This window comes from Tympanuchus pallidicinctus, unplaced genomic scaffold (genome assembly GCF_026119805.1).
Source record: "Tympanuchus pallidicinctus isolate F22 unplaced genomic scaffold, pur_lepc_1.0 scaffold24, whole genome shotgun sequence".
NCBI classification, from domain to species: Eukaryota; Metazoa; Chordata; class Aves; order Galliformes; family Phasianidae; genus Tympanuchus; species Tympanuchus pallidicinctus.
Window position 1 is genome coordinate 9,945,174 of NW_026294741.1, and position 117,532 is coordinate 10,062,705.

General features: G+C 47.1%; 5 protein-coding genes, 2 long non-coding RNA genes and 1 pseudogene across 22 annotated transcripts; 7 read left to right on the forward strand and 1 right to left on the reverse strand.

The window, feature by feature from the left end:
* The first annotated feature begins 260 nt into the window (after nucleotides 1–260).
* Nucleotides 261–4,081, forward strand: LOC128083395 (outer dense fiber protein 3-like). Its single transcript, XM_052688572.1, has 7 exons — nucleotides 261–1,470; nucleotides 1,776–1,905; nucleotides 2,189–2,389; nucleotides 2,779–2,880; nucleotides 3,204–3,325; nucleotides 3,490–3,630; nucleotides 3,860–4,081. The coding sequence occupies exons 1-7, from the start codon at nucleotides 988–990 to the stop codon at nucleotides 3,941–3,943; spliced, it is 1,263 nt and encodes a 420-aa protein (XP_052544532.1). The 5' UTR covers nucleotides 261–987; the 3' UTR covers nucleotides 3,944–4,081.
* A 4,043-nt stretch (nucleotides 4,082–8,124) lies between these two features.
* On the forward strand, nucleotides 8,125–12,145 carry LOC128083396 (outer dense fiber protein 3-like). Its single transcript, XM_052688573.1, has 7 exons — nucleotides 8,125–9,449; nucleotides 9,755–9,884; nucleotides 10,168–10,368; nucleotides 10,758–10,859; nucleotides 11,183–11,304; nucleotides 11,469–11,609; nucleotides 11,839–12,145. The coding sequence occupies exons 1-7, from the start codon at nucleotides 8,967–8,969 to the stop codon at nucleotides 11,920–11,922; spliced, it is 1,263 nt and encodes a 420-aa protein (XP_052544533.1). The 5' UTR covers nucleotides 8,125–8,966; the 3' UTR covers nucleotides 11,923–12,145.
* A 3,983-nt stretch (nucleotides 12,146–16,128) lies between these two features.
* On the forward strand, nucleotides 16,129–20,119 carry LOC128083390 (outer dense fiber protein 3-like). The gene is made up of 7 exons (XM_052688559.1): nucleotides 16,129–17,428; nucleotides 17,734–17,863; nucleotides 18,147–18,347; nucleotides 18,737–18,838; nucleotides 19,162–19,283; nucleotides 19,448–19,588; nucleotides 19,818–20,119. The coding sequence occupies exons 1-7, from the start codon at nucleotides 16,946–16,948 to the stop codon at nucleotides 19,899–19,901; spliced, it is 1,263 nt and encodes a 420-aa protein (XP_052544519.1). The 5' UTR covers nucleotides 16,129–16,945; the 3' UTR covers nucleotides 19,902–20,119.
* A 3,055-nt stretch (nucleotides 20,120–23,174) lies between these two features.
* On the reverse strand, nucleotides 23,175–31,353 carry LOC128083512 (ATP-dependent RNA helicase DDX25-like). Of its 3 annotated transcripts, none has more exons than XM_052688837.1 (11): nucleotides 30,581–31,353; nucleotides 30,446–30,493; nucleotides 28,509–28,644; nucleotides 28,346–28,438; nucleotides 28,140–28,242; nucleotides 27,662–27,776; nucleotides 26,880–27,057; nucleotides 26,328–26,565; nucleotides 25,619–25,781; nucleotides 24,927–25,115; nucleotides 23,175–23,874 (listed from the first exon to the last, which is right to left on the reverse strand). In XM_052688837.1, the coding sequence occupies exons 1-11, from the start codon at nucleotides 30,753–30,755 to the stop codon at nucleotides 23,813–23,815; spliced, it is 1,500 nt and encodes a 499-aa protein (XP_052544797.1). In that variant the 5' UTR covers nucleotides 30,756–31,353; the 3' UTR covers nucleotides 23,175–23,812. The 3 variants fall into 3 exon arrangements, with proteins under 3 accessions (XP_052544797.1, XP_052544798.1, XP_052544799.1); XM_052688838.1 differs by having other exon boundaries at nucleotides 31,048–31,192; XM_052688839.1 differs by having other exon boundaries at nucleotides 31,005–31,061.
* A 5,630-nt stretch (nucleotides 31,354–36,983) lies between these two features.
* On the forward strand, nucleotides 36,984–50,712 carry LOC128083345 (ranBP2-like and GRIP domain-containing protein 3; annotated as a pseudogene).
* Nucleotides 50,713–51,922: 1,210 nt separating this feature from the next.
* On the forward strand, nucleotides 51,923–63,250 carry LOC128083346 (uncharacterized). Its single transcript, XR_008208034.1, has 5 exons — nucleotides 51,923–53,400; nucleotides 59,944–60,174; nucleotides 61,591–61,692; nucleotides 61,820–61,932; nucleotides 62,027–63,250. It is a non-coding gene; the product is annotated as an uncharacterized LOC128083346 (long non-coding RNA).
* A 2,099-nt stretch (nucleotides 63,251–65,349) lies between these two features.
* Nucleotides 65,350–80,266, forward strand: LOC128083344 (protein MANBAL-like). 14 transcript variants are annotated; one of them, XM_052688447.1, is made up of 8 exons: nucleotides 65,350–65,479; nucleotides 67,479–67,577; nucleotides 68,006–68,200; nucleotides 73,066–73,164; nucleotides 73,593–73,787; nucleotides 78,571–78,669; nucleotides 79,098–79,292; nucleotides 79,761–80,266. In XM_052688447.1, exons 3-8 carry the CDS (start codon nucleotides 68,051–68,053, stop codon nucleotides 79,866–79,868), a joined length of 846 nt encoding a protein of 281 aa, XP_052544407.1. In that variant the 5' UTR covers nucleotides 65,350–65,479; nucleotides 67,479–67,577; nucleotides 68,006–68,050; the 3' UTR covers nucleotides 79,869–80,266. The 14 variants fall into 14 exon arrangements, with proteins under 14 accessions (XP_052544407.1, XP_052544411.1, XP_052544413.1 ...); XM_052688448.1 differs by lacking the exon at nucleotides 67,479–67,577 and having other exon boundaries at nucleotides 65,413–65,479; XM_052688451.1 differs by lacking the exons at nucleotides 73,593–73,787; nucleotides 78,571–78,669.
* Nucleotides 80,267–82,852: 2,586 nt separating this feature from the next.
* On the forward strand, nucleotides 82,853–85,249 carry LOC128083598 (uncharacterized). The gene is made up of 2 exons (XR_008208126.1): nucleotides 82,853–84,040; nucleotides 84,491–85,249. It is a non-coding gene; the product is annotated as an uncharacterized LOC128083598 (long non-coding RNA).
* Nucleotides 85,250–117,532: the final 32,283 nt, after the last annotated feature.

The following is a 117,532-nucleotide window of genomic DNA, read 5'->3' on the forward strand; positions in this document are numbered from 1 at the left end:
GCAGCCTCAGCAAGATTGCAGATGACACCAAGCTGAGCGGTGCAGTCGATAAGTGGAGGGAAGGGAAGCATCCAGAGGGACCTGGACAGGCTGGAGAAGTGGGCCCATAAAAACCTAATGAGATTCAATAAGGCCAAGTGCAGGGTGCTGCACTCAGGTCAGGGCAATCCCAGGTGTTGATACAGACTGGGGGAAGAACCCCTTGAGAGCCCTGTGCAGAAGGGCTTGGGGGTCCTGGTGGACGAGAAGCTGGACATGAGGCAGCAGTGTGCGCTCGCCGCCTGGAAGGCCAGCTGTGTTCTGGGCTGCATTAAAAAGGGGCGGCCAGCGGGGAGAGGGAGGTGATCGTCCTCCTCTGCTCGGCTCTTGTGAGGCCCCATCTGCAGCGCTGCGCCCAGGCCTGGGGCCCCCAGCACAACGAAGACGCAGAGCTCTCGGAACGGGTCCAGAGCAGGACCGCTAATAGGATCAGAGGGCTGGAGCAGCTCTCCTATGAAGAAGGGCTGAGGGAACCGGGCTTGTTTAGCTCGGAGAAGAGAAGGCTCCGGGGGAAACCTCACTGTGGCCTTCCAATCCTCGAAGGCAGTGTATAAACAGGAGGGGGAATGTCTGTCTACAAGTCTCCTAGTGATAGGAGAAGGGGGAACGGGGAGGCTTAGGTTGGATGTGAGGGGGAAGTCTTTCACTCTGACGGTGGTGAGGCACTGGAACAGGCTGCCCAAGGAGGCTGTGGATGCCCCATCCCTGCAGGCATTCAAGGCCAGGCTGGACGTGGCTCTGGGCAGCCTGGGCTGCTGGTTGGCGACCTGCACACAGCAGGGGGTTGAAACGAGATGGTCATTGTGGTCCCTTTCAACCCAGCCTGTTCTGTGATTCTATGATCTGGTCCTGGCCTGTCTGGGCCGGACTGGGCGAAGAGGAATTGCCTGGTGCCACGGATGCGCTCTAGAACAGAGTGAACGGCAACAACACGTGCACTTCATTTAGATGTATTTTTGGAACAAGCTAAAAGAGAGGGCAACCAAATCATCAAGCTGGTGGCTGCACCTTCCCAGGCGGAAGGGACTTTCAGTGCATTTCCCCGCTGGGATTCTCTCCCTTGCAGGTGACGCTGATGAAGCCCCAGGAGCCCCGGGCGGCACGGGGCTGGCACTGAGAGCTCGGTCCACCTGCAGGGGTCGGCAGCGTGCGCTCCAGCTTTTTCCGGGCTGGGGCGCGCGGCCGAAAAGGCGTGGAGGGCGCGGCTCCGGGCCGGCCGGGAGACGTCCCAGCACCGATGACGTCCCCGGAGCCCGCGTGCCGTCACAATGGCGACGCCGGGCCCTCCCCGAGGGCAGCTGGCCGCCGGCTCCAGGCGCCCCATTCGTGAGCTGCGCTGCCCGCAGCCGCTCGCCGTGCCCCGTGCCCGAGAGCAGCCCCAGCAGCAGACTAGCTCAGCCTCGTCGCGCTCGTCCTCCAAGGCTCACAGAGGTGAGGGAGAGCTCCGGCACGCTTCGGGCCGCAGAGCCCGGCCGCGGGGTGCGGGCTGAGCTCCGCCGCGCGCGAGGGGCGTGCGGCACGAGAGCGGCAGGACCGCCGTGAGCAGCAGAAATCGCTGCCGGCCCTTCTGGCCCGGGAGCCGCAAGGCACGCGGCGGACAGCTCGCGGCTGAGCGGAGGAGACAGCCCGCTCCTGCCGGCCCCTCCGGGCTCCGAGCGGCGGGCGGCGGCAAGCGGAGCTCACCCGCGGCCTCTGCCGGGGCAGCCCGGCACTGACTCCTCTGCTCTTGCCTGTAGGTTTGGAGGCACGCGCCTGCCAGCATGGACGGAGCCTGGGTGGGGACGTGGAGACCGCATCGCCCGCGCGGCCTCATCTCGGCCCAGTTCCCCAGCCCCGGGCCCCAGTACTCCATCCCGGGGACAACAGGTACGGCGGCCATCGCCGGGGCGCAGGGGGACGCGCGTCGGGGCCGTGGCGGGGCAGAGCAGCTCCCGAGCCTTTCCCCGTGCCGTCGGAGCCTCCCGCAGACTCGGCGCTCTGGGGCCTCTCGCTGCGGAGTGCCTGCGCGCGTGGTGCGGGCAGGCCTTTGGAAACTGCTGGCCACTGGCAGCGCGCTGGCCAAAGCTCCGCTCTCTCCTTCCGGCGGCTTTGCATGGCGCTGGCGCAGGCATTTGCGCTCAGGGACTGACTCTTCTGCTTTTCCTCCTAGGTTTCGTGGGCCACAGCCCCACCAAAGCCCGTGCCCCCGCGTACACGTTTCGCGGGACCAAGCCGCCTGCGGCCGAGAGCTGCGGGCCAGGTCCCTGCTACTTTGTGCAGCCCGCCGTCACCAGGAACGGGAAGCACGTGGCTCCGAGCGCCCACCTTTGTGGACGCCCCACGACGAAGACCACCGTCACCCCCGGACCCAGTGAGTACCACTTCTGCAGCGCTTCCCCCACACGCGGCGTTTGCCCTGGGTCAGCTCGCGCCCTGATGGAGCCGTCGGTCTTTTGTGAGAGAGCACAAACCGCTGTGAGCAGCGATAAACACGCTCTCCCCTTGGAGAAGGACGGCTGCCCAGCACCACGGGCCGAGGGCACAAGGACCCCGCGTCCGAAAAGAACAGGGAGCCGGGGGCTGACAGGAGGGACAGCAAGGCAGGACATAGTGGCGGGGCACGGAAAAGCGTCCCCGCGTGCTGCCTGCGCCCCCCGGCAATCCTGCAGCCCTTCAGAAGACCCTTTCCTCGGGACGTTGTCCCTGCGGCTGCAGGAGACCAGCACTTCACGGCTTTCTTCCTCTTCTCCTCCGCCCCAGGTGACTACCGCACCGAGGCAGCCAACAGGCACGTCTTCAAGTGCCCACCGGTGCAGTCCATGGCCTTCCGGCGGGAGCCCCTGCGCACAGACCGCCCTCCAGGTACGCTGACCGCGGCAAAGGCAGACCCTTCATCCTGAGCATCCTGCAGGGACGGGCCGCTGATCAGTACCAGCAGCGGGCCGACCGCGCAGCCTGTGCGGCGTTGGGGCCGCAAGCTTTCTGGCGTGACCAACACCTCTCGGCCCGCAGCGGCTCCGGCTGCTCGGGCTCGGAGCTGCCGGCACTGGCCCAGTGCCGGAGTAGAGGCAGGAACTGGCAGAGGGGCGAGCCCTCCCCCCAGCAGGCTGGGCGGGCTGCCCCTCTCTGCTGCTTCCGTCTCCTCCAGCCCCTCACGCACACGCTCTCTGCTGCTCCTCCTGCAGGTCCGGGCACCTACACGCTGCCCAAGCTGATGGGCCCCAATACAGCCTACACGGCGGCCAGCCCCTGCTACTCCATGAGGGGAAGGAGCCAGCGCGGCCGCTTTGACGAAGACCTTGCCAAGGTGAGCTCTGCTGCTCCTCTTTTCCATGTTAGCATCCGAAGCTGGGCTGCTCTCCCTGTGCCAGGGGGCTTCCAAGCCCCAAGCACCTTTGCTAAACGCAGGCTTCCAGGGAAAGAGAGCCTTGCGTGTGATCCCAGCCCCGTGCACCCATGACTCTCTTGCAGACTCCGGGGCCCGCGGCGTTTCCAAAGGTAGCTGTGGATGCCTACAAGACCAGGGCGCCCGCGTACACCATGGCGGCCCGATCAAAACCTGCAGAGGGCAAAGCAGTGAAGCCCGGGCCCGCAGACTACAACATAGGCCGGGTAAGGCAGCTCGCTGCTCAGCTCGTCCCCTCTGTTTCACAAGCACAGCCTTCACACCTCTCCCCCTTGCCCTGAGGCTTCCTCCGGCCAAAGAGCTTCTGGCCGCAGGGACCAAGTGCCGGAGAGCAGGCCTGCTCCCTGCCCTCGTGCCACCTCCGAGCAGAGGAAGGGAGGGCAGCAGAGAAGAGAAGGGCCCTTGCTGATCTGCCTTTCCTTTTTGCCCTTCCAGGTGACGCTGATCAAGCCCCGGGCGCCTGCATCCACTTTTGGAATCCGGCATTCCCTCTACACAACCCCTCTGATTGTGGAATAAATCAGCCACGTCTGGAAGGCCGCCTTTGCTTTCCTGGCATGGGAGGGGCCGGGAAGACACCAATCAACTGCCGGTTTCCACTTGATTCCATTTCCATCTATGGACTGCTTCCATTTCCATCTATGGACTTGATGCCATTTCCATCTATGGACTTGATACCATTTCCATCTATGGACTTGATGCAATTTCCATCTATGGACTTGGGCTTTTGCCCATTTTACTTGAACAATTATTAGCAATTGGAGTGAGTCATCAATAAAACCAACCCAACACCAACATGTGTGCTTTCTTGTTACTCCTTTTTCCTCCCCGCTGCACACAGGAATGCGCCAGCGCTTCCCGAAGCCTTTCAAACATCAGTGCGTTGGAGACCGCCGATGCTTGCTTGATCAGCCGTTTGCAGTGCTGATGTCTGCCACGTGCTGAAGTAAAGAGTAAAGGAAGCAAATGGCAACGGGAGGCCGGCCGCGGGCAGTGCATCCCTTCCAGCGCCGACAGGAGGATTTTAGGGAGGTGCCCGGGGCTTACAGGACAACGGCAGAAATGTTGGTCCGACCAGTTTATTAGAGATCTTAATCAGGGAGGTGGGGAAGGGGAGGACAGACAGTATTTTGAATGAGGGGGATGGGGAAGAGAAGGAGGGCGATAGGAAACATAGGAAAGGAGAAGCAAGGAGTCTCTGCAGGAAGCAAGAGGGAGATCGATGGTCACCACCGTGGATCCAGCGTGGTTCATAGTTCAGTCCGTGATCTTCAGTGGTGGTGGGTCGTCGGGCACTGTTGTTCTGTCGACGACGACGGTGACCACGTGGCAGTACCACCTTATTTGTGAGTCCAGAGGGGTTGAGTCAGCTGTTTTTGGAGTGACAGCTTCTGGCTTTTGGATCTCGGCAGGAACTCCTTTGGTTCCCATCTTCCGGGCCTTGCCAGCAGATAAGAGGGAGCAGGGAGGCGCCCACTTGTATCTCGCCTTGTACCTGCAGGGTACAGTGGGATCATCCCCCAGTCTCCCACAGCAAGCTGGAGACACTTGGTCACAGGCTAGATCTTCCGCCAGCAAACGGTCCTGAGCACTCTCTTGCAAAGGCAAACAGCTACAATTGTCCACACAGTGATGTTGGTTGCCCCACGGCAACACCCGTCACTCATCTCCTAGACAAGTCAGTCTCATCACAAGAAATGCGTCTGGCAGCAAGCTTGGAGCCAGAACAAGGCTGCTTGAAACTGATGTGCAAGTGACCGTTCGTGGTGGTGAGGAAAGAGAGAAGAGAAAGGAAGAAAAGAGAAAAAGTAAGCGGAAGGGAAAAGAGGGGTGGGGAGGAAGGGGGTGAAACGTTACACAGTTGTTAGAAAGGATTTCTTGGGCTTGGTTACAAAGGTCGCCCTGATGCGCTGGGCTTGTTCATCATCAGTTGAAGTGGTTACAAAGCACATGGAGGATACAAGTCCTTGTGTAAGTTGAATCCGCCATGGAACCACGCAAGGAACAAACACGAGAGTGGCAACGGCACACAGAATAGGAGGCGTTTCACCCACGGGCAATTTGTTTAGCAACCTCTTCATTGTCATCCAATTTGTAGGCAACAATTAGAGCCATCCAATTTGCCACAGACACCACCCGGTGACTCCTCAGCAGTGATGGCACCAATGTTACGCAATGAAGAAAAGGTAGAAAGTGAAAAGGGACAACCATACATTTGGCAACAGCCATGCATTGCACAAGAACCAGTAATGACAAATCAGTAAGCAAAACAAACAGAGCTGTTTGGCTCAGCTGCTTTCCCCAGCAGCCAGGAACTCCCAGCGGAAGCCAGGATCCAGGTGGGAATCCTTCAGCAGAGCTGTGGTGTTTCTCAGGAGCCGTGCAACAGCACGCTTCAGTTAATTCACCAAAAGCGTACCTAGTCCAATCTGACAGTATGTGGACTTGCCATGGAGTGTTCTCTAAGATGATTTCGTGCCATGAGAACTGTCCACTTGAGCATTCCCAAAGCAATTCAAATGCTGGGAGAGAGAAATCCTAGCTTGGCAAGTTCGAGTACTGTTACAGTCTACAGAGGCTTTCACAGGAGAGCGTGTGCAGGATAGCCCACAGGAGGAAGCACCAAAGAGGAGTAATCCCAGAGACGTACACGTCTCCTACCAAAGCTTAGGCGCTTTCCAACAGCCACGTTTTGGATGGAGCTCCTGGACTGGTGTGACACTGAAAAGCATCAGTGCAAAAGGCTTTATGACACGTTTCCTTTGTGCCCACGTCTGACAGATATTAGATGGGTCCCCTGATTCGTTTCCCAGTTTGTTAGGAATTTGGAAAGGCTGCGGAGGACTTACATGCCAGTCATGAGCAGTTTGATAAAAAGGGGTGAAAGAAGGGCTCAAAAGAAAGGCTGTCACTGTGCAGGGAGCACCAGGAAGCTAGGATGACCTCTAAGAACCCTGAAGCCAGTTGTGAAGTTTAACAGGTCCGAGGACCGATACCAACCACCACCCACACCCACAGCAACGCAAAACATAACACTGCTGCAACCAGAACGTGTCATCAAGAGGTGTATTCAGGATTCTAGCGTGATCGCATCTTCTGTCACAAACCACAGCTGTTAAAATCAGCTATCAGCCTTCCTGTGTCCAATCCAGGTCCCACGGGGATCTTCTGTAACATACAACAAGACACCGACTCGCCCTTCTGGGGCTTTGTTAATACGGCTAACAAAGGAGGGCACAGTCCAGCAAGTGTTGCTTTTCTATTCCTTTCTCGGGGTGTCTTTAGCCTTCCAAGCACATTCGTTCAGGGATTCCATTAGGGTTAGGGAAACTGGCCGCAGGTTAGCCGGGTCAATCGACACAGGCTGGCCAGGGAGATAAGAGGCTTTCCCTAGCTTCTCAGCCACTGAACCGTGACTCCCAGGGATAAGTGGCAAGAGTGGTGAGGCCTTTGCACGGAAGGTGTTACATGGAGGATCTCTTTGTTTCCCTTGGCTGTGAGCTTTCTCATGCATCCACCCCTCACCGCCCCCCGCTCACCTGGGAGGGACGAAGACAGCAGCTTTCTAATGGCTTGGAGAGCCGCTCGGGTTCCTCGGGAGAGGCCCTCGCACCTGGGCTTTTGCTTTCCTCCAGATTCCTGAGCTTCTGTTCCGGCCACCGCTCAAAGAATGCCTCTAACCTGACAGTGGCTGCTCCGTTCATCAGATCTCGTGGAACAGCCTTGTGCCAGCCCAGTGTCCAGAGACAATTACGCTTATGATCGATATTTCGCCTCCCTGCTTTTACTGACAGTGAGACCCTCCCAGTCCCACTGAGCTTTGGGCTAGGTGGCCTGGGGGCAAGGCTGGCCGCGGCAAGCCTCACTTCCCTTGGCTCCAATTTCCTGGAGGAAGAAACCGCTGGAAGAAACCATATTTTCTCCCGTGGTCAACTGACTCTTGGGCAACCTCCCTCCCCCCACGTCCGTGCTTTGTATCCCGACTGCAGATGGTTAGAGGTTACAGCCTCTTCTAACAGTGCCCGGCTTCTTTCTCCCTGAGACGTAGCCTGTATCTCATCTTGCAGCTGTGTGCCTATGGCTTTCAGTGGTTCTGAAGCGCCCAGGGTAAAGCAGGCATCCTCTCAGGATCAGCAGGCACCATCACCGGTGATTCACCGTGTGGCTGCAGCTTTCTATCATACGTCGTTTGGAGGCAAGCAGCCTTTGGGGCACTCTCTACTAACGGATCAACTGTTCCAGTAACAGCAACTCCAATAGCAACGGGGGGGCGTTGCTGGCGGGGGGAGAAGCTGAGAAGCGAGACGACTCACTCCTGGCTTCTCCATCGCGCTTGGCACAGCGAGCGTTTGTTCCGCACCTGTCCTGAGAAGAGGACAGTACGGTGGTTGTTCTGAAGCCTGGACCAGACTGTGACGGTTCTATTGCGGTGCAGAACCAGGACTGCAGTTCAGCACGGGGGGATGCCCCCGCAGCACTGCCCGTGGCTCAGGGCAGGGGAGGCGTCCCTGCGGAGCTGGAAAAGAAGCGCGCTGGAAGCCTTGGGGAGACGGGTGCAGCTTGGGCGCCCTGGGTGAGCTTTGGGGTCCTGGGAAACTCTGTGGCCAGCTGAAGGGCTTTGGGCAGTGTTGGGGGGATGGGCCCCTGGGGATTTTGGGGGGGAGAGGGGGCGAAGCTTGGGGGGTCCTGGGCATTTTGGGAGGGATTTGAGGAGGTGTGGCAGCATCCTCGGAATTCTGGGGAAAGGCTGCACAGCTCGGTGTTGCCATCGGGGATCCTATTCTTCTTCAGGGTGAGGCGGGGGTGCGGCGGGATCCAGCAGTGCGCGCTCGCCGCCTGGAAGGCCAGCTGTGTTCTGGGCTGCATTAAAAAGGGGCGGCCAGCGGGGAGAGGGAGGTGATCGTCCTCCTCTGCTCGGCTCTTGTGAGGCCCCATCTGCAGCGCTGCGCCCAGGCCTGGGGCCCCCAGCACAACGAAGACGCAGAGCTCTCGGAACGGGTCCAGAGCAGGACCGCTAATAGGATCAGAGGGCTGGAGCAGCTCTCCTATGAAGAAGGGCTGAGGGAACCGGGCTTGTTTAGCTCGGAGAAGAGAAGGCTCCGGGGGAAACCTCACTGTGGCCTTCCAATCCTCGAAGGCAGTGTATAAACAGGAGGGGGAATGTCTGTCTACAAGTCTCCTAGTGATAGGAGAAGGGGGAACGGGGAGGCTTAGGTTGGATGTGAGGGGGAAGTCTTTCACTCTGACGGTGGTGAGGCACTGGAACAGGCTGCCCAAGGAGGCTGTGGATGCCCCATCCCTGCAGGCATTCAAGGCCAGGCTGGACGTGGCTCTGGGCAGCCTGGGCTGCTGGTTGGCGACCTGCACACAGCAGGGGGTTGAAACGAGATGGTCATTGTGGTCCCTTTCAACCCAGCCTGTTCTGTGATTCTATGATCTGGTCCTGGCCTGTCTGGGCCGGACTGGGCGAAGAGGAATTGCCTGGTGCCACGGATGCGCTCTAGAACAGAGTGAACGGCAACAACACGTGCACTTCATTTAGATGTATTTTTGGAACAAGCTAAAAGAGAGGGCAACCAAATCATCAAGCTGGTGGCTGCACCTTCCCAGGCGGAAGGGACTTTCAGTGCATTTCCCCGCTGGGATTCTCTCCCTTGCAGGTGACGCTGATGAAGCCCCAGGAGCCCCGGGCGGCACGGGGCTGGCACTGAGAGCTCGGTCCACCTGCAGGGGTCGGCAGCGTGCGCTCCAGCTTTTTCCGGGCTGGGGCGCGCGGCCGAAAAGGCGTGGAGGGCGCGGCTCCGGGCCGGCCGGGAGACGTCCCAGCACCGATGACGTCCCCGGAGCCCGCGTGCCGTCACAATGGCGACGCCGGGCCCTCCCCGAGGGCAGCTGGCCGCCGGCTCCAGGCGCCCCATTCGTGAGCTGCGCTGCCCGCAGCCGCTCGCCGTGCCCCGTGCCCGAGAGCAGCCCCAGCAGCAGACTAGCTCAGCCTCGTCGCGCTCGTCCTCCAAGGCTCACAGAGGTGAGGGAGAGCTCCGGCACGCTTCGGGCCGCAGAGCCCGGCCGCGGGGTGCGGGCTGAGCTCCGCCGCGCGCGAGGGGCGTGCGGCACGAGAGCGGCAGGACCGCCGTGAGCAGCAGAAATCGCTGCCGGCCCTTCTGGCCCGGGAGCCGCAAGGCACGCGGCGGACAGCTCGCGGCTGAGCGGAGGAGACAGCCCGCTCCTGCCGGCCCCTCCGGGCTCCGAGCGGCGGGCGGCGGCAAGCGGAGCTCACCCGCGGCCTCTGCCGGGGCAGCCCGGCACTGACTCCTCTGCTCTTGCCTGTAGGTTTGGAGGCACGCGCCTGCCAGCATGGACGGAGCCTGGGTGGGGACGTGGAGACCGCATCGCCCGCGCGGCCTCATCTCGGCCCAGTTCCCCAGCCCCGGGCCCCAGTACTCCATCCCGGGGACAACAGGTACGGCGGCCATCGCCGGGGCGCAGGGGGACGCGCGTCGGGGCCGTGGCGGGGCAGAGCAGCTCCCGAGCCTTTCCCCGTGCCGTCGGAGCCTCCCGCAGACTCGGCGCTCTGGGGCCTCTCGCTGCGGAGTGCCTGCGCGCGTGGTGCGGGCAGGCCTTTGGAAACTGCTGGCCACTGGCAGCGCGCTGGCCAAAGCTCCGCTCTCTCCTTCCGGCGGCTTTGCATGGCGCTGGCGCAGGCATTTGCGCTCAGGGACTGACTCTTCTGCTTTTCCTCCTAGGTTTCGTGGGCCACAGCCCCACCAAAGCCCGTGCCCCCGCGTACACGTTTCGCGGGACCAAGCCGCCTGCGGCCGAGAGCTGCGGGCCAGGTCCCTGCTACTTTGTGCAGCCCGCCGTCACCAGGAACGGGAAGCACGTGGCTCCGAGCGCCCACCTTTGTGGACGCCCCACGACGAAGACCACCGTCACCCCCGGACCCAGTGAGTACCACTTCTGCAGCGCTTCCCCCACACGCGGCGTTTGCCCTGGGTCAGCTCGCGCCCTGATGGAGCCGTCGGTCTTTTGTGAGAGAGCACAAACCGCTGTGAGCAGCGATAAACACGCTCTCCCCTTGGAGAAGGACGGCTGCCCAGCACCACGGGCCGAGGGCACAAGGACCCCGCGTCCGAAAAGAACAGGGAGCCGGGGGCTGACAGGAGGGACAGCAAGGCAGGACATAGTGGCGGGGCACGGAAAAGCGTCCCCGCGTGCTGCCTGCGCCCCCCGGCAATCCTGCAGCCCTTCAGAAGACCCTTTCCTCGGGACGTTGTCCCTGCGGCTGCAGGAGACCAGCACTTCACGGCTTTCTTCCTCTTCTCCTCCGCCCCAGGTGACTACCGCACCGAGGCAGCCAACAGGCACGTCTTCAAGTGCCCACCGGTGCAGTCCATGGCCTTCCGGCGGGAGCCCCTGCGCACAGACCGCCCTCCAGGTACGCTGACCGCGGCAAAGGCAGACCCTTCATCCTGAGCATCCTGCAGGGACGGGCCGCTGATCAGTACCAGCAGCGGGCCGACCGCGCAGCCTGTGCGGCGTTGGGGCCGCAAGCTTTCTGGCGTGACCAACACCTCTCGGCCCGCAGCGGCTCCGGCTGCTCGGGCTCGGAGCTGCCGGCACTGGCCCAGTGCCGGAGTAGAGGCAGGAACTGGCAGAGGGGCGAGCCCTCCCCCCAGCAGGCTGGGCGGGCTGCCCCTCTCTGCTGCTTCCGTCTCCTCCAGCCCCTCACGCACACGCTCTCTGCTGCTCCTCCTGCAGGTCCGGGCACCTACACGCTGCCCAAGCTGATGGGCCCCAATACAGCCTACACGGCGGCCAGCCCCTGCTACTCCATGAGGGGAAGGAGCCAGCGCGGCCGCTTTGACGAAGACCTTGCCAAGGTGAGCTCTGCTGCTCCTCTTTTCCATGTTAGCATCCGAAGCTGGGCTGCTCTCCCTGTGCCAGGGGGCTTCCAAGCCCCAAGCACCTTTGCTAAACGCAGGCTTCCAGGGAAAGAGAGCCTTGCGTGTGATCCGAGCCCCGTGCACCCATGACTCTCTTGCAGACTCCGGGGCCCGCGGCGTTTCCAAAGGTAGCTGTGGATGCCTACAAGACCAGGGCGCCCGCGTACACCATGGCGGCCCGATCAAAACCTGCAGAGGGCAAAGCAGTGAAGCCCGGGCCCGCAGACTACAACATAGGCCGGGTAAGGCAGCTCGCTGCTCAGCTCGTCCCCTCTGTTTCACAAGCACAGCCTTCACACCTCTCCCCCTTGCCCTGAGGCTTCCTCCGGCCAAAGAGCTTCTGGCCGCAGGGACCAAGTGCCGGAGAGCAGGCCTGCTCCCTGCCCTCGTGCCACCTCCGAGCAGAGGAAGGGAGGGCAGCAGAGAAGAGAAGGGCCCTTGCTGATCTGCCTTTCCTTTTTGCCCTTCCAGGTGACGCTGATCAAGCCCCGGGCGCCTGCATCCACTTTTGGAATCCGGCATTCCCTCTACACAACCCCTCTGATTGTGGAATAAATCAGCCACGTCTGGAAGGCCGCCTTTGCTTTCCTGGCATGGGAGGGGCCGGGAAGACACCAATCAACTGCCGGTTTCCACTTGATTCCATTTCCATCTATGGACTGCTTCCATTTCCATCTATGGACTTGATGCCATTTCCATCTATGGACTTGATACCATTTCCATCTATGGACTTGATGCAATTTCCATCTATGGACTTGGGCTTTTGCCCATTTTACTTGAACAATTGTTAGCAATTGGAGTGAGTCATCAATAAAACCAACCCAACACCAACATGTGTGCTTTCTTGTTACTCCTTTTTCCTCCCCGCTGCACACAGGAATGCGCCAGCGCTTCCCGAAGCCTTTCAAACATCAGTGCGTTGGAGACCGCCGATGCTTGCTTGATCAGCCGTTTGCAGTGCTGATGTCTGCCACGTGCTGAAGTAAAGAGTAAAGGAAGCAAATGGCAACGGGAGGCCGGCCGCGGGCAGTGCATCCCTTCCAGCGCCGACAGGAGGATTTTAGGGAGGTGCCCGGGGCTTACAGGACAACGGCAGAAATGTTGGTCCGACCAGTTTATTAGAGATCTTAATCAGGGAGGTGGGGAAGGGGAGGACAGACAGTATTTTGAATGAGGGGGATGGGGAAGAGAAGGAGGGCGATAGGAAACATAGGAAAGGAGAAGCAAGGAGTCTCTGCAGGAAGCAAGAGGGAGATCGATGGTCACCACCGTGGATCCAGCGTGGTTCATAGTTCAGTCCGTGATCTTCAGTGGTGGTGGGTCGTCGGGCACTGTTGTTCTGTCGACGACGACGGTGACCACGTGGCAGTACCACCTTATTTGTGAGTCCAGAGGGGTTGAGTCAGCTGTTTTTGGAGTGACAGCTTCTGGCTTTTGGATCTCGGCAGGAACTCCTTTGGTTCCCATCTTCCGGGCCTTGCCAGCAGATAAGAGGGAGCAGGGAGGCGCCCACTTGTATCTCGCCTTGTACCTGCAGGGTACAGTGGGATCATCCCCCAGTCTCCCACAGCAAGCTGGAGACACTTGGTCACAGGCTAGATCTTCCGCCAGCAAACGGTCCTGAGCACTCTCTTGCAAAGGCAAACAGCTACAATTGTCCACACAGTGATGTTGGTTGCCCCACGGCAACACCCGTCACTCATCTCCTAGACAAGTCAGTCTCATCACAAGAAATGCGTCTGGCAGCAAGCTTGGAGCCAGAACAAGGCTGCTTGAAACTGATGTGCAAGTGACCGTTCGTGGTGGTGAGGAAAGAGAGAAGAGAAAGGAAGAAAAGAGAAAAAGTAAGCGGAAGGGAAAAGAGGGGTGGGGAGGAAGGGGGTGAAACGTTACACAGTTGTTAGAAAGGATTTCTTGGGCTTGGTTACAAAGGTCGCCCTGATGCGCTGGGCTTGTTCATCATCAGTTGAAGTGGTTACAAAGCACATGGAGGATACAAGTCCTTGTGTAAGTTGAATCCGCCATGGAACCACGCAAGGAACAAACACGAGAGTGGCAACGGCACACAGAATAGGAGGCGTTTCACCCACGGGCAATTTGTTTAGCAACCTCTTCATTGTCATCCAATTTGTAGGCAACAATTAGAGCCATCCAATTTGCCACAGACACCACCCGGTGACTCCTCAGCAGTGATGGCACCAATGTTACGCAATGAAGAAAAGGTAGAAAGTGAAAAGGGACAACCATACATTTGGCAACAGCCATGCATTGCACAAGAACCAGTAATGACAAATCAGTAAGCAAAACAAACAGAGCTGTTTGGCTCAGCTGCTTTCCCCAGCAGCCAGGAACTCCCAGCGGAAGCCAGGATCCAGGTGGGAATCCTTCAGCAGAGCTGTGGTGTTTCTCAGGAGCCGTGCAACAGCACGCTTCAGTTAATTCACCAAAAGCGTACCTAGTCCAATCTGACAGTATGTGGACTTGCCATGGAGTGTTCTCTAAGATGATTTCGTGCCATGAGAACTGTCCACTTGAGCATTCCCAAAGCAATTCAAATGCTGGGAGAGAGAAATCCTAGCTTGGCAAGTTCGAGTACTGTTACAGTCTACAGAGGCTTTCACAGGAGAGCGTGTGCAGGATAGCCCACAGGAGGAAGCACCAAAGAGGAGTAATCCCAGAGACGTACACGTCTCCTACCAAAGCTTAGGCGCTTTCCAACAGCCACGTTTTGGATGGAGCTCCTGGACTGGTGTGACACTGAAAAGCATCAGTGCAAAAGGCTTTATGACACGTTTCCTTTGTGCCCACGTCTGACAGATATTAGATGGGTCCCCTGATTCGTTTCCCAGTTTGTTAGGAATTTGGAAAGGCTGCGGAGGACTTACATGCCAGTCATGAGCAGTTTGATAAAAAGGGGTGAAAGAAGGGCTCAAAAGAAAGGCTGTCACTGTGCAGGGAGCACCAGGAAGCTAGGATGACCTCTAAGAACCCTGAAGCCAGTTGTGAAGTTTAACAGGTCCGAGGACCGATACCAACCACCACCCACACCCACAGCAACGCAAAACATAACACTGCTGCAACCAGAACGTGTCATCAAGAGGTGTATTCAGGATTCTAGCGTGATCGCATCTTCTGTCACAAACCACAGCTGTTAAAATCAGCTATCAGCCTTCCTGTGTCCAATCCAGGTCCCACGGGGATCTTCTGTAACATACAACAAGACACCGACTCGCCCTTCTGGGGCTTTGTTAATACGGCTAACAAAGGAGGGCACAGTCCAGCAAGTGTTGCTTTTCTATTCCTTTCTCGGGGTGTCTTTAGCCTTCCAAGCACATTCGTTCAGGGATTCCATTAGGGTTAGGGAAACTGGCCGCAGGTTAGCCGGGTCAATCGACACAGGCTGGCCAGGGAGATAAGAGGCTTTCCCTAGCTTCTCAGCCACTGAACCGTGACTCCCAGGGATAAGTGGCAAGAGTGGTGAGGCCTTTGCACGGAAGGTGTTACATGGAGGATCTCTTTGTTTCCCTTGGCTGTGAGCTTTCTCATGCATCCACCCCTCACCGCCCCCCGCTCACCTGGGAGGGACGAAGACAGCAGCTTTCTAATGGCTTGGAGAGCCGCTCGGGTTCCTCGGGAGAGGCCCTCGCACCTGGGCTTTTGCTTTCCTCCAGATTCCTGAGCTTCTGTTCCGGCCACCGCTCAAAGAATGCCTCTAACCTGACAGTGGCTGCTCCGTTCATCAGATCTCGTGGAACAGCCTTGTGCCAGCCCAGTGTCCAGAGACAATTACGCTTATGATCGATATTTCGCCTCCCTGCTTTTACTGACAGTGAGACCCTCCCAGTCCCACTGAGCTTTGGGCTAGGTGGCCTGGGGGCAAGGCTGGCCGCGGCAAGCCTCACTTCCCTTGGCTCCAATTTCCTGGAGGAAGAAACCGCTGGAAGAAACCATATTTTCTCCCGTGGTCAACTGACTCTTGGGCAACCTCCCTCCCCCCACGTCCGTGCTTTGTATCCCGACTGCAGATGGTTAGAGGTTACAGCCTCTTCTAACAGTGCCCGGCTTCTTTCTCCCTGAGACGTAGCCTGTATCTCATCTTGCAGCTGTGTGCCTATGGCTTTCAGTGGTTCTGAAGCGCCCAGGGTAAAGCAGGCATCCTCTCAGGATCAGCAGGCACCATCACCGGTGATTCACCGTGTGGCTGCAGCTTTCTATCATACGTCGTTTGGAGGCAAGCAGCCTTTGGGGCACTCTCTACTAACGGATCAACTGTTCCAGTAACAGCAACTCCAATAGCAACGGGGGGGCGTTGCTGGCGGGGGGAGAAGCTGAGAAGCGAGACGACTCACTCCTGGCTTCTCCATCGCGCTTGGCACAGCGAGCGTTTGTTCCGCACCTGTCCTGAGAAGAGGACAGTACGGTGGTTGTTCTGAAGCCTGGACCAGACTGTGACGGTTCTATTGCGGTGCAGAACCAGGACTGCAGTTCAGCACGGGGGGATGCCCCCGCAGCACTGCCCGTGGCTCAGGGCAGGGGAGGCGTCCCTGCGGAGCTGGAAAAGAAGCGCGCTGGAAGCCTTGGGGAGACGGGTGCAGCTTGGGCGCCCTGGGTGAGCTTTGGGGTCCTGGGAAACTCTGTGGCCAGCTGAAGGGCTTTGGGCAGTGTTGGGGGGATGGGCCCCTGGGGATTTTGGGGGGGAGAGGGGGCGAAGCTTGGGGGGTCCTGGGCATTTTGGGAGGGATTTGAGGAGGTGTGGCAGCATCCTCGGAATTCTGGGGAAAGGCTGCACAGCTCGGTGTTGCCATCGGGGATCCTATTCTTCTTCAGGGTGAGGCGGGGGTGCGGCGGGATCCAGCAGTGCGCGCTCGCCGCCTGGAAGGCCAGCTGTGTTCTGGGCTGCATTAAAAAGGGGCGGCCAGCGGGGAGAGGGAGGTGATCGTCCTCCTCTGCTCGGCTCTTGTGAGGCCCCATCTGCAGCGCTGCGCCCAGGCCTGGGGCCCCCAGCACAACGAAGACGCAGAGCTCTCGGAACGGGTCCAGAGCAGGACCGCTAATAGGATCAGAGGGCTGGAGCAGCTCTCCTATGAAGAAGGGCTGAGGGAACCGGGCTTGTTTAGCTCGGAGAAGAGAAGGCTCCGGGGGAAACCTCACTGTGGCCTTCCAATCCTCGAAGGCAGTGTATAAACAGGAGGGGGAATGTCTGTCTACAAGTCTCCTAGTGATAGGAGAAGGGGGAACGGGGAGGCTTAGGTTGGATGTGAGGGGGAAGTCTTTCACTCTGACGGTGGTGAGGCACTGGAACAGGCTGCCCAAGGAGGCTGTGGATGCCCCATCCCTGCAGGCATTCAAGGCCAGGCTGGACGTGGCTCTGGGCAGCCTGGGCTGCTGGTTGGCGACCTGCACACAGCAGGGGGTTGAAACGAGATGGTCATTGTGGTCCCTTTCAACCCAGCCTGTTCTGTGATTCTATGATCTGGTCCTGGCCTGTCTGGGCCGGACTGGGCGAAGAGGAATTGCCTGGTGCCACGGATGCGCTCTAGAACAGAGTGAACGGCAACAACACGTGCACTTCATTTAGATGTATTTTTGGAACAAGCTAAAAGAGAGGGCAACCAAATCATCAAGCTGGTGGCTGCACCTTCCCAGGCGGAAGGGACTTTCAGTGCATTTCCCCGCTGGGATTCTCTCCCTTGCAGGTGACGCTGATGAAGCCCCAGGAGCCCCGGGCGGCACGGGGCTGGCACTGAGAGCTCGGTCCACCTGCAGGGGTCGGCAGCGTGCGCTCCAGCTTTTTCCGGGCTGGGGCGCGCGGCCGAAAAGGCGTGGAGGGCGCGGCTCCGGGCCGGCCGGGAGACGTCCCAGCACCGATGACGTCCCCGGAGCCCGCGTGCCGTCACAATGGCGACGCCGGGCCCTCCCCGAGGGCAGCTGGCCGCCGGCTCCAGGCGCCCCATTCGTGAGCTGCGCTGCCCGCAGCCGCTCGCCGTGCCCCGTGCCCGAGAGCAGCCCCAGCAGCAGACTAGCTCAGCCTCGTCGCGCTCGTCCTCCAAGGCTCACAGAGGTGAGGGAGAGCTCCGGCACGCTTCGGGCCGCAGAGCCCGGCCGCGGGGTGCGGGCTGAGCTCCGCCGCGCGCGAGGGGCGTGCGGCACGAGAGCGGCAGGACCGCCGTGAGCAGCAGAAATCGCTGCCGGCCCTTCTGGCCCGGGAGCCGCAAGGCACGCGGCGGACAGCTCGCGGCTGAGCGGAGGAGACAGCCCGCTCCTGCCGGCCCCTCCGGGCTCCGAGCGGCGGGCGGCGGCAAGCGGAGCTCACCCGCGGCCTCTGCCGGGGCAGCCCGGCACTGACTCCTCTGCTCTTGCCTGTAGGTTTGGAGGCACGCGCCTGCCAGCATGGACGGAGCCTGGGTGGGGACGTGGAGACCGCATCGCCCGCGCGGCCTCATCTCGGCCCAGTTCCCCAGCCCCGGGCCCCAGTACTCCATCCCGGGGACAACAGGTACGGCGGCCATCGCCGGGGCGCAGGGGGACGCGCGTCGGGGCCGTGGCGGGGCAGAGCAGCTCCCGAGCCTTTCCCCGTGCCGTCGGAGCCTCCCGCAGACTCGGCGCTCTGGGGCCTCTCGCTGCGGAGTGCCTGCGCGCGTGGTGCGGGCAGGCCTTTGGAAACTGCTGGCCACTGGCAGCGCGCTGGCCAAAGCTCCGCTCTCTCCTTCCGGCGGCTTTGCATGGCGCTGGCGCAGGCATTTGCGCTCAGGGACTGACTCTTCTGCTTTTCCTCCTAGGTTTCGTGGGCCACAGCCCCACCAAAGCCCGTGCCCCCGCGTACACGTTTCGCGGGACCAAGCCGCCTGCGGCCGAGAGCTGCGGGCCAGGTCCCTGCTACTTTGTGCAGCCCGCCGTCACCAGGAACGGGAAGCACGTGGCTCCGAGCGCCCACCTTTGTGGACGCCCCACGACGAAGACCACCGTCACCCCCGGACCCAGTGAGTACCACTTCTGCAGCGCTTCCCCCACACGCGGCGTTTGCCCTGGGTCAGCTCGCGCCCTGATGGAGCCGTCGGTCTTTTGTGAGAGAGCACAAACCGCTGTGAGCAGCGATAAACACGCTCTCCCCTTGGAGAAGGACGGCTGCCCAGCACCACGGGCCGAGGGCACAAGGACCCCGCGTCCGAAAAGAACAGGGAGCCGGGGGCTGACAGGAGGGACAGCAAGGCAGGACATAGTGGCGGGGCACGGAAAAGCGTCCCCGCGTGCTGCCTGCGCCCCCCGGCAATCCTGCAGCCCTTCAGAAGACCCTTTCCTCGGGACGTTGTCCCTGCGGCTGCAGGAGACCAGCACTTCACGGCTTTCTTCCTCTTCTCCTCCGCCCCAGGTGACTACCGCACCGAGGCAGCCAACAGGCACGTCTTCAAGTGCCCACCGGTGCAGTCCATGGCCTTCCGGCGGGAGCCCCTGCGCACAGACCGCCCTCCAGGTACGCTGACCGCGGCAAAGGCAGACCCTTCATCCTGAGCATCCTGCAGGGACGGGCCGCTGATCAGTACCAGCAGCGGGCCGACCGCGCAGCCTGTGCGGCGTTGGGGCCGCAAGCTTTCTGGCGTGACCAACACCTCTCGGCCCGCAGCGGCTCCGGCTGCTCGGGCTCGGAGCTGCCGGCACTGGCCCAGTGCCGGAGTAGAGGCAGGAACTGGCAGAGGGGCGAGCCCTCCCCCCAGCAGGCTGGGCGGGCTGCCCCTCTCTGCTGCTTCCGTCTCCTCCAGCCCCTCACGCACACGCTCTCTGCTGCTCCTCCTGCAGGTCCGGGCACCTACACGCTGCCCAAGCTGATGGGCCCCAATACAGCCTACACGGCGGCCAGCCCCTGCTACTCCATGAGGGGAAGGAGCCAGCGCGGCCGCTTTGACGAAGACCTTGCCAAGGTGAGCTCTGCTGCTCCTCTTTTCCATGTTAGCATCCGAAGCTGGGCTGCTCTCCCTGTGCCAGGGGGCTTCCAAGCCCCAAGCACCTTTGCTAAACGCAGGCTTCCAGGGAAAGAGAGCCTTGCGTGTGATCCGAGCCCCGTGCACCCATGACTCTCTTGCAGACTCCGGGGCCCGCGGCGTTTCCCAAGGTAGCTGTGGATGCCTACAAGACCAGGGCGCCCGCGTACACCATGGCGGCCCGATCAAAACCTGCAGAGGGCAAAGCAGTGAAGCCCGGGCCCGCAGACTACAACATAGGCCGGGTAAGGCAGCTCGCTGCTCAGCTCGTCCCCTCTGTTTCACAAGCACAGCCTTCACACCTCTCCCCCTTGCCCTGAGGCTTCCTCCGGCCAAAGAGCTTCTGGCCGCAGGGACCAAGTGCCGGAGAGCAGGCCTGCTCCCTGCCCTCGTGCCACCTCCGAGCAGAGGAAGGGAGGGCAGCAGAGAAGAGAAGGGCCCTTGCTGATCTGCCTTTCCTTTTTGCCCTTCCAGGTGACGCTGATCAAGCCCCGGGCGCCTGCATCCACTTTTGGAATCCGGCATTCCCTCTACACAACCCCTCTGATTGTGGAATAAATCAGCCACGTCTGGAAGGCCGCCTTTGCTTTCCTGGCATGGGAGGGGCCGGGAAGACACCAATCAACTGCCGGTTTCCACTTGATTCCATTTCCATCTATGGACTGCTTCCATTTCCATCTATGGACTTGATGCCATTTCCATCTATGGACTTGATACCATTTCCATCTATGGACTTGATGCAATTTCCATCTATGGACTTGGGCTTTTGCCCATTTTACTTGAACAATTGTTAGCAATTGGAGTGAGTCATCAATAAAACCAACCCAACACCAACATGTGTGCTTTCTTGTTACTCCTTTTTCCTCCCCGCTGCACACAGGAATGCGCCAGCGCTTCCCGAAGCCTTTCAAACATCAGTGCGTTGGAGACCGCCGATGCTTGCTTGATCAGCCGTTTGCAGTGCTGATGTCTGCCACGTGCTGAAGTAAAGAATAAAGGAAGCAAATGGCAACGGGAGGCCGGCCGCGGGCAGTGCATCCCTTCCAGCGCCGACAGGAGGATTTTAGGGAGGTGCCCGGGGCTTACAGGACAACGGCAGAAATGTTGGTCCGACCAGTTTATTAGAGATCTTAATCAGGGAGGTGGGGAAGGGGAGGACAGACAGTATTTTGAATGAGGGGGATGGGGAAGAGAAGGAGGGCGATAGGAAACATAGGAAAGGAGAAGCAAGGAGTCTCTGCAGGAAGCAAGAGGGAGATCGATGGTCACCACCGTGGATCCAGCGTGGTTCATAGTTCAGTCCGTGATCTTCAGTGGTGGTGGGTCGTCGGGCACTGTTGTTCTGTCGACGACGACGGTGACCACGTGGCAGTACCACCTTATTTGTGAGTCCAGAGGGGTTGAGTCAGCTGTTTTTGGAGTGACAGCTTCTGGCTTTTGGATCTCGGCAGGAACTCCTTTGGTTCCCATCTTCCGGGCCTTGCCAGCAGATAAGAGGGAGCAGGGAGGCGCCCACTTGTATCTCGCCTTGTACCTGCAGGGTACAGTGGGATCATCCCCCAGTCTCCCACAGCAAGCTGGAGACACTTGGTCACAGGCTAGATCTTCCGCCAGCAAACGGTCCTGAGCACTCTCTTGCAAAGGCAAACAGCTACAATTGTCCACACAGTGATGTTGGTTGCCCCACGGCAACACCCGTCACTCATCTCCTAGACAAGTCAGTCTCATCACAAGAAATGCGTCTGGCAGCAAGCTTGGAGCCAGAACAAGGCTGCTTGAAACTGATGTGCAAGTGACCGTTCGTGGTGGTGAGGAAAGAGAGAAGAGAAAGGAAGAAAAGAGAAAAAGTAAGCGGAAGGGAAAAGAGGGGTGGGGAGGAAGGGGGTGAAACGTTACACAGTTGTTAGAAAGGATTTCTTGGGCTTGGTTACAAAGGTCGCCCTGATGCGCTGGGCTTGTTCATCATCAGTTGAAGTGGTTACAAAGCACATGGAGGATACAAGTCCTTGTGTAAGTTGAATCCGCCATGGAACCACGCAAGGAACAAACACGAGAGTGGCAACGGCACACAGAATAGGAGGCGTTTCACCCACGGGCAATTTGTTTAGCAACCTCTTCATTGTCATCCAATTTGTAGGCAACAATTAGAGCCATCCAATTTGCCACAGACACCACCCGGTGACTCCTCAGCAGTGATGGCACCAATGTTACGCAATGAAGAAAAGGTAGAAAGTGAAAAGGGACAACCATACATTTGGCAACAGCCATGCATTGCACAAGAACCAGTAATGACAAATCAGTAAGCAAAACAAACAGAGCTGTTTGGCTCAGCTGCTTTCCCCACTCACTGTGGCCTTCCAATACTCGAAGGCAGTGTATAAACAGGAGGGGGAATGTCTGTCTACAAGTCTCCTAGTGATAGGAGAAGGGGAAACGGGGAGGCTTAGGTTGGATGTGGGGGGGAAGTCTTTCACTCTGACGGTGGTGAGGCACTGGAACAGGTTGCCCAAGGAGGCTGTGGATGCCCCATCCCTGCAGGCATTCAAGGCCAGGCTGGACGTGGCTCTGGGCAGCCTGGGCTGCTGGTTGGCGACCTGCACACAGCAGAGGGTTGAAACGAGATGGTCATTGTGGTCCCTTTCAACCCAGCCTGTTCTGTGATTCTGTGATATGGTTCTATGATAAACACAATTAAGAAGTTGACTAAAGAGTTCATTAGACTTTCGAGATGGGACGAGTTTCTAACTCATACAGCAGCCAAATAGTTGGGAAGTATATGAATGAATAAAGAGAAAAGGGAAAGGAAAATGTGGAGAGCAGTGGAAAGGACATGCGTACAGACTGCCTGCTGAAAAGATACCCTTAACCACAGTCAGGAGAGCTGGAAGCCCCGCGAAGGTAAGGGAGATCATGTAAGCAGCAGAGTAGAGCTGAGGTGGCAGCTGAGTGTGGGTTGCAGGGCATGAACACTGGCACCAGGTGTCGTTGTCCCTGTGCCTGAAGGCATCTATGTCCTCCAAACACGGTGCTGGAAAACATTCTTTGTACTTTTTGTAAAAGAAAAAAGAAAAAAAAAAAAAAGAGAAAGGAAGAAAAAAGACATTAAATCTTCTCAAAAACTATCGCCTGTGAGTCAGGAAATAACTGTCAGGGCGTCCTGCTGTACAATAGTTGACTTCCTGCTGACCTGTCTGCTGTTAGAGTACTGGGAGACAACACAACTGGCAAAATGAAAGCAAACATTCAGTCCCAGAGGAAAAATTGTCTTCCTTCCCCTCCGTTAAAACCTAAAACTTAAAAAAAACCCAAAACCTGTAAACGTTAACAACAATATTCTGAAGGTGAGAGATGCAGGTGCCTGGCATGATGAAATTCAGCGTAGTTAGTAATCTCTGTGACACTACCTTTATTATGTGACACTACCTGCCTTAAGATTGACAACCCAGTAAACAGTGCACCACCAACAAAAAAGGTGTAGTTAATTCTCAATTAAAGTTTTGTAATAATAACTGGAGGGGTGAGAGCAGGTAACTTTTAGGAATTTCCTGTAGAATTTGTAGGAAATGCAGATGAAAGAGGCTTTTAGTGTTACTAGCCTCATGTGGCCACAGCAGATTTCTGTGGTATAACCCCATTCATTGCAATACTGCAGTGCAAATCCATAGTCTTCCATTAATTCAATCCTGATGTCAGTGAGAGGAAAATCAGGCCCACCATTAAGAGCCGAGACTTACCAATAATGTAAAACATTTTGGTGCTGACCTGAGAAAATTACTGGAGTAACTGAATGTTTTTGATGTTGTATGCTGAACACCCTCTAAAACGAAGGGATCATTTAGCACCAAACTCTTTTATTTAAATGGAAAAAAAGAAATTAGGAAAAAAAATACCATTTTTCCCTCGTGTTTATAATCTTTAATAAACTGTTTTTTGGTTCCCCAGAGTTTCCACACACCTTGAAATTAACACATTCCAGAACAGTGCTTCCTCTCATCAGGACTAGTTTCTGCACAAATCTTAGACACCGAGATGGCTGAACTAGGACTTGTCTGCTTTACACTTATTTCCTTCAGAGAAAAAAAAAACAACAACAACCAACAAAACAAGGAATCGTACCCTCAGCCAACAAACAGTGCCCCAGAACCACAAACCACCACCTGAAAACAAGGAACAGAGCCCAGAACAGGGCAGCAGCATCCCAAACAGCAACAGTGCCCAAAACAGGCAAACACTGCCCGAAAATCAAGGAGCATCTCCACAAAACACCAAGATTCCTTCCCCCAAAACACCAAAGAAACCAATCAGAATAATTTTTTTAGGCTGAGGGTTTTTCCCCGTACTCTCCTTCTAAAATGTCACAACAAACCAAGCACCTCCAGGAACTCAGAAAACTGGGAGACTTTCTCCTGGATTTCCCATATACTATAAACCAAAACGTGAGTTCTTTGAAGCTAAGCCATGTTTTTTGCTCAGTTTTCCAGCTCCTCGAGCTTGTCCATGCAATCTGGGTCCAGCCTCTTGATCTTAGTCTCTGTAAAAAGGAAAAAAATGTCAGTGCAAGAAGGAAAAATGTCCCGGGCAATGGCAAGGTGCCACTGCTTTGGGGCTGCTAAAAAAAAGTAAGATTTGTACAGAGGGTTTAAGTGAAAAGCATCAGTTTGGGTTGGGGTGAGATGTGATCTGGGCTCCCACATCAATTTTCATCACTCACTAGGAATTAAGGCACAATTTTCGAAAGAGTTTTTGGCCCCAAAACAACAAACATTTATACAATATTTTAATCTAAAAAATGGAAGATTTGGAAGATGTTCTATCCTAAAAGCAAACAACATTTGGAAAATGTTTTATCCTTGTAAGACAGTCCTGTCCCTTCAATCTCAACATGAATACTGACTGTAGAAAATGAAGAAATAAGATCAGATAATTGAGGTTACTCCACCACTTGGTTTTTCATCTTGCAAACTACACGCTGGTCTCTTTGCCACATTAAGTCTCATCTTTGGGAAACAAAGAGAAAAGGGGAAAAAAGAGAAAGAAAACTGAGAGAAACAAACAAACATTGAGACAACTACAAGGAACAAAGCTCATTCATTGTTGTTATTTAGGAAATCACAGGGACCACTCCAGGGGGCTCACCCTGCATTTTATAACTGGGAAAAGCATGAGAAAAACACAGCTGTGGTGGGAAGGGTAAGGGAACTGAATCACAGAATAGAATTGTTAGAAACCTGTAACAGAATATGGACGAGGAGGCAGCAGGAAGAAACACAGAGAAGAGTGGCCAAAGAAAGCAGAAAACAGGACTGCAAATTGGGGCAGATCAGCGTGCTCAGCCTTGCTTCTAATCCTTCTAGTCTGTCTTCTAATTTTGTATCATTATATCTTATTAAATTATATATTCTTATTAAATCATTTCTCAGCTCTGTCTCTGCAAAGTTCCACTCCCTGTTTGCTTTTTTTAACCAAAAACGAAATTCCAGCTACTGCAGAAGTGAAAGAAGTGAGAAGTGGACGACCAAGTGGTGAGCCTGTAGTCCTTGGCTGCACTGGAGGAACAGAGGAACAAGGGAACACTGCACTCACGGAAATGCTCCTCGATGCAGCGCACGAGGTGCGTGCTGTGGCTGTCCACCATATTGAAGGCAATGCCCCTCTTCCCGAAGCGCCCTGTGCGCCCGATGCGGTGCAAATACGTCTCAAAATCTGGCTGCTTCTGACGGTTGATGGGAAGGCTGAAGTTCACCACAATTGTGACTTGGGCCACATCAATCCCTGAGTGGCAGAGGATTCTCAAAAACAGCTTTTTATCACCCTAAAAGCCATCTCCCAACCCCTTCTGAAGGCTGCTTCTTAATTGCTGTGCACATTGGATGAGATCACTGCTTCACCTGCGTTTCTGATCACTTTTTCTCTCAAATTCCCATTCTAATCCCTCTTTCCTTGCCTTTCTGACCAATTTTTCCTTGCATTTCTGATCATTTTTTTTCTTTTTGTGATCATTTCTGTAATAAACTTGCATTTATCATCCCTTTTGCCTTCGAGTCCCCATCGTGGTCAATTTTTCCTAATTCACAGAATCATACTGAGAAAAGCCTCAGCTTTCATGATAAAGTTCTGCCTATCACTGCATGGTTGGAAACTTGAAGCATGAAACCTAAGTGCTTAAAACTGTTCAAAGCGAGGGGATTTCCACACAACAGGGTCAGAGCAAAGGAATTTTCATAGGGGAAGCAAGCAGATTTTCACCCTTCAGTGTGTCCGTTTTTAGGACTGACCTCTCGCACAGACATTGGTGGTGATGAGAACCTTCTCCTTGCCATCACGAAACCTCTGGATGACATCAGCTCTCTGCACGATGGACAGCTCTGCTGTCAGCATGGCCACTTGGTGCCCATCCTGAATCATCTTCACCGAGAGCCAGTCTGCACTCCGGCGGGTCTGCGTACATGAGAAAAGGCTGAGCTTCCCAGCAGCTCTGCATCTGCTGCTCTCAATCAGCAACCCTCCAACTTCCCCAAATCCTTACTACTGCTTATCTAGCTTAATGCCAATACATCACTTTACCAAATCCTTGCTTGCTCAGTGCCAGTCCTTCACATTCCCAATGCCTGTGCTCCTTTCCATTGAGCCCCTGGTGCTTTGGAATAGACAGAGCCTCAAAATGAGGCAAAAACAAGCAGGAAGTTGGGACACAAAGGAGCAAAAATGAAGCAGCAGGGCAAGAAGTTGTATCACAAAGTGTCTTTGCTAGACACAAAGTGTAAATGTTAAAGAAACAGAGCATGGTTTCCATGCAATGCCCACCAAGGCATTGGTGGTCTCAACTATTAGGCACTGTTACCACACTGAGTTTTGAATGCTGTGTGCTTTCCATCCTTCCCCTGCATTCATTGTGGCAATCTATGGAGCAGCACTGAGGTCACTCTTGGGTTGAGCATGCCAGACAGAATACTAGTTACTCACTAGTTTGCAGATGAGAGGTACCTGGCAGAAGATCATGGCCTGGCCAATGGTGATGCTGCCATAGAGGTTGCAGAGGGCCTCATACTTCTGCTCCCAGTTCTGGCAGACAAAATAGTACTGCCTAATGTTGGTCAGAGTGAGCTCCTCCTGTCGCAACTTGATGATGATGGGCCTGGAGACAATTTGCAGGGCAAATTTCCAGAGATTTTCCTTGAAGGTGGCGGAGAAAAGCAGCATCTGGCAGTTCTTGGGGAGAGCCCTGGGGCAGGAGAAGAACTCGTCAGACTTAACAGCTTGTTTGCACTAAGGATTCATTAAAAAGAGGAACTACATAGCACAGTGGACTCAAGAGCACTGATAGTTTGTTAGCCCATGGGACTCATTTACTCTAGGACTTTGTACATTAGCACTTTTTGGTGAAAATTTTACAATTGAACAATGAATGTGAGTCTTATGGAAAAACACAAACAAACCAGCGCATTTTGGAGAAAGCAAGCCCTTTGTGAAAAATCTTACCTTCTTCTTCCCTCCTTTTGCATCTTCCCATGCCAAAAGCAGATTTCCATGACTCACCTCTGGATGCGGATGCTCTGGGAGGAGAATCCCTGCGTGTCAATCATGATATCAGCCTCATCCAGCACAAACATGCAGATCCTCCTCATGTTGAGCAGTCTCCGCTTGAAGCACCAGTCCAGCATGGTGCCTGGTGTGCCAATGACAATCTGCTCCTCCAGCACGGTGCCTGGGGACACTGCCAGAGGGGTTGCAAAAGAAGGGAAGGAGAGGGGCAAAGGGTGCCAAAAAAAGGAAAAAGATACAGGCAAAAAATGGGAGACGGGTGAGGGATGGGCAAAAAAAATGGGAAGGACATGGGAATGGAAACAAGAAAAGGGATGGACAAGGAACAAGCAAGGAACAGTAAAGAAAGGGACAAGGAAGAAGGAAGGAACGGACAAGGCATGGGCAAAACGATGTGCAAAGGGGTTTCCAGCAGGAAACTCCACAAATTATGTGCTTCTGTCAGTTTGATGTGTTTCATGTCAGTTTGTCCCTCACTTTCTCAGTTCCAAAGGGAAGCTCTGAAGCTGAAGCTCTGAAAATTGCAGGCAGCAATTTTTAAGCTTAGTGCTTGCCTGCAGCTTTTTGAGGTTAGATACCAGCAAAATGGGTGTCTGTGTCAAAAAGAAGACAGTAGTCATCAGGGTGGCTCCTTATCAGCAGCATACGTGAATGCAGGCTCCTTCAGCAAGCTCTGCAAGCTTCAGCAAGCCCTGGCACTTCAAGGCTTATGAGGCATTCCTATATTCACTTAGGGATTGCTAACTGCTGTAATCACTCATCAGGGCTGGACTGACCTCTGTTGCCCTGCACAGCATAGGTGACCCTGATGTCATTGCAGAACCGCCCCATCTTCTCTGCCACATGGCCAATCTGCAGGGCCAGCTCATAAGTGGGAGCCAGACAAAGGCACTGGGAGGGGGGGGAGAGGTATTAGGCAACAGGCAGGCATCAAAAAGCATCAAAAAGCATTGAAAAGTACGAATGACTAGCAACTAGCAACCAGGAAGCTGCAGATTATAATGAGCATCAATTAGGATGTTTAATATTAGAGACTTCAAAAAACTGTAACCAGGATGCTCGAGATTACAGTGAGCAGTAACCAGGATGCTTGAGTTTACGATGAGCAGCAATGACGATACTTGAGATTATAATCAACAGCAATGACAAAACGGACACAAACCCAGAGCTCTGCCTGCAACACCCCAAAGCCATACACAACAGCAGCAGACCCAGATCTCTGCCCCTCCCAGCGGCCATGCCCCTGCTGCACACCTGCGGGTATCTCTCAGCACCTTTCACTCTGCTCAGCATGGCCAGGACAAATGCTGCTGTTTTGCCCGTCCCAGACTGGCTCTGTGCAATCAGATTTTGGGGTCTGCAAGGGAAACGTTAGTAAAAGTCTGGGGTCTGTGCGCCGGCACCTGACTCGGAGCAGCACACTGGGCTACTTCATCCCTTCCTGCGGGGCCAGGACTCACGGATGCGCCATCAGGATGGGCAGAGCATTTGCCTGGATCTTCGATGGCCTGTTGAAGCCCATGGTGTACACGCCCTGCAAAAGCTCCTTTTTCCTGCGAAAAAGCACAACCAGGGCGTTCTATAGGAAGTGGGGTGTGCGAGGCCAGGTGCTGGGGGACTCACAGGTGCAGCTCCTCGAAGGTTCTGATGGAGAAGAGCGGGGAGGAGGGGTCCTGCTGCAGCACCTCCACGTGGTGGCTGTTCTCTACCAGAGAGGTGTGGAGCAGCTTGTTGAGCAGTGAACTCTCAGCCAGGTCCTCTGCAAAGTGGGGACAAACATGCGTAACAGAAAACCATGAAATTGTGAAAAAAATGGATAAATTTGTGAGAAGAATATGCAAAGCGGTGAATCCATGAAGAAAGGGACGAATCAGTTGGAAAAAAAAAAAAAAAAAGCATGAGAAAAACTGATGACAAAATTTGAAAAAAAAAAAAAAAAAAAAAAGGTTCATTCATGATAAAATTGTGGGGAAAAAAGAGAAAAGGAAAAAACTCATGAAGAAATTGTGGAAGAAAAAAACGGGATTCAGTAAAAAAAAAGCCAAAACCAACTAAAAGCAAGACATATCCATGACAATTCCTTAGGTAGAGCGCCATGAATTTGTAAAATAAAAGAATAACATGAAAAAATGATGACTTCTTGCAAAATTTCTGAAGAGAATGCAACAAATTCATGTAAAAAAGTGATCAATCCATGAAAAAACAAATGGAATTGTGAAAAATGTGTGAAATGTTTGGAAAAAAATAATGAAAAACCTAATGAAAATATTGTGTAAAAAGAGAAAAAATTGGTGAGCAGCAACATCTCATCCACATCTTCTAAATAGGGAGAACAGAGCATGAATTAGTGTAAAAGAAGCAATATATTTGGGAAGAAGTGAAAAAATGTGAAAAAGGTGAAAAATGAAAAACAATAAATTCATGAAAAAGGTTGTGAATAAAAAAAAATAATAAATGTGAGGGGAAAATACATGGATCTGTAGGAAAAGGTGAAGAATTTGTGAAAAAGTGAAAAAAATAGTGGAAAAAAGTTAAAAATGTAGAAAAAGACTGAAAAAAGGTAAAGTTCAATTAATTTGTATGAAAAAAAGACGTAAATTTGTGAAAAGAATGCGAAATAGGATGCAATGAACGTGTGAAAAAATGATGCATTCTTTAAAAAATGCATGGTATCAAAAACTGGTCACACATTTGTGAAAGAATTGGGTGAATTCATGATGAAATCTTGAAAAAAAAAAGTTAAAAAATCAGGAAGAAATTGGGGTGAAAAAATGGAATGAATTCATGAAAAGCCAACACGGTTATCTGATGTGATACAGTGATATGAAATATGAACGACTAATAATGATAGAATGAAAAAATGTTAAATTCACGAAAAAAGTGAAAATGAATTTTTGCAAATTCTGTTTAAATGAATTTGTTTGGAAAATCTGAAATTTGTGACAAAACCGTGAAAGAAAAAAGATCAATTCTAAAAAAAATTGTGAAAACAATGAATTTGAAAGATCTGTGAAAAAAAAATGAATTCACAGAACAAAAGGGATAAGCTTGGGAAAATGTGTGAGAAAAAGCAAGAAATTTGTTTTTCAAAGTCTTGAAATATGCCCCTGATCTGTGAAAAAGTAGCGGGACCAACGAATTCATTTAAAAAGCAAAAAAATGTTAAAACAGAAATTATGAATTCAAGAAATGAGAAATATTTGGGAAAAATACATGGAAAGAAATCAATGAAGTCGTGAAAGAATTGTAAAATAAATTCTTGAAAACAGTGACGAATTTCTGAAAGCTGTGAGGAAAAAGAACGAATCCGAAAACAATCGGCAGAAAGTATTTGGGGTGGAAAAAGCGATAAAACTGAAGAAAGGCAACGGAGTCATAAAAATGAAAAGGTGTGAAGCGATTAATTAACGGACAGAGGAGGCCGAGCCGCCCGCACAGCAGCCGCCCGCCAGCCGCCCGGCCCCTCGCAGCGCGGCGCCCCCCCCCACTCCGAGGCGCGGCGCCCCCACCGGGACGCGCCGCCCCAACGCCCCCAAAGCCGGACCCGGCGCCGCGCGCACCTCTCTCCTCTTCCTCGCTCTCCTCATCTTCGCCGGTGCGGAGGGGCTCTGCGGAAGGGAACCGAAGGGGAGCACTCGGCACGGCCCCGGCCGGGTGTCCGGCCCCGGCCCCGTAGCCCCGCGCGCTGCCCTCACCCCGACAGTGCCCGGGGAGCTCCCGCCGCGGGCCCGGGGAGACGGACCCGTCCTGGCGCCGAGAAGCGAAGCCGTCCCGGCCGAGCGGTTTGGAGCTCGGGTAGCCGCCCGGGGACGGGCTGCGCCCCGGCGCCCTCGGCCGCTGCGGCCCTCGACCGCCTGAGGCCGCCGCCATGGAGCCGCCGTTCGACGGAGAAAATGGCGGCGGTGCGGCGGTCCCGGGAGGGGAACGGCAGCGGGACGGGGTGTGAGGGGTCAGGGACGTGACAAGGGACCGCAGCACGGAGAGCGAGGGAACGTGGAGACAAGGATAAGGACGGAACCCCGCCGCGGGCTACGAGGGGTCACGGGGACGAGGGTAGGAACGAGGACTCCGTCGTGGGGCGTGAAGGGACGTGAAACAGGGAGAGGGACGGAGATGCACCGTGGGCAGGGACGGCGTTTGGGCAGGGATGGGGCCTCAGTACCCTTCTCTGTCCCCACCCAGGTTACTGGGGGTGGAGCCGCTGCTGTCACCGTTGCAGGAGGGCAGCCTCTCAGCACCGCAGTGCATACGCTCTGAGGCCAGAAGACCCCCAAAATGCTGGAAAAATGCTTTTGGAAATCTTCCCATCATCCAGGTCTGTGTTTCCAGATCAGTCTAGCAGGCATGGATCTCATGTTTGTGCTCATTGTTGTCAACTAAACACATCAAGACATCTTTCTCATCATCTCTTTCCAGGCTCAAGTTTAAGTTATGGACTGTAAAAACAAAAAACAAACAAGTGTAAGAGTTCTGTAAAAATGTCATGTAGAAGAAATCTCCTCATGCAGTGTCCCTTTGGTGTCCAGGCACTGCCTCAGAGTCCTACAACCCTAGAAGCTTAGAACCTTACAGTCCTAAAAATGTAAAAACTCGAATCCTAGAAACCTGGTATCAGGAAATCCTAGAATCTTAGAATCCTAATGTCTTAGAATTCTGGAATCATTTAGGTTGCAAAAAACCTCAAAGCTCATCAGCCCAACAAAGGAGATGCAATGACAGTCCCTCCAACTGCTACCCAGCAACACAAGCCCAGGGCCCAGCAGGGTGATGTGCCACAAAAAGTGGATGTTATGTCATGGATACAAGTGATGTGCCACAGATAGGGTTTAGAAGTAGAGTTAGTAGTGCTGGATTATTGGTTGGATGTACTGAATACACTCTACCCTCCTAGACCCCATTTAAGCTCTGACCACCACTGGGGAAGGATCTCTTTCTGGAGATCCCTCCTTTTTCGAATTTTCCACTGTGAGCCTAGATCCTCGGATACGAGTAAACATTTTTTCTTCGATTGTCTCTTTTCCACCATGATAATCTTTTTTCCACAAGGATAATCCTAACCGCGCTACTCTTCCAACTGTACATTTATTGACTGTACAAACGTATAGATGAGAAACTCTTCCACCTGACTGCTCCCTGGACAATTCTCAAAGCAAATATTCAAGTGATCTTTTCACAAATGGCCCATCTCTTATGTAAATATCCACTCAAGCTGTGAGCAGATACATATTCTGTCAGATGTAACACTTAAAATTGGCATATCGTGTTTCCTTGAAGAATCATCAAGTCATTTACAGTTTTAAGTTATTTATCAGTGTTTCATTACTCCTCTCTCTTCGTCTGAAGATAAATTAAGACTCACTTTATTTGAAACTATGACAGGAGGCTTTTTTGTTCCCATAATGGGAACAAAACCAGTAGGACATCTTTGTTCTGCTGAAAGTTAGGCACATAGTCCAATGACTTCGAAACTTAATAACCTTTTCACTCTCAGCCTTTGATTCCCAGTCTGTGTGTCCTAGTGACAGACAGAGGCATCACTATTTCCACTGCAGGTATGCGATACAGACTTCTGGATAGAACATGGTGATTTCTGACTGTCAGCTATTAAAAAAGAGAACATGTATCTCCTGATGAGACTTTTGGAATCTCATCCCACCCATATGATTCACGATTCTGTGGTTTTATGACTCTGTGGTTCTGTGGTTCTATGATTCCATGACACCCGGAATCTGAGATTTTATTATTCTAAAAGTTGTGGTACACTTCTGTTCTTCTGTCTTACAGTTTTCTTTCAGCTTTGTGGTGGGCTCCCAGGAGATTCTGTCAGCAGCATGGAGCAGGGACAGCACAGGGACAGGGGAGGGAAGGGGACAGGAGAGGGACAGGCAGAGACAGGGGCAAGATAGGGAAAAGTCTAGGGTAGGGACAGGGCAAGTGATAGGGACAGGGGCAGGAGATGGGCAAGAAAGGGAAAGGAGAGGGGCAGGGGCAGTGACAGGATAAAGAAAAGGGTGAGGATGGGTGTGGAGGTAGTGGTAGGGTAGGGACAGGGACAGGACCAGAACATGGGCAAGGAGATGGAGGATCAGGGACAGGACAGGAACAGGGATGGGTAAACAGGGAATGGGGGCACAGCAGGGCCTGGTCAGGGCTACGTCAGAGGCAGGAAGGGACTTGAAAGGGGCAGGACTGGAGACAGGCACTGCTGGGACTGCTGACACTTTGTGGTGGTGAGGATGAAGGGATGCCTGCTGTACTTCCAGTGGTGAGAAGTAGAAGATTGTGGGGATTTCTCGCTTTTTATTTATTTTCTCCAAATAGCTTATTAATTGCTATGACTAGTGACTGTGGTTAATGCTCTGATTGATTGGGTAATGGCAGCTCCATTAGTAGACTGCAGGTTTGCAGGGGAATTTTCCACCAAGGAGGGATCTCCAGACAGAGATCCTTCTCCTGTGGCAGTCAGCCCTGAAATGGGGCCTAAGGGAGGTGCAGCCAGGCTCCAGCCCTTCCTGTTACACAGCTGAATTGCCTTCACCTGTGCTCCCATGGCTGACCTGGTCCTTTCCCACAGGTGCTCAACCAGTGGTTCAGGCTGGGACTCAACAGTTCCCATGCAGAGTCCTTCACAAGTCGCAGTGCAGGAATCTGCTAGGATGTCGTTCTTTAGGGTCTGCCAGGGGCAACCATGGTCTTCTTTACAGCTTGCAGGAGCAGCTCTGCTCTGACACTTGGAGCACTTTCTTCCTCTACTTCATCACTGACCGTGGTGTCTGCAATATTCTTTCTTTCACATTTTTCCTCCTCCTCTCTCACAGCTGCTGCACTGTGTCAGAAATAACTTTGATTTACAACTCCAGACTTGGCAAGGGCAAACAGTGGCCTTGACAGGAAAATGAGTGCTATATTTTCAGTTCTGAAATAACCAGCTTAGGGATGTTTAAAACTGGCTGCAGGAGCTGACAGCACTGAGGGTGCTCCATGTGGAGCCTGGATATTGTAAGATGGAGCTAGCAGTGCAAGTGCTGAAATACAGGAAGAGCCATTTAAAGAAAAAACTCCTGAATTCTGCCATCCTTGCTAATTCCCACAGCTAAACATCATGCCAAACAGCATCTTGAAACTGAACATTTTTTGTTCATTAATGTTTCACTTTTTCTTTCTATCCTGAAATATAATATCAGTAGTGGACATGCCAAAGAAGTTGCCCAATACATTCCAGCTGGACATAAACGCTCACTTGTGTGGTAAAGCAGTGCCTAGAAACCTGCAACGACTGCTCCTTATCCATGTTCACTGGATTTTCTTCCTGGTAAATGGAGTCTGAGTATTTTTACCTATAATGGCACCAAGTGTTGAACACTCATCTTTAATTTAGCATCAAAGATGGTTTTTCTGCTTCTATAAATGACCATTCACTCAAAAAATACAGCTGTTTCTCAAGCACAACTGCCTAACTCTATGGTTAAGTGCTGATCTCTGACACCTTGGGACCTTCTTTCCCGAGGCCAACCCAATGTAATTCACAAAAACTTATGTTAAGAGAAAAATAAATTAAAACAGTTTTGGTAAAACAGAGGCTTTTAGCAACCTCCTTTCGGTAGTCAAGAAGTAGTAAGGAAAACACCAATCCCCATTTTTTAATTGATGCTTATACCAAAATGCCTCCAGTATGTACAATCCCAAACAGAATCCTCTGGGGAAGTTCAGTCCCACCTGAGCTTGGCCAGCACATTCACCCCAAACACACACAATGGCTGCATTCACACAGCAATACCCAGGAGCAGGGTTTAATGAGAGCAGGAGAGCACAGTGATCAGGCAGCGTCTGCTCAGTGCAGCACTGACCACCCTGCCCACACACAGCTGGACCCTTGCATTCAGCTCCTCATCTTTTCCACCGACCTTCATTCACTCAGTCCTCCCTCTCTCTGCTGCAGTCGTTTCCCATTATCAGCTCTCACATACTATATTTCCACTTTCCCCTCGTTTGCTATACCCATACTCCCATTTGGCAGTTCAGACACCATTCACCCCTTCATTCCCTGTTCATCCGGACCTGAGATGGCATCATGGTGGGTTCCCAGAGCACTGCTGCCTTTGTGAGCCCTGACTGCCCACCAGGTCGCAGTGCTGCCTTCCAGCTCTCAGTGCCCTCTGCGCATTTCCCACCTCTCTGCCTCCTGATGCGATGCGAGCTGCTGCTGTCCCTCACAGCATGGCCTCTGCTCCCTTCTCACACTGCTCTGTGTCCCATCAGGCAGTGACCGTCCTTGTCCCACCCTTTCCTGCACACAAGTGGTGAGTTTTTTCCACTTCCTATGATGCAAATTAATAGAATCGCAGATTTGGATTGGAAGGGACATTAATGAACAGTTCCAAACCTCATACCATGGGCAGGGACACCTTCCACTAGTTCACATCACTGAAGTGGCCAATAATAAGTCTATAGTTGTTTGATTTTATGACCTAAGAATGCAGACTCTGGGCAGGAAGTGTTCTGGTGCACTGTGTTCCATGAAATACAGAATATTACACTTTTATAATTCTGCAGGGCTCAGTATTACAGATTTGTTTTTAGAAAATTACCCCCCCCCCCAAAAAAAAAAAAAAAAAGTTCAAGAGGATTCACAGTACTTTAGTTGGGGCCTCATGAAGGCAGAGTAGAGAATGATGATCGCCTCCCTTGCCCTGCTGCCCACCACTCTTTTGTTGCAGTCCAGAATACTGTTGGCTCTCTGGACTACCAGCACACACTGCTGACACAGGTGAAGCTTTTTGTCTACCAGGGAAGCCCAAGACCTTGGCAGGGCTGCTGTCGAGGAGTTCTCCTGTCATTTGGTAGTTGTGCTCTAGAATCCTGCCTTCAGGCATGAAAGCCAGGGAAGCATTGCTGGTGAAGACAGAGGCAAAGAAGCCGTGAGGTACATCAGCCCTCTCTGCTCCTGTGCTTATTAACACAACAGTAGGCCTGCACCATCCCTGTCTACTCTTTTACTTGTAAGGAAACTCTATCAGCTGGAGCCTTCACACTCCTCTGCAAGTATCAGGTCCATGTCAGGTGAAAGCAGCCAAAGCTGCCCTGACTATCACAGCCCTGACCAGCTCCCTGTCGGCCAGTGTGAGACCCAGCGAAGCATCACCTGTGTTTCCCCCAGCAGCTGTGTGAAGAAGTTGGCTGAACTCGGTGGCCTGTTGTTCTGCTTGGCCAGAGAATGCCAGGGCAATTGCAGCTCCCATAGGCAGCTGCTCATTGATCTGCAGAGACGTCAGATTGCTGACAAAAGACTTCTGCTTGCTCTCCTTGATCAAGCAGTTGGTCTGATCAAGACCACACAACAGTTAATGAATGATGTTATTCTATAATAGCTCAAGTAACCAAAATGAGAGAATCTTTTTCATGGTGTACTGCAGGTGAGTCGTAGGCTCATTCACTTCTGGACACTTAAAGATACAGTTTGCGAAGGAATCCCTCATTTTATCTCCATCTATCACTAGCTGTCTCCAATAAAGTCCTGCAAGAAGACACAAAAACTGGGACAAGCTTGCTGATAACAGCTGAGGACATGCAGGAATGTCCATGACACAACAGCCACTGCAGTCAAGGAAGATCTAGAAAATACAGGTGATGAAGCAGAAGGGAAAGAAGGAGTCAGGGCCTTTATGCAAAGCAGAGCTGTCCCACTCTGTGGGAATGTTAGGATGCTGTAGGCAGGCTCCAAGATGCTCCCCTCTATCCTCCTTCCCAGCTTATCTTTATGCAAGGACAGACAGATGACCAGAATGATGACCAGTATAAAAGGCACAAATGCTAGAAGTAATTAAACAGTTAAGAGGTTATGTTTCTGTTTATGTTGTAAAGTAGGCATCCAAACGTTACAACCAGATGTTTGTTTAAGAAAGCAATTAACCAATTAAGATATTTGTGTTTGGGTGGTAAGGATTTCTGTTTACATGGTATTTGTATGATTAGCAAAACGCCGTGAAAGAACGAGAACCTGCAGTACTCAGCCAAGGAGCCAGGAGAAAAAGAGATCAGCGTCGGGCAGCAGGGGATAAAGACGGAACGCTGTTTTCCGGGCACTCTCCTGCTTGCAGGAAGCCCGCTATCACAACTGCACATGAAATCTGCTTTACCAGGACATATATCAACGAATATATAAATGCTATACGTCTCCTCCGTGCAGGCCACCGCCGCCTCCTCTCCCAGAGGTGAGTGCCGCGGGCTCGGCCGGTGCCCGGGATGGCCAGCGGGGGCCCGTGCAGGAGAGGCGCAGGGCCGGCCGGCCGGGCGGCGCTTTGCGGCCTTGTTCCTCGAGTACGGGGGAGGGGGGTCGCGGCGTTCTCGTTCCGGGGAGCGCCGGTGGGTCGGAGATTACGAGGGGCCGCCGGAAGCCGCCGGAAGCGCAGGTGGGTGGGCGCTGAGTCGCCTCCTCAAAACGCGGCTTGCTGCTGCTGCGCGCCTCTTAAAGCCGGTGAGCCCTCGGCGGCTTTCGAAGGGGCTCGGTGGCGTGGCGGAGTTCGGCTTCCTCCAGGTTCCCGGACTTCCAGTCTTCCCTTTCTCAAGGAGCCGGAATAGGGAACGCGTACCGTTAAGCTTCCGGAGTCGTTTGGCTGCCGTACGGCTGCTGTTGCTGTCTCTGCGGCGGCGTTGTGAAATGCCGATAGGAAGAGAAGGAGAGGCGGGGGGAAATGGCTTTGCCATCGTGCGTCGGTGGTTGGGCGGCCGAGTGGTTCCGTGCTCTCTGGAAAACGCGTGCGGGTGGCGGTGAGCCGCCTGCTGCGGCTGGGAGGAGCGGCGTCACGCGGAAAGGTGCCGCTCTGCCGCTGCGGGGCTCAGCGAAAAGATATTCCCTCTCCTTTTGTCGTGCTCGAGGCCAGCTGCTGCGGGTTTAGTTTCATCTGTTTAGTGATGCTTACGACTGGCTGTGTAGCGCGGTCAGCTGCTGGTTTTCCCGTTGTGTTGATTTTGGAGAGGAGGGTTGAGCAAGGCTGCCAGCATTTCTTTTGAAGTTTCTTTCCAGCCCTGTTTACAAGGATGCAGGGCAGGCAAGAGAGGAAGGTGACAGAAGCATGGACAGGAAGAGCTGGACTCTTAATTTGTGGCATTTGTTTTCTTCTGCAATGTAAATAGGATGCAAGAGACACAGCTTATATGTAGCTGACCCCATTCTTTTCTCTTTAGTCAGAAGTGTGCTTGTGAAAAGTAACAAGTATGAAGACTTGCTTGCTTTGCTACTAACCTCAATTTTGCTTAGGTAGCCTTTGCCAGTTATTGGGAAGAAACGTTATTTTCTTAATCCTGTATCTTTTGAAAACAAAGCCCTGAGTGCAAGGAGTGAACTGGAGCTGATAGCTGTGAAGAAGCTTTAGGAAATATTGCGCACCCCTGAAAAGAAGGGTCTCCTTTATTTCCTACTCAATTACTTCAAAAGTACTGTACATCTAAAATGTACCTGTCATATTTTTTTTCCTTCAGAGATCGTTGAAAGGATTCTTTTTTGCTAAGCTGTACTTTGAGATAAAAGTATGCGAACTTGCTAAAAGGTAATAAATGTTACATATGTTGGTTGTTCTGTTCTTTAAAGTGTGATAGGAAAGCTAAATGAAATAGAGTGGAGAAATCAAGACTGTTGCCGTGCTGTTTTAAGGTAGCAGTAAATGGGAGAATGTGTTGCCATTTAAATCTTCCTAAAACAGCAACTTAAAGGATGGGTAGTCATGTGGTGCTGTACAAACCCATCTGGTTGAAATGTCTTTTCTGCCATTGTATTATGTTCTTCTTCCAGTTTCTGTGAGCTACTGCTTTATTTAGTAAAGGCCAGTACTTGCAGGCAAATATGCAGCGTCTGTACGTGTAGAAATAATATTGTTCCTTACTTGAAGGTCTAGATCAAGCCCCTTGAACTAAACATGGCTAGATATCCTGTATGACAGATTAAAGTCCCGCGTTAGCTGCAGGGTGTGGGGGGACTTGTAATACTGAGGAATACTGATCCTTCTGTTTTTTCTTTGTTTATTTACTCTGTAGATATACATCTATTTATCTCAGTGTCCGAGAGAAAGATCCCAAAGCTCACAGGTTTCTGGGACAGATCTACAAAGTTCAGGATAACACAGAAAAAGCTTTTGGGTGTTACAAGGTAAGCACCTCACTCACCTCCCTGATGTCCTGCTTTATTCCTTTGTAAGTGGACTTGAGCTTTGTGCTTCCTTCTGTGATGGTCTTCTTCCTGCTGCCCTTTGGACTGAGAATCTGTGAGCCCTGTAGAATTCTGCCGTAGGGATACTACAGTGACAGCAGTACAGCTTCTACTGAAAGACTGGACTGAGAGTGTTTTTCAGTTGCATTGTTTAGTTTGTTGTTAGTGGTGGGCTTTTTTTTTTTTTTTATTTGTTTGTTTCCTCAGAGATAGAGGAAATGGGGCAAATGCAGTTCTGATTAGGCAAGCTCTGTATAAATGTGAACTTCACGGTGCACGTTTCATTGTTTGGGCACTGAGGAGGGAGAGGATACACACAAAAGTATTTTGCCAGCACAGTGGAGTGCCATCATTCTCTGAGATTGAATCCGGAAGCCTCCATAATAGGTTAGGCTAGAGATGCTCCTACTCCTATTGATAGTTCTGCTTTGACTTCCTGGGTCTATTGAGTGGGGGACATGTTTTCTTTCTTGTTCTATATAGACTGCAAGATCAAGTTGCTAGTAACCTTTTTTTCTTCTGTGTGTGCATGGGGAAAACCAGCGTTCTGTGGAGCTGAATCCTGCGCAGAAAGATCTTGTACTGAAGATCGCAGAGCTGCTATGCAGTAACGACATCACAATGGAAGAGCAGAGTACTGGGTTGAGAAAGCTGCCAGGCTCTTCCCTGGGAATCCTGCTGCTTACAGATTGAAGGTAAATTCCAGCTTCTGATCTCTGTTCTGTGCCTAGAAGTAACTTTAGTTGCATCAAGTGATGGGAAGACAGTGGTAGTAATAGTATCCAAGAGGTCAAGATTAGATAGGTGATATTGCCTCTGTTACGTGACTACTCTGCTTTCTAGGTTTTTTTATTTGAGTTAAAAACTGTTGAGTATAGGAGATGCTCTTATATATGTAAATGCTTTCAGTCATATGATCTCACTTTTGTACAGGCGTTAGTTTTCTGGAACACAACAGCAATGAAATTGAAGTCTTGAGAGGTTTGTGCTTTGGGGTTTTTTGCGTGGCTATTTTTTTTTTTTTTTTTCTTTTTTTTTTTTTTTTAGACAAGCTGCTCTGTATCAAAGTATGGCAAATTTGAACCAGATGGTTTGACAACTTAGCATCTAACTTAGCATCTACAAGATGCAAACTCTAGAGTTTTTTGTTTTTTGGTTTTTTAATCTTTTCTCACTTCTAAAATGCTTTCCAAACTCTCTGTAGCACCTTTGAGCTTTGCAGAGCAGTTTGAGTAATGTAGTCTGTAGTGGCGGTGAGAAAGCAGTCAGGTAATGTAGTTGCTGAAGAGGCTCTTGTGGAGAATGCAATTTTAACGTGTTGTCTTTGTATTTGATAGGAGCAGTTGCTGGAGTGTAAAGGCGAAGATAGCTGGAATCAGCTCTGTGATATGATTCAGACCGAGCTCTGTGCGAGACCAGACAATCCCTACCTTAACATCAGACTGGTTGCTGTTCAAATAACAGATTAAGAGATGCTGCGCTTCACTGTCAGGAGGCGGAGAAGAAAATACCTGTGGGCTTCAGTTTGGAATGGTGTTTGTGCGTCATAAAGACGTTTGAGGTATTTAATCGTGTTTTGGTCCTGTCATAATCTGCCATGTCCTTGAAACTGGTGTTATTCTCTTAGTATCTTTACAATGGCAGCTAATTCTCAAATGGCTTAACTCCTTCAAATGCAGTGTCTGTGGAAACCCATGATTTACTTAGGATTTTCTTAAGCCTTCCAGAGTTGAAAAATATGTTAATGTCTCACCTGGGAAACTGGATTATGTTGCAAGGTGTTCTGGAGAACCTCTTGCCTTCATGTAAGGATGGTGGTTCCTCATTCTCTAATGAACTTTATTCTTTAGGAAAACCTTGAATCAGTACGAGACTTGGAGCCTGGTAAAAAATAATTGGAGAGCTGTCAGGAAGGATCATCTGCTGGCCTATTCTAGCTTGGTTAAAGTGACATTTGCTTCTAGAGATGTTCAAGAAAGCAGAGGGGCCCTTGAAAGGTATTGTTTTAACTGTTCTATTAAAAAAAAAAAAAAAAATTGAATATTTTTTCTGGGTGACAGAACTTCTAGCAGGCATCATTTTCAGTGAGTAGCCATTTTGTGGATGGGAGAGGAGTTTTTCTGTACTAATTGCTCTGTACTAAGAAAAAATGTTGCTAGGCTTGATCCCCAAGCTGTGTGTCTGAGCTACAGGCCTCAGAGAAGACTCGGTGATAGGGGTCTAGTATAAATGGGAGGCCAGGACTTGGTTGAAAAGGAATGTTTTCTATGTTCCAGTTTAGATTGTGTGCTTCACTCTGTGAGACCGTGTGTGAGTGGACCTGATGAGCTGTCTCGTACCTTCCTTGAAATGAAAGGACACTTCTACATGCATGCTGGAACTTTCCTGCTGTGAAAATGGCCTAGAACAGCGAGGTACGATGGAGAGATGCATGTGAACTCGCAGCCTTGTGATACCTGAAAAGTTTCCATGTAAGTCCCTGTTCAGTTTGTGCCTGTAGTGGTTGCAGTTGAATGCTCTCGCTGTACACACACTGAATACCTGCATTCCAAAAACTAGCTGCTGTTTTTAAGGCTGTCTCCTCGCCAAATCTTACTCTTCCATACTTGTTTAAAAGATTTCAAGTGGTGTGAAGAAAATTTCATCTGTTTCACTTGTCAGAAGTAAATGACTCTTAAGGGCTAACGAGTGTATTTCCTGTAGGCTGTTCCTTTCTCTGTAATGCAGCTAAATTAACTAATATTAAGGTTATTGATACGGGAGGGAGGGGAATGACCTGAGTAGCTCTCACATACTTATTGCATAGACAGCAGAGCTTGATCAAGCTTAATTCTTTGCTTTATGGAATACAATCAGTTTTCCTTTTGCACAAGTGCTTGCGCTCAAAACATCGCTTTCTCTTGTGCACTCTTACAGCTGTTTGCAATTGTTCAGTTACTCACCTCGTGTCCTTTCCTGAAAAGAAAGAAGCTTGTTTCCTGACTTTTAAGACTAAATGAAGTGATTTGCTTTTTATTGTCAAGAAGCTGTAGCAATTCTTTTCTTTCTTCACCGGATTCCTAAACCAAAGTCAAAACTAATGAGAGGAGATCGTGCTGGGCAAGATACACTGGAAATGTTGGCCTGCGACCGAAAAAGCCAGTCTGGTAATAAAAACTAATAATTACAAATGTTCCGTAGTTCCATTTTAATCTTATGAGCAGCTAATGTCAGAGTTAAAGGCTTGTTAAAGAGCACATTTTGTGTCTTGGAACATGCCATGAAACGTTCTGCATTTTGGCTGCGTATGAAATGCAGAACAGTGGTTTGATCCTGACACGTACTGGGCTTTTTCTTTTTGTCTCCAGGACATTAAGATAGAATTTAACTTTCAGTGTCTCCTAGTCTGCTGGTTTCTGCCTACTAATACACTATTTGTGTATTAGCACTGCTAGTCCTAAGTGTAAAAGAAAATAAAAGAAAATATTGCTCTTTTCCTGTCACTCTTGTTCCTGTTCCAACAGGTTTCTTGCTTTTTTTCTTTCTTGCTTTTTTTTTTTTCTTTCTTGCTTTTTTTTTTTTTTTCTTTCTTGCTTTTTTTTTTTCTTTCTTGGTAAAGCTGAAATAGTCATTTTCAGTCTTCACTATCCTATGGGCTGTAGATGAAAACAAAGAAAACACCAGGCATTGGGCTGAATTGTTCCTGAATAGATGAGACTGACAGCTACTTATTTTGAAGACAATTGCAGTGCCCTTATAATAAAAATACACAGTAACTGGAGAACTGGACTTATAAATGCCTTGGGACTTCTGTCAGCCCTTATGCTAAAAGAGTGACTTAATTATAGGGAGAGTGTAAGTTAGAAATTTGCAAATATCATAAGGGGAAATCTTGCTTCCCAGTCTAAAGCAGCAGGAACAACCCACTACATCAAACATTGTTGTCCTTGTTTAAGTTGAGTGTTCTTACGTGACATTATGTTTTTCTAGGTCGTATGTTGCTGAACTTAAGCCACGGCAAGGAGGACTTCTTGAAAGAGACTGTGGAATCTTTTGCAAACAAAAGTGGTCTATTTACACTGTTTGAAAGCCTCTCTGGGAGTGGAGCTTCTAAAGAGAGATCTTTTCTCGGCACAGATGATGTGGGAGATCAGTCCCCAGTCACGAGAGCAAGGAGAACTTACTGAACACAATATTGGTAAGAGATGCTACTTAAACTCTGCATACATGTGACTCTGTATCAGAGGTTCTTCTCCAAGTGCTTCATTTGCAGCAACAGACCAGTGTCTGTCATAGCTGTTCATCATTCCCCTAATGAGAGGGTGCTTTGCAAGAAGTTTCACGTTCAGTTGCAGCTGAGAGGCAGTATCGTCATGCCAGGTTCTGAAGAATTTCTCACATATTTCCTGCTTCCACATTGTTGTCTTCTGGTCTGTTCCTATTCATTTCCAGTTGAAGCTGCATGTTGAGCTTTTTGTGATTGTACGCTGGTAAGTGCTGATAGGAAGCCTGTACTTATTTATGTGTAATCTGTGAACACAGGTTAGAGGCATAAAAATGAAATAATTCCAGGATGAGTTGTGAACTAATGAGATCTTCCCATTTTTTTAAGCTTAACTTGATGATGAAGTCTGGCTTTGAATTTGAGCGTAACAAGAGTAGAATGCTAGTAGCCTCCTCCTTAGCTGTTAGTGGTCAGAAACATGTAGACTAATCAGTCTAAAACTGCCGACCAGGGTGCAAAGCAATAAGGCTTATGGCCCTTTCTCTTTACATGTGTTTTATATCTATATATCTGTTTTATGTATAAAATAGAAGTTTATGCTACTACGGCCTCTCTGAAGAAGTTTGTTCATCATGTTTTTAAATACGTAATGCACAATTTAAAAAACGGTTTGTGCTTCTTGTTCGTAGGCCAAAGATTTCCCTTGTTAGAGAAGTGTGATGTTATCTCCATTTTTTGCTTTGTCAAAACTATTGACAAGTGTTAATGTACTTCGGTTGTGCACTACTATGAAGTAGCTATTGCTTCTGCAGGAGTTATTTGTGTAATGTGAACAGGTGCAGAAATCACTTGAAGAAAGCGGCATCTTACTTGAAAATTCTTAGTTCCAGCTTGTTAGAGGTGAGCAGGTGGGAGGAGGTTGGTGGGGAAGTGCTTTGATGGGAGAAATATTCAGAGCTCGCTCCTCTTGCAGTGAAACCCAGCTCTGATCAGATGCAGGTCTTCCTAACTCGGATGCAGACCCTAGCTTCCCACAACCCTTGTTATTACACAGGTGCTGTTTGGATGCACAGCTGTAGTCTCCAGCACTTTGCATGGCTTGGCTTGCAGTGGAATTCTGTGTCAGTGTTATTCCCACTGCGCAGATCATTACAACAACTTTTTCACTTGCCCCACGAGACATCGAGAATGGAAACAGATGCTCCTGAATCCATATGCCTGTTGGTCCTTGAAGTAAGCAAGCTTCCCAAGTTCTTAAATGCATTTAAATGCCGGTTTTTTGGTACCTAATACCTTCTGTTTGTTTATTTTTACCAAAACAGGTTTTTTTACTTGGGATGGTGTTCACTAGCAACTTAGAACTGCAAGAGAAGTTTAATACTCAGCATGGCACACATCATCCTCCTTTCTTACCATTGCTGCTGTGCGAACAGTACTGTACTGAGAAGCAAAAATCCTGGTGGGATGCTGTGTGTACTCTCATGCAGAAAAAAACAACGTAAGAATTCTTCAGTTTGGAAGTATTGGAACCAAACTTCCAGAGGACTTCTGAACTGATTGCCATGGGTTGTGTAAAACCAGTTCCTTTTGTTTGACTTCCTTTGAATGGTTTTTTGCTGTAGGAGTGTGAGATGGTGAAGAACTTTCTAAAAACAGCCTTTACATTTCTGATATTGCATTTGTAAAGAAGAGCTAGCTTAGGACTAAAGCTGCTTGTTGTGTTCATCAAACAAATGACATGTGAACAGATGAAAAAGAGGGAATGCTAATTGAGGAATATTTCTTTTGATATTCAGACCAGACTCGGCAGCCAAACTGAAGCTTCTTGTACAGCATGGATTTGAGTACTGTGTGAGCCCTGGAGAAACACGGCCTTCAGCCTGCCTTAATTATACACTGGGCAAGAAGCCTGCAAAAAACCAGTAAGTTAAGATCATCTGTAAATAAATACCATCTGTTTTTCTCTAATTTGCAAACTTAACAGACTAAATAAAATCAGATGAGAATGTAGTATTGAGAAGTGCTGCTAATTTTGATGGCATGACCGGAGCAACTACCTTGCCTGACAAGTACTCTACCTCACTACTCTCTTAACAGCACAGGTAAAAGCAGTGTTATTTTCTCCCCGTGTTACTTTCTGCGTCTATAGAGAGACCTTCTGAAATACCTCCCAAGTGTCAGAGAAAAATTCTTGAAACTGCTCAAGAAAACAACTGTATCAGAGAAGAAAAAGTATGAATAACATTTTATTTGAATTTTTTGTAATGGTTTGAATTTCTCTTCTTCAACAGGGCATTAGCCTGAACTCCTACGACCAGAAAGAATATATTGGAAGAAGCGTCTACTACTGGAAGAAAATTTTGTTTAGCTTGAAAACTATCAAAAAGCACAGAAGTATTCCTGAACCTGCTGATCCTCTCTTCAAGCATTTCCATAGTGTGGACGTCCAGGTACTGATGGATTATTCAAAGAGGAGAGTAAGAGGGGTTGTATGTCACAGGCTTGCATATGAATTGTTGGTTGGTTGGTTTGTTTTTTGTTTTGGTTGGCTTTGTGTGTTGATGGGTGGTGGTGGTTTTATTTTTTTATCACTGTACTGCTAATGCTGAGATTTGGTAGTATCTTTCTGTTGAACTCATCTGAGTTTTAAAACTCTCTGATTGGAAGACACTGAACTCCCTTAGTAGCAGCTTTCTGAAAAGCTGTTTTCCTGTAATACAGGGAAACCAGGAATAGTATTAACCTCCTCCTATCCGCCTACTTACTAGATGCTTACAGTCACCGACTGTTCCAAGTGTCCAGACTCTGTTATGTGTGACTTGTCTTTCGCTTTGGTTGTAGTCTGCAACCTGGAAGACCTATGAAGAAGAGGCACGTGTAGCTTTTGCAATGCTGGATGCGGCTGAAGGCAAAACTGATCATGCTTTATTAGCGTTTGAAGCTATTAAGAATGTGGTTTAGGACTGGAATCTTGCCACTGTAAGTTTGTAAATTGCATTACCTCAAAATGCTTTTCTGTCACTTGTGTTCTGACCAATTCTTCCTAATCGATATGCTGTTACTTAGCTTTGTCAAAGAAAGGCAGAGGAGGTTGAGAGTGATGATATGCTACACAAGAACAAGAAGAACGCAAAGCCCATCTTGTTAAAAGGAAGCATTACCTGATGAAGATCATTGATGAAAGCTCCTCTGACCTGTCAGTAGCTGACAAAGTAAGTAAAAGAATTAATGCTTGTGTGAATTGTCCTCTTACGATAATGTTAACAGATGTAGGGCTTTCCTGGGGGAAAATAACAACAAAAAACACCCAGAATTTCTGCAGAAAGCCTTGTGCACTGTTCAGCCGTTGATCAGAACACAGTCTCTTGCAAGTCGTGATGGCAATTCTTCCTCAGAGAGTTTCAAATAAATTTCTAGCTGCCGGTATCTGTTAAAGCTGTCATGGAAATGCTGAATGCAGTGATCCGGGAGCTTGGAGAGAACGATGAAGAGGGAAGTCTTGCCTCTGGAAATATCTCACAAGCTGCACACGTGGAAGTGAAATATTCAGTTTCATCACCCAAGAAGTTCTCTTTCTCACCAACTAATACCTACCAGGTATATTAGCCGGTTACTCTTTTAGGGAAGTGTTATATTTGTGTAAGAAAATCAAAGTTCAATAAGCTTTTCTTCTTTTCTAAGGCTCTCCCTCAGTGGGCAGAAGATCACAAGTCCTTACTTCAAAAGCTGTGTCAGCAAATGGGAGCTTTAAAGGTAAACAACTTTTGTCACTATATTCAGTGCAGAACAGTTGATCTTTTTGTTCTGGTAAGTACTTTGTGATCCAAGCATTGAACTTAGCTTCACTTACAAGCAGATGCTATAAACATCTGCTTAAATTCAGGGCAAGAGTAAAACTTTGTTGCCTACGAACTCTAATTTGGTACTCAGATATAGGAAGTAATGCTGAGGATTGTATGTGCAGAAAGTTGTGCTTTCTTCAGCTTAGCTGTTGTCATCTTGGTTCTGGGTTTATTTGTAGCTTCAGGGAACAGTCTCGGTTTTGTAAAGCATGGGCAGATCGTGGATTATTGTAGCAGTTAACTCTTCTTTTTTTTTTTTTTTTTTTTTCTCAGATCTTGAAAGTGCTTTTAAATAGCAAAGGAGCGTAGGAATCATTCCTTAGGTTTTCTGCAAATACCTATATTTCATATGTTTGCATTCTCTTAATTGAAACCCTATCTTTAATAGAATGAAATACGGGAAATGAAATTTAACAGTTGCAGTGTAAGTGTGCCATCTCATCACTGGCCTGCTGAATGCTATGGAACTGATACTGTGTCAGGTGGTTATCAGAGAGCTCAAAATCTTCCTGAAGCTTCTTTGAAGGGTAAGTTGATGCTGAATTTTTAATTGACCGTTTAGCTAAAGAGAATAAGAGTTATTAAAACCTTTCTGCAGTGTTCTGAGATGAATGAGTAAAACTGATCTCTGGGGAATGTTCATTCAAGTCAGAAATAAAACTGGATGTAAACTCTTTAGTTGGTGTTCCTTTTCAGTTACTACCTCTGGCCCATCTGTTTACAGTAGCCAGTCACCTGCTTGTAACTCGCAGTGTCTTTGAAGAACTGCTGCAACCAATGTACCACCAACAAATGTGAGCACAAATGAATCTGCTCAAGCCATTTCTACTGATTTGTTGAAAACAGCTGGTTTTGATTCTGTGTGTAGTTGGATATAACACTCCCTTCCCCATGTAAAACGTCACAGTGTTACCCTGATGCTTTGTACAAGCATCCCAGCCTTCTCCCACCATCACCTTCTCTTTGGCACTCCTAGGCTACGGGGCAAGAGGGAAGGTCAGGAAAAGAGAATTCACATCACCCTTGAAATTCAGCAGTTCTTTATTGACTGCATGTCCCTAGGCTTCCTGAGGAGTGTCTGTCCCCTCTCCTCTACAGTTGGGCAACAGTACTGTTGGCCTCCACTTGCAGGAACCCAGCTGCTGCCAGGAAGAGGACTCTCTACCTGCTACTCATCAGTACAAATGGATTTGAGGCACGGGATGAAGAAAGGGAGTCTCCACGGGGCCTTTTGCCCAAGTGCCACAAATTCTCTCTGGCGAGCACAATGCAACAGATGAGCCCTTCCCAGGATAGAGTCCTTCAGTTCTCCATGTCCTTCCTTCTCCTTCAAAACAGGGGCAACTCTCAGGCCATAGGCCCCAACTCCAAAAACTCTCGTTTTTGGGTTGCCATGGAACACTGCTCATGTCACTGCCTACTGTTCCGAGCCCTCCAACTGCCATACCAACAGCAAGAGGCGAGGAGGCACCTCACACACATGGATCCTCCTCCCCAGAAGAAGAAGAGGCTCATGGGGAGGAGATGGAAAGTGGAGCCAATGGAGGTGGATCCACCTCCAGACGAACAGCAGCTGATGGAGGTGGATCCACCTCCACGTGCGCTCAGGAGACAGCGCCCAAGGAGACTGGACAGCAAGAGAAAATGGTGAGCAATAGCTTAAAAAGGGGTGCCAAACTGAGTTAAGCAATAAATTACTTCATTTTGTATTCTGAAGAAAGCTTAGGCAATTTGTTTCTTCACAGAAAGGGAAATGAAATCCCAACAAACTGACTTGCTAGACTCAGCCAGGAGATTGATGGTAGAGGGGAGAATTTAGCTTGCGTTTTTCACTCATCTTCTCTCCCATCAATTAAAACAGTTACCCATATCCTCACCCAAATTCTTCTACGTGATCCCAAATGCCTACTTGCATTAGCACAGCCACTGCAAATTACATTTTTTCTACAGCACAAATGGGTCTGCTGTGGATAATGATCATCTCCTTACCGAACAAAAACTACTGCCATTTCATTACATATTAAGGATGCCAACTCCTGTACGTACCACTACACCTGTCTTGAAAAGGAGGTCATGGACTGTTTGTGTCACATCGGCAGCATGCAATAGGTTGTGTTTGCTGTATCCAACCTCCAGATCTTCCACAAAGGACACCAGGGCAGAAATGGGGATCTAAGAAAAGAAGCACACAATTAAAAATGAAAGAATCACCTGTAATAGCTAGCATTTGGAGGAGAGGCTCCAAAGAGCAGTCTGTACCGATTGTACTTCCCAAATAAATAACATCTTTAAACACCTTAAGCAAGTACTCAAGAGAGAGAGTGAATCGAGCTCACTTCCTCAAAATGGCTTTCCCATCCCTAATTACATGATGGATGAATCACACATGCACTTAGACATACGCAAGTCAGTCCACTGTGAAATGCTGCCTGCGAAACACAAGCAGTGCCAGAAGTAACAGAGCGTAGCTGTTCTGTTCCTGGAGAAATATTTCTATTCAGGACACACAGGTCTGTCTCATCCGCTCACAATAATCTAGTATAGATCGCTACTTTACTACTCATATTCTAGAGGTTTGTAATGAAATGCAAGTCGTATAGCAAGTCTGAGATACTCTATGATGAGGAGTACTGTTTATCATACTTTTGGTTTTTTACTGCCAAATCCAGACTTCCCATACTACGAGTTTGCCATGTTTTTTTTTGGCTCCCAGAGTATAACTGTATGCACAACATGAAACCACATTTGGGGGATTTCAAGAGAGCACGCTATGTAGGTGATGGCAGCTGTATGTATATGCAACAAGCAGCAGGGATTCTTCAGTGCTCTGCACAACCTGCTGTACCCTAAAGCTCTCTCGTTCTGTCGTTAGAGTTGCACAGCAATTTCCCTCTTGAGTATGGGACAATGCATTTCTAATCTGTTATCATCTTCAAACATTTCTCATCAGGCGTGAGAAGTCCCTGAAGAAGTCCAGGAGTCAAAGAAAGTAGGAGTCCTGCCAGAGTAAGTGTCAGCAGAGAAAGGGAACACGGAATCTTTGCGTGGGGAGAATGGGAAACATCTCAGGGCAATGCTTCAGTGACCCAAATGTAACTCTGTTCACAGTTACAAAGGAACTGTTCAAAGGAAAAGATATGGAGTACCTTTTACTCCTCCTTAAATAGCATTTGTATTCTGAAACCTGTAGCAAACCAAGTTTTCATTTTTGGCTTGCACCGACCTTGGTCGTGGGCTGGCATTTTGCAGACCAACTTTGGTGGTGGGCTGGCATAGATCCCAGAGTTCTGGGGCTATATGGCAGTGGGTCGCTGCGTAATGTGAGCAGGCAGGGTCAGGGAATAATTACAGGGGCGTTTGGGTGTATGGTTCACACAGGGCTGTTGTCACATGCAGCCACCTCACCCCCACCACCTAATCCCGCGTGACCCGTAACTCCATGACGCCTCATCTGATTCTACCTTCATTTCTGACCGCATCCCAAGGTCTTCATCCTCTGATCTTTTCTATTTCCTATCTTCCCTTCCCCGTCTCCCCCAGTGACCAGCACTCGTAATAAACTGGACAGGCTGACATTTACCCTTTGTGTATGATTCTCGTCATCAGGTGAACATAGACTAGAACCTCCTCTTGCTCTCATAATGGGAGCAAGACGGTGCCATCTCCTTGAAGAGGGATGATAAGGATTCTCCCACAGCCTCTTGGCTCTGACAGATGTTGTGGCCACATTCTTCGGAGCCCTGGCACCCCGAGATTCTCATTTTCCAATGTGGTGCTCTCTTCCAGTGACACACAGACTAGAGCAAAGCCCATGATTTTGCAGCATGTGAAAGGTGTGAGGCCACAGAGGAGACTTCTTCCTTCCAACTCACTCTCCTTTAGATCCCTGGTGGGAATAGAAGGGGTTTTTGGGTGGTGCTGGGTGCAAGACACTGCAGCTGGGTGACTTGTAGGGACGGGATAAAGAGAAGCAGAGAAATGGCTGCCTCCCCTTAGCATTCTGACCTTAAACCATCCCCAGGTTATGCATCCAGGAAAAGAACTGCCCTATTTTTTGAGAAGAGTTTCTCTTCTTGTACAGAAACTCATTGGCTGTTGGACCACAGGGAAAGAGATGGAAGAAAATACAAGAAAGGTCTTGTACCAGGTCAGGCGTAGATTGTCCTGATATTACAAGTAGAATAGGAGGGAATATCACGACTGTTTCTGAGAAGCTATTATCACATCGTCCGCCCCAATTGCTGAGTTACTGTGACTTGTGGAGAAATTTCCAAGTCACAGCCGGAACCAATACGTGAGCACGAGCGCCTGGTGCAAGAGGAGACAAGGCTGCACTCCTCAGCGCTTTCCTGGCGGCACGGATGCGGCCCGTGCTCACCGCTATCCAGGAAGGCCCGCATGGAACGGGGCGGCGTGGGCTCGGTCTCACCGCGGTCCGCCGCTTACCCGCCCTCCTCCTCCCGGAGCCCCGGAAGTGGAGCGGGTGCGCGGCGACAGGCATCAGCGTGGGCAGCCGGGCCGGGGCCATCTGGGATGCGTGCAGTGATGACGCAACGACGGCGCGACCGCAGACAGAAAGGACCCAGGGAGCGGCGCCCGCCCCGTTCTGCGGGCTGACCAATGGCGGCGCGGAGGAGGAGGGGCCGAGCGTGGGCTCTCCGCCAATGGCGGCCGTGGCCGTGGGGTCGGCACGATGGTGCTGGCGGTGGAGGAGCCGTGGGGCTCTGTACGGGGAAACTGGCGCTTTGCCGCCCCGCGTCCCCGCCGCTGCCGCCCGCCCCGTGCCCGGGGGCCCGTCCGTCCCCCGTCGGCACCGCGCCATCATCCGCAGTCGCCGTTCGGACGGGAGCCAGCTGGGAACGCGGTCGTCTCTCTGTCGCTCTGTGCGTTCGTCGATTAAATGTTTCCCGTTCGTTTCTCGGCGCTTCTGCCCGCGGTCGTTTCTGCAGCTCCAGTAACCCACCCCGTCCCCGTGCCCTCCGCCGGGTAAGGACGGGGCGGCGCAAACGGAAGAGATTAAGACTGGCTGCACAGTTTTGAAAACCCTGCTCTGCAGGGCAGCTGCACTATAATGTCCTGCTGACACGAATCCTGAACTTGTCTGCCCTCAGAAAGTCTTCCTGGATGTTCCTAGAAGGTTGCTAATATTCCTGGCGCTGTTGGCCTAGCTGAAAACTCCCACTAGCTTAGCAAGACTGTCTTCTTATTTTCCATATGAAAGAGCTGGATTAGTATTTTTCTTGCTCTCTTTTTTGGATTTTTCTAACAATCTCAAAATCCTGTGAATCATGGCTTCCTCACAGCTTTCACACCTGTTCAGTGACTCTGTGTATTTATGCATTTATACATGAAATGGGCTTTATTTGTTTCTGCAATGTTGTTTTCACCTAACATATGTTTTAGTCTGGGAGTTAAATCTGAGTTGTTTATTTACTGCTATGATAATGCTGAGGATCTGCTCGAGGCACTGCAGCAGTGCAGTGCACACTTATGCTCTCAAATTCCAGGGCCCCCATCCCAAGTGATAATGCAGATAATCTGGGGCCTTCTTAAATTCCAGCACCTTTCAGAGGCTGGCTTACCCACAGCATGCTCTGCACACCACTGTTTAGATATGCACACAAAAAAGCTGGGCATCTGCAAGGCTGAAAACGAGTCTTTCGGTGCTTATTAATTTTGCTCCAGGCCTTTTACATTAGTAAAGTATTCAGAAGGAAGGGCCAAAATACAAAGCTGCCACCACTTTCTCTAATTAATGCATGCGAAGCTTCACATCTCTAATTACTGAGCAGTGTGTGCTGTGCAAATAAAAAGCCCAGAGTCCAGAGGATGTGTAAGGAACTCCGAGCTCTGCACTCCCTGTGCACGTGCAGTCTGGCAAAATAAACTTCTGGCATTCGCTGTTCAGAAGTGCAGTGTGCCTGAAGCAAAGTCCTTGCAATTCACTTCTATTCAGCGAAGGATTCTTCACCTATTTGAACAACTTGAAACATTTTAGAGTCGTGGAACACTTTTGAAAAAGGAAGGTCTTTCACATTGATATTCATGCCTATTTAGATTATCGATTTTCCACCCAAGCTCAGCTATTGATGGTTATGCCTGAGTAAGCCATAAAAATCAGGTCTTTACTGGAGACATCCCATGCCAAATATTGTTGCTGTGCTGTTTTTATTTTCTATAGGTAGGATGCCGCTGCATTTACAGTGCAATCAAATGAGAATGTGACAGAGACTCTGTAAGTGGTGGATTTTGCTTCCTTTCTAAATGGTGTGTAAAAAAAAGGGTACTGTTTTTTGCTTTGTACAAAAATATTTGCTCCTTTGTACAAAAACATGGGTGTTTTCCATCCTCTAATTACACACACAGAATCACACAGAATTGTAGGGGTTGGAAGGGACCTCCAGAGATCATCGAGTCCAACCCCCCTGCCAAAGCAGGTTCCCTATAGCAGGTCGCACAGGTCGGCATCCAGGCAGGTCTTGAACATCTCCAGAGAAGGAGACTCCACCACCTCCCTGGGCAGCCTGTTCCAGTGCTCCTCACCTCACTGTAAAGCAGTTCCTTCGCACATTGGTGCAGAACTTCCTATGCTGCAGTTTCCAGCCGTTTCCCCTTGTCCTGTCTCCACTCACCACTGAAAAGAGTCTGGCCTCGCCATTCTGCCCCCACACCTTAGATATTTATAGACCTTTCATTATTTATATATATATATAAATTATAATAATAATATTATAATATATTATAATATTATTATAATATAATAATAATACAATTATATTATATATATATATATATAATATTATAATATTTATATTCATATTTATAGACTTTTCATTAAATCTTGACCTGAAAGAATAGGTGGGTATACCATTGCAGCTGTAAATCTGTACTTTCTGAAAGTCTTTCACTAGGATAGCACTGCAAAAAAGGAAAAACAGGATGTCTAGATACTTTTAATTTTTGAAGGTACAGTCAGTTTACTTATTTATTGCACTTAAGAGAAGCAAGAATGTGTGCTTTGGTCCAATGCACAGCAAGGAAGTGCTCACGTGTGCTGTTGGTACACATACCTCTCATATTACTGCAGCTTTATCTATCTTCCATATTTTAGTAGGTACCATCTTTTAAGGGGGGGAATACTGTTGGAAGTGATCCTACTTTGGTGGTTTCTGGGCTCCTCTTGCTGAATCCAGTTAGCCTGAATGAAGGATATGGAGTGGCAGCATTGCTGGGTGAACGCTACCGTTACTGAGAGCAGAAGAGTGATTCTGTTTGTTGATGTGACTTTGGTCACTGAGCACCGTGAGAGCATTCTGAGTATTTGTATTTGTAGTTCAGATGGCAAGTAGCCTAAAGACTGCTTGTGTGCAAGTGACTCAGCACATCAGTGCCATCTGCATTGTAACACATTACCTCTGATTTTAAGCCTGAAAGTTCCTTCCAGTATTAAGGCCCAGGAAACTCATCAGCCATCTGACCTGGGATAAACCTGCCTTTTGTTTCTCATTACAATCATGTTTTTTCTTTGTGAAATTCCTTGGAACTGGTATTATCACACAAGACAGACTTCTGCACAGTGTGGTGTATTATAATGAATGTTTCTTTATTCTTTGCCAAATCCAGAAGGTGGTGCTTAGGCAGATTTCCCTATACCTCATTAAAAATAAGCCTGCTAAAGGAATAGATGAGAAAAGAATTGAAAGGATATGTTTTGGTGTGGTGGTGGGTTTTTCTGTTTGGTTTTGTTTTGTTGTTGGTTTCTGAAAAATGTCAGGGAGCAGATTTTCGTCTTTTGAAGAATTTCAGAGATGTCTCTTCATTACAGAAGGCCTTCTGACCAGCTGCATCTTATCAACTGCAAAGCAGCTGGATAGCTTTTGAGGTACATGTTATGCTGAGCAATTTGTTCATGGCAAATTGATCTACTGGGGTTATTTAATCTCGCTGAGTCAGCCATCTTTATAGATGCAATATGCTGAGCACAGCTTGCAGCTCTCTCCTTTAGCGTGTGTGTGTTTGCAAGGCTTTGTCCCCAGCAGAAATAGCACTTTTGCTGGGAGCTGTTTTGCTGCAGGACCAAACATCTTGCAGGACTGGTGATGTTTACTAGATATGCTTCCTAAAGAATAAGCATAGGCCAGAATTGTAGAGGGTAAGAATTGCAGAAGAAGCATGGCCGATAAACGGAAGCTTTGTAGGTGATTGAGGTCTCAGGATGCAATAAGCATTAAAAGAAACTAGGGATGAGGTTTTTTTTACTCAGAAGGTGGTGAGGTACTGGAACAGGCTGCCTGGAGAAGCTCTGGGTGCCTCTGGTCCTGATCATCCTGATCTAATGGGTGGCCCGTAGCAGGGGGATTGGAACTGAATGGTCTTTAAGTTCCTTTCCAATTCAAGCCATTCTATGATTCAATGATTTTCAGTGTCAGAATTCATGCAGTTAGTACTTGCCTATGTGCAAACAGAGTCCACACCCTTTCAACAGAGACCTTTTTGTTTGAGAACTAGTGGAATTAGGGGGATAGGGGATAATTTTAAAAAATCCTGTTTGAAATCATACTTTGGGACACTCCTCACTTTGCCCTCACTTTCTAGAGCATTTCTGAGCAAACTGAGTACTTCTCCCCCATTTCTGCTGCTGCTTTCAATAACTCAGGAAGCTAGCACTCTCTTTCCTGGCAAGGGAGGGATGTAGGACTGACTCAGTTTCTGTTCAGGACACTGAGAATGAAGATGCTCTGTAGATGATCATTAGTAACGTAAGGCTGTCCTCTTCCTGGCAAAGCCATTGGCACTGAGTCTGCTAGGAGTGAAGCAGCACTGCAGTGCCAGGCAGAGCTCCCATTCCCTTCTTCCCTCCCCACCATCATGTGCTCCTCAACAAATTTTCCACTGTTTACTTAGAAATCCATAAAGCAAAAGACTGAGGCTGAAGAAGCTCCACCTGGGGAAGTCAAGGTCGAGGAAACCCCTGCTGCTGCTGCTGTGGGAAAGGAGGCCATCCCTGCTGAGCCAGATGAGCCAACAGAGCAGGCTGCGCTGAGTGATCTGTCCCCCATGTCCATCTCCCAGCCTCATCTGAGCCATCTCTCATCACAGTGAGTGTGCCTGCTGTATTTCAGCCATCCCCTCCGTTCCTCATCATGGCTGGTTTTGTCAGCGTCCAGCTGTGTCACAGCATGCCTCTCCAGCAACATTTGCTCCTGTTGGTCCCAAAATGTCATTTCTTTTAAGACTGGCATTTTAGCTGGAAGTTCACCTGCATGGTCTTACAGGCAGTCAGAGGTCAGTGCAGAGCATCGACAAAAGGTTTTCAGATATGCAGATAGCCTTGCATGGATCTTTCTGTGGAGCTGATTGTGTTTCACATTCCTACTGGGGGCAATGACTCAGGCACTACAAGCCTAATTGTGACATTTATTAACATAGGGGAACAGCGTTAGGAAAGCGTACAAACAGAAGTGAAGAGTGGCTTGGAAATGGTCTGAAGCTCTACTCAATCAGTGTCAGGTTGGTTGTGTGCTGGTGGTGTTGGACCACTGCAGAAGCCACTCATGATACCATGCAAACTGTCTGCAGCAGAAGGCTCTGGAGTACAGCTGTAGTTTAAAGGACTTCTCAAGGATAGAGAGATAGATAGAGGATAGAGGATAGATAGATGACCTCGGTGCCAGGGAAGGCTGGGTCAGGCTAACAGGCCTGTAGTTCCCCGGATCCTCCTTACGACCTTTCTTATAAATGGGAGTCACAATCTCTCATCTATTTATGGAGCAGATTGTCTTGAGGGAGATCATGCGGCAGTGCAGGGTGACCGGGGGATCAGGCCTAGCCAGCATGGGTTCATGAAGGGCAGGTCCTGCTTGACCAACCTGATCTCCTTCTATGATCAGTGACCCATCTGGTGGATGAGGGAAAGGCTGTTGATGTTCTACCTAGACTTCAGCACAGCCTTTGACACTGTCTCCCACAGCATCCTCCTGCAGAAGCTGGCAGCCAGAGGCTTGGATGGCTGCACTCTTGGCTGGGTGAGGAGCTGGTTGGAGGGCCGGGCTCAGAGAGTGGTGGTGAATGGAGTCAAATCCAGCTGGCGACCGGTCGTGAGTGGTGTTCCCCAGGGCTCGGTGCTGGGCCTGTCCTCTTCAATATCTTTATTGAACCTCGATGAGGGCATCGAGTGCACCCTCAGTAAATTCGCAGATGACACCAAATTGGCTGGAAGTGTGGATCTGCCTGGGGGTAGCGAGGCCCTACAGAGGGATCTGGACAGGCTGGAGAGCTGGGCTGAAGCCAATGGGATGAGTTTCAACAAGGCCAAATGCCGGGTCCTGCACTTTGGCCACAACAACCCCAGGCGACACTACAGGCTTGGGGTGGTGTGGCTGGAGGACGGTGTAGAGGAAATGGACCTGGGGGTATTGATTGATGCTCGGCTGAACATGAGCCGACAGTGTGCCCAGGTGGCCAAGAAGGCCAATGGCATCCTGGCTTGCATCAGAAACAGCGTTGCAAGCAGGAGCAGAGAGGTGATTGTTCCCCTGTATTCAGCACTGGTGAGGCCGCACCTCGAGTACTGTGTCCAGTTTTGGGCCCCTCACTGCAAGAAAGATATTGAGGCCCTGGAACGTGTTCAGAGGAGGGCAACAAAGCTGGTGAGATGTCTGGAACACAGGCCGTATGAGGAGAGGCTGAAGGAGCTGGGAATGTTCAGCCTGGAGAAGAGGAGGCTCAGGGGAGACCTCATTGCTCTCTATAACTTCCTGAAGGGAGGCTGTAGTGAGCTGGGGGTCGGCCTCTTCTCTCGTGTCATCAGTGATAGGACCAGAGGGAATGGCTTCAAGCTACGGCAGGGGAGATTCAGGCTGGACATTAGGAAGCATTACTTTTCGGAAAGGGTGGTCAGGCACTGGAATGGATGCCCAGGGAGGTGGTGGAGTCACCGTCCCTGGGGGTGTTCAAGGAAAGGCTGGATGTTGTGTTGAGGGACATGGTTTAGTGGGAGCTGTTGGGAAGAGGTGAACGGTTGGACTGGATGATCTTTTAGGTCTTTTCCAACCTTGGTGATTCTATGATTCTATGATTCTATGATTTTGCCTGGATAGTTGCAACTGCGTCACTGGATTAAAAACTGGTATTAAATGTGAATGAAATGAAAAGGCAGGCTGAGCTTTAGTTGCAGTACCTGCCTGGTTATCATTTCTCCCTTGCTCCTATCTTCCAAACAAGGTAAAAAGAATTTGTTGTAGATGGAAATGGGGACAGTTTTCTTCGTGCTGTTCTGGAGAAGTTTGAGAGAGAGGAGGATGATCCCTGTCCTTGTCTAATCCTTCCTATTTGCTCTGGATTCCTACCTGTGAGAGCAGCATCGTAACGGTAGAGGAAAGCAATGCCAATGTGTCCCTAGAATTATGAATTGGACTTGATTCTAATTAAATCATGAATATTGAGTGTGTTTAATTTTAATTTACTTTTTGTTCATGTCTATAGCAAACCCTAGAGCGAGTGACCTCAGCATCATCTTCTTATAATAACAGACACAAAGAAAGGCCCCATGGTCTGCAGAGATCAGGCTTTTCCCCATGCGTGTTTTCTTTTGAGTTGATCTAAATCACTGTAATAACTTGTCCACTCTATAGCAAAGCAAACAATGAAACTGCCTATCTGAAGCACGTTGTTCCAACAGACCGTTGTCAAAAATCCTCCACGGTTAGGCAGAGTAAATTTGATGGTTTGGAATAAAGAAGAAAGAAAGGATGGTGAGTAGAGGAAGGATGGGACATCAGTCATTGGTCAGGAGGTCTCTTCTGGTACTCACTCTACTGAGTGGCAGTAAGTAAAGTGAAGAACAGATATCAGAGAAGCTTAAAAGGTTGTTTCTGTATGGTTTGAGTTTGCTTTTTCTGTAAGGATTTCAGAAAGGAAAGAAAAATTGTGACGGAAATATTTTTTTCTAAAAGGAAGCCAACTCCTTTTCTTGTACAAAGACAAAGCTCCAAAATCTTCATTGTCTGAGTGCTAATTAGATGGCAGGCTGGGGTGCAGCACCACTCATCCGTTCATTGGCCCTGTCCTGTGACCTGTTTTGCTGCCTCACCATCACTGAGGCATTCTCAGTCCGTGTTCTTTTATGCTCCAAATGGCTGCAGAGTTGTTGGAGAGGAAGACAGTGAGAGATGGGCAAGTGAGTGGCAATCCAGGAGGAAGTCATAGGCATTAAATAGAAGTTAGACAGTTCTGACTGGGTTTATTTTCATTTTCTGTTACCTTTAGAATACAAAGTTGTCTTTACCAATTTGGAAGAGATGTCTAGGCAAATGAGCTCCGTGTTGATTTCTTAAAAATTCAGAAGTAGAATTATTCATTTGGCTCTGAGGGGCAATGATTCCAGGACTTGCGAAGGAGAGTCTTGAACATCAGGATTAACAGCAGCCGTGATCAAAGCTAAGGACATTTCACTGAGATGCAGAATATGAAAGCATGTCATTTCTCAGCAGCAGCTCAGCATTCATTCACTTTATGAGTGATGAGTTACTTAAAAGTGGAGTGGTAAAATATTAATAATATCTTTCTGATAGGAATCTTTTATTGTTTTTAGTAATTTCAAGTTTGTGGTGACAGCCCCTAATCAGCACAATTTCTCTGTGATGAATTTACTGTCAAGCCACGTTAATTGGTAGAATGTATGGCAGTCATTAGTTGTTGCAAGAGCTTTGAGTAAATTTTCTGGTAGGGCTCTCATTTAAACTAGGAGTGGTAGTGTAGAGAACAGGGTACAATTCCCTGATCAGGAGTTTTGGGTTCTGTTACTTACAGTTTCATAATCAGCCTGAAGTGCATTGCCAAACACTTCATTCCAAGAGCTCATCTTAATTGCTGCATGGAATCTTATTACATGTCCTTGCTGTGATCCATCGGTGCCACAGAACAAATAAATTTCTGTTAGGTGCTGGCAACCATTGATTCTTATTTTGGTTGCAGGGATCAAAATTTTTCACAGTTAAAGGGACAGAATCACCACGTGCTCCAGAAGAGCTGAAGTGAATGGTAGGAAGTCCTTCTTGCGTGGACTTTTGCCCACAGAAGCTTATTCCCTATACCGTATTCCCTCAGAGACTCAGAAAGTTTTGTGGAGAACTTGCTGGGATGTATTTACGTAGGTAATGTTTGAGTGCCCAGACGCTCAATGTTCGAGCCGCAGGAAGACGCACTGGATGCTGAAATGGAAGCCGGGGCTTCTGTCTCCCAGCAGGCAGGCGCTGTCAGCTCCACTCTGGAGCGCGCCGTTGTTTGCGCTGAGCTCAGGAGATCCCTGAGTGTGCCCTGAGTGTTGTGTGCTGCGTGGCCCAGCCCCAGAAGTGGATTCCCACATGGCAGGAGGGAAAGGGCGAAGGAGGCTGCGGGCCCTTTCCTCGGCTTCGGCTCCTCTGTGCCCTGTTGCTGGCCGCAGAGAAGGGCTGCCTGCTGGGCACAGGGAGCGCCTTCTAGCCGCCGTCCCGCGCCCTGCAGCCCCCTCCTCATCCCATGCAGAACGCCATTCCCAGCAGCAGCACAGGTGCCATTTTAGAACCTTCCCCATGTCACAGCCGTCACCTTGGTCACTGCCGCCCCACCCGGCGCACTCGTCTCTAAGCGTGCTGGGCAGGTGGCAGCCATGTCCAGCACTAAGAGAGTGAGAGTTGAGGAGAGAGTGGTTTTAAATGGGAAGAGGGAGCTGGGGGCCCCAGAACCGAAGAGGAGGAGGGGGCCCACCATGACCATCAGGCAGAGGAGGGAGAGGAGGAAGGGAGCCCGGTTCCATCGCGCCCGGGCCAGCGCTGTGAGCGACCATGGGGAGCCCATGGAGGTGGATCTGCCTCCAGAGGAGCCCATGGAGGTGGATCCGCCTGCGGCACAGCTGGCCTGGCACCACACCACCGTGCCAGGCCCTGTGTTGGTGCGCTCACAGCTCCGCCATCGCTGGTCCAGGTGCTCGGCTCCTTACCCTCTGCACGGCCCCTGCCCCCGGCATTTGCTGGGTGGCATTGCTGACATCTGCTCCTCCTCCATCTTGTTGCTCCTCTGCGGTTCTGCGGGCCCCCGGTTCCATTTCCCCCCCGTAGGAGTTAGGTGCCACTTCTGGGCTTTGTTGTTGATTTTAGTGTTAGCTTAGTTTTAGTGTTCAGTTCAGTTTTAGCGTTAGGCGTAGGTTACTGTTAGGAGCTTAGAGTTAGGCGTAGGTTACTGTTAGGAGTTTAGAGTTAGGCATAGGTTACTGTTAGGAATTTAGAGTTAGGCATAGGTTCCTGTTAGGAGTTTAGAGTTAGGCATAGGTTGCTGCTGCCAACTGGCAGTAAATGCTGCTCACTCGGTAAGCCCTCCCTGAGTTCTCATGCAGAGAAATGAGTGTGACTGCCCTGAGAAGGGAGGTTTGAGGACGTCTGCGATGAATTGAATTTCCGTCTTGTGACTTTTCTGTTGCAGAACATCGAGGCATGTGAGTGGCTGAGAAATGGAGTTGGGGCTCAGGGGAGCAATTGAGCAATGGGTGCCTGTGTCACAACCTTCCTGAGCGGCCCTTGCAAGGTAGGTGTGCCTTACTGTGAGCGTGCGCTGGGGCATTGCTGTTCAAACACAGCTGGTGGCACTGTCTGCAGCAGGTCTGCTTTCTGTTAAGCTTTGCCCTTCTTTTGTGTCCTCCTGTCCTTTTCAGCTCCTGCTCCCCTCGCCTGCAAGCAGAGCAATGCTCAAGTTGGAGGAATCTTTTCCTCGGCAGGCGGTAAAAGACAACGCAGCTGCAAGTTTCGTGTCCTTCGTTGTCATTGGGTCAGTAGACCAAGGAGATGTTCAAAACAGCTCTAAGTCAGCCTGTCACAGCAGCGTGCGCGAGAGAATAACGACTCTTTCTCCCCTCTTGTAGAAAGCAGCCTCCTTGAGAGCAGGAGAGCAGCAGGCTGCCTGCTGTGTGGTGCTGAAGGGCATTTCTCCCAGCTGAGATCCCCGAGCCCACGCTGGCGGAGAACGTGCTGTGCCACCATCTCTTCTGTGGAGCCACTTTGCAGCTGCTCTGTGCGCTGGCCGTAATCGTGCCAGTTTCCAGGTGCCATAAGCCAGTAAGTTGTGCTCTCTGAGGCTGATAGAAAGGCATGGGCAATGGGCAGGGAGGGAACAATCTGTAGCTGTGGCCTACGGTGCTGTGCCCAGCACTGCTGAGAGTGCCGTCGTTTGTCCTGCCCTTCCTTCCGTGTGCGCGTGTTCCTGATGCACACCAGGAGCCTTGGGGTGCAAGCTCTGCTGCTGCTGCTGCTGTGCTGTGTGTGCTGCCAGGCAGTGTCCAAGCCCTGTGCAGGCGCTGCCTTGCAGGAGATGGCTTTGGGTTCGAGTTCGTATGGGACTTTTGGGAAGGAGATTGAGGTGGAGTTTCTGGCGTGCCCTGATGCCAGGAAGGCGGTTTCCAGTGCTGGCAGCCACAGCTGTCCGGGCGGTGACTTGAGCTCCCCAAGCGAGCTGTCAGCCACTTGTTACCTGTGAAGGTTCCCTGACCGTTTGTGCCTTGATTCTTGTAGGACTGGCACAGTCTTGACACTCAGTCTGGCGAGACAGTGAAGAAAGCCAAGGCAAGTGCTGCTCAGCTGAGGAAGGAAGCCCAGAAGGAGAGCAAAAAGAAGTGAGAAGGGCTTGAGCGAGAAGGCCCACAGGATACTGGAATCAGCTGGAATGCTTCCTCGGCGATGGCACCAAAGGCAGCGGACTGAGTCAGCGTCCGGTTTTCTGGCATGACCGTGCTTTCCCTGTCACGGGCAGTGCAGTGGAACTGAGGCACCTGGAAGGGAAGGGCTTGTGCTGCATTCCAAGCAAAGAGGGCTTGCCAGAGGCAGGTCTTCATCTATGGCAAGAGATGGAGAGGCTGTGTTTCTTCAGGCTGTGTCTCTTCAGGGCCAGGGCCGGTCTAGTATGAGATTGAAGTACGGCTAGCCGGGCCTGGAGAGAGAGGAGCTGACATAGCCACAGGGTCAGGCTTCTCCTCGTGTCTGCCTGGAGGCTGAATGACTCATTGCTAAGCAGAAACCCTGGACGCTGGGGTTTCATTTTGGGCTGTGTTGATAAATACAATCCAGAGCCTTTTGTTTTGAATAAAAATGAAACCAACTTTTTAAACACGGTGCTGCCTCTTTCAGTAGCTGGTCAAAAAGTCTTGTGCTTGGGCTGGCAATTGCGGGGCCATGAACCAGTCGGCTCTTTATCAACTGGGTGCTGTGTCACTGTATCACCAGGGTGCTACGTCACGTGGGTGTTGTGTCACTGTGTCATACAGGTGTTGTGCCACTGTGTCATCTGGGTGCTGTGTCACCTGGGTGCTGCATCACTGTGTCACCTGAGTTCTGCGTCACCTGGGTGTTGTATCACTGTGCCACCTGGGTGCTGTGTCACTGTGTCACCTGGGTGCTGTGCCACTGTGTCACCTGAGTGTTGCGTCATGTTGGTGTTTTGTCACTGTGCCACGTGGGTGCTGCGTCTCCTGGGTGCTGTGTCACTGTGCCATCAGAGCTCTGCGTCACCTGGCTTTTGTGTCACTGTACCACCTAGGTGTTGTGTCACTGTGTCACCTGGGTGCTGTGTCACTTTCCCACCTGAGTGCTGCGTCACCTGGGTGTTGTGCCACTTTGCCACCTGGGTGTTGTGTCACTGTGTCACCTGGGTGCTGCGTCAACAGTGTGCTGTGTAAATGTGCCACCTGGGTGTTGTGTCACTGCATCACCTGGGTGTTGTTTCACTGTGTCACCTGAGTGCTTTGTCACCAGGGTGCTGTGTCAGGGTGCCACCTGGGTTCTGTGTTACTGTGCCAGCTGAGTGCTGTGCCACCTGGGTTTTGTGCCACTGTGTCACCTGGGTGCTGCTTCACCTGGTGCTGTGTCACTGTGCCACCTGGGTGCTGTGCCAATTTGTCAGCTGGGTGCTGCATCACCTGGCGCTGTGTCACTGTACCCCCTGGGTGATGTGCCACCTTTGATGTTGTGCCACTGTGTCACCTGGGTGCTGCATCACCTGGGTGCTGCGTCACCTAGGTACTGTGTCATTCTGCCACCAGGGTGCTGCGCCACCTGGGTGCTGTGACACCTGAGTGTGTGTCACTGTGCCACCTGGGTGCTGTGCCACCTGGGTGCTGTGGAGTTGGGTGCTGTGTCACTGTGTCACCTTGGTGCTGTGCCACTGTGTCACTGGGTGCTGCGTCAGCCAGCACGAGAGGAGAGGCTGCACATCAAGAGTGTCTGCCTGCCATTTTGGATTGGCGCGTCGGTGTCTTCCTCCTTCCATGAAGGAGCCTGCACAGTGCACTGGGTGCAGCGTGCTACATGGCACTGCCTTCTGCTGCCTGCCTGCCTGCCCGCCTGCCTGCTGCACTGCTGGAGAGGAAAGAGCGGGTTGTGGGGCTGCGTGCAGGCAAGGAGCTGGCTGCAAAGGAGGGAAACGGAGTATTTAGGAGCGGTTAGTGCGTGTTAGGTTTGGGTGTGGATGCAGCGGGGGCTGAGTCACCTCCATCAGCTCCTGGGGGCTGGGGCCGAGCCCGGTGCGTGGGGCTGCGGGGCTGGGGCAGTGGTGTGGGTGCAGCACATGGGGCCGTGAGAGGGCGTGCAGCAGGGAGGGCGTTGGGCCCGAGCCGCGCTCGTGTTTGTCGCAGCACAGGGGCTGCAGGGGATGCCAGGAGTGCAGAGCAGAGCGGGGAGAGGCGGGCTGTATGAAGGCCAGGGCATGAAGTCTTCCCTTGGCAGCTCCGGAGCTGCTGGGCTTTTCCCCCAAGTCTTCAGACTGTGGGGTGATAAGGCTCCGCAGCAAAGGCAGCCGGGCCCTCCTGATACTTGGGGGTTAGGAAAGGGCAAAACAAATCAGAGTCTTTCAAGAGCACAAAGCAGTGAAGCACAGCACAAGCCATTTACTGTCTGCGTAGGTGATCTTCTCCAGGCATGTCCATTGGAGATGTGCAGACTGAGTGTGGACAGAAAGCAAATGGAAGGCAGGGCAGGGGAGGGGAGGGGAGGGGAAGAAAGTAAGAAATGAAAGGAAAGAAAAAGGGAAATGTGGAGGGGAAGAGAGAAGGAGAAAAGGAAAGGAAGAGAAAAGAGAAGCAAGGCAAAGGAAAGCAAAAGGGGGAAAAGGGAAAAGGCAGAAAAGGAGAAGAAGCCAAGTTGCATGCCGCCGGCGCCACCCGAGGGGAATCCGGCAGCGGGCCCCCCAGCTGCCCCTCCCCCTCCTCCAGGCCCCGGGCCGCCCTCAGCAACGTGACGCCGCAGGCGGTTGGTAGGGCCGGGGCAGGAAGTGGTTCCTGGCGGCGGAGAGCACTTCCGGGGCAGCGCGGCATGGCGGCGCCGGGCCGGTGAGCGGGGCCGGGAGGAGCGGGCTGTGTGCTGGGAACGGGGTCGGGGCTCGGTGCGGGGGCATGGAGGGGCGCTCGGGGGAGGAGCTGGCGGTGCTGCCGGCACGCAGAGGCGATGCGTGCGGCGCCGCCGAGTGCTGCGGGGTCGGGGGGCAGCTTCCTCTCAGGGAAGGCCGTGCGTGTGCGGAGCTTTGTTGGTGTTTCGGGTGTGCGAAGGAGGAGGCCCCGTAGGGCCGAGTTGTAGCCAGCAAAGCCCGGGCGGGCAGTGGAGCAAGGCGCGTGGGTGCTGTGTTGGCCGGAGGGTGCGGAGCTGGAAGAAGGTTTGTGAAGATGTGCTTCCTGTGGACGTCCCTTGTCAGGACGAGCCAGGGCTGCAGTTGTGTGTGACTGTGCTTGTTGCTCGGGAGAACTGCTGCCTTAGTAGGCTGGGGGGGAGGGAGAGGGAGATTTTAAGACTGCCATCAGTCAGGAGCACGGCACGTTTCTGCCTGCTTTGCTCATGCTGTTGTGTGGGTCCCCGCGAAGCATCGGTGAGCCAGGGTGGCCCCGTGTGTGTGGCAGCATTGTGCGCGGATGTGGAAAGGAGTCAGAGTGATTGTAATGAAAATGCAGCTGGCCGTATTGATGGTAGGGAATGGTTGAATCCCCAGCCGTGAGGCGCAAGAAGAGGCGGTGGATGCTAACGTGGAAAGCGGAGCTTGTGTGTGCCAGGAGGCAGGCGTGGCGAGGTGTGCTTTGGAGCCTGCTGTTGTTGGCGCTGGGCTGGGGAGGCCCCTGAACATGGCGCCGTGTGCTGCGTGTCCCAGCCCCAACAGATTCCCGTGTGGAAGAAGGGAGAGGATGAAGGAGGCCGAGGGCCCTTTTCTCGGGGCCGGCTCCTCTGTGGCCTCTTGCTTGCCGGAGAGAAGGGCTGCCCGCTGGGCACAGGGAGTGCCTTCTAGCTGCCGTCCCGTGCCCTGTCCTCCAGCCCCCTCCTCATGCTATGTGGAACGCCATTGCCAGCAGTGCGGCTGCCATTTTAGAACCTTCGCCGCATCACAGCCGTCACCTTGGTCACCGCTGTCCGGGCCAACGCACTCGCTCTGAGAGCTCTGGCAGCCATGCCAGGAGCGAAGAGAGCGAGGGGCGAAGTTTGCCCTATTTTAAATGGGAAGAGGGAGCTTGGCTTCCCAGAAGCGAAGAGGAGGAGGGGGGCCGCCTTTAAGATCAAGCGGAGGAGGGGGCAGAGAGTGCGTTTGCATCGCGCCTGGGCCAGCGCTGTGACCACCTCCGTGGAGCCCATGGAGGTGGATCCACCTCCGGATGAGCCCATGGAGGTGGATCCACCTCCCGATGAGCCCATGGAGGTGGATCCGCCTGCGGCACAGCTGGCCTGGCACCACACCACCGTGCCAGGCCCCGCATCGGCGCCGTCACAGCTCCACCGCCGCTGGTCCAGGCGCTCGGCTCCCTACCCGCTGCGCGGCCCCCGCCCCCAGCATTAGCTGGGTGGCATTAGTTTCCATCAGCTCCTCCTCCGAGCCTCCTGTGGAGCCAAGTTCTCCTCTTCCCATTTAAATGCTGCAGGTGTTATAGTTTAGTTGTTGTTTTTGTTGTTGATTTTAGTGTTTAGTGTTAGTGTTAGGAGTAGATTATTGTTCATATTTTAGAGTTAGGCGTAGGTTACTTGTAGTCTTTTAGTGTTAGGCATAGGTTCCTGTTCTTATGTTAGAGTTAGGTGTAGGTTACTTGTAGTCTTTTAGTGTTAGGCATAGGTTCCTGTTCTTATGTTAGAGTTAGGTGTAGGTTACTTGTAGTCTTTTAGTGTTAGGCATAGGTTCCTGTTCATACTTGACAGTTAGGGGTAGCTTGCTCCTGTCAAGTGGAAGTGAGCATCGCTCACTCGGTAAGCACACGCCTGATTGATCGTCCGAAGACATGAGTGCGAGTGCCGTGAGCACGGAGGCCCGATGGCATCTTGGATGGCTTGAATTTCCAGCTTGTGACTTTTGTGTTGCAGACCGTCGAGGAGCAGAGTGTGAGTGGCTGCGCCATTGCGTTGGGCCTCAGGAGAACAGTGTGTGACTGTGTCTCGAGCATCCTGCGTGGCCGTTGCCAGGTAGGCGTGCCTTACTTTGCAGTAAGCAGTGCTTAGGCGTGAGCCCAGCTCATCCCCCTGTGCTCAGCAGATGGGCTTTCTGCGTGCTTTATTTCTGTGCTTGGTGCCGTCCGGCACAGCAGCAGCAAGGCCGTGAACACGTACGTACCCAGGTAGATGCAAATGTGCAACTGATGGGATTAATGCTATTGTTGTTAGTGTTCATGAGACAGTGGTCGTGCATGTGCGATCAACCTCAGGGAGAAGTTGATTGTTGCCTGTTCAGCTCTGGCTGAAATGCAAGTTTGGCGTCCCTCCTTGTGGTTGGGTCGGAAGACCAAGGATATCTTGAGAGCACGTCTGTGAGTCAGGCTGGGAGTTTTTGCTAGCAGGAAGTCACAGCGTCGGAGCGCACGATAGGAATGATGGCTCTCGTTTCCCCCTTGTAGAAAGCAGCCTCCTGGAGAGCAGCAGAGCAGCAGGCTGTCTGCGCTATGGCCGCTGAAGTGCATTTCTCGGCCCCTGAGATCCCTGAGCCCACGCTGATGGAGAACGTGCTGCGCTGCGGCCTCTTCTTTGGAGCCGTTTTCCAGCTTCTGTGCGTGTTGGCCATAATGCTGCCAGTTTCCAAGTGCCCAGAGACAGTAAGTAGCGCTCTGTTTGATAGAGGTTGATAGAAATGCTGAGGAAATGGGCTGGGAGGGAAGCAGCTGGAGCCGTTGCCTACGGTAGCGCGCCGCGGCATTGCTGAGAATGTGGCAGTTTGTTCTGCCCTTCCTTGGGCGTGCGTGCTGTTCCTGGTGGCACGCAGGGAGCCTGGAGGTGCAAGCTCATCTTATCGTCCTGCTGCTGCTGCTTCTGTGGGCTGTGAGTGGCAGGCAGGGCGTCCCCCTGTGCAGGGACTGCCTTGCAGGAAAGGCCTGTAGACTGTAGGTTACGTGGGTTTTTTGGGAACAAGAGAGAGGTGGAGTTTCTGTTGTGCCCTGATGTCAGGAAGGCAATTTGCAGCACTGGCACCCAAAGCTGCCCAGTCAGGTGACTTGAGCTGCCAAAGCGAGCTGTCGGGCAATTGTCAGAAAGTTCCCTGACTGTTTGTGAATTGATTCCTGCAGGACTCGGACGGCTTGGAGTCTAAGACTTGGGAGACGGCGAAGAAACCAAAGGCAAGTGCTGCACAGCTAAGCAAGAAAGCCAAGAAGGAAAGCAAAAAGAAACGGTGAGGGCTTGAGCGATAAGCCTCAAAGGCCAAAGGAAGCAGCGGGAATGCTTGCTGAGAGGTGCTCCAAAGGCAGCGCACTGTACGTCTGGTTTTGTGGCGTGGCCGTGCTTTCCCTTGCACGGACATTGGAGAGGAACTGAGGAAGCTGGAGGGGCTTCTGATGCGTGACAAACAAATCGGACTTTGCCTGTGCGGGATTTCATGTCTGGCAAGAGCTGGGGACGCTGCGTTCCTTCAGGGTCCTTCAGCTCGATAGCTGTTTCAGAATGTTGATGATGAGGTGAACATAGCGCATGTCGCTGGTCATGAGCGGTATCCAGGCTATTTTATTTTCTGTTGACGTATCTACAAAACGCAACCCAAATCCCTTAGTTTCAAATAAAAGGGAAACAAACCTTTGACACCTGGTGCTGCCTCTTTCAGTAGCTGGTCCAAACATGCCTGGCTTGGGCTGGCAGCGGCAGGGCGCTGAACCGGCCGGCTTCACGTCCCTCCCTGGAGATGGAGCTGCTTTTCCCGCGTTTGCATGTTGGTCTTCCCAAGCGGTGGCCTTTCAGCCAAAGCGTAACTGCCAGCGAAGCCTGTGAGCATCACCTTGCTCTGTGAGGACTGCGAGAAAGAAAAGGAGGGGAGGCAGCGCACGAGGAAGAAAGGTGTCCCTGCACTCAGCCCCTTGAGCTCGTCACTCAAGCTTCCCTGGTGGCTTTTTCAGCCTTCTGTAGCACTGACTGTTCCTGCTTGGCCTGGGAAGGCCAGCTGCACCTGCGGGCAGCCGAGGGCTGCACGTCAGGCTCCCGTTGAGCCGCGAGGAGTTCAAGTGCGGGTGGGCTGGTGTGAAGAGCAGCGCTGGGAGTGGGGCAGGAGGAGAGGGCAGCGGGAGGGCTGCAGGTGAGCGCGCCTGGGGCCCAGAGCTCAGGCGTGAGCCGGGAGGGCAGCGAGCCGTGCTGCGCTGCTTCAGCTGCAATGGCTTTGAGGGAGAGGAGAGGAGAGGAGAGGAGAGGAGAGGAGAGGAGAGGAGAGGAGAGGAGAGGAGAGGAGAGGAGAGGAGAGGAGAGGAGAGGAGAGGAGAGGAGAGGGGAGGGGAGGGGAGGGGAGGAGAGGAGAGGAGAGGAGAGGAGAGGAGAGGAGAGGAGAGGAGAGGAGAGGAGAGGAGAGGAGAGGAGAGGAGAGGCTGCACATGAAGAGTGTCTGCCTGCCATTTTGGATTGGCGCGTCGGTGTCTTCCTCCTTCCATGAAGGAGCCTGCACAGTGCACTGGGTGCAGCGTGCTACATGGCACTGCCTTCTGCTGCCTGCCTGCCTGCCCGCCTGCCTGCTGCACTGCTGGAGAGGAAAGAGCGGGTTGTGGGGCTGCGTGCAGGCAAGGAGCTGGCTGCAAAGGAGGGAAACGGAGTATTTAGGAGCGGTTAGTGCGTGTTAGGTTTGGGTGTGGATGCAGCGGGGGCTGAGTCACCTCCATCAGCTCCTGGGGGCTGGGGCCGAGCCCGGTGCGTGGGGCTGCGGGGCTGGGGCAGTGGTGTGGGTGCAGCACATGGGGCCGTGAGAGGGCGTGCAGCAGGGAGGGCGTTGGGCCCGAGCCGCGCTCGTGTTTGTCGCAGCACAGGGGCTGCAGGGGATGCCAGGAGTGCAGAGCAGAGCGGGGAGAGGCGGGCTGTATGAAGGCCAGGGCATGAAGTCTTCCCTTGGCAGCTCCGGAGCTGCTGGGCTTTTCCCCCAAGTCTTCAGACTGTGGGGTGATAAGGCTCCGCAGCAAAGGCAGCCGGGCCCTCCTGATACTTGGGGGTTAGGAAAGGGCAAAACAAATCAGAGTCTTTCAAGAGCACAAAGCAGTGAAGCACAGCACAAGCCATTTACTGTCTGCGTAGGTGATCTTCTCCAGGCATGTCCATTGGAGATGTGCAGACTGAGTGTGGACAGAAAGCAAATGGAAGGCAGGGCAGGGGAGGGGAGGGGAGGGGAAGAAAGTAAGAAATGAAAGGAAAGAAAAAGGGAAATGTGGAGGGGAAGAGAGAAGGAGAAAAGGAAAGGAAGAGAAAAGAGAAGCAAGGCAAAGGAAAGCAAAAGGGGGAAAAGGGAAAAGGCAGAAAAGGAGAAGAAGCCAAGTTGCATGCCGCCGGCGCCACCCGAGGGGAATCCGGCAGCGGGCCCCCCAGCTGCCCCTCCCCCTCCTCCAGGCCCCGGGCCGCCCTCAGCAACGTGACGCCGCAGGCGGTTGGTAGGGCCGGGGCAGGAAGTGGTTCCTGGCGGCGGAGAGCACTTCCGGGGCAGCGCGGCATGGCGGCGCCGGGCCGGTGAGCGGGGCCGGGAGGAGCGGGCTGTGTGCTGGGAACGGGGTCGGGGCTCGGTGCGGGGGCATGGAGGGGCGCTCGGGGGAGGAGCTGGCGGTGCTGCCGGCACGCAGAGGCGATGCGTGCGGCGCCGCCGAGTGCTGCGGGGTCGGGGGGCAGCTTCCTCTCAGGGAAGGCCGTGCGTGTGCGGAGCTTTGTTGGTGTTTCGGGTGTGCGAAGGAGGAGGCCCCGTAGGGCCGAGTTGTAGCCAGCAAAGCCCGGGCGGGCAGTGGAGCAAGGCGCGTGGGTGCTGTGTTGGCCGGAGGGTGCGGAGCTGGAAGAAGGTTTGTGAAGATGTGCTTCCTGTGGACGTCCCTTGTCAGGACGAGCCAGGGCTGCAGTTGTGTGTGACTGTGCTTGTTGCTCGGGAGAACTGCTGCCTTAGTAGGCTGGGGGGGAGGGAGAGGGAGATTTTAAGACTGCCATCAGTCAGGAGCACGGCACGTTTCTGCCTGCTTTGCTCATGCTGTTGTGTGGGTCCCCGCGAAGCATCGGTGAGCCAGGGTGGCCCCGTGTGTGTGGCAGCATTGTGCGCGGATGTGGAAAGGAGTCAGAGTGATTGTAATGAAAATGCAGCTGGCCGTATTGATGGTAGGGAATGGTTGAATCCCCAGCCGTGAGGCGCAAGAAGAGGCGGTGGATGCTAACGTGGAAAGCGGAGCTTGTGTGTGCCAGGAGGCAGGCGTGGCGAGGTGTGCTTTGGAGCCTGCTGTTGTTGGCGCTGGGCTGGGGAGGCCCCTGAACATGGCGCCGTGTGCTGCGTGTCCCAGCCCCAACAGATTCCCGTGTGGAAGAAGGGAGAGGATGAAGGAGGCCGAGGGCCCTTTTCTCGGGGCCGGCTCCTCTGTGGCCTCTTGCTTGCCGGAGAGAAGGGCTGCCCGCTGGGCACAGGGAGTGCCTTCTAGCTGCCGTCCCGTGCCCTGTCCTCCAGCCCCCTCCTCATGCTATGTGGAACGCCATTGCCAGCAGTGCGGCTGCCATTTTAGAACCTTCGCCGCATCACAGCCGTCACCTTGGTCACCGCTGTCCGGGCCAACGCACTCGCTCTGAGAGCTCTGGCAGCCATGCCAGGAGCGAAGAGAGCGAGGGGCGAAGTTTGCCCTATTTTAAATGGGAAGAGGGAGCTTGGCTTCCCAGAAGCGAAGAGGAGGAGGGGGGCCGCCTTTAAGATCAAGCGGAGGAGGGGGCAGAGAGTGCGTTTGCATCGCGCCTGGGCCAGCGCTGTGACCACCTCCGTGGAGCCCATGGAGGTGGATCCACCTCCGGATGAGCCCATGGAGGTGGATCCACCTCCCGATGAGCCCATGGAGGTGGATCCGCCTGCGGCACAGCTGGCCTGGCACCACACCACCGTGCCAGGCCCCGCATCGGCGCCGTCACAGCTCCACCGCCGCTGGTCCAGGCGCTCGGCTCCCTACCCGCTGCGCGGCCCCCGCCCCCAGCATTAGCTGGGTGGCATTAGTTTCCATCAGCTCCTCCTCCGAGCCTCCTGTGGAGCCAAGTTCTCCTCTTCCCATTTAAATGCTGCAGGTGTTATAGTTTAGTTGTTGTTTTTGTTGTTGATTTTAGTGTTTAGTGTTAGTGTTAGGAGTAGATTATTGTTCATATTTTAGAGTTAGGCGTAGGTTACTTGTAGTCTTTTAGTGTTAGGCATAGGTTCCTGTTCTTATGTTAGAGTTAGGTGTAGGTTACTTGTAGTCTTTTAGTGTTAGGCATAGGTTCCTGTTCTTATGTTAGAGTTAGGTGTAGGTTACTTGTAGTCTTTTAGTGTTAGGCATAGGTTCCTGTTCATACTTGACAGTTAGGGGTAGCTTGCTCCTGTCAAGTGGAAGTGAGCATCGCTCACTCGGTAAGCACACGCCTGATTGATCGTCCGAAGACATGAGTGCGAGTGCCGTGAGCACGGAGGCCCGATGGCATCTTGGATGGCTTGAATTTCCAGCTTGTGACTTTTGTGTTGCAGACCGTCGAGGAGCAGAGTGTGAGTGGCTGCGCCATTGCGTTGGGCCTCAGGAGAACAGTGTGTGACTGTGTCTCGAGCATCCTGCGTGGCCGTTGCCAGGTAGGCGTGCCTTCCTTTGCAGTAAGCAGTGCTTAGGCGTGAGCCCAGCTCATCCCCCTGTGCTCAGCAGATGGGCTTTCTGCGTGCTTTATTTCTGTGCTTGGTGCCGTCCGGCACAGCAGCAGCAAGGCCGTGAACACGTACGTACCCAGGTAGATGCAAATGTGCAACTGATGGGATTAATGCTATTGTTGTTAGTGTTCATGAGACAGTGGTCGTGCATGTGCGATCAACCTCAGGGAGAAGTTGATTGTTGCCTGTTCAGCTCTGGCTGAAATGCAAGTTTGGCGTCCCTCCTTGTGGTTGGGTCGGAAGACCAAGGATATCTTGAGAGCACGTCTGTGAGTCAGGCTGGGAGTTTTTGCTAGCAGGAAGTCACAGCGTCGGAGCGCACGATAGGAATGATGGCTCTCGTTTCCCCCTTGTAGAAAGCAGCCTCCTGGAGAGCAGCAGAGCAGCAGGCTGTCTGCGCTATGGCCGCTGAAGTGCATTTCTCGGCCCCTGAGATCCCTGAGCCCACGCTGATGGAGAACGTGCTGCGCTGCGGCCTCTTCTTTGGAGCCGTTTTCCAGCTTCTGTGCGTGTTGGCCATAATGCTGCCAGTTTCCAAGTGCCCAGAGACAGTAAGTAGCGCTCTGTTTGATAGAGGTTGATAGAAATGCTGAGGAAATGGGCTGGGAGGGAAGCAGCTGGAGCCGTTGCCTACGGTAGCGCGCCGCGGCATTGCTGAGAATGTGGCAGTTTGTTCTGCCCTTCCTTGGGCGTGCGTGCTGTTCCTGGTGGCACGCAGGGAGCCTGGAGGTGCAAGCTCATCTTATCGTCCTGCTGCTGCTGCTTCTGTGGGCTGTGAGTGGCAGGCAGGGCGTCCCCCTGTGCAGGGACTGCCTTGCAGGAAAGGCCTGTAGACTGTAGGTTACGTGGGTTTTTTGGGAACAAGAGAGAGGTGGAGTTTCTGTTGTGCCCTGATGTCAGGAAGGCAATTTGCAGCACTGGCACCCAAAGCTGCCCAGTCAGGTGACTTGAGCTGCCAAAGCGAGCTGTCGGGCAATTGTCAGAAAGTTCCCTGACTGTTTGTGAATTGATTCCTGCAGGACTCGGACGGCTTGGAGTCTAAGACTTGGGAGACGGCGAAGAAACCAAAGGCAAGTGCTGCACAGCTAAGCAAGAAAGCCAAGAAGGAAAGCAAAAAGAAACGGTGAGGGCTTGAGCGATAAGCCTCAAAGGCCAAAGGAAGCAGCGGGAATGCTTGCTGAGAGGTGCTCCAAAGGCAGCGCACTGTACGTCTGGTTTTGTGGCGTGGCCGTGCTTTCCCTTGCACGGACATTGGAGAGGAACTGAGGAAGCTGGAGGGGCTTCTGATGCGTGACAAACAAATCGGACTTTGCCTGTGCGGGATTTCATGTCTGGCAAGAGCTGGGGACGCTGCGTTCCTTCAGGGTCCTTCAGCTCGATAGCTGTTTCAGAATGTTGATGATGAGGTGAACATAGCGCATGTCGCTGGTCATGAGCGGTATCCAGGCTATTTTATTTTCTGTTGACGTATCTACAAAACGCAACCCAAATCCCTTAGTTTCAAATAAAAGGGAAACAAACCTTTGACACCTGGTGCTGCCTCTTTCAGTAGCTGGTCCAAACATGCCTGGCTTGGGCTGGCAGCGGCAGGGCGCTGAACCGGCCGGCTTCACGTCCCTCCCTGGAGATGGAGCTGCTTTTCCCGCGTTTGCATGTTGGTCTTCCCAAGCGGTGGCCTTTCAGCCAAAGCGTAACTGCCAGCGAAGCCTGTGAGCATCACCTTGCTCTGTGAGGACTGAGAGAAAGAAAAGGAGGGGAGGCAGCGCACGAGGAAGAAAGGTGTCCCTGCACTCAGCCCCTTGAGCTCGTCACTCAAGCTTCCCTGGTGGCTTTTTCAGCCTTCTGTAGCACTGACTGTTCCTGCTTGGCCTGGGAAGGCCAGCTGCACCTGCGGGCAGCCGAGGGCTGCACGTCAGGCTCCCGTTGAGCCGCGAGGAGTTCAAGTGCGGGTGGGCTGGTGTGAAGAGCAGCGCTGGGAGTGGGGCAGGAGGAGAGGGCAGCGGGAGGGCTGCAGGTGAGCGCGCCTGGGGCCCAGAGCTCAGGCGTGAGCCGGGAGGGCAGCGAGCCGTGCTGCGCTGCTTCAGCTGCAATGGCTTTGAGGGAGAGGAGAGGAGAGGAGAGGAGAGGAGAGGAGAGGAGAGGAGAGGGGAGGGGAGGGGAGGGGAGGAGAGGAGAGGAGAGGAGAGGAGAGGAGAGGAGAGGAGAGGAGAGGAGAGGAGAGGAGAGGAGAGGAGAGGAGAGGAGAGGAGAGGAGAGGAGAGGAGAGGAGAGGAGAGGAGAGGAGAGGAGAGGAGAGGAGAGGAGAGGCTGCACATGAAGAGTGTCTGCCTGCCATTTTGGATTGGCGCGTCGGTGTCTTCCTCCTTCCATGAAGGAGCCTGCACGGTGCACTGGGTGCAGCGTGCTACATGGCACTGCCTTCTGCTGCCTGCCTGCCTGCCCGCCTGCCTGCTGCACTGCTGGAGAGGAAAGAGCGGGTTGTGGGGCTGCGTGCAGGCAAGGAGCTGGCTGCAAAGGAGGGAAACGGAGTATTTAGGAGCGGTTAGTGCGTGTTAGGTTTGGGTGTGGATGCAGCGGGGGCTGAGTCACCTCCATCAGCTCCTGGGGGCTGGGGCCGAGCCCGGTGCGTGGGGCTGCGGGGCTGGGGCAGTGGTGTGGGTGCAGCACATGGGGCCGTGAGAGGGCGTGCAGCAGGGAGGGCGTTGGGCCCGAGCCGCGCTCGTGTTTGTCGCAGCACAGGGGCTGCAGGGGATGCCAGGAGTGCAGAGCAGAGCGGGGAGAGGCGGGCTGTATGAAGGCCAGGGCATGAAGTCTTCCCTTGGCAGCTCCGGAGCTGCTGGGCTTTTCCCCCAAGTCTTCAGACTGTGGGGTGATAAGGCTCCGCAGCAAAGGCAGCCGGGCCCTCCTGATACTTGGGGGTTAGGAAAGGGCAAAACAAATCAGAGTCTTTCAAGAGCACAAAGCAGTGAAGCACAGCACAAGCCATTTACTGTCTGCGTAGGTGATCTTCTCCAGGCATGTCCATTGGAGATGTGCAGACTGAGTGTGGACAGAAAGCAAATGGAAGGCAGGGCAGGGGAGGGGAGGGGAGGGGAAGAAAGTAAGAAATGAAAGGAAAGAAAAAGGGAAATGTGGAGGGGAAGAGAGAAGGAGAAAAGGAAAGGAAGAGAAAAGAGAAGCAAGGCAAAGGAAAGCAAAAGGGGGAAAAGGGAAAAGGCAGAAAAGGAGAAGAAGCCAAGTTGCATGCCGCCGGCGCCACCCGAGGGGAATCCGGCAGCGGGCCCCCCAGCTGCCCCTCCCCCTCCTCCAGGCCCCGGGCCGCCCTCAGCAACGTGACGCCGCAGGCGGTTGGTAGGGCCGGGGCAGGAAGTGGTTCCTGGCGGCGGAGAGCACTTCCGGGGCAGCGCGGCATGGCGGCGCCGGGCCGGTGAGCGGGGCCGGGAGGAGCGGGCTGTGTGCTGGGAACGGGGTCGGGGCTCGGTGCGGGGGCATGGAGGGGCGCTCGGGGGAGGAGCTGGCGGTGCTGCCGGCACGCAGAGGCGATGCGTGCGGCGCCGCCGAGTGCTGCGGGGTCGGGGGGCAGCTTCCTCTCAGGGAAGGCCGTGCGTGTGCGGAGCTTTGTTGGTGTTTCGGGTGTGCGAAGGAGGAGGCCCCGTAGGGCCGAGTTGTAGCCAGCAAAGCCCGGGCGGGCAGTGGAGCAAGGCGCGTGGGTGCTGTGTTGGCCGGAGGGTGCGGAGCTGGAAGAAGGTTTGTGAAGATGTGCTTCCTGTGGACGTCCCTTGTCAGGACGAGCCAGGGCTGCAGTTGTGTGTGACTGTGCTTGTTGCTCGGGAGAACTGCTGCCTTAGTAGGCTGGGGGGGAGGGAGAGGGAGATTTGAAGACTGCCATCAGTCAGGAGCACGGCACGTTTCTGCCTGCTTTGCTCATGCTGTTGTGTGGGTCCCCGCGAAGCATCGGTGAGCCAGGGTGGCCCCGTGTGTGTGGCAGCATTGTGCGCGGATGTGGAAAGGAGTCAGAGTGATTGTAATGAAAATGCAGCTGGCGGTATTGATGGTAGGGAATGGTTGAATCCCCAGCCGTGAGGCGCAAGAAGAGGCGGTGGATGCTAACGTGGAAAGCGGAGCTTGTGTGTGCCAGGAGGCAGGCGTGGCGAGGTGTGCTTTGGAGCCTGCTGTTGTTGGCGCTGGGCTGGGGAGGCCCCTGAACATGGCGCTGTGTGCTGCGTGTCCCAGCCCCAACAGATTCCCGTGTGGAAGAAGGGAGAGGATGAAGGAGGCCGAGGGCCCTTTTCTCGGGGCCGGCTCCTCTGTGGCCTCTTGCTTGCCGGAGAGAAGGGCTGCCCGCTGGGCACAGGGAGTGCCTTCTAGCTGCCGTCCCGTGCCCTGTCCTCCAGCCCCCTCCTCATGCTATGTGGAACGCCATTGCCAGCAGTGCGGCTGCCATTTTAGAACCTTCGCCGCATCACAGCCGTCACCTTGGTCACCGCTGTCCGGGCCAACGCACTCGCTCTGAGAGCTCTGGCAGCCATGCCAGGAGCGAAGCGAGCGAGGGGCGAAGTTTGCCCTCTTTTAAATGGGAAGAGGGAGCTTGGCTTCCCAGAAGCGAAGAGGAGGAGGGGGGCCGCCTTGAAGATCAAGCGGAGGAGGGGGCAGAGAGTGCGTTTGCATCGCGCCTGGGCCAGCGCTGTGACCACCTCCGTGGAGCCCATGGAGGTGGATCCACCTCCGGATGAGCCCATGGAGGTGGATCCGCCTGCGGCACAGCTGGCCTGGCACCACACCACCGTGCCAGGCCCCGCATCGGCGCCGTCACAGCTCCACCGCCGCTGGTCCAGGCGCTCGGCTCCCTACCCGCTGCGCGGCCCCCGCCCCCAGCATTAGCTGGGTGGCATTAGTTTCCATCAGCTCCTCCTCCGAGCCTCCTGTGGAGCCAAGTTCTCCTCTTCCCATTTAAATGCTGCAGGTGTTATAGTTTAGTTGTTGTTTTTGTTGTTGATTTTAGTGTTTAGTGTTAGTGTTAGGAGTAGATTATTGTTCGTATTTTAGAGTTAGGTGTAGGTTACTTGTAGTCTTTTAGTGTTAGGCATAGGTTCCTGTTCTTATGTTAGAGTTAGGCGTAGGTTACTTGTAGTCTTTTAGTGTTAGGCATAGGTTCCTGTTCATACTTGACAGTTAGGGGTAGCTTGCTCCTGTCAAGTGGAAGTGAGCATCGCTCACTCGGTAAGCACACGCCTGATTGATCGTCCGAAGACATGAGTGCGAGTGCCGTGAGCACGGAGGCCCGATGGCATCTTGGATGGCTTGAATTTCCAGCTTGTGACTTTTGTGTTGCAGACCGTCGAGGAGCAGAGTGTGAGTGGCTGCGCCATTGCGTTGGGCCTCAGGAGAACAGTGTGTGACTGTGTCTCGAGCATCCTGCGTGGCCGTTGCCAGGTAGGCGTGCCTTCCTTTGCAGTAAGCAGTGCTTAGGCGTGAGCCCAGCTCATCCCCCTGTGCTCAGCAGATGGGCTTTCTGCGTGCTTTATTTCTGTGCTTGGTGCCGTCCGGCACAGCAGCAGCAAGGCCGTGAACACGTACGTACCCAGGTAGATGCAAATGTGCAACTGATGGGATTAATGCTATTGTTGTTAGTGTTCATGAGACAGTGGTCGTGCATGTGCGATCAACCTCAGGGAGAAGTTGATTGTTGCCTGTTCAGCTCTGGCTGAAATGCAAGTTTGGCGTCCCTCCTTGTGGTTGGGTCGGAAGACCAAGGCTATCTTGAGAGCACGTCTGTGAGTCAGGCTGGGAGTTTTTGCTAGCAGGAAGTCACAGCGTCGGAGCGCACGATAGGAATGATGGCTCTCGTTTCCCCCTTGTAGAAAGCAGCCTCCTGGAGAGCAGCAGAGCAGCAGGCTGTCTGCGCTATGGCCGCTGAAGTGCATTTCTCGGCCCCTGAGATCCCTGAGCCCACGCTGATGGAGAACGTGCTGCGCTGCGGCCTCTTCTTTGGAGCCGTTTTCCAGCTTCTGTGCGTGTGGGCCATAATGCTGCCAGTTCCCAAGTGCCCAGAGACAGTAAGTAGCGCTCTGCTTGATAGAGGTTGATAGAAATGCTGAGGAAATGGGCTGGGAGGGAAGCAGCTGGAGCCGTTGCCTACGGTAGCGCGCCGCGGCATTGCTGAGAATGTGGCAGTTTGTTGTGCCCTTCCTTGGGCGTGCGTGCTGTTCCTGGTGGCACGCAGGGAGCCTGGAGGTGCAAGCTCATCTTATCGTCCTGCTGCTGCTGCTTCTGTGGGCTGTGAGTGGCAGGCAGGGCGTCCCCCTGTGCAGGGACTGCCTTGCAGGAAAGGCCTGTAGACTGTAGGTTACGTGGGTTTTTTGGGAACAAGAGAGAGGTGGAGTTTCTGTTGTGCCCTGATGTCAGGAAGGCAATTTGCAGCACTGGCACCCAAAGCTGCCCAGTCAGGTGACTTGAGCTGCCAAAGCGAGCTGTCGGGCAATTGTCAGAAAGTTCCCTGACTGTTTGTGAATTGATTCCTGCAGGACTCGGACGGCTTGGAGTCTAAGACTTGGGAGACGGCGAAGAAACCAAAGGCAAGTGCTGCACAGCTAAGCAAGAAAGCCAAGAAGGAAAGCAAAAAGAAACGGTGAGGGCTTGAGCGATAAGCCTCAAAGGCCAAAGGAAGCAGCGGGAATGCTTGCTGAGAGGTGCTCCAAAGGCAGCGCACTGTACGTCTGGTTTTGTGGCGTGGCCGTGCTTTCCCTTGCACGGACATTGGAGAGGAACTGAGGAAGCTGGAGGGGCTTCTGATGCGTGACAAACAAATCGGACTTTGCCTGTGCGGGATTTCATGTCTGGCAAGAGCTGGGGACGCTGCGTTCCTTCAGGGTCCTTCAGCTCGATAGCTGTTTCAGAATGTTGATGATGAGGTGAACATAGCGCATGTCGCTGGTCATGAGCGGTATCCAGGCTATTTTATTTTCTGTTGACGTATCTACAAAAGGCAACCCAAATCCCTTAGTTTCAAATAAAAGGGAAACAAACCTTTGACACCTGGTGCTGCCTCTTTCAGTAGCTGGTCCAAACATGCCTGGCTTGGGCTGGCAGCGGCAGGGCGATGAAGCGGCCGGCTTCACGTCCCTCCCTGGAGATGGAGCTGCTTTTCCCGCGTTTCCATGTTGGTCTTCCCAAGCGGTGGCCTTTCAGCCAAAGCGTAACTGCTAGCGAAGCCTGTGAGCATCACCTTGCTCTCTGAGGACTGAGAGAAAGAAAAGGAGGGGAGGCAGCGCACGAGGAAGAAAGGTGTCCCTGCACTCAGCCCCTTGAGCTTGTCTCTCCAGCTTCCCTGGTGGCTTTTTCAGCCTTCTGTAGCACTGACTGTTCCTGCTTGGCCTGGGAAGGCCAGCTGCACCTGCGGGCAGCCGAGGGCTGCACGTCAGGCTCCCGTTGAGCCGCGAGGAGTTCAAGTGCGGGTGGGCTGGTGTGAAGAGCAGCGCTGGGAGTGGGGCAGGAGGAGAGGGCAAGGGTTGGAAGGGACCTCCATATCTCATCGAGTCCAACCCCCTGCCAAAGCAGGTTCCCTACACCAGATCTCACAGGTCGGTGTCCAGGCAGGTCTTGAACATCTCCAGAGAAGGAGACTCCCCCACCTCCCTGGGCAGCCTGTTCCAGTGCTCCGTCACCTCACTGTACAGAAGTTCCTTCGCACATTGGTGCAGAACTTCCTATGCTGCAGTTTCTGTCCGTTTCCCCTCGTCCTGTCTCCACTCAACACTGAAAACAGTCTGGCCTCGCCATTCTGCCCCCCACACCTTAGATATTTTTAGACCTGGATCAGGTCCCCTCTCAGTCTTCTTTTCTCAAGACTGAGCAGACCCAGACTTCTTTCGGTTTGTGTATTTATTTTTTGTGTAATTTTTTGAATATTTTTTTCTGTATCTTATGTATTCTTATATTTTCCACTTAAATGCTATTTTCCACATCAATTGCTACTCAGTTTGTACATATGCAGTGTAGCCCAGATATAGTGTACATAAGGAACCAAGCTCTCAGTGAATCTTAACAAAACAAAGAGCATGCAATGACTTTGTCTGTCTTCCTTCCTGAAACACATTTCTGGAGCTGCCAGGGTCAGTTGTTCTCACAAACCCACAATCCAGCAGGAAGCACACGGCTGTTAATCCAACTGTGTGGTGACTTCAGCCTGCAATAGCTGACTGGCCGTCTCTTGGCTCCTGGCTGGGGTCTGTGCTTGCAGGCTCACATCTGTCAGTGCCTCTGACAGGCCAGCAGCAGCTGGTTTGCACGTTGGTTCTGAGATCCCCTCTTCCTCAGTCTCTATGAGACTTTGCATAGGAAAAGTTCCTGGATATGGGTTCTCATCTCAGAGGTTTAAACATTTCCCTGAAAATTTCTTTCCATTTGCCTCACAGAGGTAGGTGGGCACTGCCTTCAGGATGCCCTAGGGTAGCTGACGTATGCATGAGAGTACAGGAAAGGTTTCCCAGGACTCTCAGGAGACATTCTGGAGCATGAATTTGCAGGTAGGTCCTCCTGCAGAGCTTGGTGTCCTTCTCCTTCCTGAGTAAGGTGCCACTTCCATCTCAGGAATGGAACAGCCAACAGAGGTGAGACAGAAACTCTTCAAGAAAAGGCTCAGTGTTGCACTCGGACAGAATTCAGTGGTGTGGTGGTGTGTTGAGCTGAAACTCAACCCCATTGCCCCTTAGCCTTGCAGCTCCTGTGGCTTGGTGACAGTGCTGCTGTGTGGCTGCAAACACAAGCAAGGACATGCAGTGGGCACTTCTGTCACACAGATTGTTTCCACCATAGCAAGTCTGTCGCTAATGGAGATCTCATGGCGGTGCCTGAAGGCTCAGGGCCTCTTTGAAAGTTGCTGCCAAGAACATTCCCAAGGAATGGACTGCACAGATTCCCACACTTACTCTCCTACTCATGTTAAAACCAAGCTTTGTTGATAACATTCAAAGATTGTATTTAAGGCTTGCCCAAACTGCAGCCCACATCAAAACACTAATCCATAATGCTTGTCCATACCCTAACAGTGTCCTGAAAACCTTAGCAGAACACCAAGCCCTCTCACTGAACCTTTGCTTAATCACTGCCCCAAAAGGTGAGTTCTAACCCTTAATTCCTATCCTGAACTCCCAACACCCATAGAGCCTGCTCCTGTGCTCTGCCCTCCTCACCTTCAACCCCTTCCCTAACCCTAAACTTTGAGTACTTGGCTGTCCTGAGCAGAGCAGGAATCGTGGAGTCTTTGAGCAAATGCGTGCAATGCAGTGATGAATGTGAGGTGATGTATGTACAGGAGGTGATGTGACTGATCAGCCTGAGGCCATCAGGAGGAGGTGGGTAGGAATGCTGCCATGAGCTCAGCTCTACCTCAGGATCTCTACCTCAGGATGTTAGGCCCTGGAACGGGCTGCCCAGGGAGGTTGTGGATGCCCCGTCCTTGGACGTGTTCAAGGCCAGGTTGGACGGGGTCCTGGGCAACCTGATCTGAATGTGTATGTTTGGTGGCCCTGCTAGGCAGGGGGGTTGGAACTACATGATCCTTGAGGTCCCTTCCAACCCGGGTGATTCTGTGATTCTGTGATTCTGTGATCTCCTGGGCCTGCAGGTGGCACGAGGCTGTGAAGGTGGCTGTGAGATCACTTCTGTGTGTGGAGTTGACAGGCCAGCCCCAGAAAAGCATTTCATGCCTGAAGCAGCTGTTGGTCAGCCCTTGGCTCCTGGCTGGGATCTGTGCATACAGGATCACATCTGCAGTGTCCCTGAGAGGCTGACAGAAAGTGCCAGGTTGACGTGTTGCCTGCGGGATCCTCTGTGCCTGAGCACCTGGTAGGGCCATAGAGCAAGAAGGAGGTTTGTGTGAGGGATTGTGATGGCTCTTCTGTGTGAGTTCACAACTCAATAGCAGGAGGGACATGACTTGGTTGTGTCTACCTGGAAACTGGCAGGTGCCTTGGAAGATGATGGTGAGGTTCTGTCACAGAGTTATCTAGGTCAGTCTATGCCCGTGACAGGGGGCAGTAGGCCCCTGGCCCCCCTCCAAGCCCCACAAAATGGGAAGGGTGAAGGAAGAGAGATAGGAAGATGGGAGCTGGGCTCAAGGAAGGAAAAAAGCAAAAACAGCAGCAATGATCTATGGAGGAAAACTTATTTTACTATGATATTGGAATGCAAGATAACACAGTATCATATAATCTAATTGAAACTGAGACTAATAAACCAGGTAAGATAGGAGAGAGAGAGAGTTCCTGAGTGAGTCAAACCTGAAAAGCTTGGAAGGGCTGGGAAAGCACCTCCAGCACCCACTGCCAGGCAGCAAGAGAGCACCCCATCCAAAGGGCCAGGTGCCATGACTTCAGTAATGTACAGGGACAGGTACCTGGAACTGCAGCATGAACACTTTAACTCCCAGTGCACTGCTTGATGTTATGGTGTGGAATGCTGAAAACCAAAAACACAGAACCATGACATTGGAGTTACCTCTCTTTATTCCAAGTTTAATCGCACTTTACTCCAGGCCTACTCACACTTTACTCAAGTATCTCTGACTCACGCTTTGCTCAAGAGTTACTCAAACTTTTCCTTAAATTTACCCACACTTGACTCTGGGTTTACTCACACTTTTCTCTGGGTTTTACTGACACCCTACTCTGGCTGTGTACACCCTCTGTTCCAGGCCTACCCACACTTTACTCCGGGTTTTTCTCACACTTTATTCTGAGTTCACTCACATTTAATCCTGATTTATTCAGAGTATTCTCCGGGTTTTATACACAATTTTCCCCAGGTTTGCACACTCTTTACTATGGGTTTACTTTTCCTCTACTCTGGGTGGACTCACACCTTACACTGGCTTTTACTCACACTTTACTCCATGTTTACTAACACTTTAGTCTGGGTTTTCTCACACTTGACTTGGGCTTACCTCACTCTTTACTCCAAGTTTACTTGCACTTTACTCCGAGTTTACTCACACTTCTTTTTTGAGTGCGTTGTACTCACACTTTACTCAAGATTTACTCAAACTTTTCCTCAACATTACTCATGCTTGACTCTGGTTTTACTCACACTTTTCTCCAGGTTTTACTGACACCCTACTCCAGGTGTGTACGCTCTCTCTTCTGGGCCTACGCACACTTGACTCCAGATGTTTCTCACACTTTGCTCTGAGTTTATTCACACTTTACTCTAGGTTTACTCACAGTTTTCTCTGGGTTTTACTCACACTTTCTAGCAGGTTTGCACACTCTTTACTCTGGATTTACTCTTCCTCTACTGTTGTTTCTGCATTTGATATTAAAAAGAGCAATTGGTTTGAAGAAGTAGAACACAATGCATTCGTATTCTGTAACATCCTTAGAAATAGTTGATATAAGAAGTAAAATACTGTATATGTGAGCAGCGTGTTTTAGAAGCATTGTTACTGAATTATGTTTTATATGTTAATTCTTTCTTGTGAAACTGTAGTAGTTGTTAAATGTTCCAAACAATGTGTGTATAGTATTAGGGATTAGAAAACATCTTGTAGAGTTGTTCTGTTAGGATAAGAAACTCCCTACAAAAGAAAAACAGATTTAACAAACATCAAAGAAGCCAGGGCCTCTACACAAGGCTGAACTGTCTGATTCCGTGAGAAGTTTGGGATGTGATGAGCAGGCACCAAGATCCTCCCCTCTGTTCTTCTCCCAAGCTTGTCTTTGTGGAAGGGAAGACAAGAAGGTATCTGCAAAAGAAGTCTCAAGTGTGGAATAAGTCCATTAATTAATTACAGATCTATGCTTAGGCTGCAAAGATTCATGTTTGTCCAGTGTCTGCATGTTTAGTGAAGCGTCGAGAAGATTGTGAACCTAAAGCACTCAGCTAATGAGGAACTAGGGGAGAAAGAGATCAGCATCGGGGAATACGGAATAAAAGATGTAATTCTGTTTTTCTGGGGTGCTCTCTTGCTTGCAGGAGGCCCTCCACTGCAATTGTGAATAAAATCGGCTTCATCAGAGATACCGTCCTAGAAAATTATTTGGATATTTCCAACAGAGAGGCCGCACCATACAGTGAACTACCAGAGAATGAAAAGAAATATGCCCTGCTCACAGATGGATCGTGTCGTCTTGTGGGGAAGCATCGCAGATGGAAATCTGCTGTGTGGAGCCACAAGTTGCAAGGCCACTGAAAGGAAAGGCGAATCAAGGCAATCTGCAGAGGTAAAGGCTGTCCAGCTGGCCTTAGATGTTGCTGAACGGGAGAGGTGGCCAGTGCTCTATCTTTACACTGACTCATGGATGGTAGTGAATGCCTTATGGGGGTGGTTACAGCAGTGGGAGCAAAATAACTGGCAAAGAAGGGGTAAACCTATTTGGGCTGCTGAACTGTGCAAAGACATTGCTGCCCAAATAAAGGATATGGTTGTAAAGGCGCATCATGTGGATGCTCATGTGCCCAAGAGTCGGGCTACTGAAGAACAGCAAAATAACCATCAGGTAGACCGAGCTGCCAGAATTGAGGTGGCTCAAATAGACCTGGACTGGCAGAACAAGGGTGAATTATTTCAGGCTCGATGGGCCCGTGAGACCTCAGGCCATCAAGGATGCGATGCAACATACAAATGGGCTGGAGACCAAGGGGTGGAATTAACTATGGACACTATTGCACAGGTGATTCATAACTGTGACACATGTGCCACAAGTAAACAAGCCAAGAGGATGAAACCTCTCTGGGAGGAAGGGCGATGGCCAAAGTACAAATATGGGGAGGCATGTGTCACGGTTCTGGCTGACGGCCAGAGAGGTGATAGAATGAGTCCAGATAGAGCGTGTGTCCAGATGGCTTGCTAAAAAACATGGCCTGAACCATGGTGATTGATTTAGGAGAGCTGGAGATACCTGGAGGATGAGGGACATCAAATACGCAGCAGGGCAGAGCAGCGGTGGACGCTGGGCCTTGGTCACTCTCACAGAGCACAGTCGCCCTTCCTTGGCTCCTCACCCATCCACCATAAAGTCTTTGTATACCCTTTGTGCTACAGTTCAGTTGTGCAAGTCATTTCACCGTGTCCCTGTGGTCCAAACAAGAGCTCAGGCCTACAACTCCACCAACATTTCTAGCTCAGCATGTGTTGGTGTTCTCATTAGTGTGAAAACACATAAGGCAACAACCTATCCAGAATGCATAATTGGATTTAGTGCATCTATGTTATTTTTGTTCAGAAGGTGGCACAACGTCATTAGACTCATTGTGAGGCTTGGAGTTGTCCAAGCAGCACAGACACTCCTAGGGCATGGATTTCCTGAAGGCCTTGTGTGGCATTTGCAGCTGCATGTGATTGTTCTGGGCAGCCCAGGGAACTGGCATGGCACTCGGCTGCTTCTGATGCCACTCACATGTAGGCCCAAAGAAAACTGAGTTGTCATCAGTTGAAGAATAAAGATGTGTGTCAGCTCTGTAGTTAGCTCTTGAGCTCCAGAATATGCAGCAGGTGGAGGGCAGAGAAAGATGTGCCTCTTCTTTCATGAGCTCATCCATTTAGTTAGCTGCATAACTCTGCTTGCTCCATGCAGACAGGTAAAAGAGGCACACCTGAGTGCCATAAATACAAGGGTCTGTTGTCATTTAGAATGGCCAAGAATAGCTCTGTGCCCTCTCTGGCCCTCAGCTGATGCTCAGGAAGGAGGTGTCTCTCTCAGGGATATCCCACACGCTTCACAAGCAATAGCACACATCCAGCAGCACCCCAGGTCATCAGTCAGGGTCTGTGTGTGAGCAACTGACTCCCCGCTGAAGGACCAAGGACTCAGAGCAGGAGCTCACATGCAGGCAACTCCTCGTGCACTCCTGAACTGAACCAGACGAATCCCTGAAACTCCTGTGGGTCCATGGGGAGCAGAATCCCATTTCAGCCATAGGATTTCCATCCAGGGCTGAGATGCTTGCACTGCCTCATCTGGATCACTGCCCTGCCCAGGGGAAGCCCACCCCTCCCTGTCCTTGCCTGTGTGCCCTTCTGTTACAGCAAACACTCTCTGGTAGGACTAACCGTATGTCTGGAGTTATTCCATGTCCACTGGACATTTGGTGCTAAATTCAGCAGGTTTAGACGTACCATCATGACACTGCTGCCTTTCAGGAGCTGTTGGCTGTGGAGACCCAGGGTTTTCTCAAGAGTGATCAGTGGGAAAAAACAAAGAAAAATGACGTCCTCTGCTGCTGAGCTGAGCCGGGCTGATGGGACACAGGGAGCTCCTACAAGTGGGCAGGGCTGCAGGGTGACAGCTCTGAGTAAGAGCAGCTCCCGTGTGCTGTGCATCAGTACTAGGGGCACGTTCTGCTGTGACATGGAGATGGAACAGAAGGGAGAGAGGGATTACAGGCTGTGTGGGGTGTGAGCAGGCTGCGACCTCACTGCAGGAGCATTGCTTTCAGCTATGGGCACGGTAAGTCTCTCAATATGGGCAATTCAATAAACCCTGGGAGTTCTCTTAGGTTTCCTTTTCCACTTGAAAAAATGCACTTAGCTCGTGCCCTGCAAACAGGGTGGGTTCTGGACAGCAAATAGGAATTCAGAGAGTTTGGGCTGGTGTCTGTATGCGCAGTCAGGGAAATGAGAGGAAAACAGCCCCCAGGATGAAAATCTGCAGACCACAGGGATACGATCAGGGAATTACTCCCTTCAGTGGATAAAAGACCTTCCTCTGAGCAAGCTCTGACCTAGAAACACATCTGCCCTCATGACCATGGGGTCCGAAGCACGAACCACCTCCTGTGCAGGCAGGGCAGCATCTCCCCAGGCCTGTGTCCATCCCCCTCTGCAGTGCACAGGGGCTGAGAGCGACTGCCTGGGGCTGTGGGCAACGCAATCTGTGAGGCCGGGAAGGAGCTGGATTTCCCTTAATGAGATGCCATCGTTAGGACACATCTCCCTCAGGTGTCCTTCAGAGCTGTGAGCTGACCTTCAGAATGCAAAACTGCAAAGTAGTCAAGCTCAGAGCAAGTAGAAATAAAGTCAGTCAGTTCCCCTTCCCCTGCACTAAGCAGCAGTGAATCCCTTTGCATCTCAGGTCTTACAGCTGTTCAGACTTCAGCAAGCACTCCTTAGGCATGGTGAGCAGGATGAGAATTTGTAGGAAAAAGTGATCCCTAGAACTTCTAGTTTTGACGCACATATTTTTGGCATTACAGTTCAGATGCTGCTCGGCACTGCTGATTAGAAGTGATTTTATCTGATACATTCTAAAACGAGCTGAAGAAACACTCCCCACATAGAAAGACTTGTCTTTGACTTCTTTCCTCCTTGAACAGGACCTGGTGCACAGAAGTACCAGATGCCCAACAGCAGCTCCATCAGCCAGTTCCTCCTCCTGGCGTTATGAAAATAAGCGATATTTCAGGGGAAAAACAGGGATTTCTATGAAAATAAGCGATATTTCAGGGGAAAAACAGGGATTTCTATGAAAATAAGCAATATTTCAGGGGAAAAACAGGGATTTCTATGAAAATAAGCGATATTTCAGGGGAAAAACAGGGATTTCTACGAAAATAAGCGATATTTCAGGGGAAAAACAGGGATTTCACAGAATCACAGAATCACCCGGGTTGGAAGGGACCTCAAGGATCATGTAGTTCCAACCCCCCTGCCTAGCAGAGCCACCAAACATACACATTCAGATCAGGTTGCCCAGGACCCCGTCCAACCTGGCCTTGAACACGGCCAAGGACGGTGCATCCACAACCTCCCTGGGCAGCCCGTTCCAGGCCCTAACCACTCTCCTTGTAAAGAACTTCCTCCTAACATCCAACCTCAATCTTCCCTCCTTCAACTTGGAACCATTTCCATGAAAATAAGCGATATTTAAGGGGGAAAACAGGGATTTCTATGAAAATAAGCGATATTTAAGGGGAAAAACAGGGATTTCTAGGAAAATAAGCGATATCTCAGGGGAAAAACAGGGATTTCTATGAAAATCAGAGATATATTAGGGGAAAAACAGGGATTTCGATGAAAATAAGCGATATTTAAGGTTAAAAACAGGGATTTCTATGAAAATCAGAGATATTTTAGGTTTAAAAACAGGGATTTCTATGAAAATAAGCGATATTTTAGGGGAAAAACAGGGATTTCCATGCAAGAAGCGATATTTCAGGGAAAAAACAGGGATTTCGATGAAAATCAGAGATATTTTAGGGTTAAAAACAGGGATTTCTATGAAAATAAGTGATATTTAAGGGGAAAAACAGGGATTTCGATGAAAATAAGCGATATTTTAGCATTAAAAACAGGGATTTCTATGAAAATAAGGGATATTTCATGGGAAAAACAGGGATCTCTATGAAAATAAGCGATATTTAATGGGAAAAACAGGGATTTCAAGGAAAATAAGCGATATTGTAGGGGAAAAACAGGGATTTCTATGAAAATAAGTGATATTTTAGGGTTCAAAATAGGGATTTCTATGAAAATAAGCGATATTTCAGGGGAAAAAAAAGGAATGACGATGAAAATAAGCAATATTTTAGGAGAAAAAGAGGGATTTCTATGAAAACAAGCGATATTTCAGACGAAAAACAGGGATTTCGATGAAAATAAGCAATATTTTAGGGTTCAAAATAGGGATTTCTATGAAAATAAGCGATATTTTTAAGGGGAAAAAGAGGGATTTCTATGAAAATAAGCAATATTTGAGGGTTAAATACAGGGATTTCCATGAAAATAAGCGATATTTCAGGGGAAAAACAGGGATTTCTATGAAAATAAGCAATATTTCAGGGGAAAAACAGGGATTTCTATGAAAATAAGCGATATTTCAGGGGAAAAACAGGGATTTCTACGAAAATAAGCGATATTTCAGGGGAAAAACAGGGATTTCACAGAATCACAGAATCACCCGGGTTGGAAGGGACCTCAAGGATCATGTAGTTCCAACCCCCCTGCCTAGCAGAGCCACCAAACATACACATTCAGATCAGGTTGCCCAGGACCCCGTCCAACCTGGCCTTGAACACGGCCAAGGACGGTGCATCCACAACCTCCCTGGGCAGCCCGTTCCAGGCCCTAACCACTCTCCTTGTAAAGAAATTCCTCCTAACATCCAACCTCAATCTTCCCTCCTTCAACTTGGAACCATTTCCATGAAAATAAGCGATATTTAAGGGGGAAAACAGGGATTTCTATGAAAATAAGCGATATTTAAGGGGAAAAACAGGGATTTCTAGGAAAATAAGCGATATCTCAGGGGAAAAACAGGGATTTCTATGAAAATCAGAGATATATTAGGGGAAAAACAGAGATTTCTAGGAAAATAAGCGATATTTAAGGTTAAAAACAGGGATTTCTATGAAAATCAGAGATATTTTAGGTTTAAAAACAGGGATTTCTATGAAAATAAGCGATATTTTAGGGGAAAAACAGGGATTTCCATGCAAGAAGCGATATTTCAGGGAAAAAACAGGGATTTCGATGAAAATCAGAGATATTTTAGGGTTAAAAACAGGGATTTCTATGAAAATAAGTGATATTTAAGGGGAAAAACAGGGATTTCGATGAAAATAAGCGATATTTTAGCATTAAAAACAGGGATTTCTATGAAAATAAGGGATATTTCATGGGAAAAACAGGGATCTCTATGAAAATAAGCGATATTTAATGGGAAAAACAGGGATTTCAAGGAAAATAAGCGATATTGTAGGGGAAAAACAGGGATTTCTATGAAAATAAGTGATATTTTAGGGTTCAAAATAGGGATTTCTATGAAAATAAGCGATATTTCAGGGGAAAAAAAAGGAATGACGATGAAAATAAGCAATATTTTAGGAGAAAAAGAGGGATTTCTATGAAAACAAGCGATATTTCAGACGAAAAACAGGGATTTCGATGAAAATAAGCAATATTTTAGGGTTCAAAATAGGGATTTCTATGAAAATAAGCGATATTTTTAAGGGGAAAAAGAGGGATTTCTATGAAAATAAGCGATATTTTAGGGTTCAAAAGAGGGATTTCTATGAAAATAAGCGATATTTCAGACGAAAAACAGGGATTTCGATGAAAATAAGTGATATATTAGGGTTCAAAACCTGGGATTTCTATGAAAATAAGCGATATAACAGGGTTCAAAACAGGGATTTCTATGAAAATAAGCGATATTTAAGGGGAAAAACAGGGATTTCTAGGAAAGAAGCGATATTTCAGGGGAAAAACAGGGATTTCTATGAAAATAAGCAATATTTTATGGGAAAAACAGGGATTTCTATGAAAATAAGCGATATTTAAGGGGAAAAACAGGAATTTCTATGAAAATAAGGGACATTTCAGGGGAAAAACAGGGATTTCTATGAAAATAAGTGCTATTAAAGGGGAAAAAAGAGGGATTTCTAGGAAAATAAGCGATATTTCAGACGAAAAACAGGGATTTAAATGAAAATAAGCGATATTTCAGGGAAAAAACTGGGATTTCTATGAAAATAAGCGATATTTCAGGGGAAAAACAGGGATTTCTATGAATATAAGCGATATATCAGGGGAAAAAAGAGGGATTTCTATGAAAATAAGCGATATTTCAGGGGAAAAACAGGGATTTCTATGAAAATATGCGATATTTCAGTGGAAAAACAGGGAATTCGGTGAAATTAAGTGATATTTCAGCGGAGAAATAGGGATTTCGATGAAAATAAGCAATATTTGAGGGTTAAATGCAGGGATTTCTATGAAAATAAGGGATATTTTCGGGTTCAAAACTGGGATTTCCATGAAAATTAGCGATATTTTAGGGGAAGAACAGGGATTTCTATGAAAATAAGCGATATATCAGGGTTCAAAACAGGGATTTCTATGAAAATAAGCGATATTTCAGAGGAAAAACAGGGATTTCTATGAAAATAAGCGAAATTTAAGGAAAAAACAGGGAATTCGGTGAAAATAAGCGAAATTTCAGAGGAGAAATAGGGATTTCTATGAAAATAAGCAATATTTGAGGGTTAAATACAGGGATTTCTATGAAAATAAGCGATATTTCAGGGGAAAAACTGGGATTTCCATTAAAATAAGCGATATTTCAGGGGAAAAACAGGGATTTCTATGAAAATAAGCGATATATCAGGGTTCAAAACAAATGTTTCTATGAAAATAAGCGATATTTCAGTGGAAAAACAGGGATTTCTATGAAAATAAGCGAAATGTAAGGGAAAAATACAGGGAATTCGTTGAAAATATGCGAAATTTCAGGGGAGAATTAGGGATTTCTATGAAAATAAGCAATATTTGAGGGTTAAATACAGGGATTTCTATGAAAATAAGCGATATTTCAGGGGAAAAACAGGGATTTCTATGAGGATAAGCGATATTTTAGGGGAAAAACAGGGATTTCTTTGAAAATAAGCGATATATCACTGGTCAAAACAGGGATTTCTATGAAAATAAGCGATATTTTAGTGTTAAATAAAGGGATTTCTATGAAAATAAGCGATATTTCAGGGAAGAAACAGGGATTTCTAGGAAATTAAGCGATATTTGAGGGTTAAAAACAGGAATTTCTATGAAAATTAGTGAAATTTCAGGGGACAAACAGGGATTTCAATGAAAATAAGCAATATTTGAGGGTTAAATGCAGGGATTTCTATGAAAATAAGGGATATTTTAGGGTTCAAAACAGGGATTTCCATGAAAATATGCGATATTTAAGGGGAAAAACTGGGATTTCTATGAAAATAAGCAATATTTCAGGGGAAAAAACAGGGATTTCGATGAAAATAAGCGATATTTCAGGGGAAAAACAGGGATTTCTATGAAAATAAGCGATATTTAAGGGGAAAAACAGGGATTTCGATGAAAATAAGTGATATTTTAGGGGAAAAAAAGGGAATTCGGTGAAAATAAGCGATATTTCTGGGGAGAAACAGGGATTTCTATAAAAATAAGCAATATTTGAGGGTTAAATACAGGGATTTCTATGAAAATAAGGGATATTTTCGGGTTCAAAACTGGCATTTCGATGAAAATAAGCGATATTTTAGCATTAAAAACAGGGATTTCTATGAAAATAAGGGATATTTCATGGGAAAAACAGGGATCTCTATGAAAATAAGCGATATTTAATGGGAAAAACAGGGATTTCAAGGAAAATAAGCGATATTGTAGGGGAAAAACAGGGATTTCTATGAAAATAAGTGATATTTTAGGGTTCAAAATAGGGATTTCTATGAAAATAAGCGATATTTCAGGGGAAAAAAAAGGAATGACGATGAAAATAAGCAATATTTTAGGAGAAAAACAGGGATTTCTATGAAAACAAGCGATATTTCAGACGAAAAACAGGGATTTCGATGAAAATAAGCAATATTTTAGGGTTCAAAATAGGGATTTCTATGAAAATAAGCGATATTTTTAAAGGGAAAAAGAGGGATTTCTATGAAAATAAGCGATATTTTAGGGTTCAAAAGAGGGATTTCTATGAAAATAAGCGATATTTCAGACGAAAAACAGGGATTTCGATGAAAATAAGTGATATATTAGGGTTCAAAACCTGGGATTTCTATGAAAATAAGCGATATAACAGGGTTCCAATCAGGGATTTCTATGAAAATAAGCGATATTTAAGGGGAAAAACAGGGATTTCTAGGAAAGAAGCGATATTTCAGGGGAAAATAGGGATTTCTATAAAAGTAAGTGATAGTTCAGGGGAAAAACCAGGGATTTCGATGAAAATATGCGATATTTCAGGGAAAAAACTGGGATTTCTATGAAAATAAGCGATATTTTAGGGGAAAAACAGGGATTTCTATGAAAATAAGCGATATTTCAGGGGAAAAACAGGGATTTCTATGAAAATAAGCGATATTTCAGGGGAAAAACAGGGATTTCTATGAAAATAAGCGATATTTAAGGGGAAAAACAGGAATTTCTATGAAAATAAGGGACATTTCAGGGGAAAAACAGGGATTTCTATGAAAATAAGTGCTATTAAAGGGGAAAAAAGAGGGATTTCCATGAAAATAAGCGATATTTCAGACGAAAAACAGGGATTTAAATGAAAATAAGCGATATTTCAGGGAAAAAACTGGGATTTCTATGAAAATAAGCGATATTTCAGGGGAAAAACAGGGATTTCTATGAATATAAGCGATATATCAGGGGAAAAAAGAGGGATTTCTATGAAAATAAGCGATATTTCAGGGGAAAAACAGGGATTTCTATGAAAATATGCGATATTTCAGTGGAAAAACAGGGAATTCGGTGAAATTAAGTGATATTTCAGCGGAGAAATAGGGATTTCGATGAAAATAAGCAATATTTGAGGGTTAAATGCAGGGATTTCTATGAAAATAAGGGATATTTTCGGGTTCAAAACTGGGATTTCCATGAAAATTAGCGATATTTTAGGGGAAGAACAGGGATTTCTATGAAAATAAGCGATATATCAGGGTTCAAAACAGGGATTTCTATGAAAATAAGCGATATTTCAGAGGAAAAACAGGGATTTCTATGAAAATAAGCGAAATTTAAGGAAAAAACAGGGAATTCGGTGAAAATAAGCGAAATTTCAGAGGAGAAATAGGGATTTCTATGAAAATAAGCAATATTTGAGGGTTAAATACAGGGATTTCTATGAAAATAAGCGATATTTCAGGGGAAAAACTGGGATTTCCATTAAAATAAGCGATATTTCAGGGGAAAAACAGGGATTTCTATGAAAATAAGCGATATATCAGGGTTCAAAACAAATGTTTCTATGAAAATAAGCGATATTTCAGTGGAAAAACAGGGATTTCTATGAAAATAAGCGAAATGTAAGGGAAAAATACAGGGAATTCGTTGAAAATATGCGAAATTTCAGGGGAGAATTAGGGATTTCTATGAAAATAAGCAATATTTGAGGGTTAAATACAGGGATTTCTATGAAAATAAGCGATATTTCAGGGGAAAAACAGGGATTTCTATGAGGATAAGCGATATTTTAGGGGAAAAACAGGGATTTCTTTGAAAATAAGCGATATATCACTGGTCAAAACAGGGATTTCTATGAAAATAAGCGATATTTTAGTGTTAAATAAAGGGATTTCTATGAAAATAAGCGATATTTCAGGGAAGAAACAGGGATTTCTAGGAAATTAAGCGATATTTGAGGGTTAAAAACAGGAATTTCTATGAAAATTAGTGAAATTTCAGGGGACAAACAGGGATTTCAATGAAAATAAGCAATATTTGAGGGTTAAATGCAGGGATTTCTATGAAAATAAGGGATATTTTAGGGTTCAAAACAGGGATTTCCATGAAAATATGCGATATTTAAGGGGAAAAACTGGGATTTCTATGAAAATAAGCAATATTTCAGGGGAAAAAACAGGGATTTCGATGAAAATAAGCGATATTTCAGGGGAAAAACAGGGATTTCTATGAAAATAAGCGATATTTAAGGGGAAAAACAGGGATTTCGATGAAAATAAGTGATATTTTAGGGGAAAAAAAGGGAATTCGGTGAAAATAAGCGATATTTCTGGGGAGAAACAGGGATTTCTATAAAAATAAGCAATATTTGAGGGTTAAATACAGGGATTTCTATGAAAATAAGGGATATTTTCGGGTTCAAAACTGGCATTTCGATGAAAATAAGCGATATTTTAGCATTAAAAACAGGGATTTCTATGAAAATAAGGGATATTTCATGGGAAAAACAGGGATCTCTATGAAAATAAGCGATATTTAATGGGAAAAACAGGGATTTCAAGGAAAATAAGCGATATTGTAGGGGAAAAACAGGGATTTCTATGAAAATAAGTGATATTTTAGGGTTCAAAATAGGGATTTCTATGAAAATAAGCGATATTTCAGGGGAAAAAAAAGGAATGACGATGAAAATAAGCAATATTTTAGGAGAAAAACAGGGATTTCTATGAAAACAAGCGATATTTCAGACGAAAAACAGGGATTTCGATGAAAATAAGCAATATTTTAGGGTTCAAAATAGGGATTTCTATGAAAATAAGCGATATTTTTAAAGGGAAAAAGAGGGATTTCTATGAAAATAAGCGATATTTTAGGGTTCAAAAGAGGGATTTCTATGAAAATAAGCGATATTTCAGACGAAAAACAGGGATTTCGATGAAAATAAGTGATATATTAGGGTTCAAAACCTGGGATTTCTATGAAAATAAGCGATATAACAGGGTTCCAATCAGGGATTTCTATGAAAATAAGCGATATTTAAGGGGAAAAACAGGGATTTCTAGGAAAGAAGCGATATTTCAGGGGAAAAACAGGGATTTCTATAAAAATAAGTGATAGTTCAGGGGAAAAACCAGGGATTTCGATGAAAATATGCGATATTTCAGGGAAAAAACTGGGATTTCTATGAAAATAAGCGATATTTTAGGGGAAAAACAGGGATTTCTATGAAAATAAGCGATATTTCAGGGGAAAAACAGGGATTTCTATGAAAATAAGCGATATTTCAGGGGAAAAACAGGGATTTCTATGAAAATAAGCGATATTTAAGGGGAAAAACAGGAATTTCTATGAAAATAAGGGACATTTCAGGGGAAAAACAGGGATTTCTATGAAAATAAGTGCTATTAAAGGGGAAAAAAGAGGGATTTCTAGGAAAATAAGCGATATTTCAGGGGAAAAACAGGGATTTAAATGAAAATAAGCGATATTTCAGGGGAAAAACTGGGATTTCTATGAAAATAAGCGATATTTCAGGGGAAAAACAGGGATTTCTATGAAAATAAGCGATATTTTTTTGGCGTTAAAAACAGGGATTTCTATGAAAATAAGCGATATATCAGGGGAAAAAAGAGGGATTTCTATGAAAATAAGCGATATTTCAGGGGAAAAACAGGGATTTCTATGAAAATATGCGATATTGTAGGGGAAAAACAGGGATTTCTATGAAAATCAGAGATATTTCAGTGGAAAAACAGGGAATTCGATGAAATTAAGTGATATTTCAGCGGAGAAATAGGGATTTCGATGAAAATAAGCAATATTTGAGGGTTAAATACAGGGATTTCTATGAAAATAAGGGATATTTTCGGGTTCAAAACTGGGATTTCCATGAAAATTAGCGATATTTTAGGGGAAGAACAGGGATTTCTATGAAAATAAGCGATATATCAGGGTTCAAAACAGGGATTTCTATGAAAATAAGCGATATTTCAGAGGAAAAACAGGGATTTCTATGAAAATAAGCGAAATTTAAGGAAAAAACAGGGAATTCGGTGAAAATAAGCGAAATTTCAGAGGAGAAATAGGGATTTCTATGAAAATAAGCAATATTTGAGGGTTAAATACAGGGATTTCTATGAAAATAAGCGATATTTCAGGGGAAAAACAGGGATTTCGATGAAAATAAGCGATATTTCAGGGGAAAAACAGGGATTTCTATGAAAATAAGCGATATATCAGGGTTCAAAACAAATGTTTCTATGAAAATAAGCGATATTTCAGTGGAAAAACAGGGATTTCTATGAAAATAAGCGAAATGTAAGGGAAAAATACAGGGAATTCGTTGAAAATATGCGAAATTTCAGGGGAGAATTAGGGATTTCTATGAAAATAAGCAATATTTGAGGGTTAAATACAGGGATTTCTATGAAAATAAGCGATATTTCAGGGGAAAAACAGGGATTCCTATGAGGATAAGCGATATTTGAGGGTGAAATACAGGGATTTCTATGAAAATAAGCGATATTTCAGGGGAAAAACTGGGATTTCCATTAAAATAAGCGATATTTAAGGGGAAAAACAGGGATTTCTATGAAAATAAGCGATATATCAGGGTTCAAAACAAATGTTTCTATGAAAATAAGCGATATTTCAGTGGAAAAACAGGGATTTCAATGAAAATAAGCGAAATGTGAGGGAAAAATACAGGGAATTCGTTGAAAATATGCGAAATTTCAGGGGAGAATTAGGGATTTCTATGAAAATAAGCAATATTTGAGGGTTAAATACAGGGATTTCTATGAAAATAAGCGATATTTCAGGGGAAAAACAGGGATTTCTATGAAAATAAGCGATATTTTAGGGGAAAAACAGGGATTTCTTTGAAAATAAGCGATATATCACTGGTCAAAACAGGGATTTCTATGAAAATAAGCGATATTTTAGTGTTAAATAAAGGGATTTCTATGAAAATAAGCGATATTTCAGGGAAGAAACAGGGATTTCTAGGAAATTAAGCGATATTTGAGGGTTAAAAACAGGAATTTCTATGAAAATTAGTGAAATTTCAGGGGGCAAACAGGGATTTCAATGAAAATAAGCAATATTTGAGGGTTAAATGCAGGGATTTCTATGAAAATAAGGGATATTTTCGGGTTCAAAACTGGCATTTCGATGAAAATAAGCGATATTTTAGCATTAAAAACAGGGATTTCTATGAAAATAAGGGATATTTAATGGGAAAAACAGGGATCTCTATGAAAATAAGCGATATTGTAGGGGAAAAACAGGGATTTCTATGAAAATAAGTGATATTTTAGGGTTCAAAATAGGGATTTCTATGAAAATAAGCGATATTTCAGGGGAAAAAAAAGGAATGACGATGAAAATAAGCAATATTTTAGGAGAAAAAGAGGGATTTCTATGAAAACAAGCGATATTTCAGACGAAAAACAGGGATTTCGATGAAAATAAGCAATATTTTAGGGTTCAAAATAGGGATTTCTATGAAAATAAGCGATATTTTTAAGGGGAAAAAGAGGGATTTCTATGAAAATAAGCGATATTTTCGGGTTCAAAATAGGGATTTCTCTGAAAATAAGCGATATTTCAGACGAAAAACAGGGATTTCGATGAAAATAAGTGATATATTAGGGTTCAAAACCTGGGATTTCTATGAAAATAAGCGATATAACAGGGTTCAAAACAGGGATTTCTATGAAAATAAGCGATATTTAAGGGGAAAAACAGGGATTTCTATAAAAATAAGTGATAGTTCAGGGGAAAAACCAGGGATTTCGATGAAAATATGCGATATTTCAGGGAAAAAACTGGGATTTCTATGAAAATAAGCGATATTTTAGGGGAAAAACAGGGATTTCTATGAAAATAAGCGATATTTCAGGGGAAAAACAGGGATTTCTATGAAAATAAGCGATATTTCAGGGGAAAAACAGGGATTTCTATGAAAATAAGCGATATTTAAGGGGAAAAACAGGAATTTCTATGAAAATAAGGGACATTTCAGGGGAAAAACAGGGATTTCTATGAAAATAAGTGCTATTAAAGGGGAAAAAAGACGGATTTCTAGGAAAATAAGCGATATTTCGGACGAAAAACAGGGATTTCTATGAAAATAAGCGATATTTCAGGGGAAAAACTGGGATTTCTATGAAAATAAGCGATATTTCAGGGGAAAAACAGGGATTTCTATGAAAATAAGCGATATTTTTTTGGCGTTAAAAACAGGGATTTCTATGAAAATAAGCGATATATCAGGGGAAAAAAGAGGGATTTCTATGAAAATAAGCGATATTTCAGGGGAAAAACAGGGATTTCTATGAAAATATGCGATATTGTAGGGGAAAAACAGGGATTTCTATGAAAATCAGAGATATTTCAGTGGAAAAACAGGGAATTCGGTGAAATTAAGTGATATTTCAGCGGAGAAATAGGGATTTCGATGAAAATAAGCAATATTTGAGGGTTAAATACAGGGATTTCTATGAAAATAAGGGATATTTTCGGGTTCAAAACTGGGATTTCCATGAAAATAAGCGATATTTTAGGGGAAAAACAGGGATTTCTATGAAAATAAGCGATATATCAGGGTTCAAAACAGGGATTTCTATGAAAATAAGCGATATTTCAGTGGAAAAACAGGGATTTCTATGAAAATAAGCGAAATGTAAGGGAAAAATACAGGGAATTCGGTGAAAATATGCGAAATTTCAGGGGAGAATTAGGGATTTCTATGAAAATAAGCAATATTTGAGGGTTAAATACAGGGATTTCTATGAAAATAAGCGATATTTCAGGGGAAAAACAGGGATTCCTATGAGGATAAGCGATATTTTAGGGGAAAAACAGGGATTTCTTTGAAAATAAGCGATATATCACTGGTCAAAACAGGGATTTCTATGAAAATAAGCGATATTTTAGTGTTAAATAAAGGGATTTCTATGAAAATAAGCGATATTTCAGGGAAGAAACAGGGATTTCTAGGAAATTAAGCGATATTTGAGGGTTAAAAACAGGAATTTCTATGAAAATTAGTGAAATTTCAGGGGACAAACAGGGATTTCAATGAAAATAAGCAATATTTGAGGGTTAAATGCAGGGATTTCTATGAAAATAAGGGATATTTGCTGGTTCAAAACAGGGATTTCCATGAAAATATGCGATATTTAAGGGGAAAAACTGGGATTTCTATGAAAATAAGCAATATTTCAGGGGAAAAAACAGGGATTTCGATGAAAATAAGCGATATTTCAGGGGAAAAACAGGGATTTCTATGAAAATAAGCGATATTTCAGGGGAAAAACAGGGATTTCTATGAAAATAAGCGATATTTTAGGGGAAAAAAAGGGAATTCGGTGAAAATAAGCGATATTTCTGGGGAGAAACAGGGATTTCTATAAAAATAAGCAATATTTGAGGGTTAAATACAGGGATTTCTATGAAAATAAGGGATATTTTCGGCTTCAAAACTGGGATTTCCATGAAAATAAGCGATATTTTAGGGGAAAAACAGGGATTTCTAGGAAAATAAGCGATATATCACGGTTCAAAACAGGTGTTTCTATGAAAATAAGCGATATTTCAGGGGAAAAATAGGGATTTCTATGAAAATAAGCAATATTTGAGGGTTAAATACAGGGATTTCTATGAAAATAAGGGATATTTTCGGGTTCAAAACTGGGATTTCCATGAAAATAAGCGATATTTCGGGGAAAAACAGGGATTTCTATGAAAATAAGCGATATAACAGGGTTCAAAACAGGGATTTCTATGAAAATAAGCGATATTTCAGGGGAAAAACAGGGTTTTCTATGAAAATAAGGGATATTTAAGGAAAAATACAGGGAATTCGGTGAAAATAAGCTATATTTTAGGGGAAAAACAGGGATTTCTATGAAAATAAGCAATATTTGACGGTTAAATACAGGGAATACTATGAAAATAAGCATTATTTTCGGGATCAAAACTGGGATTTCTATGAAAATAAGCGATATTTAAGGGGAAAAACAGGGATTTCTATGAAGATGAGCAATATTTTAGGGGAAAAACAGGGATTTCTATGAAAATAAGCGATATTTTAGTGTTAAATAAAGGGATTTCTATGAAAATAAGCGATATTTCAGGGGAAAAACAGGGATTTCTATGAAAATAAGCGATATTTCAGGGGAAAAACAGGGATTTCTAGGAAAATAAGCGATATTGTAGTGTTAAATAAAGGGATTTCTATGAAAATAAGCGATATTTCAGGGGAAAAACAGGGATTTCTATGAAAATAAGCGAAATTTCAGGGGACAAACAGGGATTTCAATGAAAATAAGCAATATTTGAGGGTTAAATGCAGGGATTTCTATGAAAATAAGGATATTTTCGGGTCCAAAACTGGGATTTCCATGAAAATAAGCGATATTTTAGGGGAAAAACAGAGATTTCTATGAAAGTAAGCGATGTATCAGGGTTCAAAACAGGGATTTCTATGAAAATAAGCGATATTTCAGACGAAAAACAGGGATTTCGATGAAAATAAGTGATATATTAGGGTTCAAAACAGGGATTTCTATGAAAATAAGCGAAATTTAAGGAAAAAACAGGGAATTCGGTGAAAATAAGCGAAATTTCAGGGGAGAAATAGGGATTTCTATGAAAATAAGCAATATTTGAGGGTTAAATACAGGGATTTCGATGAAAATAAGCGATATTTCAGGGGAAAAAAAGGAATTTCTATGAAAATGATATTTCATATGAAATATTTCATGAAATATTTCATGAAATATCATGAAATATGAAAGTGATACTTTAGGGTTCAAAATAGGGATTTCCATGAAAATAAGCGATATATCAGGGTTCAGAACAGGGATTTCTATGAAAATAAGCGATATTTCAGGGGAAAAAAGAAGGATTTCTATGAAAATAAGGGATATTTTAGGGTTCAAAATAGGGATTTCTATGAAAATAAGCGATATATCAGGGTTCAAAACAGGGATTTCTATGAAAATAAGCGATATTTCAGGGGAAAAACAGGGATTTCGATGAAAATAAGCGATATATTAGGGTTCAAAACAGGGATTTCTATGAAAATAAGCGATATATCAGGGTTCAAAACAGGTGTTTCTATGAAAATAAGCGATATTTCAGACGAAAAACAGGGATTTCGATGAAAATAAGCGATATTTCAGGGGAAAAACAGGGATTTCTATGAAAATAAGCGATATTTAAGGGGAAAAACAGGGATTTCTATGAAAATAAGCGATATTTTAGGGGAAAAAAAGGGAATTCGGTGAAAATAAGCGATATTTCTGGGGAGAAACAGGGATTTCTATAAAAATAAGCAATATTTGAGTGTTAAATACAGGGATTTCTATGAAAATAAGGGATATTTTCGGGTTCAAAACTGGGATTTCCATGAAAATAAGAGATATTTTAGGGGATAAACAGGGATTTCTAGGAAAATAAGCGATATATCAGGGTTCAAAACAGGTGTTTCTATGAAAATAAGCGATATTTCAGGGGAAAAACAGGGATTTCTATGAAAATCGAAATTTACAGGGTTCGGTGAAAATAAGCGATATTTCAGGGGAAAAATAGGGATTTCTATGAAAATAAGCAATATTTGAGGGTTAAATACAGGGATTTCTATGAAAATAAGGGATATTTTCGGGTTCAAAACTGGGATTTCCATGAAAATAAGCGATATTTCAGGGGAAAAACAGGGATTTCTATGAAAATAAGCGATATAACAGGGTTCAAAACAGGGATTTCTATGAAAATAAGCGATATTTCAGGGGAAAAACAGGGATTTCTATGAAAATAAGCGATATTTAAGGAAAAATACAGGGAATTCGGTGAAAATAAGCTATATTTTAGGGATAAAACAGGGATTTCTATGAAAATAAGCAATATTTGAGGGTTAAATACAGGGATTTCTATGAAAATAAGCGATATTTTCGGGATCAAAACTGGGATTTCTATGAAAATAAGCGATATTTTAAGGGGAAAAACAGGGATTTCTATGAAAATAAGCAATATTTTAGGGTTAAAAACAGGGATTTCTATGAAAATAAGCGATATTTCAGGGGAAAAAAGAAGGATTTCTATGAAAATAAGGGATATTTTAGGGTTCAAAATAGGGATTTCTATGAAAATAAGCGATATATCAGGGTTCAAAACAGGGATTTCTATGAAAATAAGCGATATTTCAGACGAAAAACAGGGATTTCGATGAAAATAAGCGATATATTAGGGTTCAAAACAGGGATTTCTATGAAAATAAGCGATATATCAGGGTTCAAAACAGGTGTTTCTATGAAAATAAGCGATATTTCAGACGAAAAACAGGGATTTCGATGAAAATAAGCGATATTTCAGGGGAAAAACAGGGATTTCCATGAAAATAAGCGATATTTAAGGGGAAAAACAGGGATTTCTATGAAAATAAGCGATATTTTAGTGTTAAATAAAGGGATTTCTATGAAAATAAGCGATATTTCAGGGAAGAAACAGGGATTTCTAGGAAATTAAGCGATATTTGAGGGTGAAAATCAGGAATTTCTATGAAAATTAGTGAAATTTCAGGGGACAAACAGGGATTTCAATGAAAATAAGCAATATTTGAGGGTTAAATGCAGGGATTTCTATGAAAATAAGGGATATTTGCTGGTTCAAAACAGGGATTTCCATGAAAATATGCGATATTTAAGGGGAAAAACTGGGATTTCTATGAAAATAAGCAATATTTCAGGGGAAAAAACAGGGATTTCGATGAAAATAAGCGATATTTCAGGGGAAAAACAGGGATTTCTATGAAAATAAGCGATATTTCAGGGGAAAAACAGGGATTTCTATGAAAATAAGCGATATTTTAGGGGAAAAAAAGGGAATTCGGTGAAAATAAGCGATATTTCTGGGGAGAAACAGGGATTTCTATAAAAATAAGCAATATTTGAGGGTTAAATACAGGGATTTCTATGAAAATAAGGGATATTTTCGGCTTCAAAACTGGGATTTCCATGAAAATAAGCGATATTTTAGGGGAAAAACAGGGATTTCTATGAAAATAAGCGATATATCACGGTTCAAAACAGGTGTTTCTATGAAAATAAGCGATATTTCAGGGGAAAAATAGGGATTTCTATGAAAATAAGCAATATTTGAGGGTTAAATACAGGGATTTCTATGAAAATAAGCGATATTTTCGGGTTCAAAACTGGGATTTCTATGAAAATAAGCGATATTTCGGGGAAAAACAGGGATTTCTATGAAAATAAGCGATATAACAGGGTTCAAAACAGGGATTTCTATGAAAATAAGCGATATTTCAGGGGAAAAACAGGGTTTTCTATGAAAATAAGCGATATTTAAGGAAAAATACAGGGAATTCGGTGAAAATAAGCTATATTTTAGGGGAAAAACAGGGATTTCTATGAAAATAAGCAATATTTGAGGGTTAAATACAGGGAATACTATGAAAATAAGCATTATTTTCGGGATCAAAACTGGGATTTCTATGAAAATAAGCGATATTTAAGGGGAAAAACAGGGATTTCTATGAAGATGAGCAATATTTTAGGGGAAAAACAGGGATTTCTATGAAAATAAGCGATATTTTAGTGTTAAATAAAGGGATTTCTATGAAAATAAGCGATATTTCAGGGGAAAAACAGGGATTTCTATGAAAATAAGCGATATTTCAGGGGAAAAACAGGGATTTCTAGGAAAATAAGCGATATTGTAGTGTTAAATAAAGGGATTTCTATGAAAATAAGCGATATTTCAGGGGAAAAACAGGGATTTCTATGAAAATAAGCGAAATTTCAGGGGACAAACAGGGATTTCAATGAAAATAAGCAATATTTGAGGGTTAAATGCAGGGATTTCTATGAAAATAAGGGATATTTTCGGGTCCAAAACTGGGATTTCCATGAAAATAAGCGATATTTTAGGGGAAAAACAGAGATTTCTATGAAAGTAAGCGATGTATCAGGGTTCAAAACAGGGATTTCTATGAAAATAAGCGATATTTCAGAGGAAAAACAGGGATTTCTATGAAAATGAGCGAAATTTAAGGAAAAAACAGGGAATTCGGTGAAAATAAGCGAAATTTCAGGGGAGAAATAGGGATTTCTATGAAAATAAGCAATATTTGAGGGTTAAATACAGGGATTTCGATGAAAATAAGCGATATTTCAGGGGAAAAAAAGGAATTTCTATGAAAATGATATTTCATATGAAATATTTCATGAAATATTTCATGAAATATCATGAAATATGAAAGTGATACTTTAGGGTTCAAAATAGGGATTTCCATGAAAATAAGCGATATATCAGGGTTCAGAACAGGGATTTCTATGAAAATAAGCGATATTTCAGGGGAAAAAAGAAGGATTTCTATGAAAATAAGGGATATTTTAGGGTTCAAAATAGGGATTTCTATGAAAATAAGCGATATATCAGGGTTCAAAACAGGGATTTCTATGAAAATAAGCGATATTTCAGACGAAAAACAGGGATTTCGATGAAAATAAGCGATATATTAGGGTTCAAAACAGGGATTTCTATGAAAATAAGCGATATATCAGGGTTCAAAACAGGTGTTTCTATGAAAATAAGCGATATTTCAGACGAAAAACAGGGATTTCGATGAAAATAAGCGATATTTCAGGGGAAAAACAGGGATTTCTATGAAAATAAGCGATATTTAAGGGGAAAAACAGGGATTTCTATGAAAATAAGCGATATTTTAGGGGAAAAAAAGGGAATTCGGTGAAAATAAGCGATATTTCTGGGGAGAAAACAGGGATTTCTATGAAAATAAGCAATATTTGAGGGTTAAATACAGGGATTTCTATGAAAATAAGGGATATTTTCGGGTTCAAAACTGGGATTTCCATGAAAATAAGCGATATTTTAGGGGAAAAACAGGGATTTCTAGGAAAATAAGCGATATATCACGGTTCAAAACAGGGATTTCTATGAAAATAAGCGATATTTCAGGGGAAAAACAGGGATTTCTATGAAAATAAGCGATATTTAAGGAAAAAACAGGGAATTCGGTGAAAATAAGCGATATTTCAGGGGAAAAATAGGGATTTCTATGAAAATAAGCAATATTTGAGGGTTAAATACAGGGATTTCTATGAAAATAAGGGATATTTTCGGGTTCAAAACTGGGATTTCCATGAAAATAAGCGATATTTCAGGGGAAAAACAGGGATTTCTATGAAAATAAGCGATATAACAGGGTTCAAAACAGGGATTTCTATGAAAATAAGCGATATTTCAGGGGAAAAACAGGGATTTCTATGAAAATAAGCGATATTTAAGGAAAAATACAGGGAATTCGGTGAAAATAAGCTATATTTTAGGGATAAAACAGGGATTTCTATGAAAATAAGCAATATTTGAGGGTTAAATACAGGGATTACTATGAAAATAAGCGATATTTTCGGGATCAAAACTGGGATTTCTATGAAAATAAGCGATATTTTAAGGGGAAAAACAGGGATTTCTATGAAAATAAGCAATATTTGAGGGGAAAAACAGGGATTTCTATGAAAATAAGCGATATTTCAGGGGAAAAAAGAAGGATTTCTATGAAAATAAGGGATATTTTAGGGTTCAAAATAGGGATTTCTATGAAAATAAGCGATATATTTCAGGGGAAAAACAGGGATTTCTATGAAAATAAGCGATATTTCAGACGAAAAACAGGGATTTCGATGAAAATAAGCGATATATTAGGGTTCAAAACAGGGATTTCTATGAAAATAAGCGATATATCAGGGTTCAAAACAGGTGTTTCTATGAAAATAAGCGATATTTCAGACGAAAAACAGGGATTTCTATGAAAATAAGCGATATTTCAGGGGAAAAACAGGGATTTCTATGAAAATAAGCGATATTTCAGGGGAAAAACAGGGATTTCTATGAAAATAAGCGATATTTTAGTGTTAAATAAAGGGATTTCTATGAAAATAAGCGATATTTCAGGGAAGAAACAGGGATTTCTAGGAAATTAAGCGATATTTGAGGGTTAAAAACAGGAATTTCTATGAAAATTAGTGAAATTTCAGGGGACAAACAGGGATTTCAATGAAAATAAGCAATATTTGAGGGTTAAATGCAGGGATTTCTATGAAAATAAGGGATATTTTCTGGTTCAAAACAGGGATTTCCATGAAAATAAGCGATATTTAAGGGGAAAAACAGGGATTTCTATGAAAATAAGCAATATTTCAGGGGAAAAAACAGGGATTTCTATGAAAATAAGCGATATTTCAGGGGAAAAACAGGGATTTCTATGAAAATAAGCGATATTTCAGGGGAAAAACAGGGATTTCTATGAAAATAAGCGATATTTTAGGGGAAAAAAAGGGAATTCGGTGAAAATAAGCGATATTTCTGGGGAGAAACAGGGATTTCTATGAAAATAAGCAATATTTGAGGGTTAAATACAGGGATTTCTATGAAAATAAGGGATATTTTCGGGCTTCAAAACTGGGATTTCCATGAAAATAAGCGATATTTTAGGGGAAAAACAGGGATTTCTAGGAAAATAAGCGATATATCACGGTTCAAAACAGGTGTTTCTATGAAAATAAGCGATATTTCAGGGGAAAAATAGGGATTTCTATGAAAATAAGCAATATTTGAGGGTTAAATACAGGGATTTCTATGAAAATAAGGGATATTTTCGGGTTCAAAACTGGGATTTCCATGAAAATAAGCGATATTTCAGGGGAAAAACAGGGATTTCTATGAAAATAAGCGATATAACAGGGTTCAAAACAGGGATTTCTATGAAAATAAGCGATATTTCAGGGGAAAAACAGGGATTTCTATGAAAATAAGCGATATTTAAGGAAAAATACAGGGAATTCGGTGAAAATAAGCTATATTTTAGGGGAAAAACAGGGATTTCTATGAAAATAAGCAATATTTGAGGGTTAAATACAGGGATTTCTATGAAAATAAGCGATATTTTCGGGATCAAAACTGGGATTTCTATGAAAATAAGCGATATTTAAGGGGAAAAACAGGGATTTCTATGAAGATGAGCAATATTTTAGGGGAAAAACAGGGATTTCTATGAAAATAAGCGATATTTTAGTGTTAAATAAAGGGATTTCTATGAAAATAAGCAATATTTCAGGGGAAAAACAGGGATTTCTATGAAAATAAGCGATATTTCAGGGGAAAAACAGGGATTTCTATGAAAATAAGCGATATTTCAGGGGAAAAACAGGGATTTCTATGAAAATAAGCGAAATTTCAGGGGACAAACAGGGATTTCTATGAAAATAAGCGATATATCAGGGTTCAAAACAGGGATTTCTATGAAAATAAGCGATATTTCAGGGGAAAAACAGGGATTTCTATGAAAATAAGCGAAATTTCAGGGGACAAACAGGGATTTCAATGAAAATAAGCAATATTTGAGGGTTAAATGCAGGGATTTCTATGAAAATAAGGGATATTTTCGGGTCCAAAACTGGGATTTCCATGAAAATAAGCGATATTTTAGGGGAAAAACAGGGATTTCTATGAAAATAAGCGATGTATCAGGGTTCAAAACAGGGATTTCTATGAAAATAAGCGATATTTCAGAGGAAAAACAGGGATTTCTATGAAAATAAGCGAAATTTAAGGAAAAAACAGGGAATTCGGTGAAAATAAGCGAAATTTCAGGGGAGAAATAGGGATTTCTATGAAAATAAGCAATATTTGAGGGTTAAATACAGGGATTTCGATGAAAATAAGCGATATTTCAGGGGAAAAAAAGGAATTTCTATGAAAATGATATTTCATATGAAATATTTCATGAAATATTTCATGAAATATCATGAAATATGAAAGTGATACTTTAGGGTTCAAAATAGGGATTTCCATGAAAATAAGCGATATATCAGGGTTCAGAACAGGGATTTCTATGAAAATAAGCGATATTTCAGGGGAAAAAAGAAGGATTTCTATGAAAATAAGGGATATTTTAGGGTTCAAAATAGGGATTTCTATGAAAATAAGCGATATATCAGGGTTCAAAACAGGGATTTCTATGAAAATAAGCGATATTTCAGACGAAAAACAGGGATTTCGATGAAAATAAGCGATATATTAGGGTTCAAAACAGGGATTTCTATGAAAATAAGCGATATATCAGGGTTCAAAACAGGTGTTTCTATGAAAATAAGCGATATTTCAGACGAAAAACAGGGATTTCGATGAAAATAAGCGATATTTCAGGGGAAAAACAGGGATTTCTATGAAAATAAGCGATATTTAAGGGGAAAAACAGGGATTTCTATGAAAATAAGCGATATTTTAGTGTTAAATAAAGGGATTTCTATGAAAATAAGCGATATTTCAGGGAAGAAACAGGGATTTCTAGGAAATTAAGCGATATTTGAGGGTTAAAAACAGGAATTTCTATGAAAATAAGTGAATTTTCAGGGGACAAACAGGGATTTCAATGAAAATAAGCAATATTTGAGGGTTAAATGCAGGGATTTCTATGAAAATAAGGGATATTTTCTGGTTCAAAACAGGGATTTCCATGAAAATATGCGATATTTAAGGGGAAAAACTGGGATTTCTATGAAAATAAGCAATATTTCAGGGGAAAAAACAGGGATTTCTATGAAAATAAGCGATATTTCAGGGGAAAAACAGGGATTTCTATGAAAATAAGCGATATTTAAGGGGAAAAACAGGGATTTCTATGAAAATAAGCGATATTTGAGGGTTAAATAAAGGGATTTCTATGAAAATAAGCGATATTTCTGGGGAGAAACAGGGATTTCTATGAAAATAAGCAATATTTGAGGGTTAAATACAGGGATTTCTATGAAAATAAGGGATATTTCAGGGTTCAAAACAGGGATTTCTATGAAAATAAGCGATATTTCAGGGGAAAAACAGGGATTTCTATGAAAATAAGCGAATATTTCAGGGGAAAAAACAGGGATTTCTATGAAAATAAGCGATATTTCAGGGGAAAAATAGGGATTTCTATGAAAATAAGCAATATTTGAGGGTTAAATACAGGGATTTCTATGAAAATAAGGGATATTTTCGGGTTCAAAACTGGGATTTCCATGAAAATAAGCGATATTTTAGGGGAAAAACAGGGATTTCTATGAAAATAAGCGATATAACAGGGTTCAAAACAGGGATTTCTATGAAAATAAGCGATATTTCAGGGGAAAAACAGGGATTTCTATGAAAATAAGGGATATTTAAGGAAAAATACAGGGAATTCGGTGAAAATAAGCTATATTTTAGGGGAAAAACAGGGATTTCTATGAAAATAAGCAATATTTGAGGGTTAAATACAGGGATTACTATGAAAATAAGCGATATTTTCGGGATCAAAACTGGGATTTCTATGAAAATAAGCGATATTTAAGGGGAAAAACAGGGATTTCTATGAAGATGAGCAATATTTTAGGGGAAAAACAGGGATTTCTATGAAAATAAGCGATATTTTAGTGTTAAATAAAGGGATTTCTATGAAAATAAGCGATATTTCAGGGGAAAAACAGGGATTTCTATGAAAATAAGCGATATTTCAGGGGAAAAACAGGGATTTCTATGAAAATAAGCGATATTTCAGGGGAAAAACAGGGATTTCTATGAAAATAAGCGAAATTTCAGGGGACAAACAGGGATTTCAATGAAAATAAGCGATATATCAGGGTTCAAAACAGGGATTTCTATGAAAATAAGCGATATTTCAGGGGAAAAACAGGGATTTCTATGAAAATAAGCGAAATTTCAGGGGACAAACAGGGATTTCAATGAAAATAAGCAATATTTGAGGGTTAAATGCAGGGATTTCTATGAAAATAAGGGATATTTTCGGGTCCAAAACTGGGATTTCCATGAAAATAAGCGATATTTTAGGGGAAAAACAGAGATTTCTATGAAAGTAAGCGATGTATCAGGGTTCAAAACAGGGATTTCTATGAAAATAAGCGATATTTCAGAGGAAAAACAGGGATTTCTATGAAAATAAGCGAAATTTAAGGAAAAAACAGGGAATTCGGTGAAAATAAGCGAAATTTCAGGGGAGAAATAGGGATTTCTATGAAAATAAGCAATATTTGAGGGTTAAATACAGGGATTTCGATGAAAATAAGCGATATTTCAGGGGAAAAAAAGGAATTTCTATGAAAATGATATTTCATATGAAATATTTCATGAAATATTTCATGAAATATCATGAAATATGAAAGTGATACTTTAGGGTTCAAAATAGGGATTTCCATGAAAATAAGCGATATATCAGGGTTCAGAACAGGGATTTCTATGAAAATAAGCGATATTTCAGGGGAAAAAAGAAGGATTTCTATGAAAATAAGGGATATTTTAGGGTTCAAAATAGGGATTTCTATGAAAATAAGCGATATATCAGGGTTCAAAACAGGGATTTCTATGAAAATAAGCGATATTTCAGGGGAAAAACAGGGATTTCGATGAAAATAAGCGATATATTAGGGTTCAAAACAGGGATTTCTATGAAAATAAGCGATATATCAGGGTTCAAAACAGGTGTTTCTATGAAAATAAGCGATATTTCAGACGAAAAACAGGGATTTCGATGAAAATAAGCGATATTTTAGGGGAAAAACAGGGATTTCTATGAAAATAAGCGATATATCACTGGTCAAAACAGGGATTTCTATGAAAATAAGCGATATTTTAGTGTTAAATAAAGGGATTTCTATGAAAATAAGCGATATTTCAGGGAAGAAACAGGGATTTCTAGGAAATTAAGCGATATTTGAGGGTTAAAAACAGGAATTTCTATGAAAATAAGTGAATTTTCAGGGGACAAACAGGGATTTCAATGAAAATAAGCAATATTTGAGGGTTAAATGCAGGGATTTCTATGAAAATAAGGGATATTTGCTGGTTCAAAACAGGGATTTCCATGAAAATAAGCGATATTTAAGGGGAAAAACAGGGATTTCTATGAAAATAAGCAATATTTCAGGGGAAAAAACAGGGATTTCGATGAAAATAAGCGATATTTCAGGGGAAAAACAGGGATTTCTATGAAAATAAGCGATATTTAAGGGGAAAAACAGGGATTTCTATGAAAATAAGCAATATTTGAGGGTTAAATACAGGGATTTCTATGAAAATAAGGGATATTTTCGGGTTCAAAACTGGGATTTCCATGAAAATAAGCGATATTTTAGGGGAAAAACAGGGATTTCTTGGAAAATAAGCGATATATCAGGGTTCAAAACAGGGATTTCTATGAAAATAAGCGATATTTCAGGGGAAAAACAGGGATTTCTATGAAAATAAGGGATATTTAAGGAAAAATACAGGGAATTCGGTGAAAATAAGCTATATTTTAGGGGTAAAACAGGGATTTCTATGAAAATAAGCAATATTTGAGGGTTAAATACAGGGATTACTATGAAAATAAGCGATATTTTCGGGATCAAAACTGGGATTTCTATGAAAATAAGCGATATTTAAGGGGAAAAACAGGGATTTCTATGAAGATGAGCAATATTTTAGGGGAAAAACAGGGATTTCTATGAAAATAAGCGATATTTTAGTGTTAAATAAAGGGATTTCTATGAAAATAAGCGATATTTCAGGGGAAAAACAGGGATTTCTATGAAAATAAGCGATATTTCAGGGGAAAAACAGGGATTTCTAGGAAAATAAGCGATATTGTAGTGTTAAATAAAGGGATTTCTATGAAAATAAGCGATATGTCAGGGGAAAAACAGGGATTTCTATGAAAATAAGCGATATTTCAGGGGAAAAACAGGGATTCTATGAAAATAAGCGAAATTTCAGGGGACAAACAGGGATTTCAATGAAAATAAGCGATATATCAGGGTTCAAAACAGGGATTTCTATGAAAATAAGCGATATTTCAGGGGAAAAACAGGGATTTCTATGAAAATAAGCGAAATTTCAGGGGACAAACAGGGATTTCAATGAAAATAAGCAATATTTGAGGGTTAAATGCAGGGATTTCTATGAAAATAAGGGATATTTTCGGGTCCAAAACTGGGATTTCCATGAAAATAAGCGATATTTTAGGGGAAAAACAGAGATTTCTATGAAAGTAAGCGATGTATCAGGGTTCAAAACAGGGATTTCTATGAAAATAAGCGATATTTCAGAGGAAAAACAGGGATTTCTATGAAAATAAGCGAAATTTAAGGAAAAAACAGGGAATTCGGTGAAAATAAGCGAAATTTCAGGGGAGAAATAGGGATTTCTATGAAAATAAGCAATATTTGAGGGTTAAATACAGGGATTTCGATGAAAATAAGCGATATTTCAGGGGAAAAAAAGGAATTTCTATGAAAATGATATTTCATATGAAATATTTCATGAAATATTTCATGAAATATCATGAAATATGAAAGTGATACTTTAGGGTTCAAAATAGGGATTTCCATGAAAATAAGCGATATATCAGGGTTCAGAACAGGGATTTCTATGAAAATAAGCGATATTTCAGGGGAAAAAAGAAGGATTTCTATGAAAATAAGGGATATTTTAGGGTTCAAAATAGGGATTTCTATGAAAATAAGCGATATATCAGGGTTCAAAACAGGGATTTCTATGAAAATAAGCGATATTTCAGGGGAAAAACAGGGATTTCGATGAAAATAAGCGATATATTAGGGTTCAAAACAGGGATTTCTATGAAAATAAGCGATATATCAGGGTTCAAAACAGGTGTTTCTATGAAAATAAGCGATATTTCAGACGAAAAACAGGGATTTCGATGAAAATAAGCGATATTTTGGGGGAAAAAAAGGGAATTCGGTGAAAAAAAGTGCTATTTCAGGGGAGAATTAGGGATTTCCATGAAAATAAACGATATTTGAGGGTTAAATACAGGGATTTCTATGAAAATAAGGGATATTTTAGGGTTCAAAACTGGGATTTCCATGAAAATAAGCGATATTTCAGGGGAAAAACAGGGATTTCTATGAAAATAAGCGATATAACAGGGTTCAAAACAGGGATTTCTATGAAAATAAGCGATATTTCAGGGGAAAAACAGGGATTTCTATGAAAATAAGGGATATTTAAGGAAAAATACAGGGAATTCGGTGAAAATAAGCGATATTTTAGGGGAAAAACAGGGATTTCTATGAAAATAAGCAATATTTGAGGGTTAAATACAGGGATTTCTATGAAAATAAACGATATTTTCGGGATCAAAGCTGGGATTTCTATATAAATAAGCGATATTTAAGGGGAAAAACAGGGATTTCTATGAAGATGAGCAATATTTTAGGGGAAAAACAGGGATTTCTATGAAAATAAGCGATATATCACTGGTCAAAACAGGGATTTCTATGAAAATAAGCGATATTTTAGTGTTAAATAAAGGGATTTCTATGAAAATAAGCGATATTTCAGGGAAGAAACAGGGATTTCTAGGAAATTAAGCGATATTTGAGGGTTAAAAACAGGAATTTCTATGAAAATAAGTGAATTTTCAGGGGACAAACAGGGATTTCAATGAAAATAAGCAATATTTGAGGGTTAAATGCAGGGATTTCTATGAAAATAAGGGATATTTGCTGGTTCAAAACAGGGATTTCCATGAAAATATGCGATATTTAAGGGGAAAAACTGGGATTTCTATGAAAATAAGCAATATTTCAGGGGAAAAAACAGGGATTTCGATGAAAATAAGCGATATTTCAGGGGAAAAACAGGGATTTCTATGAAAATAAGTGATATTTAAGGGGAAAAACAGGGATTTCTATGAAAATAAGCAATATTTGAGGGTTAAATACAGGGATTTCTATGAAAATAAGCGATATTTTCGGGTTCAAAACTGGGATTTCCATGAAAATAAGCGATATTTTAGGGGAAAAACAGGGATTTCTTGGAAAATAAGCGATATATCAGGGTTCAAAACTGGTGTTTCTATGAAAATAAGCAATATTTCAGGGGAAAAACAGGGATTTCTATGAAAATAAGGGATATTTAAGGAAAAATACAGGGAATTCGGTGAAAATAAGCTATATTTTAGGGGTAAAACAGGGATTTCTATGAAAATAAGCAATATTTGAGGGTTAAATACAGGGATTACTATGAAAATAAGCGATATTTTCGGGATCAAAACTGGGATTTCTATGAAAATAAGCGATATTTAAGGGGAAAAACAGGGATTTCTATGAAGATGAGCAATATTTTAGGGGAAAAACAGGGATTTCTATGAAAATAAGCGATATTTTAGTGTTAAATAAAGGGATTTCTATGAAAATAAGCGATATTTCAGGGGAAAAACAGGGATTTCTATGAAAATAAGCGATATTTCAGGGGAAAAACAGGGATTTCTATGAAAATAAGCGATATTGTAGTGTTAAATAAAGGGATTTCTATGAAAATAAGCGATATGTCAGGGGAAAAACAGGGATTTCTATGAAAATAAGCGATATTTCAGGGGAAAAACAGGGATTCTATGAAAATAAGCGAAATTTCAGGGGACAAACAGGGATTTCAATGAAAATAAGCGATATATCAGGGTTCAAAACAGGGATTTCTATGAAAATAAGCGATATTTCAGGGGAAAAACAGGGATTTCTATGAAAATAAGCGAAATTTCAGGGGACAAACAGGGATTTCAATGAAAATAAGCAATATTTGAGGGTTAAATGCAGGGATTTCTATGAAAATAAGGGATATTTTCGGGTCCAAAACTGGGATTTCCATGAAAATAAGCGATATTTTAGGGGAAAAACAGAGATTTCTATGAAAGTAAGCGATGTATCAGGGTTCAAAACAGGGATTTCTATGAAAATAAGCGATATTTCAGAGGAAAAACAGGGATTTCTATGAAAATAAGCGAAATTTAAGGAAAAAACAGGGAATTCGGTGAAAATAAGCGAAATTTCAGGGGAGAAATAGGGATTTCTATGAAAATAAGCAATATTTGAGGGTTAAATACAGGGATTTCGATGAAAATAAGCGATATTTGAGGGTTAAAACAGGGATTTCTATGAAAATAAGCGATATTTCAGGGGAAAAACAGGGATTTCTATGAAAATAAGCGATATTTTAGGGGAAAAACAGGGATTTCTATGAAAATAAGCGATATATTTGAGGGTTCAAAACAGGGATTTCTATGAAAATAAGGGATATTTTCGGGTTCAAAACAGGGATTTCTATGAAAATAAGCGATATTTTAGGGGAAAAATAGGGATTTCTATGAAAATAAGCGATATATCAGGGTTCAAAACAGGTGTTTCTATGAAAATAAGCGATATTTCAGGGGAAAAACAGGGATTTCTATGAAAATAAGCGATATTTTAAGGAAAAATACAGGGAATTCGGTGAAAATAAGCTATATTTTCAGGGGAAAAACAGGGATTTCTATGAAAATAAGCAATATTTGAGGGTTAAATACAGGGATTTCTATGAAAATAAGGGATATTTTCGGGTTCAAAAACTGGGATTTCTATGAAAATAAGCGATATTTAAGGGGAAAAACAGGGATTTCTATGAAGATGAGCAATATTTTAGGGGAAAAACAGGGATTTCTATGAAAATAAGCGATATTTTAGTGTTAAATAAAGGGATTTCTATGAAAATAAGCGATATTTCAGGGGAAAAACAGGGATTTCTATGAAAATAAGCGATATTTCAGGGGAAAAACAGGGATTTCTATGAAAATAAGCGATATTGTAGTGTTAAATAAAGGGATTTCTATGAAAATAAGCGATATTTCAGGGGAAAAACAGGGATTTCTATGAAAATAAGCGATATTTCAGGGGAAAAACAGGGATTTCTATGAAAATAAGCAATATTTTAGGGGAAAAACAGGGATTTCTATGAAAATAAGCGATATATCAGGGGAAAAACAGGGATTTCTATGAAAATAAGCGATATTTCAGGGGAAAAACAGGGATTTCTATGAAAATAAGCGAAATTTCAGGGGACAAACAGGGATTTCAATGAAAATAAGCAATATTTGAGGGTTAAATGCAGGGATTTCTATGAAAATAAGGGATATTTTCGGGTCCAAAACTGGGATTTCCATGAAAATAAGCGATATTTTAGGGGAAAAACAGAGATTTCCATGAAAGTAAGCGATGTATCAGGGTTCAAAACAGGGAT

Excerpts from the sequence above, each read along its gene's own strand:
- LOC128083390 (XM_052688559.1), top strand. The coding sequence starts at position 16,946 with ATGTATTTTTGGAACAAGCTAAAAGAGAGGGCAACCAAATCATCAAGC. Across the intron at positions 18,839-19,161 it reads GCGCACAGACCGCCCTCCAG|GTCCGGGCACCTACACGCTG; the intron begins GTACGCTGACCG and ends CTCCTCCTGCAG. Across the intron at positions 19,284-19,447 it reads TTGACGAAGACCTTGCCAAG|ACTCCGGGGCCCGCGGCGTT; the intron begins GTGAGCTCTGCT and ends ACTCTCTTGCAG.
- LOC128083395 (XM_052688572.1), top strand. The coding sequence starts at position 988 with ATGTATTTTTGGAACAAGCTAAAAGAGAGGGCAACCAAATCATCAAGC. Across the intron at positions 1,471-1,775 it reads GTCCTCCAAGGCTCACAGAG|GTTTGGAGGCACGCGCCTGC; the intron begins GTGAGGGAGAGC and ends TCTTGCCTGTAG. Across the intron at positions 3,631-3,859 it reads CAGACTACAACATAGGCCGG|GTGACGCTGATCAAGCCCCG; the intron begins GTAAGGCAGCTC and ends TTGCCCTTCCAG.
- LOC128083344 (XM_052688447.1), top strand. The coding sequence starts at position 68,051 with ATGGCCGCTGAAGTGCATTTCTCGGCCCCTGAGATCCCTGAGCCCACG. Across the intron at positions 73,165-73,592 it reads TCCTGCGTGGCCGTTGCCAG|AAAGCAGCCTCCTGGAGAGC; the intron begins GTAGGCGTGCCT and ends TCCCCCTTGTAG. Across the intron at positions 73,788-78,570 it reads TTTCCAAGTGCCCAGAGACA|ACCGTCGAGGAGCAGAGTGT; the intron begins GTAAGTAGCGCT and ends TTTGTGTTGCAG.
- LOC128083396 (XM_052688573.1), top strand. The coding sequence starts at position 8,967 with ATGTATTTTTGGAACAAGCTAAAAGAGAGGGCAACCAAATCATCAAGC. Across the intron at positions 10,369-10,757 it reads CACCGTCACCCCCGGACCCA|GTGACTACCGCACCGAGGCA; the intron begins GTGAGTACCACT and ends CCTCCGCCCCAG. Across the intron at positions 10,860-11,182 it reads GCGCACAGACCGCCCTCCAG|GTCCGGGCACCTACACGCTG; the intron begins GTACGCTGACCG and ends CTCCTCCTGCAG.
- LOC128083512 (XM_052688837.1), bottom strand. The coding sequence starts at position 30,755 with ATGGCGGCGGCCTCAGGCGGTCGAGGGCCGCAGCGGCCGAGGGCGCCG. Across the intron at positions 28,243-28,345 it reads CCCATCCTGATGGCGCATCC|ACCCCAAAATCTGATTGCAC; the intron begins GTGAGTCCTGGC and ends TTTCCCTTGCAG. Across the intron at positions 25,782-26,327 it reads AGGCCATGATCTTCTGCCAG|ACCCGCCGGAGTGCAGACTG; the intron begins GTACCTCTCATC and ends TCATGTACGCAG.